The sequence below is a fragment of the Carcharodon carcharias genome, chromosome 2 (assembly GCF_017639515.1).
Source record: "Carcharodon carcharias isolate sCarCar2 chromosome 2, sCarCar2.pri, whole genome shotgun sequence".
Lineage (NCBI taxonomy): Eukaryota > Metazoa > Chordata > Chondrichthyes > Lamniformes > Lamnidae > Carcharodon > Carcharodon carcharias.
Genome location: NC_054468.1, coordinates 48,485,852 through 48,630,030, shown reverse-complemented (window position 1 = coordinate 48,630,030; position 144,179 = coordinate 48,485,852). Strand labels below are relative to the sequence as shown.

General features: G+C 40.9%; 1 protein-coding gene across 6 annotated transcripts; it reads left to right on the top strand.

Annotated features, from left to right (window-relative positions):
• The first annotated feature begins 32,112 nt into the window (after nt 1-32,112).
• Nucleotides 32,113-140,733, top strand: LOC121290348 (ephrin type-B receptor 3-like). 6 transcript variants are annotated; one of them, XM_041210711.1, is made up of 16 exons: nt 32,113-32,262; nt 62,367-62,431; nt 68,527-69,199; nt 109,270-109,425; nt 113,811-114,146; nt 121,841-121,965; nt 122,374-122,536; nt 122,956-123,064; nt 123,191-123,255; nt 123,873-123,995; nt 124,102-124,349; nt 124,877-125,092; nt 126,265-126,414; nt 130,959-131,152; nt 137,512-137,667; nt 138,658-140,733. In XM_041210711.1, the coding sequence occupies exons 1-16, from the start codon at nt 32,208-32,210 to the stop codon at nt 138,764-138,766; spliced, it is 2,943 nt and encodes a 980-aa protein (XP_041066645.1). In that variant the 5' UTR covers nt 32,113-32,207; the 3' UTR covers nt 138,767-140,733. The 6 variants fall into 6 exon arrangements, with proteins under 6 accessions (XP_041066645.1, XP_041066636.1, XP_041066670.1 ...); XM_041210702.1 differs by having other exon boundaries at nt 123,873-124,007; XM_041210736.1 differs by lacking the exon at nt 138,658-140,733 and adding an exon at nt 135,617-135,717 and having other exon boundaries at nt 123,873-124,007; nt 137,512-137,563.
• The last annotated feature ends 3,446 nt before the right edge of the window (nt 140,734-144,179 follow it).

Below are 144,179 nucleotides of genomic sequence, written 5' to 3'. Positions count from 1 at the left end.
TTTGTTATTAAATAAAAACCGATTGAATGCATATGTTGCCAATAAACTACTGAGATCCAGACACAGACCACCAGAAATCAAACAGCCTTTCTGGCCCACCAGGTACGAATAATTAAAAAAATGCCCCTTACTTTTTTAAATTGTGGCTTCAGTTACAATTTCCAGTCAGTAGTCTCGAAATTGCTGTTTTTGTACTAATTGGGAGTTTACCATGAATTATCATTAGTTTTAGGTGGATCTTTCACCTGGTTCTAAGATTTGCTGTTTCAGTCTGTGCAATTAAACATGAGCATTCTCCCCCACACATTTGGCCAGCTAACGAAAAGGGATGAGCAATAAGCCCTCTAAAGCAGCTGAAAACTTCAACTAAGAGCCAGCTAACTACCTGAACTAACACAGAGAAGATAAAAATGACTGATCATTCACCAAATTGTTGCAGATTTTCACGGTCACTGAGTGGGGAAATTTTGTTTAGCTTTCTATGAGTTGCTAACCCAAAGGGCCCAGGGAAAAAAGGCTCACAATTTAGGGAATTGATGGTCACCCTTCCCACCTGCCAAAATTACTGAGTGCACAAGATATGGAAGGAAATAGCTTAAAACCAACCAACAACATTCAACCACCACAAGCCCAGAAATGGGTTTCATGGAAGCTCTTGCAGTGCACAGGCCGACACATTTGCAGCAATCCATCAGTGAAACCTTACAGTCAGCCAACTTAATTATTTCTTCTGTAGTGGATGCACTTAGAACCAGTGGCAGAATAGGTGCCACACATCTGCAAAGACCCCAGACAAGCACCAAAACACAGCAGCATGACAGAGCAAAGTTTCAATACTCACACGTCATATAATAGATGAAATGTTTCTTGCATTAATATATTGTAATATCAGAGAAAAGTTAAAAGCTGATTTGTCCCTCCCAGCCAAATAAACAGTCACGGAAAACCCGAGGAGATTCTGACAGAACTTTGTGCTAGGAACAGCGTTGGGATGGGTGGGGGTGGTGGTGGTGGAGAACAGAAACAGGAAATACATTTGAAGATCTTCAAGGCTCCTTGCTGTGATTCAGCCCTCAGGTCCTTCTTGATGCTGCTGAACAGCTGTAGGCCAGAATTAGAAGTGCCCGAAATGTGATGATTTTGCTGTGGAAGAAGTAAGAGTGTCTACCTTGAACTAAGCTGCATTTTCAAGATCTCCATAGGGCCCTCAAGGAGCCCCCAGCCTATTTTCTCCTGGAGAAAATAGCCTCTCAATCAGTCCTTTATACCTGCCTTATGTTTGGTTATCCTTGGATGGACACTGTGAAAGTAAAGTGGGATGGCTAGGAATGGCCCCTTAATATTAACACCAAACTGACATTCCGCTTGAAATCATATGGCAGGATACAGGATATAGAGACCTAACACAACAGGCCTAAGCCCCATTTTTCCTTTTCATTGCACCTGAGAAGTGAGCAAAGTGGACAATTTACCATGTGGTTTCTGCTGAATACAAAAACTGATAGGTCTGAGGAAGGTGTGGAAGCTAAAGAGGTGCTCTGAAATCCATAAAGGGGAAAAGGCTCCTGAGTTTATCAAAGTATCCACCACAGGAAAAAACACACACAGAAGAGACAGCAGAGCACAGCCTTTTCCTTTGTTTCACTAGAATCCTACAGTGTGTTGAACAAAAGACTGAACTCCCTCAGGGACATTCCTGCTCTTACCTCTGGCCTGAATAACCATACATTTACACCCAGAATTTTAGGTACAGCAGTACCTGAACTCACTGTTTCTGGTGTTTTCCAACTGATTTATTTTATTTATGTAGCAGAGCCAAAATAGAGTGGTGGACACTATGTTATGTGGGTGCAGCTACATGAATAAGGCCATAAATAAAATTCTACCATGCCAAAAGCATATTGCAGTACCTCTATTGTGAAGCTTGATTGTCATACACCATCAGTTCAGTTGATGTGAAGCAAAGAATTTTAGGATTCTGTCTCCTTCTTACTACACAATGACACTATGTGATGTTCAAAGATTTAGTAAAAGGCTTTCTTAAAGGTGATGCTGAAGCATCGCGCAATATTGTTGTAGCTCCAAAGTCATTTCAACCAGAATGTCAAGTTATGGAAGCTATGTCCACCAAGGATTCCTTATAAAGCCGAACAGGCTTTGAAATAAATACATACAACGTGCCTAATGTTATTGCAGCCTGATTGCCACATTATTTTCATTCAGTGATTTTTTTCATTTTCATTTATGATATTATTTATTATCTTTGTCTAAAATTATTGTTTTCAAATGGATATTAAATGAGTTTATATAGCTGTAGTCTATCGCTTTACAGTAATGCTACTGTGACCAGGTAGTTCATGCACAGCACTTGAATTTGAAGATTACAATTTAATATGCCTGGAATTTCCTGGAAGACTTCAACAACAGCAACAACTTATAGTTATATAGCTTTTAACATAATGAAACATTCTAAGGCACTTCACAGGAGCATTATAAAACAAAGTATGACACCAAGCCACATAAGAAGGTTTAATGTGAGAGGGGACTTGGGTTACTTTGAGGATTTTTGCTTGTTTTATCTCAAAATATTGCCCTGCACAAATGTCCTCAATCCTGAACTATATCCACTGAAACTCATGTCCCTTTGGCTTATTAATATAGCTCAATTTCCCCCACAAAAGACCAAAGAAGGGGAGATTCCTGCTCTTACTTCTGACCTGAATAACTGTACATTTACACTCAGAATTTTAGGTACAGCAGTACCTGAAGTCGCTGTTTCTGGTGTTTTCTGACTGATTTGTTTTATTTCCAGCTGTGAAACAGGTTACTGAAAGCTGCAGTGTATTTTCTGCATCTTGGAATGTTTTATTTTAAGACATCAAAATCTATTACACGGGAAAGAAAAAAGTTTCCACAATGTGACTATTGCTGAAAAAAGAGGTAGGCTGTTGAAGCATTTTGCCTTGCACTCATCAGGACAGAATCAAAGGAATACCAAATTTCAAAGGGAACACCAAATTTATACTGCATGAGAAAAGGGTACTGATTTGTTGAGGCATTGCTATGAAGAATGCACCAGGGAACAGTTATCCCCAAGCTTTTGTTTAAACTCAAACCAGGCAGGTTGACTGTGATTGGTTGAGGCATTGCCACGGGATGATGCCAGGGAACAGTTGTCCCCCAAGCTTTTGTTTAGTTGAAGGTGGTGCAACGCCTAGACATGTTCTTTTTGTTTGCGAAGGGCAGGGCCCTGTGTATGAATGCACATAGCTACTGGCAAGCATAGCTGAACTATATTATGAACCTGACTGATAACCTTAAGTTGGCCATTAGTGTAATTATCACTGGGATTGTCCATAAGTGTTATCCAATCATGGAATCGCATCTCATGGTGGACACTATGTTCTGAGAATTGCAAGCGCAGGTTGGTTGAGGATGGTGAGAACTTTGCCTATTGTGAACAGCTGAAGGGACATGCTGTTTGATACAATCCATCAGTCATTAGGATGTACGACCTACATACCTAGCGTGAAATTCATACACCACATTATTCATTTGTGAGGTAGGCAGGGCATCTTTTTCACTTGATGACAGTATCCTGTTAGTGGAGATTACCATTTGTGTTGCTACTGGATGGTAACAGCGTGAAAGGGCTAGCTTCAGCTGCCGCTCAAAGGCCATATGAGGCTCAATGACTGGTGGATTGTCTCAAGCAGCACGTGCCTTCAGCTGTTGGCAACAGGCAAGAGTACTGACCATACTCAACCAGTTTGTGCTTGCAAAACTCAGAACATAGTGTCCAATGTTATGCGTGATTCCGCGATTCCGTAACAACCAATTTAAGATTATCATACGGGCCTGCAGTTATAACTGACTTATGCTTGTCAGAAGCTACATATACTCATATGCAGGGTCCTGTCTGCTGCAAACAAAAAGAACATGTCCAGGCAATGTGCCTTTTTCAACTAAACAAGAGCCTGAGGGTTACTATTCCCTGGAGCATTCCCCATACAATGCCTCGACCAATCGTTGTCAACTTGCCTGGTTTGAAGTTAAACAAAAGCTTGGGCGATAACTGTTCTCCGGTGCATTCTCTATAATAATGTATCAACCAGAGTCAACTTATCAACTGATCAGCATTTTTTTCTCATGTCGAATAAACTGTTATAACTTTTGAAATTTGGTATTCTTGTGATTCTGTCCTGATGCGTGGAAGATGAAAAGCTTTGACAACATCAGCAACTCATGTTCTGTACTACCAAAGAGCTTCCACAATTGCATTTTCCATTTTGTTGAACTGGATTTTTTGGCGTAATTCACCCGATATCAGTACAGCTGGTGTCAAATGTTGCTGAAATTTAAATGCAAATTTATAGTTTACTCAATATTTTGTGCAACCTTAAAATATGTCAAGCAGGCCCCACCCACAAAACAGGCCATGAACCAAACTAATCATCATTGGGCATTTCCGCTAACTGTATTTGTTTGCAGGCCTTTGAGGTGGTTTTAAAAATTAAACAGGTATTGGGGTGCAAGGACACTAATGGAACTTTTTAAAAGATGCTGACTGTAAATTTTCTTTTAATTTACTCCAAAATTGACTATTATACCTTCAATATAACTAGGTAATGGTTTTGTATATGTATTTTATTAAAGCCATTTTTAGTTATTTAAAATCAGGTTACTTGTGGTGGATTTACACTGTGACTAAAATGCTTTTTTTGTGATAGACTCATTTTCACCTGTATAAATCAAACCACTCTGAGTTACATTATTAAATATATCTAGGAATATTTCTGAAGCAAAGTTCTAAAAATAAAATATGGTTTAAAACACTACCCAATTGCATTGCAAAAACAGAATTACCTGGAAAAACTCAGCAGCTCTGGCAGCATCAGCGGAGAAGAAAAGAGTTGATGTTTCGAGTCCTCATGACCCTTCGACAGAACTGATACAGAACCAATTGCATTGGTTCATCGCAGATTTTGCACTCCAGGATATGCAGATGAGTTTGAGTGGAAACTAGAGAAAAATAAATATTTTTCAAAACAAGTGCAGTTTGGAATGCCATTTGAACATGGATTGCCAATTGCACCTAAAGCGGAAGCTCCACCCCCTGCTCTTAAACTGCACAATTGATAGTTTGATGGCTTTAAACTTTAACTTTTATAATATCAAAAGGCAAAAAGGGACTTAAAGAAGTAAGATGTTCTATATTTTACTTTTTTCAGGCCCAATTATTTATATTGACTTCCACTTCTTTCACACCAGATTGTACATTTTAGTGAATGTTAATGATATATTCAGGAGATGTTAGCAGCAGCAAGATTGAGGTCAAAACCACTTAGCTACCGACTCCATCCCTTTCCCTGGCTGTAGCTTGAGGATAATCCAGTCTGTTCACAACCTTGGTGTCACAATTGATCCTGATTTGAACTTTCGACCTCATATTCACACCATCGCCAAGACTGCCTATTTCCGTTTCCATAACATCACCTGACTTCTTCCCATCTCAGTTCAACTGCTGCTGGAACCCTCATTTATGCATTTATTACCTCTAGACCCAACTATTCCAATGTATTCCTGGCTGGTCTCCCACATTCTATCCTCCATAGGTTTGAGGTCATCCAAAACTCTGATGCCCACATCTTAACTCAAAGCAAGCCCTGTCCCCTGTCACCCAATGCTCACTGGCCTACATCAGATCTCAGTTAAATAATGCCATGACTTTAAAATTCTCATCCTTGTTCTCCTTGGCCTCACCCCTCCCCATTACTGTAAACTCCTCCAGCCCACAATCCTACGAGATGTCTGTGCTCCTTTAATTCTCTTCTCTTGTACATTCCCAATTATACTTGCTCCACCAGTTGTTGTCAATTGCCTTGGTCCCTAGCTCTGGAATTCCCTCCCTACATCTCTCTGTATCTCTACCTTGCTTTCCTCCTTTAAGACACTCCTTATTGCATACATCTTTGACCAAGCTTTTGATCATCTGATCTAATATCTCCTTAATAGTTTGGTGTTTTATAGTTTTATTTTGTCTTATAGTGCTCCTGTGAAGCCCCTTGGGATGTTGTTGCTGTTGCTGTAAAAACTGACATATATGCCACCATAGTTTCAGTATAAATGTGACCAAGAAAATTCTGGGGAATATCCCACGTGTAGAAATATAATTTCACTATTTTTCTTTAATGTGAACAAAACTGTTGTTCTCGGCATATCAGTGATGGGTTACAGACTTGAATCTCCTAACAGTGCCTTTTTGTCTTTGGAGTATGAAGTTTTTTCTCACGTTGTGATACTCGTGAAATTTTCTAGTAACACTATATTATATGTGGGGGAGGGTTTGAAGCACCATAGTGAGTATTACTATATAGACTGATTTCCTCTATAAAAGTGGCCTTTTGCTTTAGGCAACTACACTGCTCCCTTTGTCCATATTTTTTTCAAACAAAAGCTAAACACAAGATGCAGTATTCCATGGATGAAAAGCAAAAGACTTCTGTACTGCAGCATCCCAAGTACTCCTGAGTTTATTTTAAGAACCATTGCATTGTAATGTTAAATAAGTGACTAAACTGTTACTTGCACAATAAATAAGAGTGTTGGCAGGAATTTGTGGTCATTAATCTTTTAATCAAGTGCTGATGAACTGCAACCAACAATAGGATAGATCTGTACTAAGTCAAACAGGGAGACATGAAATATATTGGGTTGTCCATATGTTTTAAGATTACAATTTGCTTCAGTTTTGTTGCCCCTTTTCCATGACTTTTAGTTATTAAAAATATTCCAAATTCTTTGTTCTGATCATATAGTGCTTCCTATAGAACAAACATCTTTAACTAAAGGCTATCTACTGTTGAAAATGTATGAAAACAATAGATAGATATTCAGATTAATGTTAGTTAAAATGGTTTATATCAACAATTAGGAAGAAGCCACTTGATCTGAGCAAATGAAAGTTGGTTATATTAAAATCTAGAAATGAAGATAAACAATAAAACACAATGAAGATCACCACCTTTGTCAAAACATAAAGGTTAGTAATTAGACATACTTTTTTGCACTGAATAACAAGGGCCTGAACAGAAGGCCATTAAAAGCCCAGGGGCAGAATCGTCTCAAATTTGCACAATGTGCGGTAGCAGGCGGGAAAATAATCACTTTACCCGCTGGTCGCAATGGATGGTTTTCATGGCATATTGTCCCATTCCCGCCTCATTAATTGTGCAGCCACAGGAAACACTCCATCTCGCTGGTGGGCAGCCTCCGATTTGCCCGCCACGTCACTAGCTCACCGCTTCTTCATGCAGGGTGCCATATTTAAACTGCAGCCATGCACACACTTCTCAATGCTTGCAACCTAGGACTGCTCCAGTGACGACATGACCCCAAAAGCCAAGAAGAATGCAGCATCTCTGGGATGTTTTCTGGACACTGTGAAGGCCCGCTGTGATGTCCTGTACCATCAGGAGGCCCATCATTCTCACCAATTCCCGCTTGGGAGATGGTGGCAGAGGTGGTGATCAGTGCCAATGCTGCACACAAGAGGTCGGCCATCCAGTGCAGAAAATGGATGTATGATCTCATCCCTGCCGTGAGGGTAAGGCAACCATCTCATCACTCTAAACTCACACACTCACAAGGCCATCATACATTCACTGACATCCCAATAACTGCCAGCTCAAGGGACAACACCACTCACTCTCTCACACACACCCTCACATCTCCATCTGGCCTCATCTCCTCTGGAGATTACCTCCTCACCCTCACCATATTGAGGCCACTTGCACAGACTTGTGCCTCCACACACACCCTGGGGATACCCCACTTCCCCAGTGCAGCCCTCGCCCTGCAGCCTCTTCCCTTGCCTGAGGCCACTTCTCCCCCTTCTCCCAGCAAGCCCTAGCCCTGCAGCCGTTGAAAAGCTACCCCTGCCTTATGGCTAGTCTCTATCTAGAGACCTGCCCACGAGCCCCCCTAAAAGAAATGTGGTGCTGACTGCGAAGCCTGGTGCTGATGACCGCAAGTGCTGCCCAAAGCAAGGTAGGCAAACAAGCCTTGAAGTCCCAAGTGAAGTACAACTCCCTAGGTGCACGTCACTTATGTACAGTTGTGAAACATGTCAGCATGCAATCATGCTGACGTGCCCAGATGATCCAGCATGGAGGGATGATTCTGGCAAGCGGGGCTTATAATGAGAGGCTGAAGTATTGAAATTAGGCTGCCAACGTGTGACAGGGGGAAACGCGGCCCACCATTGACGGGTAGAGCAGATGATCGCAAACTGTTACTTGCCACTTGTCAGCCCAAGCCTGGATATTGTCCAGGTCTTGCTACATTTGGACATGGGCTGCTTCAGTATCTGAGGAGTCGCGAATGGTGCTGAACGTTGTGCAATGATCAGCAAACATCCCCACTTCTGACCCTATGATGGAAGGAAGGTCATTGATGAAGCAGCTGAAGATGTTTGGGCCTAGGACACTATCCTGAGGGACTCCTGCAGTGAGTGCTGAAACTAAGATGATTGACCTCCAACAGCCACGGCCACCTACCTTTGTGCTAGGTATGACTCTAACTAGTGGAGAGTTTCCCCCCTGGTTCCCACTGACTCCAGTTTTGCTAGAGTGCCTTAACACCGCACTCGGTCAAATGCTGCCTTGATGTCAAAGGCAGTCAGTCTCACCTCATCTGTGGTCTGGAGTGATAGGTAGAGCTGACAAGGCAAGGTTGTAGATTTCATCCCTAAAGCACATTAGTGAACCAGATGGGTTTTTATAACAATCGACAATGATTTCATGGTCACCATTACAATAGCTTCTAACACCAGATTTTTATTAATTGAATTTAAATTCCACCAGCAGTTGTGGTGGGATTTGAACCCTTGTCCTCAGAGCATTAGCCTGGGCCTCTGGATTATTAATGATGCATTACCTCCATGCCATCATCTCTCCATAGTGCTCCAATGTATATGGTCCAAAGGGTAGCATTTTTCAGTTTAAATTGACTTTGATAATCAAATATGAAACAAAAACATTTATTTATTATTGAGTAAAATAATCCTGTCATTATGGACATATTAGGCTATTTAATTTTTTGATAGTGTGAAGATTTATTTTTAAAGATATACAGGGCTGCATGGAAGCCTTTCGCCAAAAAAGTTGAACAGGAACTGGGCGAACGTAAGTCTCACCCCAATCAGTGGGTGGAATTGTCCCAGATTTGCACTAAGCGTGGTCGTGGGCATGAAATACATCATTTTACCCGCCGGCCTTAATGGCAGGTTTTCGCACCATGTCATCCCATTCCCGGAGTGTCCTGCCTCATTAATAATGTATTCTCAGGAAACACTCCAGATCGCTGGTTGGCAGGCTTGGATTTGCCTCCTATGCCATGACCTCAGCGCTATCTCACTCTTGGCACCATATTTAAAACACAGCAGAGCGCAGCCTACTTCAGGCCTTCAGACCAGGATTGCTCCAGGCGACAGATGGCCCTGAAAGCAAAGAAGACAGCAGCCCCCAAATTTATTGACACCTCTCTGGGGCACCTACTGGATGCCATTTTGGTGTCCTCCACCCCTGCTCTGGCTGCCGAAGGTCTGCCAGAGGCACCAATCCGGCCTGGGAACCAATGGGAGCAGTGGCCAGCACTACCGGAGTACAGAGGAGGTCAGCCACACAGTGCAGGAAGAGGATGAATGCTCTCATCTGTTCTGCCAGGGTAAATCAATCACCTCATCACTCTCAACTCACACACTCCCAAACCCATCACAGATCCACAGGAGATCTCACACCTCAAGGGACAACACCACTAAGTTTCACACACACCCTCACATCTTCCTTAAACTCATATCCTCTGAAATTCACGTCCTCATCCCATCCAAGGCACCGCTCGCCACGTGTCCTACTCACACTCTCTCCATCTGTTTTCATGCAGGAGTGCTGGCTCACAAAATCATGGAGAGGTCCAAAACTGGAGGTGGAGAGGCCCACACTAGACCCCTCACTCACTTTGAGGTGTGTGCCATCGCGCTGACTGGTGAGGATGTGGACGATGCCTACGACGAAGGTAAGGTCGAACATGAGGATGCTGCACCACACCATCCCTCTCTTAATGCAACTGTGAGTGCTCTCTTTCCTGCTTTTGGCTTTGCTGCCATGCACTGATTATCTCTACTTTGGTTCACAAGGAGCTCTGCTAAGTGTCCTTAGCCAGCCAGTCCCTCGGCTCCATCCATGTTTTAACCTGAAGCGAAGAGGACACATCCTCCATTGAAGAACTGGAAATAAGCAGCTTGGAAGAGCCACCCGCATCTGCCACCAGCACAGAGACACACACCTCGGTGGAACGTAGACCTTGAGCAGGCACAGGTTCACAATCTGGTGGTCACCGCATGGAGCATGTCCACAGAAGGAGGAGGCAGATTCAGCCAAGCTTCCTGGTACTCGGAGGACTGCTGTGGAAGAGGCACCTGTGAGGTCCGAGTCAGATGATGAGCCTCTGGATTCGGCCTTCCAACCCATCATGGAGAGCCGGCAGAAGACAGGGGGACATCACGCAGAGCTGTTGGAAACCCTCAAAAGAGATGGCCCGCAAGTCAGAGGATTATATCCGCCTGCTCTCTGATGAAGAGGTGCTCACATATGCACGCATTGAGATCTCTAAAGGAGGATGGCGGATGCCGTGGAGTCAAGGACTGCCTCCTGGGGAGCGAACTGAGGGTGGGTGTGGTAGGAGGGAATGATGAGTATGAGAGAGGGCAGAGGGAGCCAGTAGGGTGGGAGGGTGATGATGCATTGGTAACAGTAGAAGGGACAGGGAGGAGGGTGGTTGGTGGAGACTGGTTGGTTGGAGGCAGACACAAACCCTGGGGTGGGAAGGAAGAGATCGGGTGAGAATATGGAGATGGATGCAGACCTGAACTGCAGTGTGGTAGTTTCTGCATGGGTGAGTTTCTGCATTGGCAACATGAGAGGGAAACAGGGCATCTCGATGTCGCTCCAGGTGCTCCTTCCCCTCACGGAGTCAGGCAGGGGCCTTCAGGCACTCGAAGGGAGGAGGAATGGCAGCTGGATATCCTTGGGTCATCCACTCAGGAATCTCAGAGGCTGTGCATTTCCCCTCGGGTCCCCTTTGCCTGTGTCTGCCTCAATCTCATCCTCTATCACAGCAGAGGGGGCAGCTGGCCCACAGGAGGACAGCCAAAATCAGCCGGAGTCCTCAAGGGCTCGGCTCTCCAGAAGACACAAGCTGAAGTCATCAAAGGCAACAAGGGCAACCATTGCACAGGCTGCTTCCACCCCTGCTGCAGATGTCAGGGTAGCACCTAGAAGAAGTGACAGGCCTATAAAAGTTAAGAAATTCCGAACATTTGGTTGCATGGGTGAGCACATTTTGTCACTCCATAATCTGAATATTTATTCACTGTCACTGAATAATGTGTAATGTTGTCTATCAGCTTCACTAATAGGCTTCATGAGTACTCCCCCTGCATCCCCCCACAACTAACAGTTCAACTGCACACAACTGGACTACGAGTAATTCTGCTGGAGTTTGCTTTCATCTGAGCTGACCTGCATCTCCACCCATCCACTCATCACACTCCCATGCAGCACGTGTGCCCGTCTAACACAAGGCTTTGCTCACTTTCGGTTTCTGCGAAATGGTAGTTGTCAAGTTTACCGTTAGCTCCCCGGTACTTTCCCCTCCCCCAGTCACCCATGCCCTTTCCCCCATTACTGTTGAGCCCCCTGGCATCACCTCCCACTGTCACCTACCAACCCGAACCCTTGCCTTTACAGAATATCCAAGCGAATGTGCACGTTCCTTATTTCCTGAAAATCCTACCATCATCCACATTGACTTCCCCAACCTCCTCCTTCCCACCCTAGCAGACAACATTGGATGAATCCACTGTGACCCTCACACCCAATTGTGCCCCCCTCCCCCCAACCACCATGATGCCCGACATTAACGGGACCAGACGATTCTGCTCAGTGTGTGTAGTGCAATAGCTGTGGCAAAATCTCAGTGCTTGAACAGGATAAAGTGCTTGTACACTACACCCATTAAATATCACAGTCATTATGTTTCCTTGAGCTTAAGAAGCAAATCATGGTTTTGAAATTATTCAATTATGATACAGACACATTTAAGCAATTACCTGTTTAATACTGTTAGCTTGAAAGGTTGATGTTTTAAATTACTCAAATATAGCAAAGAGCTCAATCTGAAACCCATTTACATTGCGTTACTGTATTTGATGTCAGACCCACATACACTCCCTCCTTTTTGCCTACACAGCTTTGCCTTTTCAAAAATTGATCAGAAATTGCATGGTTTCAATGTTTTTTGCAATAAACTATGATGTTACAGAATGTGTATATTGATTGATGACTATTAACATTCTGCAGGAAACAAACTTCAAAGAAAATGTAGTTCTCAAGGAGTTAATGGGGCACATGCATGCTGTAAATTTCTGAATGAGTAGTTTCCTGTGTTTTTCCTTGCCAGAAAATGGTTGGAGAATGAGACTCGTAATGAGGGGCTGTTAGCACAAAACAGCTACAAATCCTTTTAAAAAGATCCTCACAGAGAGGGTCCATCATCACACCTCAGAGTTAGACATGCAAATTATCACACCTGCCACCACCAAATGTCACATACTCATGTGTTTACAAAGGAATTCTCACCATTGGAGTGATAGGAAATGGAACTTACAGAGATATTACTAAATTTATGTATAATGTACTGAGGGAAATCTGTTTGAAACACTGCCTGAAATGTATCATTCAAATGAAAGCCATTTGGACAGAGGCAATCAAGATATATAATGGACTGAATTAAATCTTTTTGAGAAAAGATGTTTGTTTTAAAGTTAGTCTGTTTTCTCCAGCTTTATACTGTTAGAAATCAAAGTGCAAAAATTAATCCTGACAGTTGATAGGAAACAATTTAATATTTTGTAGGATGATTTTAAATAGAGATGTTATTTATCATTTTACATGGAAATACATAAAATATTGTGTAGAGTGGGTTTGAGTTTACACAAATGTAATAACTTATTAAAGCATTTCAATACAAATGCAACACATCTTGTACCTTCCTGTTAAAAGGGTGAAACTATAATTATTTTTAAACATTATAGGGAAGTTATTTCAGAGGTTATGGCTACTATTTTTAAGCAAACTAATGGCTGTTTCCCACTAATAATATGTGAAATCCAAAGTTAAGTTCCATTGTTTCTGACTTGAACATTGAGAATAATACAAAGCAGCTTTTCTGCTGATGATAACTGTAACCTGGATTAGGATGGTCAGTTTTTGCCTTGTCCAAAAACAGGATGGGGCTGGGCACTCTGCTCACTACTGTAATTAAAATCTTGAATTGGAGAGAAAGATTTCTAACATAAGACAGCAAAGTACAAACCATGCTGAGGGAAACATCCCCTAACCCCGTACCCTTATTATTTACTTCCTTTGTGGTTTCTATTCTGTCCTTTAGTTTACTTAAAAATTGGTATCGGTAAAAAAGCATTGATGAATACAATGGCATACACTCGAGACAGCAGATGGTTGTGCGGGGACAGCAGTGTTCGTAGGTGGACAGCTATTACAGGTTAAATAAAATGTTCATCAAAAGAACCATTGGAGGAATGTGCCACTTCAACGACAGAACAGACAAAAAATTAGATTCTAGTTGAAAGAAAATGGAAAGAATTTGAACATAAGGTGCTGCCTGCACATTAATGTAAAACTTCAGTCTGCATTCTATCCCTGTGTGGTGTATGTGTGGGAGTAGATAATAAAGTACAATGGATTCAATTTGCAACCCTTAGATCGTCCTGCTATTGTTTGGTGAAAACCGTACCTTTCAACTTCATTCTTTTTTAGACATCTACTGAATTAACACATGTGGTTTATTTACACTGTTTGGACCAAACATCAATCCCGTAATCAATGCATAGTAAAATAAACCACAGAATGATCTGAACTGCCAACAGTAACTTTTCTATCAATATTTTAACCAAAAAAAGTGGACCTAAGTGAAATGGACTGTTTTACATGGGAGATTTGGAATACGTGAAGCATTATTTCTCAATGGGAAAAATTTTCCTCCCGTTGTGGGAGGGGGGGGTAAGAGCAGGAGTGGGCGCGAGCTGGTGGGTTCCCGATCAGTGCCCCAAGTCAGGGGAATGCCACCATTTTACATTGGCATTAATAGCCATTATTAAGGCACTCCCAGTGTGACATCTGCCAGGAAACGCCGTGCGCTCCCTGTGCAGGCAGGGGGGGATTCCCTCAGCTGGGAGTGCGCTCTTTCGTGCATGCGCTCAAAAGAGCGCACAGGTCTCCCTGAGGCTAAGTGCTGCCTCAGGGCGATCGGCTCTGTTTTGAAACTTTTAATAAAGGAGTTTAAAAATTTTCCCTGCTATGTCCCCTCATGTGACACTGTCATGTGACTTGGGACATGTCCATAACTTCTATTGCAACCTTTCATTAAAATTTAAAAACCCTCATAAAGCCTCATCCCGCCAGTGAGGTTTCATACTTTTTCACAAGCCCACCTGGGCTCCCGGCCTGCCCACCAAACTTAAGGTTGGACGGGCAGGTCCATTAATGAACTGAATTGGTTTCTTAATGGCCTTAATAGGCCATTGACAGGTTGGCAGGCACACAGCTGATTCTGCTGAGCCCCCGCCAACCTGAAAATGTAAATGATACGGGGAGTTCCACCCGACGTCATTTTACGTGTTGGCGAGCGAGTCCCGCCCCCCCGCACGCTGATGGAAAAATTCTGCCTAATGTCTCCAGCAACGTTAAAGCCATGTTGTCCTCTCTCCATTTATACCTTGCAGAATTTAACTTTTTCTTGTTTGCACATCCAAATAGTAATTTTGAAAAATGGAGGAGCTTTGACTAAAACCAAGCTAAAGACTACTTTTAAAAACTGTATCAGTTACTTGATGAATATATGCCCTAAGACACTTCAGGTGTTATTAAACACACTCAGTTAATTGAAATGAGCAACTAGTATTCAAGCTGATTATTGTCAACGTCACTTTCATAGCTACAGGCCGAGTTCTCTGGGCAGATAATCATATGTATAGAAGAAATAGGAGCAGGAACAGACCATATGGCCTCTCAAGCCTGCTCCACTGTTCAATAAGACCATGGCTGATCTGCCTCGATTCCACTTTCCCGACTGCTCCCCATATCCCTTGATTCCCTAAGAGAGCTAAAATGTATTGATCACAGCCTTGAATGAACTCAATGTTGGAGCATCTGCTGGGGTTGAAAACTCCAAAGATTCAAAACCCTCCAAGCAAATAAATTTCCACTCATCTCAGTCCTCATAGTGAACAGCCCCTTATCCTGATACTGCGTCCCCCATGCCCTAGATTCCCCAGCCAGGGGAAACAGCCTCTTAGTGTCTGTCCTGTTAGGCCCTTCCAGAATCTAGTGTTTTTAAGTGAGATCATCTCTCATTCTTCTAAACACCAGAGAATATCAGTCCAGTTTGGCCATAGATTTTTATGCACAATTCTCCATCACTTCTTTGCGAAATACAGAGCTCCTGAATGGAATTCTTACTTTATCTGTTTGACCTTTAAGTTTATTGAGAGTGGTGGCATTAACTTAATGGGTGCATCCTTCTCAAATAAGAACATAAGAAATAGGAACAGGAGTAGGCCATTTGACCTGCCAAGGCTCCTCCTCTATTCAACATGATCATGGCTGATCTTTGGCTTCAACTCTACTTTCTCTCCCTCTTCCCATACGTCATGGCTCCCTGAGACACCACAAATCTGCCTAATTCTGCCTTGAATATATTCAATAAACAAGCATCCACATCCCTCTGGGGAAGGGAAATAAGAACAATAACTCCAGACCCACAGCAATGTGGTTGATCTTAAAAATGCCTCTAAATTAGGGCAATGAGGGATGGGCAATAAATGGTGGCCTAGCCAGTGTTGTCCACATCCCATGAACAAATGAAAAATAATAATTATTATTGTCTTACTTCCCTTTCTTCCACCGTGCCGTGCTCCCCCTCCTCCATTATAATTGCAAACAAGGAAATGTCCATTGGTAATGTCATATCAGGCACTGGTAGGTGTGAAATTTTTCCATTGATCACACCTGCTCCAAAGCTGTCAGACCCAAGTCCAGTTTTCAGCAGGTGAAAACAGCAATAAATACTTTAAAAGTTCTGTAACTCTGGCAATCTCTCTTGAAAGTTTCTTCAGGATACAGGTTCCAAAGTAAAGCCCTTCTGCAAATCTCAGCTGATGCTGGCAACAGGTGTATCTCATTTATACCATTCCAACTTACTTCTGATCGGTTGCCTGTGTAACTTCCAGGATTTTAGTGTGTTAATGTCAGATTCCTTCATTTATCTTTATTTAAAGTAGCTGTCTGTAGAATTGGCAAGTGTACCATGGTGGAAGTGCCAGGTGCAATCAGGATTATCTCCCTGCAATAATAGGGTGGAAAGCAACAGAATAGGGCCCAGCACAATAATCCATTGCTGAAAATGTTTTTGCGCTAAAATAGCCCCAGAAATGCAATAAAACTACAAAGAATTTTGGAGTTACTATCTTCAGTTAACAACTTGCTGATGTTAACATTTGGAGGTATTTGGGTGAAGAAAGTGGTGTTATTGGGATTTGCATTAAAAATTTCTTACAGTTTCTTCCACCAGTATCTCAAGGTATGGAGTGGATTTATTTAATGAGAGGACATTAAATTTTGTAGATTGACTGTGTTAGAATGCTGATGCAACATAGTTGCCTTAAGTACTTAGTTGAAGTTCAAACTTTTCTCCAATATAGAAAATTACAGAATACAAAAGCATCTGCAACCCTTTGAACCCTCACCCCCTCCCCACCCACCCCACCCCTCTTACCAGAGAATCACAGGTAAGGTTCGCACTGCAATCACCCAGAAGCGCAAACTTACTTCCCCTGGACAATTACCCTGCCCTAGAAACCATCCGAAAATGCAATTAAAATAACAAACTTCAGATGGTTCGAACAGGGTTACATCAATAGTTACCCAGAAAATGTTAGAAGAATTAAAACCTCTTCTAACTCCTGGGTAACTGTTGCGCAGACTGAGATTGACTCACTTCGCCCCCAACGGGACTTCCCCAACACTTCCAAACTCCCAGGGGCCACCTCCCACCACCCATCTCACCACTCCCCCTCCCCCCCCCCCCACCCCCGACCTGCTGACTATGCCCACCATGGGGCTCCCCCCCAACCCCTGATGGGAATTCCCCAACCCACGGGTTTGCCCCCCACCCCCACAGAGGCTCGTTTTCCCCCCTCACCCGCCAATCCAGCTCTCACCCTCACCCCCCCCAAGGCCTGACCTGACCCAACACATGCCCCTTCCGCCTGGGCCCTAACCTGACCTCCCATCACCCTGACGCCCGACGCCCTCTGAGACCCACACCCCCTGTGAGGCCCAACCCCCACTTCCCCTGAGGCTGGGCCCCTCCCAAGGCTTGACGTTTCCCACCAACGCCCCCCACTACACCCCACCACCCCCAACCCCACCGCCACCAAGGCCCAACCTGACCTGACCCAATCCCCAAAATTCACCCCTCGACTTCATTTCCTACCCACTTACCTTATATACCTTCTCCCTGGCCTGTCAAGGGCTTTTAAGCTTGCCTGGTTTACAGCAGCTAGCGTCGTAAATAAGGGGGCATGGCCTTCTTGCACCCGACTGAGCTGCACTCGACGCTGTTTTCACTTGCTGAAAACTGGACTTGGCTCTGACAGCTTTGGAGCAGGTGTGATCAATGGAAAAAATTCACACCTACCAGTGCCTGATATGACAATACCAATGGACATTACCTTGTTTGCAATTATAATGGAGGAGGGGGAGCACGGCACTGCCCACATCTCACCCCGCCTGATTCGGAAGGTCGGGCAAGATAGGATCAAAACAAGTTTAATGGAATTATTTTCTCTCTCCCATAAATTGAGATTTACAAGTGGGTCAATGAACGAGGCTGTGTAGAGGCACTAGTATACTGACCTGGACACGGAATTCAGCATAAAACTGTAATGGAAACCAGGGCTGGAACTTTCCAACCCCTTCACGATGGGGCCAGTGAGCAATTGAAATCTCCGTTCACAACAGCAGGACCGGAAGATCCCGTCGGTGTGAGGCGTTGGAAAATTCCGGCCCAAGAATAATGTGCTGCCTATAACTCTCATCCAATAATAAGTATTTTGAGAAGAACTCGTTGGTCTCACCTTGCATGAGATTATGTCATTTTGGGATATTTTGTGTTCTATAGAAGTTGTCTTAGACTTACAGTCTTGAGATAAATTCCACTGTCTTTTGTTCTTTAGTATTGGACAGCCCACAAGAGTACGTCCATTTCTTACTGTACCAGTAATTAAAAGTGTTGGTTTTGAATTGTCTTACTATTAAATAAACACTTATTTCTTTCTTTCTTTCAACCATTCTTTTATATTCCAGAAATATTAAAATAACCCATCTGGTGGGCTTCGGTTTTGTGCCTTCAAAAATTCTGAAGTCACCAGGCACTGGTCAAGATCTCTTGGACTGTGAAATCACATTAAAACAACCTGTTTTTCTCATTTAATAAGGAGAAGTATCCTAAATGTATTTTTGAAATATTGTATATCAGAATAGTGTAAATATTTCCCAAAGCTCCCTGTTCAGTGAATAGGAGCCAAATGCTACGAGTAAGTTCTGTACCTAGTAAAATTGTTGAGCTCCCACATGCTCCAAACAACATTCAGTGACAGGGTTCTTATTGAAGACTTGCATCCAAAAATGTCTTTTTTTTTCAGATGTTAATTTCCCACCTTTTCTGTGATTATATTTTAGTATAACTGAATGCTTGAGATGACTAAAGGGGTTCTGTGAGACAGGCTAGGCCTCTCACTACCATATTCCAACAATTGAAACTGCAACCATATTCTGAATACATAAATAGGACTATTTCCTTTCTCAAAGGGTCACTTATGCAACATTTTGAAGGCATCATTCAATCACAATGACATTTTAAAGGATGCTGGGGGGTGAGGTAATTAAGGAAAGTGTTTGAAATACTTGGTCTTTCTTTGGCCATTCCATGTACTGTACAGTACTTACATCAATTACATTCTCTCTGACATAAGGTCAGAAGTGTGGATGTCCGGTAATGATTGGAGTGTTCAGTTCCATTTGCAATTTCTCAGATAGCATAGCAGTCCATTCCCATTTAGAGAAAGATCTGGACAACATCCAGGCTTGAGCTAATAATTGGCATGTAACATTTGCATGGCACAAGGCAATGACCATCTCCAACGAAACAGAGTCTAACTGCCACCAGTTGATAATCAATGGCATTACCATCATCAAATTCCCCATCATTAACATCCTAGGAGATCACCATTAACCAAAAACTGAACTGGACCAGCCACACAAATATTGTGGCTGCAAGAATAGATCAGAAGCTGGGAAGGAAGTGTATTACGACCTACCCATAGGTGAGGTTCCCCAAAGCTGTTGATCCAGACAAGATCCCTCAATTTGTCACCGTCTGGCTGGGACACCCCCAAATTGTTATTCCCTGGGTGAGGAGGGATGAACTGGCTCCCTGTCTTTATTCATCATCCCTTTCCATCATCTATAAACTGCGAGTCAGGAGTGTGATGTAATACTCTCCGCTTGCCTGGTTAAGTACAACTCCACTGACACCCAAGAAGCTCCACCACATCCAGGACAAAGCTGCCACTTGATTTGCACACCATCTGCTACCTTAGACATTCACTCCCTCTGCCACTGACACATGATGGCTGCAGTGTGTACCAACTGTAAGAGGCACTGCAGCAACTTGCCAAGCCTTCATTGACAATATGTTTCGAACCTGCAAACTCTGCCATCTTGAAGGACAGGCAGCAACAATACCATGTGCAAGTTCACTTCCAAATCATACACCCTGACTTGGAAATACATCGTCCTTTCTTTATGCTGGCTTCAGATCCCAGAATCCCCTACCCAACAGTACTATTGGAGTGTCAACACCACATGGACCATAGTGGTTCACCACCACCACCTTTCTCAAGGACAATTAGGGAGAGGCAATAACTGCTGGCCTTACCATCAATGCCCACATCCTGGGATGGATTACAAAAAAACATACAGCATGTTATTATTTCAGGTTAAAGTATTTACTTCAGCTGCCAAACTCAGCATTGTCAGCCCCAATCTCTGAAGTCCTGTGCATCGATGTTTGGATACTTGACAAAGCTCGACTCTCGAGATGGTGAATTTTTAAAAAATAGTTATTTGAAAATGACAGCATAACCACAGCCCAAATATTTAGCTGAGGCAGAAGGAGGGAGAAAATTTGGAGTAATTGTGAATATGCAATAATTCTCTAATTTGATTAAATTCATTGTGAGATGGCAGTGCAGTGGTATTGGTGAAATAACCCAGATTTTTTGGGTTCATCTGGTTAGTTTTGGGCTAGAATCAGCAAAAATATGATCATTAAACAGTGTTGTAAAAAAGGGAAGGCAATATACCATCCATACATAGTCTGGCCTGCATTGATTCCAATCCCACAATATCTGGATGGCTCTAAATTTTCACTGAAGCCCCTTAGCAATTACAATAAAATAAAATCATAAGATAAATATCGCATGGGCTTATGGTAACTGACTCAGGCATCAAATCAGGACAAATTTCAGGCAATTCCAACCCAATTATTCCTGCAAAGTCCTGACATTTAAACAAAACCAGACATTGACTCTCAGAGTCTTTTTCGATGTGTAAATCCTCTCGCCTTGTTAAAGACAGATAGCTCATTGGTATCCCTGAGGATTTGATTCAAGGTCTTACATGGAATTTGGGTATGAGAACATGTGCACTGCAACTCAGCCCAGCCTTCCTGACAAACACAAGCTCCTGGCATCACCTTGGCCAGAAGGAAGCTGCACTTTTATTAATGTGTTATTAATTTGTTATACAGCGTTTGGTACATACCACAACTAGTTTGCACAGAGACAAGCAGCTGCTACTGAAGCTTTACATCTCCAGTTGGTGCAAACACCATTCAGTAGGATATGGTTTGTGTGTCTACTTCTGTTGTGATCAAGATATGATGATGCCATGTAATTTGGAATCACTGCAGATGGAAATTTCAAACTAACCTCACGCTAACATCCATTCAAACACACAAGAATGAAATTCAATGTCAACTGGTGCTGGCGATAGGCTCACGACAGCATCGCTCCTGGCCACCTGTTGCATTCATCCTCTATTAGTACTACCTACTATATTACATCTGTAAATCTCTCCAGTTCTCACCATCATCTTTGACACCTGTCCCCAATTAATTGTTGAAGTAACACGTATATCAAGTATGAATGCCAGCTCTGTCGTGAGTACAAAATGCACACACATATTCTTAGAAGGAATTGAGAATAAAAACAGCCACGGAGATGATCACAATGGCATAAACTGCATTTTTTTCACTCAGTCAAAATGTGTGCCTTCTGAATTTAAGACCGGAAAATGGTTTCTGATCTCAGCAAAACAATACATTGTATTGGGGGGGTGGGGGGGGGGGGGGGTGTGTGTGTGTGTGTGTGTGTGTGTGTGGGGGGGGGGGGCGGGGGGGGGGGGGTGGTTGGGGGGGGGGTGGTGGGGGTGGGGGGGGAGGTCAAAAGATATTAATGATTTATGTTGCATCCTCTCTTTTAAATAGCTCCTCATTGTTAGCTGCCTCATTGTTAGCTGGATTACTTTGGAGAGTTCAGCAAAGTGTAATGATATTTTCTGTTAATTTTTTTAATGTTTTATCATAATAGCTTAACACTCTTCCTAAGGAGAATAATGTGAATTAGTGGCAGGCCAATTAATGGTCTAACATGTCAAAGTGTGACCATTCCTTCCATTGTCATAATAAGATGATTTAGGTTTGATGCAACTGAATGACTTGCTAGACCATTTCAGAGGGCAGTTAAGAGTCAACCACATTGGTGTGGTCTAGAATCCCATATAGGCCAGACCAGGTAGGGACAGCAGATTCCCTTCCCTAAAGGACACTAGTGAACAACTTTGGTTTTTGCAACAATACAACAGTTTTATGATCTGAGACTATCCCTATGCCACTATAGTGGGTCCAAGGCAGACCTGACTTTTGGCATCAAGTTGACGAGCTTCAGAAATAAACAGGCACCTCACCGGCAAAGCAAAATGGAAAATTAGGTCACTGCAAAGCCAATGGTTAAAGTGGGAAAGGGGTGATAGAGTAGGGTGGTGGGGAGTGTTAGGTCAGGAAGTCATCTAACAACTAGCTTGTATGAAATTCCTTTGTTCCTGTGTTAGTTACTCCTTAACATAATGGAGACAGCAATTTGATACAAGCTTAGTAAATGTTCAAATGATAACATCACCTATAATTCTTCTAACTTCAACTCATGTTGAAGTCATGGTTACGTCTTCCTCCAGTTGTTGATTTCAGTAAAAATGTAGATGAGATTAAAAATGAGGTATTTTGTTTTATGTTTTCACTTTTTTCACTAAAATTAATACACAGATCAAAGAAATACCATTAATGACAGACAGGAAGCCTTATCTAAAATATTGAAATGTTGTTTTGTGTCTATAATACCACTTTGTTCCCTCCACCAGGTAATCACCGACATTCAGTCTACTGCTTTAAAATTGCCCTTAGTAGGAGTGAGTAATGAAACACATACAGTCACTTGGCTCAAAATTGGACAATGAATGTTTACAGTTATTGAGTGCTGTATAATTTAAGACCAATGCTTTCTTGGAACAATACTGCTGACTGCACCAGTCTCAAAGCAAAAGTTGTGTGTGTGCATGCTTATACATTCAAAACACTTTATTCAAGCGTCCAAGTACTGATTTTAGAAAAGTTACAACATCCATTTTATCATAAAAATGATGTTTAAAGTATTCCAAGTTGATTATTTGTAAACTTTTGAATATGCAGTTTACTTCAGTTTCAGTTACTTTGCAACTGGTGCAAAGTCTTTGTGGCGTGAGACGAACATTTTGACTGCTTCTGTTGAACTGAATCCAGGCTAAGATAGCCAAAGTCGCATTGCAGATTTTCTGTTAATTCAGTGTGAGTTTCACATTGACTCAATGTAAATTGTTGGGAAAAAGAGTGACCAAAACCCATTATTTTGGCTGGTTTTATTTATTGCAAAATTTCTAAATATATACAGAGCTCCCCCCAATGTAAAAGGTTGATAGCCACTCACTGTCTATCTATGTCCTATTTTTATCTCAGACATAATGCAGGTGGTTTCAGTGAGACTTACCTTATTTTTTTTATTTATTCACAGGATCTGGGCATTATTAGCAAGACCAGCCCATCTCTAATTGCCCGTGAGTAGGTGGTGGTGAGCTGCCATCTTGACAACTGAGCAACTTGCTAGGCCATTTCAAAGGGCACGTTAATCACATTCCTTGGCTCTGGAGTCATATGTAGATCAAACAGATCTATGTGGCAGGTTTCCTTCCCAAAGCATTTAGTGAAACAGCTGGGTTTCTAAAGGCAATCCGGTAGTTTTTGTGGCTACCATTACTAATACTAGCTTTTTATTCCATGCATATTTAGTTTGGTGTGAACTGAACTCACATTGCAATCCCGACTTCTGGATTACTGGTCTAGTAACAAAAGCACTCTGCTTACCATTCCAATACTTGATGTTCAAAAAGCAACTTAAAGTAAGAGAAAAATAATGAAGAGTGCTATGGTCTTGACAATATTAAAGAAGTGTCGAGAGATTTGTTACCAAGAGGGTAAAAGAGATTGGAAATTCACTTTTACCTTTGGAGTTGTGGTTAATTCCCACAACATCAAAACAGGTCAGTCACGGGTTTAAATGATAAAGAATGACCAAACTGACTGTTTGGAATCTATTGGCATTGGCGAACTAGGCATAGCTTTATTTTAGTTTTCCTTTTGAGAAATGTCAATGACAACATATAACATAACCTGAAATTTATGCAGGTCTATGGAGGTCTTGTGGCTCAGTAGGTTGTGGCCCTGACTCTGAGCCTGAAACTCTGGTTTTAATCCTACTCTGGAACTTGTTGGCCATGGAACAACTGTTCATTATATGGTTCAACAGGTTGGTAATCAGCCTGCAAATCTTTCCAACACTTCCCTGATGTGCCCAAAGGGGAAAAAAATTATGTGTGAAGAAAAGCAACAATCTTAAATCTGTTTCTCTCTCTGCAAATGCTGAGTGTTTACTGAATTTTCTATTTTAATTTCAGATTTCCAGCATCCACAGTATTTTGCCTTTATTTTATCATGTTGGGTAAATTCAATTAAAGCTATTTAGGAGCAGGAATCTGACAGGTACTGGGTATACTTAACTTCCGTTCTGTGATTGAAAGAGCCCTCCAGCGTTAATTAGGTGTTCCCAACAAAAGGAAGAGAACTGGATTATCAACATAGCAATTTTTTTATTAATTCACGGTATGTGGGTGTCACTGTCTAGGCCAGCGTTTATTGCCCATCCCTAATTATCCTTGAGAAACTGTGTGGCTTACTAGGCCATTTCAGACAGCATTTAAGAGTCAACCACCTTGCAATGGGACTGCAGTCACATGTAGGCCAGACCAGGTAAGGACGGCGGATTTCCTTTCCCTAAGGGACATTAGTGAACCAGATGGGTTTTTACATCAATTGGCAATGGTTTCGTGGTCATCATTAGAGTTTTAATTTCAGACTTTTATTGGATTCAAATTCCACCATCTGCTGCGGCGGGATTTGAACCCAGATCTCGAGAGCATTACTAGTCCAGTGAGAATGCCCCCATTTCCCCCTATGTGCACAAAAAAGTTATAATTATTTATTCCTAGCCTGATAAGAGAATGTTCATGATGATGGTCACTCATTCTACAATAAGATGAAAGATGATTGGAAGAAAGTAAAGAAATCTTAACTTGTTCTTTACAAAAGGCAGGCATAAAATCTATTTAATTTTTTAAATGAATATGATTTAAGCCAAGTATTATTGGGAATGGTGGGATTCCAAATTTAGATCATTCTGAGAAAACTTTGAATACTTATCTTTTTCTTATTCATCAGTTAGCTCCCTTTTGAGATTCTGTGTCCCATTTAATATCCTCTTTTCTACAATTTGCTACAAGCAGTCCATATGTATGATAAATGCTTTTAATCATAGGCCTACCATTAAAGATTTTTTTAGGGAATTTATCATTTGATACTCAGTGTCTAACCTTGCATCTGGTTTACCTCTCACCCTCCGTTCTCACTGACCACTATTGCTTTCAGTTAACAAAATCTCAATTTTAAAATTCCCATCCTTGTCTTCAACTCTTCTCATCCCTCCCCACCTCAGTATTCTGCTCCAGCCCTACCATCCCTCCAAGGTACCTGCACTCTTCCAATTCTGATGTCTTGAGCACCCCCAATTTTTAACAGCTCCACCATTGGTGGCCATGCTTTCAGATGCCAAGACGCTAAGCTCTGGAACAGTCTTGTCTTTAAGTGATAAGAAAGTGGCTTCCCGCTCCAGAGACTTAAAGCACAAAAATCTAGGATGACATTCCAGTGCAATATGGAGGGAGAGCTGCAGTTAGCAGGTGCTGTCTTTGGGTTGACATTAAACCGAGATTCAGCCTGCTCAAAGATAAGGGGATTTACCCCTGGATTCCTGACCAATATTTATCCCTGTCAGTATCACAAAAATATTATCTGGTTATCATCACATTACTGTTTGTGGGAGCTTGCAAATTGGCTGCCAAATTTCTTATGTTGCAACAATGAGAACACTTCAAAAAAGAAACATTTCCTTGACTGTAGAGCGGTTTGGGAGGTCCTGGGGCCTGGAAAAGCTCTATACAGTTGTAAATCTTTATTTCTTGTGGAAGGATGCATAGTTAAACCCTAAGGTAGTGTTTATACTGTAGCTATCCACCGACCAGGATGTGCAGCACATAGGCAAAGCTGTGCTCCTGATAAATGTTAAATGTTTTCAAGACATGAATTAAAATCTTCGGCTTTCTGAAAACATTGGAAACACCCCTCGGTCTTTTTTTTTGTTCTGGGGTTGTACTTTTAATACCCAATTTGAGACCACATTGAAGCCATATACTATACAGTGTCATGGCCAAAGGGTGCTTGATTGTTATTTCCAGGCGGCTGCAGAGTCAGCTGATTCGCCTTGCAGTTTTTGCAAAACTTGGGCCAGAATAGGGCTGTGAATCAGGGACCGTTCAAAAGTGACAGAACTGCACCCATGTCCAATTTAATTCACATAGCACAATTTCGCTGCTTTCGCTCACTTGAAGAAACATAAGGAGCGTTTTATCTGGCATGTTTTTGCTGCATAATAAACAAGGACTTTCTGAGATTTTACCTCGCTGCTGCAGTATAGTTATTCATCAACCCGTAGGTGGCGCAAGAGGCTTGGCTTTGAACCAGTTTCCTTCCAGTCCCCTTCTCATGAACTGGCTTCAGGATACAGACAAGAAATAAATAACACGTTTGGCAACACATTAACAATATGCACCGGATGTAACCTTCCCTTGTGTTCCAGAAGCCTTTATACTGTAGTCCCTGCCCTATAGCCTGTCTATGAGTTACTGGCGATGACTCACCTATCACCTATTACCACCTAGGATTAGCATATAGATTGCTGGACACACACAAGTGAAAGGATTATGCGTTTATCGCACATACCTAACTAGCCGTGAATAAACGATCGGAGAAAGGGTCTAGTACACATATTGTCTCTAGGTAACATCAATGGAAATGCACCTGAAGATTTGCTTTGCTAAAAAAAAGGTTCGCAGTGATCGCCATACCACATTTTTCACAACTATTTGTTTTCTCTTCAATAATTATATATTGTCGACACGTATAACATAGAATTAAAATCTTAGTATTTTTAGAAGCAATTTCACCTTGGCTCACCAATCTGTTCCCAGAGGATTCAGGTGCTCAGGACAGTGATCAGAAGTGACGAGACACTGTAAAATGTCAACGTGTTAGATCTCTTTGCTTGGCTTAATATTTCTACCCAGTCTAGGTGAAAAACTGACTTTCAATTGTAGCATTAAATATTGCCTGCACATAGGAAAAGAGTGCAAACGCAAAACTGACTTTTTATTCACTTCATTCTGACTCCGAATAAATTTGACCTTTCAACTTTAATTACCTTCTATCGTTATTCTTTGCAATGTTTGGTATCTTTAATTTAAAATTGCTTGCAAAGAATAAAGAATAAAAACAACTTGCAAAGAGCAGGTGTCTGAAGCACATTTCAGTAAATTAACAGAGATCAGAATCACTTTGATGTCAACGCTTTAGCTGAAAACCACATATTTTAAATTTCCCCGGAGCCATTTAATCGATCGTTGGTCACTCTAATCTTACTGCACATCATTCGAACAGCGAATGCATGGCTACCGGAATTATTCTGATCGAAAGTTGAGCCACGATCGTGGGCACCCCAAGATAAACCCCATTGTCCCCAGACCTCCAGACCTGGATTGTTGTAGGACAAAGGAGTGGTTGAAGCGAAAATCAGATTGACAGTAAAGAGATTTCCCAGAGCCGGCCTCGCTGAAACTCGCTCCACTTAAAGTGGATTGTACATTTAACCCCTTCATTCCATCCAACCCCCCCCCCCCCCCGCCCATTATAAAGATTAGGCAATTTTAAAGGTTTAAAGGTTGCTGCTGAAAGCTTGTTCCCCTCAGCTTCCGTGAAAAACCTTTTCCCCCTACCAGGAGAAACTGACCCGATCAAATTCACGTCTCCGCTCAATTCATTAACTTTCAGTTCATCTCTATCTGACCTTCAGCTTGGCAAGGTGACTGATATTTATGACCTGCTCGCTTGTTGGATATTGTTTAAAGAACTCAAGTCTCTTTTTTTAAACCGAAACTTTTTTTTACTGATTGTCAGAATATAAATGTATCTAACAAGCCTGGCAGGCGTTATTAGTGTTGCAAGTTTACACACAAACATTACACGGCGGAGTGTTGGAGTTGCCCTGTCTTTGGGAGCTTCGTCATAATGTGCTGCCCTTCATTTTCCTGCTATGTGCATTGACCAGTGTGCACGAGTCTCTGTAAATTGCTGGACGATTGCTGGGGCTGTGGGTTCGGTTTCGGGTTATGGCGACAGACATGTAGTCGCAGGGGAAGCAGGAGAGTGGAGAACAAGTAAAGAACAGGAGGAAGAAACGGCACTGCTTTATCATTTATGCGTGAACATGTGTACATAAGCTACGATATGACATGTACGTATATTTACAATGTGCAGCATTAACATTTGCACATATGTACTTAAAGGCCACTATTTTCACACGTATTCCCAGTAAAAGATGCTGTTTCATGCAACCGAGATGAATTACTGCTACCCTCGCGGTCTATAGTAATAAGTTTTATCAGCGCATGTTCAATATTATTTGTACTTTATATAGACGGCGATACTGCAATAACTACACTAGCGAGGGAAAACTATTAGACTTAAACCTCGGTTTAACCTTTAGAATTGAAATAGTATGTAAGTACTCAGTCTTAGCGTTAAACCCTGGGTTTCACTATATATTTGAATAGAAAAGTGTCAAATAATCAGCTGATGCGTTTATGTCTTAAAATGGTTTGAAAACCTGATAGAGAGTATACAGACCAACTGTTTACGTCAGAGCTCTTTGCCTGGTGGAAGAATACAGCTTTCAGGTGACTCATGGAGTCCTTTCCAGCTTGTTGCTCACCTGTCTGACTCATTCCCAGAATCAGGGTAGAAACCGCAGTGTCTGATTGATGAGAGCATCGGAAGTAGCGATTTTTGCCGCCCAGTAATTCATCTCGGTAGCATGAAACAGCATATTTTACTGGAAATACATGTGAAAACAGTGGCCTTTAAGTACATATATACAAATGTTAATGCATTGCAAATATACGTCATATCGTAGCTTATAGTTTTCATGAGAGTACCACTCGTTTTTATATTTTTCTTTTTGTGATTTTCAGCTGGCTTTGCTTCGGTGCCCCCAGCCGCTCCTTGTAAGGGGATCTGTATTTTAGGTGTGGGAAAACACACTCGTGAGCTGTGGAGCTTTTTCTCCTGCTGGACGAAGTCTTTTATTTAATAGCAAACACTGTTTCCATTTTCTCTTTTAATTAGTCGAAGGAACTATCCAACTCCACGAGAGTCTAAGAGGACATTTCAACAGTTCAAATTAAAGTGTAAAAATGCAGGCCTTATATGTATATAATCTCCAGGGATGCCACGACATAGTTAAGCTTCCACTTAGTCCAGCGGCCATTCTCGGCGGTGTGCCTGTTCTAATGAAACTGTAGATGTGAGTAAATGGATGAAAATAAGGTAAGGAGTAATGTGATAAAAGCCAAGAACTGCGGATGCTGGAAATCCAAAACAAAAACAAAAACAGAAATACCTGGAAAAACTCAGCAGGTCTGGCAGCATCGGTGGAGAAGAGCACAGGTGACGTTTCGAGTCCTCATGACCCTTCAACAGAACTAAGTAAAAATAGGAAAGGGGTGAAATATAAACCAGCTTATATTTTACCCCTTTTCTATTTTTACTTAGAAGGGTCATGAGGACTCGAAACGTCAACTGTGTTCTTCTCCACCGATGCTGCCAGACCTGCTGAGTTTTTTCAGGTATTTCTGTTTTTGTGTAGGGAGTAATGCACTGAGTTTCCCCCATTCTCAAATATGAGAAAAGTAGCAAGAGCAAAAAGAGAAATGCCTGTTAAAGACATTTTGCTAAAGGCCAATGAGGAGAAAGCCATGCAGCAGGTACAGTGGCCTGTTTGAAGATTAAACACTGAGTTTTTAACTCCAATTTAGAATTGCGTCAGCTTTGAACTATAAGAATCCATACTAACATAAGAGCGATTCAATTGAGTTGAGTTTTATTTCTGAAACACTTGTTCAGCAAACATATCCATGCAATGATGCCTTAGAAAAACCAAAGGCAGCTCAGGTAGCGAGAGGTCTTCGTCATTCAGAGTTATTACATTTAAATTCAACGTTAGATACATGATTTATAACATCAACCTGGTTACATGACATGGCATCCGTGAAACATTAAAGTGGGACAAAACGATATTGTTATAATGTAGCGTGGAACATGCATAGGCGGGTTAGATTGGGATGGGAAAAATATGCTTCTAAGTAAACTTGCTGCTGTGTAATATGGATGGACGCTTGTGAAATCACTGCACTTAAATACATTGAAAACAAATTAAAAGTTGCAGTAAATTGTTTATTCAGCCGATTGCACTTAAGTATATGCCCATTAAGCATGTACTTTTGAAACCCAAATTTACCTCTATTATTTCTATAACTCCCATTTGTTAATTGTACAATAAAATGTTTTTTTCCCCAATGAAGTGTTTTGCTGACAAGCTCCCACATTTGTTTTAAATTATGCTATTCTTCCCCCTGCCAAACCTCAGCCTAGACTCAATATCATTCTTCAGGATTCAAATCTTAAACTGTCCCCATTGTTAACATGAAGCAACACGGGTCAGACCTTTTACTTGGGCAAATTTGCTGTTTTATATTCACAAATAAATGTTCTTGCAATTCCTGTGAATATCCACCGAGTTCAGTAATCCGGGTGAATGTGCTTACTTTTCAGCCGCAGTATTTGTCCATGCGCAGAAGGTTTGCATCTTACATGGAAATTGGGAAAAAAAATATCGAAAGTGTCCAAATTGTCACCAAGTGCATGTAAAGCTTGCATGCCTCGGTGCACACTACGGTGCACAGTCCACACACACACACACACAAGCAACACCGCTTGAATTAGCCTAAGACGGAGAGAAGTCGTTAAAGAGGCCAAGACAAGTATAGTGGAATCCTTACTACTTAGGCGGGAACTTCAGGGTGGATCGACATGTATTCCACTTTTGTAGAGCCATTACATACATGCAAATCAGCCCACCGCTGGACGGAGAATGTTTCATTCATTACCCCAACCAATTCAGTTTAACTCTTTCGAACGGATCATCATTATGGGTGTAATGTGATTTGCAAGCTTAACATTATTCCTCCTAATGATTAGGATTTTACCAAGTAGCTCTCACTCAACTATTGTTTCCATTTGATGATCGTTAAGTTCAACAAAAAACTTTTTTCTCTGAAGAGGTAGCATGAGCTGTGAACACTCAAAATGGTGCCTCAGATGTTTTTATTTTTTAATACTTGCAAAGCCAGTTGTAAACAATGTGCTGGCTCTCTCAATGAAAGGCGCAAAATATTGTGGCAAGTATGAGGCGTTGAACCGTTAAAAAAGGTTAATTTTCAGTACCTGCACTATTTTCTGTTGTGCTGTTTTCATCTAATAAAGACTATAATTAAATCGAGCGTCAAGGACCGACAAGTCTGTTTTACACCTGAACAGATGTGCGTTCCTTGTTAAAACAGCACTTTTTGTATCTTACAGTAATCACAACCTTCAGACTTGAGGTCTGATTATTGTCAAAGTTATATACAGTGTATATGTATATTTCAGAAAAATACTGGTTCCTTTTTAAAATCGCGGACTATGTAATTTTTATATGCATAGAAGATACTTAAAAGGTTCAGCACTTTATCGAAGCGCTGTAACAATCTGGTAAAGCAGCGGCTGGGTTTGAAGATTCCAAACTTGGTGAGATGCCAATATGACAAGTAGACTGAGAGATCGATAGACAAATCACCTGTATCCCTGTGTAATGACCTATTTGTCAATACACTTTATACACTGTGCTGCAGTCAAGAGATCAGTAATATCTGTGTGACCTGCAGTAATTTGAGTGATAAATCAATCTATCCGTGCCAAACCCTGTAGGGTGTTTTATTGTTAAGGAGCCTCGTGTCCATTTATCCGGTCCCGGTTCCGTTTGTTGTGCTACTTGGCTGCCCAGGGTGGTGGAGGCCGTAAGGAGGCGCTCAGTGCACACAATCCAGAGCTATGAGCAGCCTCTGGGGTGCAGCAATGAATCGCTGAGCCTGTGGGCGGACTGCCTCTCTGATTGACAGCGCGAGTGGCTTTCCCAGCAAGCCGCACTCATTCACCACTGATTCCTGACCAAGTGCCAGAGCGATCGAGAGAGCAGTGTGAGCTCAGCACTGGAATAAGACGAGGCAAGGAGAGGGGAAGTGGCCAACGTTAACATTATGGATATCTCGGTGCTATTGTACTTCTGCTTCCCGCTCACCATGGCTGTTGAAGGTAGGACAGCCTTTCAGAGGTCCCATTACTCTTAACATTTGGTGAAACCCAGCAATTTCCATTGGATTCACACAGGGGGTCGGAGAAGGCAACAAGATCGCGGCAACTACATGCAAGTCTCTGAGTCCACCTGATAGGAAAGCAGAGCGATGGAGATCTGTTTCCTTACGTTTTACCAGTCTATTCATTCCAAGACAGCCTGTTACGGACCTATAGTGTATATGCAAACAGTTACTGCATAAACTTATGTTTTCGAGTTCATTACTTTACATTTGCTGCTTTCTGGCATCGTTTCGTGTCTAATACAAGAAACGATGCACATAGTTAACGTTTAGATAGTTGCACCGTGTATGTATGTTGCACTGGGAAGAAACGACCAGGTTGAAATTTCAAGTATATAGAACTGTTTCTTGTTGGCAACAGCACTGCCGATCGGGGTGCAGCCAAAATTTACTGGAACTGCGATTCGGAGGTTTGATCCTGCGCTGATTGGGATGGCGGGGGCGGTGGTCTGAGAAAATCTTATGAACGAAGTTGGCGATCGGCTCTGACGATCAGCCAAACCTGCCTTGTACCTGGCAGTGAAAAGCCCAACCTCCCGGAGTTATCTCTTCAATGTCGAGGCCACTAAGCAGTAACAGGGACCAGTATAACATCCACGATCCGCTGTGCTGTACCCTACACTGTATCATTGTTCAGCCGCTCCAACTTTAACCAAGATAGTGATAAGCAGTGGAGCCTGGATCTTTAGAAGGACCTTGTAATTCGGAAGTGCAGGGATTTTTCTTTGCAATTACCCAGTTTAGAAGTAACAAGGAACTTCTTGCGGCGGAAGGTATGGGGTGGGGGGGATTAGATGACGTTTTATATGGGGATTATCTGCAAGCATTCTCGTCCCTTCAGATTTACACAGGACTGTTTAGAAACCCAAGTCATGTTGAATCGAAGTGTTCAGGGTTTGAGAGTATTTTAACCAATTGTGCAATTGGCCATCACGAATGTCAATCAAAGTTTGGTAGCCGTAGAATAAATATTCATTAATAACAAGTCTGGTTTTGATTGGCCATGGTTTGGAGAAACGAGGTTGACTGGAATTTGTATGGACTGGAAATAGATATCTGGCATACGGATGTTGGAGCTGCTGTTGCCTCTTACCACCGAGGTGGAATGAGCATTCTCGGGACATGATAAGCAGTTATAGTCATTGCAACTTGCGTTCAGTGTTGGGCGAGTTTACATTTTCTCTGTGTATGCCAAAAAAAGTGGTCAGAATGCCTGTTAACTATTTGTTGTCCCACAAATCAGTTTGGGCAGTTGGCGTCCATGATGCTTTCCGTAGCCCTTCAGATGGAATATATAAGTCATTCAGTCAGCCGATGGACATGGAACTTCAGAAAGACGTTTGCTCAATCATGCCATTTTGCAATTGCAGAGGAAAGATAGCTCTCCTGGTTCTAGATTTCTACACAATGTTAATGATTGTGAGCTACAGCAAAGATTGTAATTATCTTCCACACACCGCCACATTAAACAGTTATATTCAATAGCTGCCTGTGATAGCTAGAAATCGTAGTATATGGTATCACACCTTCACCCATCAACGAGCAGTATGCCAATTCCTGTAAATTCTCTCTGCTGTAACCTTTTCTGTTCTATATTTCATATTCTGTTGAACTGTCAGTGTAGTCACTGCGGACTGGGCCATTAGTTAACAGGGCACAATTAAAATTCTCTCCACGAACGCAGTCACACTAGTTAGAGCAATGTTTCCTGTGCTAAATTCGCCGCTGCCGCCCTTCCGAACATGTTCCGAATACAAGAGACCAAGGAACTGCGTTACCGTGAGTGATTGAGCGGCGACTAGGCACGGGGCTGTTTGTTCCCAAGCGACGGTAACAAGACAAGCTTGTCTCACTTTGAGAAAATTGCTTTACTTCGAATTATTGCTCAGACTAAATCTTCCTATTATGAATCCTGCACCAAATTTCACGTCATTTCTGTTGCTCATGGCACTGTAAACCAGTGGGGTTATTTAATCTCCCCTAAAACTTCATAAAACAGTTGGCTTTCCTGGGCGGGATCTTGTAATTAGACATCACCAGCGCTAGATTGCCAGGGGATTCACAGAAAGTTCGCACAGTTTGAGTGTGCAAATAATTTACATGTTCATATAAGGCTGAGTCAAGCATAAAATAAATCTGCATTGTCAACTTTTGCATTGAAATTAGCTTGTGTATATTATGTCCCAGTGCATATTTGGGGAAATGGTATTTGAAACAAAGGTTGTCCGGCGAATTCTCCAGATTTAATCTCTGCCCATTAATAAAGTATTAAGAATTCAAATGCGTGATATACTCTGACCTGATCATAATCATGAATTAAATAATTTGGTACACATGTTAAAAGATGTATTACACAAACTCAAAAGCGCAAGAACAATATTTAATCACAGAAGAACTTTTTATCATTTATATGCCATCCAGTAGTAGTAGAAAATATACCGTCCAGGACTTGTCAGGATTTCATTTTGTGAAACTGAAAACACCAGATTTCTTATTTTCACGACAGTTTGCTCGAGTGACGTCCTATTATGGGAAGAATCCGAAAATGGGACTATTTTTTAAATTGCAAATAAGCGTTTTGCTTGAATTTATGTTAATTATGCTTTTATTTGATTCTGGATTGATAAATTCCCTTGCAACTTACCATCATGAAATTGATAAACGTACAGAATGTAAAGCATAATTTTCTTCCACCCATTTACATTCTCTGCGCAGATATAACTCTGCACTTTGGCAATATTAATAGCGCTGAAAATCCATGTACCGATACCTAAGATCTGCGAATCATCACAATGAGACAGGATGACCAGTACATATCAGTAGACATGAAGTGCTAAATGAAGGTTTTTTAAATGGGAACCGGACTGGCGAATTGGATGGCATGGGCCACTCGCCTGAAAGAGACGGGGCTCCTCCACGTGTTGGCCGTGCACTGGGGACTGCTCTCTTGTGTCTCCCCGCTGTCCCGGCAGCATGATCAGCTGCTGATGTGCTCTGCACCATTTCCTCATCCAAGGCAGACATGGAAGGAGGCTGGACGGTGTGAATTTCACTATGCTCCTGGGATCCTTTTGTCTGGAGTGAATTTCGCACATTACTGTTGGCTTTTCCTCCCCTTCCCTTCCCTCTGCATTTCCATAAAGGAAACCGGCCTGAGGAATGCGGGCTGGTGAAAAAGCTGCTCATGTGGCAGTCCGGTTTAGATTCTGGTTTCAGAGTTGCGTGCCTGCTTGTTGTGGCGTTTTCAGCACAAGGGCTGGCGGATTCAGTTCCTTTCAGTGGATTTCTTTTAAAGGAAACAAATCCCCCAGATACCATGACAGCACATTAAGTAAACAACTGCAAGAAGAATTGGTGTTCCACGGGTTTTCTTTCTGAGGAGTGGTTCTTGCTTTATTAGAACCAACGGGTTGGGATTCGGTTTACAACATTTGGCAGTATTATGCAAGGCAAAGCTTCCGGTTATTTATAAACAGCTCATCTCTAATCCAGACTTTGATAATATTTTTATTGTGGGGCGACACAAAGTAAATGGTACCTCGCTTGCAACCGGATACATTTCATGCGACTAAAATAAAATCCTCGGAACAACTCGATCTGTTGAAAGTGAGCTGTCTATATAATATCTGCACTGGAGATTGCCACACGAGTGAATTGGAACAGATATTTCAGGGTTGGTGGTTAGACGGGTGGTATGTATGGACAGATAGTGAAAACCCGGGTGTTGTAAACGAAGACTTACCGCAGATCAAAACAATAGGAACTAGTGCACTTTTAGGTTGCTTGTTCAAACTAAAGACACCCGTAAAATTGATATTGCACCTATACTTGGCTTCAATAACTTTCAGAATCTGGCCAGGACAGGAGACAGCATTATTTAACAATAACAGAAATAAGTTAAGGGTGAATGATCACATATATCTGCGGTGGTTCGATTATAATTTGCCTTGGTTGCTTTGTTTCCTTTCCTATTAAGGTTAACTTTGAGTATTTGTTAACGTAAGGCGAATGTGTTGGGAACCAGTTCTGAAACATCAACGGGGAAGTCAGTGAAAATACACCGTCCCTTTGCACTAGAATGATGAATTGCAGAGTTAATGCACTGAGAGCTTGCAGTTTTTAATCCTGAGGCATGAACTGTCATCAAGAGGGCAGAGAGAGGTCGTGAACTTGCTGATGGAAAAGCAGAAATAGCTTTGGCGCAATACCGACAGAGCCTTATTGGGAAAACGACAGGCAAATTGGATTACATTTGAAATGTATGATGAGTCCTGGCAGTGCAGGAGACTGCTGGAAAAAAGTCACATTAGCTTTCTCCACAAGTTGTTTTAAAATCTTGAGGAAGTCTTCTTCATGTTTTATTAATTGTGTTTTCTCATTTTTGTGCCATGTTTCCTTAACCAATTCCTACCATTTTGGTCCCTCCCTTCTAAATGTGGAATAATTCATGTAAGTTTACTGTATCATTATATGGGGTTTGTAGGCCTCAGACTGGTGATTAAGGTAGTAGATGCAGAAGTATTCTAGAAAGTTATTTTACCAGATATAAATACTAACAATCAAAAGAACTGTAGAGATGGGTTGGATATCGGACTTAGCATCAGATTTAGGTGAGGGAGAACTGTAGATTAGGCAGTTGCAGCCTCACCAACAGTACATTAACTAAAACTTTACGTAGTTCTGAATAGTAACAAGACAGTTTTTTAAAAAAATAGTATGTAAACTTTGATCTCAAATGTAACGAGATGCAAATGCTGCCTTTAAAATACAACATAACATGTTGGGTGTTCCCTTGGTTCCAAAATGCTAAAGTTGGTGCCCTTTCCTCTAGCTGGTTCAAAGACTGCCAAATTCTAAACTGAATTGGAATAAGACTGCAGTGAATATTTACATTACACAAATCAAAGTTCAGAAAGCACAACTTACAATCTGCTAACATCGTGCTAATGGAGGAAATTCTAATTTGAACCCTCATATGCCATCTTTGACTAGCTATAAGAAAAATATGTTGCAAGGATGTGCCTGGTGCTGACCTTTGCATATTTATTTCTGAAGAGTATGGTTTTGATGATAAGCATATACACTGTTGCTCACTTTATACTGCAAGTCAATGGATCTAAATGATAAAACTGTTCTAAGTAAAAGGAAGCAATTTTCAGTATGATTGGCTTTTTTCAAATAGCTTTTGCTCAAATCGATGTTTAAAACAAAAAAAATGACTTGATTTTTGTCTTTGTTTGGAGAACATAATGAGTCATAAATGCATCGATGTCAGAATGGAACATGTAGCTTAATACCTTGCTGTTAGGTGAGAAAAGGTCTGAGAAAACCACAATTTCCCAAGACTGGCTGTGAGATCAATTTTTTGGAGTAGGCAAAAGGATCATGTTTAAACATCAACTATACACATGCACAACCAATGCCTTGATAGCACTTCACACAACCCACTCTGTAGGCAAGCCTGTGAAAAAAGTCAATGACTCCCTCTGTCAAGGGCCCTCCCAGACAACAATGAGCATGAGTGTGCTTCACTGAGGATAGGGAGGCACTCCACAACACTAATGGAGCTTTTGATTCCTCCCTTTGCAGGGCAGCTATTAGTGATCGATGGTGTGTGCAGCTGGCCAGATGTTTTACAGTCAATGTTTGCTGCTTTTTGATGAACATCTTTAGTCAGTGAGAATTTGGAGTTAATGTGAAGATTGACTACAACAACATTGTGATAGTTTGATTATAAATAGTAGGGATGCAGGAAGAGAATTAATGAAAGAAAAGACAAGGGACAAATACAATGGGATCTGAAAAGAGGGAGTTTTGATCTGGAGTACAGCATCTGATGGTGAAACTATGGGCACTAAAATAACCAGAACAGTTTTCAGTAAACACCCAAAAAATGCAATAAACTTAAATAATGTAATTCAAAGAAGAAAAGCAAGCTAGGAGGGAAAAAAAGAGGTGCTTGGTGAATGTAATTAATATCATTGTAAACCGATAGATTTATTCAAAAAGCCAGCTTATTCTTAATTGTGCAAATACTTTTATGTTGATTGTCAAAGTGAGAATTAAAGGGAAATTTGAAAAATTATAACATATCAAATGTACTTTACAGTCAGGCATAAATGGGTTAAATTTGTCATATCCAGCAGCCCAACATGAGCTTTGTTTTATTACAATTTGATTTTGTGTACTACATCCACACTCGATATGAGACTAAAGGTTTCTGTTTCATTAGAACTCTTTCATTGCATCATGTATCCTTTTTCCTTTGTCTCTACCTGCCTGTACTCCAGGAAATCATATAGCGCTGCCGTGCTGGCCATTTGTTGAGACTTGTGCAGTGATAACGCAGGCAGCCAAATCCTGTAAAATCTTGCTATCGTTCACTGTCTTCCAACCTTGAAAATAAATGCATAAGATTAACAAATAATTGCTGTGAGTCGAAAGCCCCCAATAATGTCCAATTAGTACAAATTATTACACTTGAAAACAAATCCCATAATACCGTCACAGAGGTTTAGCTTTGAAACAGAGTCATTTTTGTTACACTTTATTTATTGCCCCTTTATGTGCTGAGAGCAAGCTTTTGATATGAAATATTCCTTCCTTGTAATGAATTGCATTGACCTAAGGTATGTGTGTGTACATGTGTGTGCGTGTCTATATACATATATGTGTGTATATATATGTGTGTACATTGATATGTGAGTACATATAGGTGTGTGTGTGTTGTATGCATATGTGCCTTTATATCATCTATGCACGCGTGTGAACTTTTATTGACTTTGGAGACAAATATGGCTCAAGTCGCAAAACTGCAGATGAGGAAAAAAAGAATTTGATCTAGATATATTTGGTTTTCTGTACTGTCAGATGAAATGCGAATTTACTGGGCAGTAGAACAGTCAGGCAGTTACAATTTGTGTGTGCTGGTGGGGGGCAGGGGTTGAGGGGGGTGGTGGTATGCTTTGCTGGGACATTAGGTGTCACTCTGGGGCTGCTTCATTCTAAGAAACCCCTTTGGGGCCTCAATGTACATGCATTGTAATCTTTCTTGTATGTGTAAGTGTGCTTGATGTATTTGAATAAAATCTATACTGTGTGCGGTTGTATCTGGGAGAGGGAGGATGCTCAGTGGCAAACCACTGATTGCAGAATTTGGCCTAGGATAGAAGGGAGCAAATAATTCATAAGTATTACTTGTACAAATTAGTTCTGTAAGCCTGTAGGTTCCATAAGCTATGAATGGAATTAGTTATGCACGAATTAGTGTTACCATTTTGTTTACACCACAACTATGGTATCAAATATGAAACTAAAAGAAAATATTATTGCTTTTAAACATTTGATTTTAGTCTGGGCTGTATGAATGCGGCAGCATCACAATACTTACCAACCTTAATCTCCAGAAGGATTATATTCGCCAGTTTGAAAGTGACATTAGCAGAAATTAAAATGCAAAATTTATGGGCAACTACATTCTCAGTGGCCACAGTTATTAAATAATTGAAAGCTACAGTTTTCAGAATATCAACTGAGGTAGAAAAGTAGGTTCTTTTTTTAAAGTATTAGAAAAGTTTCCACTGTTGCATACTGCCTACTTGAATATGAACTTAGAGCAGCAGAGAAAATGGCAGCAGACCCAAAATGACCTGTCACAGAAGCTGCACCTGTTCAAAAGTCTATTTTAAATTCAACATGATTCGTAAGTTTAGCATTCTGGCCTTGTTGAGTACTCACAAAAAATGTCAGTCTAAATAGTCAAGGGATATCCCAGAAACATGGTTACAATGACATTATCCCTGTTTCTGTCTGGAAAATTTGCAGAGTTATAACAAGTTTATTGAATAATATGCTTCAAAATGCTTGTGTTCATATAGGGCTTTATCCCATGGCATAATCTGTGGTTGGTTTTAACTCTTGTCCAAAATGTTAGTGTTTCCAAAGCTCAGAAGCATAACATTTTGAGCTTCTCATCTTTCTTCATTCCCAGCCCCAGATAAGTAACTAGTGTTGGTAGCTGATGCTGCATGCTGAAAAATACTGCTTCTGAAAAATAAATATTCAAAGCTTAACGCAGTATTTTTAATGACTCATAACCATCAGAAAGCCGCTGCATAAACACTGCATGAGGGATCTCATTTAGAATTTTCTTGATGAAAGCAGAGGGTCACGATTCATGTATCTTATGTTGCTGAAGTACATGGGGCAAAGAGAAGAAAAGCTTCACATCGAGCAGATTCTGAGGGATCTATCCCTCCTTTTAGCACCCCATTGAGTCTATTTCTATAAATATATAAATGTACAATGTTCCCATCCCAGTGTAGATTCTACAGCCAACCATATTTCTATTTTTGTCTCATCAAATCTTTACGAATTTATCACTGATAGAAAAATGGTAAATGAGAAAAAGAGCCTAATCACTGAAATCCCAAATGCTTACATGTAGTTTTATAATAATTAGGTTGTTGAGTTAAGACTAGGTATTTTGTTAGAATTAGAAAATAATGCCAAAATTATGTTCAGAAGGAAAAATACAATTTACTTATATGATCTTTGTACGGAATTGAGAATGTCCCATTGCAAAAGAGCCTTGATGGTGCATTATAACTAGGATGTCAGAAGAAGTCTTCTTGAAAAGTTTATACGTGCTTGTTACTCATTTATTGTGAAGTGACCACTAGTTAGATTCTGAGATGAATGCTCACTTTATATAGATTACAATTTATCCAACGCTCATTGGGCTAATGGATTATCAGTTAATTTCAGGAGTTTTCCTTATTAAGTAAAAGAAAATTGGAGCTAGAGTGTGGTAAATTCAGTTTAGTATTAATAATAACAGGTATATCATTGGTTACAAAATTTAAAAAGAACATTTCAATTAAGATAAAAGTTTTAGATGCACACTTAATACCTTGGCAGCTAAAATGGTTATATATGATCAATTTATTTTGCTGCTTGATGGCCCATTTATTGTGGAGGAATCTCGTACTTTGGTTGCATTGGAAAGAATTTTGGCAAGTGCAGGAATACTGAGGTGTGAAAACTCTGTTGCAATTCTATGTTGTCCATTGGGAACACTGGCACAACAGATGCACTACTTACTTCAATGCTTGGATTTTGCGGTGCCATTTTCACAGTGCTAACTATACATTTTTTGTGCATTCAGTAATACAATTTCACCAACACTGATGTTGGTGTGCTGGCTAAATTGCCTTACATGACAGTTTACTAAATAGCAAATCCCCTTTAAGGAACAGATACCATCTGGGCTTTACTGAGAAGTTAAATATCAGTGTGCTGAGAGGTAAACCAATTGTAACAGTTATTGTAGACGCCTGTTAAACCACAGGACTATAATTTTTTTATGGATGAGACGGAAGATAAGAACAGTCAATAAAGATAATAGAAGAAAATGACAAAACTCTTGTAAAATGCCTAGGTAACAGCAAACACAGTTGGCCCCTGGCCTCTGGGCTAAAAAATGGAAAATACTCTTAAGCAATTGTTACATAGGTAAAACAAAAATACATTCAGCCCTCATAGCAAATGGAATTCTTACTACTTTTAATAACAGATTCAATATTGTTTTTACAAACCACGGTGACTATTTATTAGTGGCTATGTAACTTGGGTACATAAAAGGAAACCATGCAAAGTAGAAGGTAAGATGTGTGCATTAATTAAACAGGGCAAAGTATGAGACATGGTTTCACAGGCTGTTTTCTTTTGCCTCGGGCTGCCTCTGTGATCAGGAACTGGTTAGTGATTGTGCATTTCAGAAAACCAATGCCAAACTTAGACAATAGTTTCTTTGTTACTGCACCTACACTATCACCCATACCTAACCAAATTAAGGCGACTCATCCCCTTACAACATTCTTTAACTTTCTGAGTAAGTTTTAGGGTGTATATTCAATCACTGTAGTCATTTTAAAGATCTTGTAGAATAAGTATATGTTAGTTTCACTGGTTTACTGTAAGTCCACTTCAGTCTGTTTATTTTAAATGCAAACATTTTGATTTGTTGATGAGAATTAAAAACACTTAGCTGAATGTTACACTATAACCATTTTGCATCAGCAGGAGCCAGAAAGAGGCTTCGAATACTTAGTTTGTTTTATCTACATCCCAATTTTCTTGATATTTACAGTATAATCAGGTAAACAGTTTCAGAGAAGGGATTCTTTTACTCACATTCAATTTTAGATGTTTGTTGAGCACAGTTGTGTCATTTAGCAAGAATTTGCATTGTATCATTGGCAACAGCATTGTAATGTCCATGTGGAAAAAAATCCAGACTAATTACACCATGGTAATAAATCTACAGTAGATATACTTCATTCTAAAATGAATAAATTGGGAAAGAATAAAGCTTTGGTTTGTAAGTTGTTTATTGCCTGTATAATTATTCACACTTTATGCAATGACCATAGGAGAACAGTTTGGCCCTATGTGCACTGACCGGCGTGCTTAAGATTTATGAATGAATGGCTTACAGGGTGTATGACTGTAACAGGATGTATCCTAGGAAATAAGATCTCATTAGGAAAATGCAAATATATTATTCAGGGTATTAGTCAACCATGGGTAGAAGAGATACCTAATTGTGTATTTTATGGGAAAAATAACTGATTATGCTCAATTCAGTTACAGTAAATTAAAACATTACCCAAAGTTGCCCATCCCTTCTAATTTCAATGGTTGTCTATTGAGAAAGAAACCTATGAAGGCAGGTGACTAGAAGGAGTGGTGACAGGTATACTTTCTCCATTTTTAGCAGCTGACATCAGCATTAATTACTCTTAGATCAGACATCGCAAAGAATATTTGTATAGCAACATTTCCTGAGTGCTCTTTGCAACAATATATGTTAACACCAATCTCAAACAGGCATTTCCTTTTAGAGCTGTGTAAATTTTTCGATTTCAGCATCAGTCATCCCTAGAGCTTTTCTGAGTGAGGCAGTAACTGAATGGTAAACTTGGTTAAGATAATCCAGATTTCTTTCCTTAATTGCCATCAGAGTGGGACTCATATCATCAGCTAGAGCTGGATTCAGAACTGGGTCCCAGGATAAGTCTGGTGTTGTAATGCAATGGACCACCCATATACTGCATTATTTAAAATTTATGATACTGAAAGCACTAATATTTTAAACCAAGTGAAACTAGTTTGAGTAAATTTGTGCCAGATAATTAAACTCCCTGTGCGCACAAACAGAGCCAATTTGTTTTGAATTCAGGTATGCTCCCACATATACTGCAGCTTGACAAAGCCCATGTTACAACATAGTGGTTTTATATATTTGCATATATTATATATATATATCCTATACAGGTTATGATAAATAGCTGTTTATGTTAGAGAAAATCATATCTTAGTGAAGGGAGTTTTTTTTAATAAATTTTAGGGAAGATTCAGTTTTTAGTCAAACTCAAGGGATCTAGAAGTCTGCTACTTTTAACATGCTAAGACCTACTGCATGGCTTGACTATACTGTGATTTTCTTTCTTCTCAGATGAATTACTGCCTGCTGAGATGTTGCTCAAGTTCTCCTGAACTCTGCGGCATTTTCTTTCATTTGAGTCAAGGCTCACTGCAGATTGGCAGGCGAGAGACAAGCAGGGCAGCCTGTAGCTCATTAGCTGGTGAAATTACCATTTTCACAGTTTTTTTTCCCCTTGGTGTAATTGTTCCTTAAGAATAGTTTTGTATAACTGACTGCACTCTGCATGCAGCAACTGAAGCAAGGGGCTGCTGTGTGTAAAAAAAAAAATAATTCTGTCTTGTGCAATTAACTATCAACTTTCTTTAGGAGGTGGACGATGCCACCATTGTTAACCCCTGTCAGATGCTTTTGTTCCAGGCCAGTGCATGCCTGAGTCCATTCTCAGAAGTCAATGCACAATTTTTTTCTCCCCTGGCCCATAGTTCTGTGTTGCCTTCATAGAAGTTCATGCCTTATTGTATTCTGTTACGATACAAGCAAAATGTTAGAGTAGCAGAGGCCACACACAGAATGCTGTGTACATTCTCTCCATGCCCACCCTTAACACTTTTAAACTGAACGGTTCTGCGTTGCTTTTAGAATATTTTAACATACCAGGAAAATCTGATTCAAGGGTAAATCTGAGGGCACTGTCATCAGTTCAACTACATTTGAAATTGGTACCGGCTTTAATTATTTTATCTAACCAATAGTTATGGAAATCACTTTAAGTGTTTGAACTAACCAACTTAATGATTTCAAATAGAAGAAAATCAACATTCAAAAGTACTGACTATGCAGCCTCCTGGATATAAGGATCACAATGTATTTGCAGAGCCTGTTATCATGGGTGAAAGCAAATCAGTAAATTTGTACTACTATAGATACTACATATTATGAGGTTTTCTAAATATACTAGTTAACTGTAACTCTGATCTGAAACCCGTTGTTTGATATAAGGATTAGCCTGGCCCATGCTACATTTTTTTCAAGGTAATTTATAAAGTGTACCTTGTTCCAAACAAGTAGCATCTTCCTTCACTAGTACTTAAGAGGTGGTCACACACTGCTGGCCCACAATGAATGTGGCAAAGATCATGACCACTTATTTAACTGGTTTAAAGTTTCAGTGGCAGAGATCAGGTTTAGTAAGTGCATCATGCCAATGTGCTGGCATGTTTTGCTAATTGCCAGAGATTGGGGATTGAAAGGTAGAAATAATAGAACAAATATATGGACCTGGAGTAAAATTAACCTCCACTTAGCACACTAAAATTAATTGAAAACAAATATTTATTTTATTCTCTTAAATTTTCTTGCCAATTTTCTCCACATGGTAGAAGACCTAGTGAATATCAACACATTATTCCACTATGGGCAGCACCCAAGTTGAACATGACCCGCCCCTCAAATATTATTAATATACACATATCCCAGCAGTATTACCCGTTAGTAATTAATGGACAGAACTTCTGCCTATTTTTATTCTCCTTATTCCAGAGATACTAAGACCATTCTGACTACCTTAACTGCCTTATCATCTGAGATCACCTAATTTGGATCAGACTGGAAATCAAACTTGGTACCACCCTGACTAAATATCACAGCAAGCAGTGAACCATTGAGACATAAAGGATGTTGAAAACAAATGCTTTTTATTTCTTTGGCTTTAAGAGCTTAAATATAATGATTAAAATCACTAACTTGCCATTATTTGTTAAAACAAAGACTTCATTTATGCAGTGTTTTTCACAACCACCGACATCTCATAGTGCTTTATAGCCAATGTAGTACTTTTTGAAGTGCAGTCACTGTTGCAATGTAGGAAACACGGCAGCCTATACACACTCAGCAACCTCCCAAGAGCAGCAATACAGTGATGACCAGATAGGTTATATTTTGTAACGTTGATTGAGGGATGAATATTGGTCAGGATACTGGGGATAACTTCCTTGGTCTTCTTCAGAATAGTGCTGTGGGATCTCTTTCACCCACCCAAGCAGACAGATGGGACCTTGATTTAACATCTCATCCAAAACCCTGCACCTCAGACAGTGCAGTGCTCCCTCAGTAACGCTAGAGTACCAATCTTGATTTTTGTCCTCTGATTCTGCCGGAATATCTTATTTTGGAATTTTGATCTACTTCCAGTAATTAAAAATCCATCTCCTGTATGTTTATATACATATATGTATGTGTGTGTATATATATGTATATATATATATAATATATATATTTGTTGTGTCTCAAAAACTATACACACAATAATACTTAAATTATCTAATATATTCAAGTTAAAAATGCCCTACAAGATATTTTGACATAATTATAAATGGAAAAGAACATTACTAAAACCATTATTTTGGAATCAATTTTCCAAACAGCTAGCTAATCCAAATGCATTCAATGTACTGTTACAGTAACCTGTATTTTAAATTAAAAATCAATTTTCTGGAATTGCTGAAAAAAAATCTGGATTATAGGAAATTAAAAGTGTAAACATCTCACAGAAACCTTTATATTCAAAATAATAAGACCAAAATTCAACCGCATCACTCTCTACCTGGAGAAAGATTCAAAATGGGCCAGTTCTGGTACATTGCATCTTGAAGCAACAGTGGTTCATTGACTCTGTCTTTCTCTCCACAGATGCTGTCAGACCTGCTGAGTTTTTCCAGCATTTTTTGTTTTTGCTTCAGATTTCCAGCATCCGCAGTATTTCACATTTATCTTAGTGGTTTATTGATATAACTCAATATGGGACTGCCCATTTGTGACATCTCTCAGGCACTGCTGCATAACTCGGGCTAGAATGTGGCAGGATGGCTGTAAGTTATGTCGGCACCCGGCAAATGCTCTGAATTTTCTATCTGGGTTCATGGGGGATGAGCCTCTTCCTGGCCTATGATGGAGAAGAAGGTGGGTATGACCAGTGGCAGTATGGCATGACAGCCTACTGGATGGCAGTGGTGAGTCCCATCTTGGGATTCAAGCCAGTTGATGGCCTGCCCCCTACCCTGCCAGTCCCTCTGCACCCCCGCCACCCACCCCATGCAAATACAAACACACACAGACACACACACACACACACACACACACACACATATACAAAAAGGGAAAGGGAAATTCTTAATTGCATGAATATGTCCTATTACGCTGTCGATGCCTTAAACTTCTTTCTGTGGAAAAAGCAGAACCACTTAGAACCAGCAAGTGATACTAGAAATTGTAGATACTCATTCAGTAAACACCCCATATGAGGCCTTGGTGCCTTGGGCACCTGTCATTCTCTTGCAAATCAAGAGACGATCCTCTGTTCCTGATCCCTTTGGTTGCCAGCTACTCATGCTGTTGGGACACACCCTGACCTTCCTCCATTGCTTCCAGTTCAGGACCTGCACCCCTGAAAGCCTGGATGACCGGCTGGAGAAGGATGCTGCAATTGGGGGGTTGGGGAGGAAAGACAGCTGTGGGGGAGGTGGTGCAAGTGGGGGCGTGGGAAGCTGGTGGGGGAAATGCTGCAGTCTGGGGCGGTTGAGAGCTGGAGGCCAGGTGCTATAACCTGGAGGAGGTGGGATTCTGCAATTGGGGGAGGGGAGCTGGCTGGCAGCTGCTGCAGTCTGGGGTGGTGGGGGGAGTAGGGGAGACCTCAGGACGGGGTGGTGGGGGGCGGGGGTGTGGGCAGGGTGGAGTTGCTGCAATTGGAGGGGTCACCTGGGATGAGAGTTGCTGCAATCATAGGGAGAGCCTGGGGGAGGTGCTGCAATTGGCGGGGAGGGGGAAGTTAATATGATCTGGGAGGGAGCGTGTGGTTAGGAACGGGAAATTGGTGCATCTGGTTGGCCAGAGGAAATTGCAAAACACCTGGTGGATGCAAGGGTAAGTCCAACCTTAATGAATAATAATGGAATATAAAAATAAACAAAACTCAATGATTGAGATCATGAAATAATCTTCTTATTGTTTTTGTGATTTGGAATCTTGCCAATGTATTAGTTCACATAAATATCGAGTTTATTGTCAAGAGCCAATTAAGATCAGATGTACATTCCAACACTTGCAAATCTCCATCGAAATTATCACTTATGTCATACTTGCAATTTTGCTTCTTCACACAAAAAATTAAAAAAGAGACAATGGACATGCCCCTCAGATGGATTTCCATTAAGGGAACATGTCCAAGAGGAGACAGCATAAAATAAAGATTAGCGAGTGCAGGAGCCCGGAGGGTGGAGACTGGGGAGGAGGGAGACTAGGAGAGAAACATGATTGGAGGTGTGGGGGTGGGGTGGGAGAAAGAGAGACAGTTGGTGGGGACAAAGGGATGAGAGAGGGATTTCACTGGTGTACTGGTTTTAGTAAAATTGGCAACAGCTGAGCTGGTTTCAGTTAAATTCAGTTGAAAAGTACTGGCGCCAACTCAGCAACTGGAAGTCCCTACTGAATTCCTGATGAGTCCAGTAGAATTACCAGTTATCAGTTGCCTCCAGTAGAATGCAGCTGCGACCAGTTCAAAACCAGTTCAGACCAGTTCAATCCTGAACTGGTCTGAACTTATTTTTCCTTCTGGGAGGGTCAGTGGCAGAGGTTCAGAAGGGCATATCCTAGCACTTACTCCAGGATGTATACCCTTGACCCATGAATGTTTGGGCTCAGTATTCTTATCTGCTTGGAAAACAGGAGCTGTTTCATCCTTTACCTCTATCATCAAAACAGTTCTACCTATCACCATGCATTACAAAGACTATTTTAAAACTATTATGACAACTAGGAGTAGTAAGCCTGAAATTAGTAATTGGCATTACTAGCAGACAAATGCATAGCTTGCCTCTGTTAATTTAATGCAGGCATTCACTTGCAGGCATTAATCTACTGAGTTTTAAATAGGTCAGTGCATCTGTTAAAATGGCAGGGTGAGGACTGTCTTATGGACTTGTGAAGTGCGGCGTGTTAATATTGGCATTTCTAGGACTAAAGAGTTTAAGACATAATGGGATAAATGTGTGCCCCAGTTCTCAAAGTCTACCCTCAGCAGATGACAGGCTGCCAGGCATATTGCAGATGAAAATTTACCCCTGTGGATTCGAATTAGCTTGTTGTCACAGCTGGTTGGATACAGAAAGACGGAGAGATTGGATACAAGTTCAATTTCCAATAATGTAGATTTCCAGTGTCTCTGGAACATCTGGATAAGATGGGGCCCAAGTACCACCCCCAGCCCCACCTCCCCAGAGATTTAAAAAGTGAGGCACTCTGTAAGTAAAAACCAAATACTGGAAATCTGAAACCAAAAAATTGATGCTGGTAACATATAATAGGATAGTCAGCATCTGTGAAGAAAATAGATGGTCTACACTTCTGGTTTGTACCTATCAGAGTTTTGATGAAGGGTATGACCCGAAATGTCAACTGCTCTTTCCACAGATGCTGACTGACCTTGCTGTGAGTTTCCAGGTATTCCTCTGCCAGATGGAAATCAATACCTTTGCCTAGTTAATCTATATGAGTATCCCGTACCGGTAGAGAAGTACAATTTGTTTTATACATCATGCCTGTCATATATCTTCAGTTTTGTCCATTCAATTTCTGTTATTTTTTGTACTTTAGTGAGACAATCCCAGCTTTCAATGTCGTAGTCATTACAGTCTAATTGCACAGCTCAGTTATTTCATTATGATCCTCAGAATGTCACTTCTTAAACAATGTCAAGGATAATTCTTTTGTTGCAAGTGTTGTAAGGTTTCACTAGTAAAGGTTACTCAATTACTGTATGACAAACGAATTTACACAACTTTAGTTGCAAAGTAAATCTATGAAGATTTGGTACATTTTTAAAGTGATCGCACTAGTTCAGTCTGTTACCATATGGAAGATGTTGCCGGGGTTTATGAAAGGTCTGGACTATGTCTTTAATCTAATTCTATCTGTCCTTATAAGGTGATACTGAATAATATAATTAGTACAATTTATCTACATCATAAACAGCTGAGCATGTTCTATGGGCCTTCAAATTATAACACCATTAAGTACGAGGTATAAAATTTCATCCAAATCTATCCATGGCATATGAGTAAAAAATGCTTTAATTCTATCAGCAACAATTCTGTAGAGAATATTTGTCAAGTCCTTCATAAATTAGAGCGCATAGTTGTTAGCTATCTTTTACACAAGTCTCATTATATTTTTGTTTGAATTTTCAACCTTCTGATGCCTTTGCAGACACATGGTAAGTATAATCAAGAGTCAGGGATCATTTCATCACCTCTGATGAAGATAAATGACTTCCAGTACAGGAACTGAACCTTGTCACAAACCATTTGCACAAAATGGCACACTTGGGTTTTACATAAATCTGTAGGGAATAAGATGAAAACCACAAGACAGCTCCTCGCAGGACGTGCGTGGCTTGATTTAAAAAAAAATTCTTTCACAGTGTTTGGTACATTAGCCAAAGCTCAATTGTGTCACTGCAGCAATATTGGAATGTCTGCATCATGTTTGACCTGTAGCATTCACTAAAGTGGTTATGACTATAGTCTTACCATTTTAAAAGAAATTCTCCCTGTCTACCTCTTGAATGGGCTACTGTGCACTTTATAACAAAATATGCTCTGCATATGCCTTCATATGTTTTGTGTGAGGTATGCAGAGCAGCAAGATAAAGTCAAAGATAAATTTGAAAATTATGCAGGACAGATTCAGGGCAAAGATATTGCAGAGAAGCTTGGAGCACATAAGAAATCTGTTTAAACATTCCTGAATTGAAGTAAATTGAAAGATTACTGAAAAAGAACATAAAAGCAAAAAATGGCGACGAAAATATTTAATCTACATCTCAGAAGAAAGAAAGTAACAAATGAGGAGACAGTCAGAGGTATAGCCATAACATTTCACAAAAGCATTGTATAGATCTGATGAGTTGAATTGTAAAACAACATTTAAAAGCAGAATGTAACTTTGTGGATTACAATTACAGCTTTCTGGCATGAATGAGAATCTACAACCACCTCTCCAATTCTGTTTTCTCCCCCTCTTAACCATTGCCCACAATACCCATTGTTGTAAAGTGCCTTTAAGAGATATCAGCATGATCATTAGAGAGGACGTGTCATGTGATCCAATCTTAGTTTCACTTTTGCGTTTGAGCAGAGCATGTACACACACAGCTCTGCTGCTCATGTCTTCAAGCTTTCTTCCCATGTATAAATGTTCCTATGTGCCTCATCTAAATCAATGAACCCACAACATTTTTACACAATCCCTTATGAGCAGTTGGTGTCTATATCATCATAACAACATGACATGGTGCTCAGCGGTGGCCAAACAACCTGGCAGCAAGATTAAATACAGGTACGACATGGTGAACAACCATAGATCATGCTACATGGCATGAGACAAGTGTTGCCATTCTGGTCAGACTACAGCGGATTTGCAGTGCCAGAGCACGTTGAAATTGCAGCGTGGTGACAATGCAGAAAAGCTTTGAAGATGTAGGCTGGGATTTTCTGGCCTCGTTGAGGCAAGACACACCAAGTGAGATTCGACGGCCCAGCCAACAGTCCATTGACATTTGGCAGGACCAGATGATCCTGGTGGTGGGCAGGGCTGGAAATCTCACCTACAGTGCTGGGATAGTGCTCAAATAAAGAGCTGGTAGGCAGATGATGGTGAGATTGCAGCACAAAGCCTGTTAGTTCAGTGAGTGGGACAGCGCCTCAAGAGTGCCAGCACCAGGTTATCTCTATCAGGAAAGGTGAGTGACCAGGGTGTGGGCTGGATCGATAGCAAACGAGGGAGAGGCAAAGAAAAAAAACCCAAAAACAACCGTTATAAAAATCTTGCCAGAGAAGGTTGCAATTATAACAGGTGGAGCTTCAGAAAAGCACATGAAAGCAGCAACAGCAATACTCATCCCAGGTAATATAGGAGAAGGAAGAACAAAGGAATATTGTCAAAATATCCGCAAAATTCCCTAGTTTGAGTTGGGATGCAGCTGACCTACAGTCTGAATTCAAAACGTTTAAACAGTGTACAGAGCCTTGGTTTCTTGATTCAGGCATGTCTGAACCAGAAAAGCAAGCCATAAAAATTTGCCTAGCAATTTGGAATGAAGGTCTTCACAGGTTGAACATGTCAGGATTAATTTCAGTAGAGCTGCAAGATCCCTAAATGACAAACTTTCAGCGTACAATGGTTCACGAATTCCACGTGCAGAATCCACAGTTCTGGAGTGCAAGTAAAGTCAATTCTCCTGGGTGTCATAGGTGTTCTACATCATGGAGACTAAAGGCCCAATGATTGTAGGTCGACCAGCATTCTGTGGCCTCACACTAGTCACAATCAATGGAATCAGTCAGACCTCATATGGTAGGTCAATCTCAGAAAGTACTCCTATTGTCTCAGTTCATGACCAAACATTTAAATATCTAGAATGTTTCAATAAAATTGGCAGTTTCAAGGGAGCTGCAACATTACGCTTGCAGGAAAATGCAAGTCCGTCAACTGATCTGGTGCATTTTGCGCAATGCAAATGCCAGCAGCTACAAGAAAAAGTGGTGAAAGATTCCACACTGCAGAAACTATGGAAAACCATCATTGAAGGATGGCCTGATTCAATTCAGTATGTCCACAAACATGTGAGACCAATTTGGCCTTACTGGGATGAGCTAGGCATCTCTCAGGGAGTCATTTCTAAATGCAGGCAGTCACCGTACCAGAAACTTTGCAACCTGATGTTCTTCCAAAACTTCATCACTCACACATGGGCATAGATCGGACGAGATGGTTATGAACAATGACGTTGAAGTCATTGTCAAGAAGTGTGAGGCATGTCAAGAGCATACACCAAGTCAGCAAAAAGCACCATTGATTCCACATGAAATTTCTGCCAATCCTTGGTCCAAAATCGCATCTGACCTCTTACATGTCTGTGGTACTGACTTCATTGTCATCGATGACTACTTTACCAAGTACTGCATTATTTGACAATTGCACAATACATCAAGCAAAACTATCACACACACTCTTAAGTGCAATTTTAAGTTTATTTGATGTGCCTAGAGGAATCATTACAGACAAAGGTCCGCAATTTATTGGTAAGCTATTTCAGGATATGTGTGAGAAGTGGAATATCGATCACATTACTTCTTCTCCTCATTATCCTAGATCTAACAGCCTAGCTGAATGAATGATTTGAAAGGTGAAATTCCTAATTCTCGAATGTATCCAGACCAAGCAAGATCTACACTTTCGGAGAGAGAAACAGAGTTAACGTTTCGAGTCCGTATGACCTTTATGAAAGGTCATACAGACTCGAAACATTAACTTTGTTCCTCTCTCCACAGATTCTGCTAGACCTGCTGAGTTTTTCCACCGTTTTCAGTTTTTGTTTCAGATTTGCAGCATCTGCAGTATTTTGCTTTTACCTTAAGATCTACCCCTTCCAATGTTACATCTGAGAGTGATACCTTTTAGTGGAACTATGCCATCACTGGCAGAGCTGTTGTTTGGCAGAACAGTGAGGACCAATTTACCTACTCTTACCCATTTACTCTGAAAAAAATAGAGAGCAACTTTTAAGACTGCAAGAGGTAACCAACGTGCACTATAAAAATACCAAGAATTGGCAAGTTTACAGTTAGGACAACAAGTTTGCATCCAAGATCCCACAGAAGGTACATGGCAACCAGCTAAGGTGACAAGGACTTGTTCAGAAGCAAGGTCCTGCGAAGTCATTGCACACAAAGGCGCAATTGTGAGTCGTTACCGAGGACAAATCAGATCCATTCCAGCTTCTCAACCGCCATACAGTCCTATTGCATCTAGGACAAGATCCCAAATGCAACCAGGAACAACAAGCAAAAATGACAATCACTGTGAGCAGTTAAAGAAATTTCCAGACAAGGTTACCATTCCAAGATCCAGGTAGACCAGCCGAATACCTCTATGCTTTAGAGACTGACAGCTTCAGCAGTTCTCTACACTTATGTAATAGTAACTGAACATAAACATGTAAATAGTTATACTTATTTGGAAGGGGGAACGTTTCTTTAAAAAGAAAGGGGGATGTTGTAATATGTGTTTAAGTGATATCAGCATGACATCATTAGAAGGAAAGTATGTCTAGTCTTAGTTTAATTTTTGCTTTTGAGCAGAGCTCACACACACACAGCTCTGCTGCTGATGTCTTCAAGCTTTCTATCTATATATAAATGTTCTCATGGGCCTAGCCTATATGAATGAATCCACAATGTGTTTACATGATCCCTATGAGCAATTTGTGTTTTTTTTTATTCATTCACGGGATGGGGGCTTCTCTGGCTGGGCCAGCATTTATTGCCCATCCTTCGTTGCCCTTGAGAAGGAGGTGGTGAGTTGCCTTCTTGAATCCCTGCAGTCCATGTGGTACACCCACAGTGCTGTTAGGGAGGGAGTTCCAGGATTTTGACCCAGCAACAGTGAAGGAACAGCGATATATTTCCAAGTCAGAATGGTGAGTGACTTAGAGGGGAACTTCCAGGTGGTGGTGTTCCCATCTATCTGTTGCCCTTCTTCTAGGTGGTAGTGGTCGTGGGTTTAGAAGGTGCTGTCTAAGGAGCCTTGGTGAATTGCTGCAGTGCATCTTGTAGATGGTACACACTGCTGCTACTGTGCGTTGGTGGTGGAGGGAGTGAATGTTTGTGGATGTGGTGCCAATCAAGCAGACTGCTTTGTCCCGTGTTGTAGGAGCTGCACTCATCCTGGCAAGTGGGGAGTATTCTATCACATTCCTGACTTGTGCCTTGTAGATAGATGGTGGACAGGCTTTGGGGAGTCAGAAGGCAAGTTACTCATCGCACGATTCCTAGCCTCTGACCTGCTCTTGTAGTCACAGTATTTATATGGCTAGTCCAGTTCAGTTTCTGGTCAATGGTAACCCCAAGAATGGTCAAAGTGGGGGATTCAGTGATGCTAATCCATTGAATGTCAAGGTGCGATGGTTGGATTCTCTCTTGTTGGAGATGGTCATTGCCTGACACTTGTGTGGCACGAATGTTACTTGCCACTTGACAGCCCAAGCTTGGATATTGTCCAAATCTTGCTGCCTTTGGCCATGGACTGCTTTAGTGTCTGAGGAATCGCAAATGGTGCTGAACATTGTGCAATCATCAGCGAACATCCCCACTTCTGACCTTATGATGGAAGGAAGGTCATTGATGAAACAGCTGAAGATGGTTGGGCGGAGGAATCTACCCTGAGAAACTCCTGCAGTGATGTCCTGGAGCTGAGATGATTGACCTCCAACAACCACAGCCATCTTCCTTTGTGCAACGTATGACTCTAACCAATGGAGAATTTTCCCCCAGATTCCCATTGACTCCAGTTTTGCTCAGGTTCCTTGATGCTACACTCAGTCAAATTGGCCCTTGATGTCAAGGGCAGCCTTGGGAGTTCAGCTCTTTTGTCCATGTTTGAACCAAGGCTGTAATGAGGTCAGGAGCTGAGTGGCCCTGGCGGAACCCAAACTGGGCATCAGTGAGCAAGTTATTGCTAAGGAAGTGAAGCTTGATAGCACTGTTGATGACCCCTTCCATTACTTTACTGATGATCGAGTGTAGGCTGATGGGGCGGGAATTGGCCAGGTTGGATTTGTCCTGCTTTTTGTGTACAGGACATACCTGGACAGTTTTCCACATAGCTGGGTAGATGCCAGTGTTATAGCTGTATTGGAACAGCTTGCCTAGCGACACACCAAGTTCTGGAGCACAAGTCTTCAGTACTGTTGTCGGTATGTTGTCAGGGCCTATAGCCTTTGCAGTATCCAGTGCCTTCAGCCTTTTCTTGATATCACATTGAGTGAATTGAATTGGCTGAAGACTGGCATCTGTGATGTTGGGAACCTCTGGAGGAGGCCGAGGTGGATCATCCACTCAGCATTTCGGGCTGAAGATTGTAGCAAATACTTCAGCCTTATCTTTTGCACTGCTGTGCTGGGCTCCTCTATCATTGAGGGTGGGGATGTTTGTGGAGCCACCTCTTCCAGTGAGTTGTTTAATTGCCCACCACCATTCATGACTGAGTGTGGCAGGGCTGCAGAGCTTAAATATGATCCATTGGTTGTAGGATCGCTTAGCTCTGTCTATTACTTGCTGCTTATGCTGTTTGGCTGCCAATAGCCCTGTGTTATAGCTTCACCAGGTTGGCACCTCATTTTTAGGTATGCCTGGTGCTGCTGCTGACATGCCCTCCTGCACTCTTCATTGAACCAGGGCTGATCCCCTGGCTTGATGGTAATGGTAGAGTGTGGGATATGCCGGGCCATGAGGATACAGATTACGTTCAAGCACAATTCTGCTGCTGCTGATGGCCCACAGAGCCTCTTGGATGCCAAGACTTGAGTTGCTATATCTATTTGAAATCTATCCCATTTAGCACGGTGGTAATGCCACATAACACGATAGATGGCATCCTCAATGTGAACACGGGACTTTGTCTCCACAATGACTGTGCAGTGGTCGCCCCTACTGATATGGTCCTGGACAGATGCATCTGCGGCAGGCAGGTTGGTGAGGGTGAGGCCAAGTATGTTCTTCCCTCTTGTTGGTTCCCTCATTACCTGCCGCAGACCCAGTCTAGCAGCTATTTAATTTAGGACTCGGCCAGCTTGGTCAATAGTGGTGCTACCGATCCACTCTTGGTGATGGACATTGAAGTCCCCCACAGAGAACATTCTGTGCCCTTGCCACCCACAGTGCATCCTCCAAATGTTGTTCAGCATGGAGGAGCACTGATTCATCTGCTGAGGGAGGGCGGTAGGTGGTAATTAGCAGGAGGTTTCCTTGCCCATGTCTATTTCATTATAACAACAGGACAGCAAAAAAATCCGATTTCCATCTCAGAAGTAAGAAAGAAAGTAACAAATGAGGAGGCAGTCAGGGGCATAGCCATAACACTTCACAAAAACATTATATAGATCTGATGAGTTGAATTGTAAAACAACATTTGAAAGCAGAATGTAACTTTGTGGATTACAATTACAGCTTTCTGGCATAAATGAGAATCTACAACCATTTTTCCAATTCTGTTTTCTCCCCCTCTTAACCATTGCCTACAATACCTATCCTCTTCAGCAACGAGCACAGTCTGCAAGATCATCATTCTGACTTATTTTTGTGTGTGACACACTAAAATCCAAAAGTGTAGATGCTTTTAGTTTGTTCTGACTTTTGTTAAAGGTTCAAAATTCATTTGAAAGCTACACAGTTTCTAGTTGTGACTCAGCTCATTACTTAAGATTAACCAAAGATGTCATTAACTGAAATCAACATGTCAATATTTTTAATCTATATGGGAAATATTGAAGGCCATTTGACTGAACATATTTTTTTGCCAGTTATTATGATCCCCTTTGTCTATTAAGTCTCCTTCCCACCTAGACAAAGAAGATCTAAGAGAAACACAACACCTGCGACCTGTATTCAGTTTTTAAAATAATTGTTACTTGTCCTGATCTCCCAATATAAGGTGAAATGACTTTGTGATTGACATGCTGGGCTATAGCAGCATAGAAATAAAAAAGATTACTTTAAATTCCATTCAGCGAACTTTCCAGTTCAATATTTCAAGAAGTAATGGTTTTGAATTGGGATTTGTGCAACAGCTACTTCTCTTGAAGTTGAGGGTTATTGATTCAAAGTTAAAAAAAATTGTCAGGCATGCAGCTTTAAATTCTATAGATCAATTTGATATAAGTAACTAAAAGTAGATGACGACCAAATAATTCTGCAAATATGATTATTTGTACTGATACGGAGACCTAGTAATCTGTAAAAAAATATGGAATAGATCTGCTTCATAATACATTTTAAATCAGCAATCGCACTGTAGCAATAACATAGATCATTGTCATGTGAAAACCAAAAAAGGGTAGAAGTATTGATCATACATTTTATGATATTTCTGTGCTTGAATGATTTAACACAATGAGCATTCCCATTTTATTTCAATAATACTGTGAGTTAAAGCATGCTCTGTCGTGTAGCTTATTTCTCCAATACTGCCTTTTAGTATTTATCATTAGGAATTTGAATTTTTTTTGTTCCAAGTATTTGAAAGGAAATAGTACACACAGGCAAACTTTCAATCTCACACAGACAATTGTTGCATATTTTAAGAGCACTGGTGTTAATTAGCTTGATTTATTCTTGTTCATTTTTGTCAAGATTTAAACCAAGAGCGACCAATATCAAGAGCCAATTTCAGGGCATCAAAAGACCCTGCAGGGGATTCTTTTGTTTGTAACATTATGTCTCATGCTAAACAACATAGTATATCACCCACAAAGGCAGCTTAATGTTTATGGTTTTGAAAAATGCAGATGCTGTGCATATTAAAGCTGATTTTAATGGCAATATTATTTTTCTACTTTAAATTCACTGGAACAAGCCAGAATCATTTACCTTCTGTCATCCATGTTTTTTTTTATTATCTGTATTGTTTGAGCAAATGCTGAACAAACAAGCAACAGCAGCCTGATCTACTCAAATTTGCTTACACTGGCATGTCACTTGATCCCACTGACCGAGAGCTCCTGTCGATTTACATCTAATTATGGCACTAATTGATTTGCTTAGGCAACAAACAAATTTGGCAACAGCTTTTCCTGAGTTACCATCCATAATTAATTTGACAGAGAGTTTGTTAATATTTGAACTTTTGTCATCCCTATTCTTTGGTGTTCAGCTATTACCTATTGGCATAATTACATGTGGTCTTAAAGCCAGGAGTTGACCAGTAAGGAGGTGCTTTTTGTTTTAAGACAAAATAACATTGGAAAAATGTTTAATTCCAGAATGGACTCAAGGGTGTCTACTATGTAAGACAGGAAATTATTCACTTTTCATGCAAATTGAGTGTGGTTCCTGACTCAGTTTACATTGGTGTAATTAATATCTTGCAGTGATTTTATTCTTGTTGGGCAGAATTTTTCTCTTGTCAGGCAGGCACACGCCCAGCCCGAACAAGAGTAAAATAGCGCGTGATGATTTCGGGCAAGCATCCTGGTGTCATCGCACACTTGTGATATTTCGCTCAGCTGGCGCGTATGAGAGGCGGCAGCGAGTCCGCCGACAATTAAGAGGCCTATTAAGGCCCTTATTTAAGTAAATCGGATTTTTTGCACCTTGTTCAGCTAGCGTGCAAAAAGGCCAAGCAGCCTTTGGATTTTTTATGAAACCTCATCCACGGGTGGGATGAGGTTTCCAACAGGAACCAAAATTAAAATAATAATGTTTAAATGTCATTTTTAACATGTCCCTGCTCATGTGACAAAGTCACGTGAGGGGACATGTTCACCTTATTCTTAAAATCTTTATTTGTACTGTTATAAATCTTGGCCCCTGAGGCAGCTCTGTGCCTTCAGGGAGCTTTCAATGTGCGCACCCACGCACATGCGCAAGCTTCCACGCATGTCCTCCTCCTGCCCCCACCCCAGCTCAGCATTGCAGCATGCAGTTCAAGCTGCCTGGTCATTAATTGCCCAGCCAGCCTGAAATCGTGGTCGGGGCACGATCGTGGTCGGCGGTTGGTTTCGCAGTCACTCCTGGGCCAGCCTGCTGCACCTGTCCGCCGAGGGCAAAATTCAACCCATAGGGCTGAATCTGCCGGTTGGCGAGCGGAGGTGGGGCCTGCTCACTGACGCATAAAATGATGCGCGGTGACGTTGGGCGGGTGTCGTGACGTCACCACTCGTCATTTAGATTTCCAGTCCAGTGGTCGCATAGCCGAGTCAGCTACATGCCTGTTGAACTGTCAAAGGCCTATTAAGGCCTGTTGAAAAGTAATTTAAGCAATTAAATGAGCTGCCCGTCCAACCTTAAGGTTGGTAAGCAGGAGAAGAGCCCAGGCGTATCTTTCATGAAACCTCATCCATGGGAATGATGAGGTTTCATGAAGTGTTTTAAAATTCAATAAAAATTTTAAAAAATAATTCTGTCACATGAGGGGACATGTTTTAAAAGTTTTGAATTACTTTATTTCAGTTTTTAAATATCAACTGATCTCCCTGAGGCACCTCTGTGCCTTAGGGAGTTTTCTGCGCTAGCGCCGGCCCCGACTCAGGGAATCCCCCCCCCCCCCACAACCCACACATGGAACGCTCAGCGCTTCCGGGTGATCGTCACGTTGGGCGGGCCTTAATTGGCTCACCCACGTAAAATGGTAGCGCGGCTCTGATCGGGGCACCGATCAGGTTCGTGCCTGCCCCTACACAATTCCCCCAACGGGAGGAATATTTCTCCCATAATGTTTCAATATATTTGTTTTCTGCAAATTATTTGATTAGCTCAATTTTTTCATTGAAGTATAAAGGCATCTGGACACACATATATGTTTGCCCACGTATGCACAAGCAAACAGATATGTTGAGAAAAATAGCAAAATATCTTTAAGTTTTATTTTAGACTGTATTTTACCACAAATTTCATTATTAAATGTGAAGCAGATTTTTAAATTGTTTTGAAATCAGTGTGGTAACACAATCATCCATAGGGCATTATATAATGACAGAATCACACAGTGTTGCAGGACAGAAAAAAGGCCATTTGAACAATCAAGTCAGCCCTTGTGTTTTTACCCAATTGGTCACCTAATCGAATCCAGTAATCTCCTCTCTCCATTCTTTTTGACATTCCTCTTGCAGTTTGGCTCAATTAGTAGTACTGTTGCTTGTGAGTCAGTAGGTCATAGGCTCAAGGTGCAATACAGATATGAGCATATAATCTAGACATTGTTGGAGGAGCTGTCTTTTGAATGAGAGAACAAACCATCTACCTGCAGAAAGGCCCCTTCCCTGCTGTAAATTTCTAGGATTCTGTGATTCCTAGGTGAATGCAAAATATGCCATGATACAATTTGAACAAGAGCAGGGAATTTTCCTGATCGGCTACCAATACTCGCCACTCAGCGAACATCATGAAAAACATTTTACTGGTCAGTTGTTTTTGGGTTGTATGTGTAACTTGGCTGCCACATTTGCCAACATATCTCCGTGTCCTTCAACAATTAAAATCTATTATTTGTGAAATATTTTCAGGTCCCCTGATAATATGAGTGTTGCTATATTCATTTAAAACAACAATTTAATTAAAAAAATAAGAACACCACTTCAACAAAGGTTTATATCAAAGAACCCCTTAGTCTAACCACCATCTGTGTGAAGAAATGTTTTCCAACTTCTTTTCATTGTAAAATTGAGTTTTTTTTTTGGTCTTAAAAAGACATTCTCTTATTAACACCTCATCAATCAATAGAAACTTAACTTTTCAATATTTTGAAGACCATCAATCTTTTTGAGTTCAACTTAAAAATTCTAACTTATCATGTTTTCCTTCATAGCTAATCCCTAATGCCTGGTAACATCTCAGTGAAGGCACATTTCATTTTCCCATTTGTGTGCTTTTGTATCCTTCCTCTGATTGGGTGCTGAAAAATGTCCAACTGCAAATGTAAATGAGTTTTTTCACAAGTTTGATATTATTCTCTTTTACTTGTCATTACTTTCTTTCTTATGCACCTGTTGATATAAAAGCAATAAATTTAAATGTTTTTATGGTCTTATTTACTTGCGTTGCCTCCCAAAATAACCTATGGGCAGGATTTTTAGATCAGTGGGCCCAGGAGCGGCCTGGGAACAGACCGCCGCCCACGATCGGCCCTTGACCGTGATTTCACGCTAGCTGGCCAATGAACAGCCAGCCAGCATGAAACGCGTGCTGAAATGCTCAGTGCTGCCGGGGTGGGGGCGGGAAGAGGGCAGGCATAAGCCCGGGTGCGGGCGAGCACTGAATTAAAACTCCCTGATTCTGTGTTATCTTTACAGCCCAATAAACTTCCCTTTACTTCTAACCTTATCTTTTGCTCACTAGTCATCTCTCCGTCTATGTGTCCTCTGTATAGAACAAAAATAACAGTTTATGCTCGAAGTATATCTTGGGAAATTGTTTATCTGCACAGATTTAAGTTAGCAGTAGCCCTTCATAATGGTCAAACTGCTAAACAGCTGTTTTTCATCATATATGGCTACAGAAATCATTCCCATTTCAATGATTTGTAACAGCCTTTTTCTGCTGTAGGGCATCTTTAATGTGAATTACCCTGATTCATTTTAAAACCCTTCCGTGCTTTTGACCCTGTCCTCCCTCCCAAGCAATTTGTGCCCTGGGTTTCCTTAACCTTTGTCTTTTAAAGTGCTGATTTATGTGCTGAGACCCCCAGGTTGTATTCTGCATAAATCAAAAAATTCTGTGGATAAAACACAAAACATTTGTTTCAAAAGAAATAAATGTACCCTTTGCACAGTTACTTCTCCATGCATGAATGGGATATTTGGGTTATATAAGCAGACCAAAGGCATGTCATTTGTGCAGCAGCTATATTTCTGAGGAATGGGTAAAATGAGGCAGCGATTCTTTGAGCTCTGTGAATATGCGAGTTATTGCAGCTACTGCTTTGTATTTTATCACAATGTTTTCATTATCAGATCTTACATTGATTTTTGCCTCAATTTTGTCCAACAGAGACTCTTATGGATTCAAGATGGGCAACTGCTGAATTGGGATGGACTGCACATCCAGATTCAGGGGTAAGGACAATTTACACAATAGATTATTGACTAACAAAATTAAAATAATAAAACAACTTCTAAGAACATTTACTGCTTTGAGGTGATTTCTTAGGCAGTAATGAGGGAATCAAAACAAAAAATGTTGGAAATACTCAGCAGATCAGGCAACATTTGTGTCAGAGAAACAGAGTTAACATTTCAGGTCAGTGATCTGTTGTTACAGTGCTGAGGGAACTGGGCATTGATGGAGCTGTTGCCCTTTAGATGAGATGTTCAACAGAGGCTCTGTCCATTAAAATTGTTAAAGATATTTTAACACTGTATAAAGAAGAGTAAGGATCGTAACCTGCACAACTAATATCATTAAAAATAGACTATCTGCACGTTTATCTCATTGCTGTTTGTGGGAAGCTGCAGGTGGAGAATGGCTGCTGTGTCTCTCTACATTACGGACAGAACTTTCCCCCCATTGGGGGGGACATTTAAGAGTGGGCGTGTGGAGGTGCGCCTCCAATTGGGTCACCATTTTACGTGGGTGGGCCAATTAAGGCCCCCCCCCCCCCGCGTGACATCCACACGGAAGTGCTATGCGCTCCTTGTGCGGGCGAGGGGGAGATCCCCTGAGCCGAGAGTGCGCTCTTTTGCGCATGCGCACTCATCTCCCTGAGGCTAAGTGCTGGCTCAGGGAGATCGGCTCTACAGTAAAACTGTGAAAAATAAGAGAGATGGAATTCCCTGACATGTCGCCTCATATGACACCGTCAGTGAGTTGGGTCATGTCCATCACTTTTACATGCACTTTAGTTACATTTTTTAAAACCTACATGAAACCTCATCCTGCCCATGGATGATGTTTCATGCTTTTTCTGAAGCCCACCAGGGCTCCTGGCCTGCCCGCCAACCTTACGGTTTTATGGGCAGGTCCATTAATTAGTTTAATGACTCTGTCAATGGCCTCAATTGGCCATTGACAGGTCAGCGATCGTACAGCTGATTCTGCTGAGCCCCCGCCTACCTGAAAATTTAAATGGGGCACGGTGACATCGGGAGTTCTGCCTGATGTCATCCCGCGTCATTTTACGTGGCGGTGAGCGAGCCCCACCCCCCCCCCCCCCCCCCCCCACTCGCCGACTGGAAAATCCTGGCCTACAATACTCACTGCACTACAGAAGTAATTAGTTTTGTGAAACATTTTGGGATATTTCAACATGATACAGTGCAAAATAAAGAAGGAAGGTTAGTTACCTTGAAAACTTTGCTCACCAATTGAAATATCACATTTGAGTCAGTGGCGCAGGAAGAGCTGTGAGCAGGGATTGTCATGGATCTTGGCCCTTTGGAAAAGGCGGAGTATATGGCTGCAATCAAACCTGTTCAACTTTCCGCCATTTAAACTAAGTTGAGGAGGAAAATTGAGTAAATTACAGGCCTACGTTTCAACCTAGTCGAATTTCTGATATTCAGTCCGTCCATGCAATTCAGTTCTCCTGGCACAGATCCAGGAAATGTCCCCTCTTTTTATAATTGGCGATGTATCTACGTTGACAAATTTGTTCTTTTTTTAGTCTTTCAATTATGCACCAAATTTTGCAAGTGCTATTGTTTGCACAGCTTTGGAGTAAAAATTCACTCCAAGATTTCCCAAATTTAAATAACAGCGGGCAATTACAACTGGCATGGAATCATATCAAGTTATAAAACAACTTGGAATTAACTAATCAATACCAAGTAATAAATCAAATATGCCTGCAAATGGTAAAAAGTAAGGTTACAGGAAATAATTGAAAAGATTGTTTGCAAGTGCGGAAGTTAATTGGAAGGAACATAAAACACAGTCAAATCCTGATACATACATAACTAATTTGCCATGATAGAAATTCTGCCTAAATCAGTGTTATATGTGAATTAAGGTTCCACCAAACGACAGATAAAATCAACCAGATGATGATTACCACACAATATTTAATAATTGTTTCAAGTATTCAAAACAAATCAAAAACGTAACTAAAGTATGGTAAGGACAAATGTTGTTTGATTGCTAGAGCAGGCTACAATATACAGTATGGAGAATAAATTGGTTCACTGAGAATGCATTCGTTGGGGTGGAATTTAATGTCATACCCCATGCCTATTTTGACGGGGGGAGGGGGGCCACAGGGATTTAATCTGGTGGACAGGGGAGCCCCTGCCTTCTCGCCTTGACCCCCAATAAGTCGATGATGGGAAGGTCCGTGGACGGCCTTCCCACCTGCCTCTAATTGAGGACCTTAATTGGGAAATTAATGCCTTGTCCTGCTGCTGCTGGTATTCAGACAGCAGCGGGCAGGGGCCTCGCCATGCAGGGAAAACGACAAGCAAACCTTTGTTTGCCGCCTCCCAAAGTTGGAGGGGTCCCCTCGCTCAAACACACTCAGTGCCTGATCGAGAGACCAAGAGCTGCCGAGAGCTTGCTGCCAACCTCACCCCACCCTCCAAGCATTCTGTTACCACCCCCCCCCACCCCCCATCCCATCTTGCCTGGGGTCCAGCAATGGTACTATGCCTCACATGGGTGTACTATTGGAAGCAGCCAGGGATGCTGCTGTTCAATAGAGCTGCCGGCATCTGATTGGCCAGCAGCTCTTGGTGGATGGGACTTCTGCCCCTGTGGTCCTTGATCGCTAAAGGACCAACACTGTCCAGTTAATTAGAACAAGATGCAGTGGGCCTTCCCTAAAGGAGGTGAAATGAGGTTTTTGCTGGCCTTCCAGCTAATGGGTAATTCCGCCTCCATTAAATACCACCCTTAGTGTTTAACATTCTGCTGGATTTAGTGTAACAAGCATCAAATTTACATAAGGACAATTTTATGCTTCAATGATTAATTTCTATTTATGCATTATGGTTGAATCAAAATTCCTGTATTAGTTAAAGTCAGGAAGATATATTGGAATTTAATTCTGGGTCAGGCGTTCTGTAAATAAATAATCCGGTTCATTGCAGTGAAATTCCTGAATCAGAACATAAGTATGTTTGAATGGTATATGATTAGGTACATCGGAATTTAATTTTTAGATCAGATGAACATTTATGTTTTCCAAATTAGGAGTATTAAAATGAAGGGGCACACTGCACCGCACTTAGCAACTCCCTCGTATTTAGCTTCAGTGACCCATTGAATGATATTGTGTGAAACAATTGCAAGAAAAATTCACCATCATAACTCTTGCTTCATATAATTTCAAACAGAATCAACAAAATGATTGGGATTCACAACGTATATCAGATATTTTATGCCCCATTTATGCGATGTGTTAGAAGAATCTCGGACAATTCTGGCTTGTGCTTGATCAAACTGGAAAGGATACTGCATGGCAGCACTGACTGCATTGTCTGCTTTCCTGTGCAGTGTACTTCTAATCTTCATGGTCTGGTCCACAATTGGTCAATTGGTCTTGGACATTAGGGCTAGGTAGTTGACAATGAATCAGCAGCTCATCTTACACCCATCCAGAATTCACATTTCATTGAAGTCATTGACACATCAAAACTCAAGAATGACTGATGGAAAGGGTAAGAAAACCAGTAGAAAACACATACCAATAATGTCTAAACCATGAAATTAAAAAGAAAAACGTGACGTTTGACTTACTGAAGGTAAACTATCTTCAAGGGACAAAAGACAGGTATATAATTGATTCATGTCAACAGTGTAAAATCTCAGAATGTGTATGGGCATAGATATTGAATTGTCTTTGAAGTTTCATTTTTTTGGTGGTAAAGGGTGAAATATTTACCAAGCACTTTAATAAAGAAAGGAATATTAGGAATAAACCCATGGCATGACAGAAAAATCAATTCTGCATGTTTAAGGCCTCAGCTTCAGTTTGTTTAATGAAATAGGGCACAGAGCATTTTATCTCTGTCAGTGGCAATATGAGAAGGAATATTTGAACAGGTGTGCAACTCCTGAATAGAAAAAAAAGATTGGGCATTGAGTGAAAATATCATTAATCTTTATATGCCCTTTCGTCATTCAAAATGCCAAAGATTATGGACAAATTTCATTTTGGCATTGAAAGCTGAGTACAAGTGTGTTAAGTATGTAATTTCCTCCCGTGTCCATCATATGACCCTTTGATATCTAACGTGGATGGGGAATATTTCCATGGAATAAAACAAAATATTCTTGTCATAAGCAAAGTCTGAATTTCACTTTATTTTTGATTTCAATAAATATTTTTCAACTGTTTTTAAAAAACATGCTTTGAAATAAAGGCCCCAGATGGACTGTGTTTGGATAAGATAAATGTGCCAAGGCGTCTTCCTCAATTGTAGTTATCTTTGCCTAATCTATGTTCATAAATTAAAAAGGTGACTCTTTGATTTAAATATGTGTACAAACATTCCTATGAAACAGATTGTGGTCGCCAACCTTTTGGAAGCTTACGGTATTAAGTAATTACTGTAACCACAAAAGTTACTTCTTAAGATGCGTTTACAATAGTTTTGAAAGATAAACTTCAGAATGTATGAAGTGGAACAAGAAGAAGCAGTTTAGCATGTTGATTATACCTCACCCAGTTATACATGTTTGAATAGCATTGCATGCCATGCCTTCTTCCTCTTCCAATTCCCTCATCAAAAGCTCAAGATTAGAATCAGTTTTACAATGTACTTGCACTCCAATGTCATTTACTTATGAGAAAAACGCAATTAACTGCACTGTGTGACCACAACAACGATTATTTAATTTAAATTACCTCACAAATCAGAAAAAAACCTAATTAGATTCTTTGAAGTTGTTTTGCTGATTAAAAAAGCTAACTTAGTTTGCAGTTTGTGCCTAAACTGTGGTTATGCATGTTGTAAGCTAAAGTGATGTTCAACACGTCTACCAATAATATTAGCCACACCTTTAAAAAATACCTGCACCTTCAACAAGTTTCAGTCCAGGCTCCTGAGAGAGGCCTGGCTACTTTAAAAGAAAAAGCAGCCTTGGGCATTGCATTGACATGCCTAGACTTGATGGGACCTATGACCTTTAACAGTTATTAACTACTTAGTAAATCTAGCAGCCTAGACATCTATAAGCACATTTTAGAAAACAAATCTTCACAGTTGATTTTAATTTGCTTAAACCAGTAGCCTGAAATGTCAATTTGTGTTCTCAGAAGTCGATCAGTAAAGATTACACAGATTTGCACTGCGAATTTTCTTGTACATGTGAGATTTCTATTCACAGAAAGTTGTTTATTCAAAATGTTACAAAAACTGATTAGAAGGTAAGTTAAATATTGTGTTGGATGCTAGTTAAAAAGCAGAATACTGCAGATGCTGGACATCTGAAATAAAAACAGAAAATACTGCAAATACTTAGTATGTTAGTCAGCATCTGGGGAGGGAGAAACAGTTAATATTTGAGGTCTGTGACCTTTCATCAGAACTGGGAAAAGTTAGAAATGAAATAGGCAAGGGGTGTGTGGGCAGGACAAAAGGAATGTCTGTGATAGGGTGAAAGGAGAGATTGAATGCAGAAAAATTAGCCTTACTGGACCGAAGGGGATTGTGATGGGGCAAGAAAAGAATTAAACAAAATATGTGCCTACAACAGGCATGCTATTGACTGCAAGCAAAAATTAGAGAAAAACCAAAAAATGCAAAGAAAAAGAAACAAATCAGAGATTATGGTCTGAAATGGTTGAATTCAGTGTTGAATCCAGAAGACTGTCAAGTGCCTTATTGAAAGGTGAGGTGCGGTTCCTCAATCTTTGAGCTTCACTGGAGCAGTCCAGTAGGCCAGTAATTGTCTTGCATGTTTAATAATATTTTGTTAGAGCAGAATGGCACTAAAATATGTATCACAAATTGTGATTGTATACATATGAATGCTGTGAGAACTACAGCAATGTTGCAGGGATTGCAGCAGCAACAAAGGGATTATTTTTAAATAATTGAGAACTCTACAGACTGTAATTCCACCAGTCATTGTAACACGACTAGACAATTTGAAGGTTTACTCTTAATTCAACAGTTTTATAGTTAATATATAGATAATACCATAAACATATTATTTGTAAAATGATATATTTTTTGTACAGTTACAATAAATATTCTTTGTTTTCTTTGTTCAGTGGGAAGAAGTGAGTGGATATGATGATGCAATAAATCCTATTCGCACATACCAGGTCTGTAATGTGATGGAAGCAAACCAGAATAATTGGCTTCGAACTACTTACATAGCACGTAAAGATGTTCAGAGAGTATATGTGGAGATGAAATTCACTGTGCGGGACTGCAACAGCATACCAAATATCCCAGGTTCTTGTAAGGAAACTTTTAATTTATTTTACTATGAGTCAGACTCAGACTCAGCAACAGCATCTACTCCATTCTGGATGGAAAACCCTTATGTGAAAGTGGACACCATTGCGCCAGATGAGAGTTTTTCCAAACTGGAGACTGGGAGAGTCAACACAAAGATCAGAAGCTTTGGTCCATTGTCCAAGAGTGGATTCTATCTAGCATTTCAGGATCTGGGATCATGCATGTCCCTCATTTCTCTGCGTGTGTTCTACAAGAAATGCCCATCTGTGATTGCAAATTTTGCAGTTTTTCCAGAAACAGTTACTGGAGCAGAACCTACATCACTTGTCATTGCTCCTGGTACTTGCCTCAGTAATGCTATTGAACTGTCTGTCCCCCTGAAGCTATATTGTAATGGGGACGGGGAGTGGATGGTACCTGTTGGAGCTTGTACTTGTGCTGCTGGATATGAACCTGCTGAACAGGAGACTGCCTGCCAAGGTAGGAAAATGATCAAGTGGTTCAGGCATTTTTGCCTTTTCTAACTCAAATGTTTTAGGGGTTTCCTACCTCATGAGAACTTTAGGCACTTAAGTCTATTTTTTTGAATATGATATAGGAAGTGTGTTCCTTTTGATTCTCAAAACAATTATTTGAAAATCATGTAACTTAATAATTGGATGGAAACTAGATAAGTCTCTGGAGGTAGAAACATTGGGCGGAATCTTGTGCCCTCCCCTATGATGCGTTTGGTGGCAGGGTCATTTTATTGGGTGGGAGGGTGATGGGTGGGGACCCTGCCACTTTTGTCTCCATTTTAATTAAGTTCGGGACATGAAGGCTTGTGGACAACCCCACCCAGTTGCCAATTGAAGCCCTTAAGTTAGCAATTGATGTGAACTTAAGGGCTTCATCCTGCCGCCACTTGTATTAATCCTGCGGCCAGCAGGAGGCTTGCCATGCTGGGAGCAGGACAAGCAAACCCTGACATGTTTGTATGAGGGCTTCCAGAGGAGGTTCCTTGTTCAAAGGCACTCAATACCTGATCGAGGGACCAGGCATCAGGAAGGGGACATCCACTGCGAGCCACCCTCTACCCTTTCTGTCAAACTCCCTCCCCTGCGACACCCTTCCTGCCATCACTCACCTGTGCCTGGGTCCCTCCTCGATATGAGGCCTCAGGAAGGCATAGTACTGGCAGCAGCCACCACTTCCCTGTGGTGCTGCTGAGAACAGAAGAGCGGCCAGCCTCTGATTGGCTGGCAGCTCTAGGCAGGAGGGACTTCTGATTCTGGGGTTCTTGATCCCAAGGAAAGGCTCGCTGTTGGTCTGTCAAATGCCTGAGCGGCACGAGATGTGGTGGGTCTTCCTGAAAAGAGGCAATATGGGTTCTCACCAGCTCGTCAGCTGGTAACCAAGACCCCTGTCATTCCCAAACGAAGTAACTAGAAACTGGGGTCTAGCTGTAAAGTTGTGCTAGAATTTTTTTTTATGCCATATTGGTTCTTACAGAATGTGATAAATGAAGCTGAGCCCTCTGTGAATGGACTTTGTCAACATTATGCAACATGTGCAACAAAATGTTTACATTAATTTCGTTTTTTTCAGCTAGTTGTGCCTTTGTTTTTCATTAATTATCACTTATTTTCCTTAATTTCCTCTCCTGAGCAATTGGTGAATTATGGACTAAGTCATTGGTAAGGCTTTGTTTAAGTCCACAAGTATTAAAAAATGCTGGATCATAAAACTTGGTGGTACCTGAACAACTGGCACCATAGGAATGTAATGCTTAGGAATGCAGCTACTTCTGAATGAATGATGCAGTGGACATGATTAAATCAGTATTTTGAAGTACTGGTTAGGTTATTTTTGAGTGTGATAGTGTGAAGTTTTGTAGAAACTTTTCACAGAGCACAAAATATGTTAGGATAGTCTGTGACAGGGCATGATATTCCTGGTCTAATAAAATGAATGGGCAGGGATGCCTTTCCTATTCTGGCTACAGCTTTTTCACCAATTGTTTCAATGGAATCTATTGATAAAATAGAAAGGAAAATCTGTCAGAAAATCAGTTTAGACTTCAGTGGGAGGTTTATAAACTGGTTGTGCAGTCCATTGGAACCTAAATTATGCTGGAATGCTCTTGTTTTGAAAGGACTTTGTAAGTGATGAATGTGCATGTGCATGTACTTGATGGATGCAGATTCTACAGCCTAAGAAGTTTCTGCCAAACTTTGCATTCAGAACACCTGCCACCACAAAAAAAAGGATAATTACTAGGAAGTTTTTTGTCGGGAAATTAGGTTTTCTAACTAGGTCTGATCCATCTGAGAAGTATAGTATAGATTAAAAAAGGCCAGTGAGCCCATCAGATCCATTTCTTCCACAGACCCTGTAAAATTCATTCTGACTTGGGAGAATTTTTCTCCCCATCGGGGGATTGTGCGGGAGTGGGCATGGGCATGCAGACAGCTGATCGCCACCCGCGATCGGTTGGGTGCTGCCCTTTTACATGGCAGACCAATTAAGGCCCTCCCAGCGTGACGCGTGCCTGGAATTGCTGAGCGCTCCCTGTGCTGGGAAGGGGAAGGTGCGGTGGGGAGGGGGGTGTGTTGCCTGAGTCGGGGCATGCATTCTTTCACGCAAACGTGTGAAAAAGCACCAAAATCTCCCTGAGGCACAGGGCTGCCTCAGAGAGATTAGTTTAAGTTTAAAAAATTTCAATAAAGGGGAAAAAAAATTTAGGACATGTCCCCTCATGTGAAACTGTCAAATGAGCTGGGACATGTCTATGAATTTTATTTGAAAATTTTTCAAACCCTTAAAAATCTTCATGAAACCTCATCCCGCCTGTGGGTGAGGTTCCATGAAAAATGTGAAGGCCGCCTGGACTCTTCGTCTGCCCGCCAACCTTAAGGTTGGACGGGCAGCTCAGTTTATTGTTTTAATTGATAGTTAACTGGCCTTAATAGGCCTTTGATGGTTCGGTGGGCATGCAACCAACTCAGATTCCCGCCCGCTGAACTGAATCTGAATGACACGTGGTGACGTCGGGATGCACGCCTGACGCCACCGCGCATCATTGTGCGCCTCGACGAGCGGGCCCCGCCCCCGCTCGCCGAGCCGAAGGTTCTGCCCTTGAACTTCACCCAGTCCATTCAATCTCCTGAGGAAGACGACTGAACAAAAGTAAATCTGTAAAAGTAAAAGAAGAGAAATCTGTATTAAGCTTTCCCTGGCTCTCAAAAGCGAATTAAGTAAAACTCTAAAAAGTTAGATCGGTTACTTCTCGAGCCACCTGCACTGCATCTTTGGCTTTTTGGAGTAAGATGCCCTAAATCGTGCACACTAATTCCAAATGTGCATTTAATAGTCCATTACTCTGGCTTAAATAATGTGTTTTAATTGATAATGGAGATCCTTAAGTTGTATCCCATTATCTGTTCAGCCATTTTTCAGATTCACATTGCTTTGACGCTTCCAGTGAATTGTGGAAAGTCAAGTTCATTCATTGTGTACCTTCAATCCTTGCAATGTGTGTTACTTTACATTTATTTTTACATAAAAATACATCTATTACTTCCGATCCCACTGAGCATATTATTTTGAATACATTCAAATTTCCTTTACATTATTGTCTATATGATTTGGTGTTGTCAGCAAGTTTTATAAAGCTATTCTATAATAAAAGTATATAATGGAGCACAGTTGAATTAAAACACAAACAAACATTCCAGGTGAAATTTGAAGATTAACCTTCAGAATTTTCTATGAGCTGCTACCATTCCTCCACCATTAGTGTTGCTGGAAGTGCACTGGAAACCCTGTCTATGAGCGTAAGCAGGGTTTCCTGTAAGCAGGTAAGAACAGGAGCCAGCAAGAAAGAGCAAACATCAGATGAGAGGCATGCTCTACCATCAGGGTCATACACCTACACCCAGCCGCCTAAAGTCAAGGAAGAGCTTCATGAACAGTGTTGTTCCATTATAATCAACCCCACCTGAAGCCCGCATTGCCTTGTGGAAAGACCAGCTTGCCAGTCTCGAACAACCCCCAGCGATGGAAATTCTACCGGATGAAAGCCTTCCCCCAGGAGCTAATTGGGCAACCTGGAAGTGCCTTAACAGACTTAGGATTGGTGTAGGTCGTTCAAAGATGTCACTAAGCAAATGGGGATATACAACCAGCCCGACAACTTGTGAATGTGGAACTGAGCCACAGACTATGCAACATCTCCTGCAATGCCTATCGACAGAGGAATCCTGCACTGTTGCAGATCTTGCCAAATTCAACAACAAGGTGCAAAAATGAGTCCAGTTCTGGCTGGGCCATGTATAGACTGTCCGTGGACACGATAAGAAGAAGAAGCAGGGCTTCCATTGTGCTTCTGATGAAGTTATTGGTGTAGGGTTTGGATCCAACAAAAATTCTTCGCCTAGATGTATTATGTTCTAAGCATTAATGCTAATTTATTTACCTCTTAAGAATGCAGACTTTCAATGTCATGTAGCAAAAAACAAAATATGAGATATCTTCCTGCAGATGTGGAGCATGCACAGAATCATCTCAGATTTCCTCATAAAAGCCTGGATTTTCATCCTGAAGGCATTAACGGGAGTTGGGAAAATTCCTGGCTCGGCCTGCTTGCCTTGGGAGAAAATGCCCACAAGGAAGGGATTTTCATTGTTTGGGAGAGGTGGGGGGTTGCGGTGGGGGAACTGTAAGAACTTTGGACACTGTAAGATTTTGGACACTTCACCAAGCTTCATTATGAATTCTTGGCTGAAAGCCCAGACATCAATTAGAGTACTAAAACACCTGAGCCCCAAGGAAAACATTGCTGTAATTGACAACTCTGGCTCCCTGATCTCTGCTGTCAATTTCACAATGTTTATTTTGACAAGGCTAAGAGGCTTCAAGTGCCGGCAGTTTCGGCTATCCAAACTTTAAAGGGTCTCGGTGATTGACACTTATATTATCCTATAGTAAAAGGACTTTTTATGAAGTTATGAATAATTGCTATTTTTAAAAGTTATTTTAACACATACTGTTGACCCTATGCAGAGGTCTTGTGGCACAGTGGTAGCAGCCCTGCCTCTGGGCCAAAAGCTCTAGGTTCAAGTTCCACTTCCGGACTTGATGGCCACAGATCTGTTCATAACATGGCCAAACAGTTGAATTAACAGGTAAATCCTTCTAATATTCCTGATGGCAGGTGGTAAGAGCAGGAGCAGATTGCAATTGGCTAACTGAGTAAAGACTTGGAATTTGGTGAGAGGGGAGTTTTAAGTGTTAATTTTGTTCTTAAATTTTGCTCTTCAAATCTAATTGAGTCTGTAATTAGCAGTAACTGGAAAGTGCTGTGACAGCAGGTTACGTTCTTTCATGCAGTTTAGAGAGGTTAAACTCACTTTCAGCTGTAGGAGCTGAGTAGTTAATTAGCTAACTGGTTGAATCTGGTTACTGTAGCCCCTGTTCTGTAAACTATAAATTCAGGGTTCTTTAGTGCAGCTTTGGCAAACAGAGTGCAGCTGACTAACTGAGTGAAGACTTGGAGTTTGGTGAGAGGGGAGTTCAGTGAAGGGGGAGAAGGAGTTGTTTGTTTCCTCTTTCTGTCTTTCTTGCCCAATAGAAATTGGTTGTTGCTCTACTACAGGGGAAGGAACTAACTGTTTGGTGAATATTTGATAAGTGGGTAAGTTCTATTCTATCCCTAAGGGTTAAAATAGTACACAATTTGGTGGTAAAGACACAAAGATGAGTGGCAGGTCAGAAGGTTGTAAAGAATATAAAGAACAGCAAAGAATGACAAAAAAGATTAATAAAGAAGGAAAGATCAGTATGGAAGAAAGCTAGTGAGAAATATAAGGATGGATGGTAAGAGTTTCTAGAGAGAGTTAAATAAGAATAGAGTTAAAGTGAGTGTTGCTCCTATAGAGAGTGCGTCTGGGGAAAGTCGAGAGATGCTGGATGAATTAAACAAGTATTTTGCTTCAGACTTCACAATAGAAGATACAAGTAACATCCCGGAAATAGCTGTAAATCAGGAAATGGAAAGGAAGGAGAAACTCAGGAAAATTACAATCACCAGGGAAGTGGTATTGAGCAAATTGTTGGGGCTGTGGGCTGACAAATCCCCAGGTTCAGATGGACTTCACCCTAAGGTCTTGAAAGAAGTGGCTAGTGAAATAGTCGATGCATTGGTTTAATTTTCCAAAATTCCGTAGACAAGGAAGGTTCCATTAGATTGGAAAATAGCAAATATAACTCCTTTATTCAAAAAGGGAGAGAGACAGAAAGCAGGAAACTATAGGCCAGTTAGCCTAACATCTGTCATAGGGAAAAGGTTAGAAACTATTATTAAAGATGTCATAGCAGGGCACTTAGAAAAATTCAAGGCAATCAGGCAAAGTCAACACGGTTTTGTAGAAGGGGAATCCTGTTTAACCAATTTATTGGAGTTCTTTGAAGGAGTCACATATGCTATGGATAAAGGGGAAGCAGTGGATGTCCTGTACTTAGATTTCCAGAAGGCATTTGATAAGATGTCACATCAAAGGTTATTGCAAAAAATAAAACCTCATGGTTTTGGGGGTAACATTTTGGCTTGGATAAAAGATTGGCTAGCTAACAGGAAGCAGAGATATGGTATAAATGAGTCTTTTTCTGGGTGGCAGGATGTGACGAGTGGTTTGCCACAGGGATCAGTGCTGGGGGCCTCAACTTTTTACAGTTTATATAAATGACATGGATGAAGGGACCAAAGGAATGGTTGCTAAGTTTGCTGATGCCACACGTATAGGTGGGAAAGTAAACTGTGAAGAGGACCTAAGAAGACTACAAAATGACATAGATAGTTTAAGTGAGTGGGCAAAGATCTGGCAAATGGAGTATAATGTGGGCAAATGTGAAATCATTCATTTTGGCCAGAAGGATAAAAAAGCTTATTACCTCAATGGTGAGGGAATAAAGAACAAAGAAAAGTACAGCACGGGAACAGGCCCTTCAGCCCTCCAAGCCTGCGCCGATCATATAGCCTGTCAAACTAAAACATTTTGCACTTCTGGGGTCCGTATCCCTCTATTCCCATCCTATTCATGTATTTGTCAAGCTGCCTCTTAAACACCCCTATTTTCTTCTCTCAGGGTTGTGAGTCTTTGGAACTCTCTTCCTCAAAGGTGGCAGAAGCAGAGTCTTTGAATATTTTTTAGGAAGTTAGATAGATTCTTGATTAACAAGGAGGTGAAAGATTATCGGGGTAGGCAGGAATGTGGGGCTGAGGTTACATTCAGATCAGCCACGATCTTATTGAATGGTGGAGCAGAATCAAGAGGCCGAGTGGCCTACTCCTGCTCCTAATTCGTATAGTTATATGAAAGTTTCCTGGTCCACTATAGTGCAGAAGGCAATGGCAAACCACTGCAGTACTTTGCCATGGACCAATCCAATGGACCTCTCTGTTCACCAATGTTCTCTTAGAGCATGGTACCTGGAGGAGAAGGGGGATTGTCACCATCGGATTCATTGGTTCTATCCAGTGTACAGTGGATCAGTTGGCATGGAAGTGCCACAGCTTGGCATAGGGGACATGAGGGGCCATAAGGGTTTGGTTAGGGCATACCTTGGTATATGGGGCATGAGGAGGACCTTTTGAAGTTACCGTTTAAAAGGTCCCCTCATGCAGATTATGGTTCATGACACCTCTGAGGTGTCATGAACCACGACTCATTGAAAACTTAGTCCAACTTCATGAAAATTGAGCAGGGCTACAACATGTCTATTGCTGCAATGGAGTTGGCCAGTTTGGGAATGCAGAGGTTGGGCTTTTGACCCGAACTAGCCCACACCCTTAAAAGGCACTCCAAAAAATCAGAAACCCCAGGGATCCTGGCCACCATTTTTAAAGGGCTTCTGAGTCAATCTGACTCAGTGAAAACACAACCCAAAATGTCTGGATTTGCCATGTATCTCAGTAGCGCTTTCAGGGTTTTTAATTAGGATTACCAAGAAAATCTATTTTTTTCTAAAACAAACCTTTACAAGGTTATTTCTGGCATATCTCTTTACTGCAAAGTAATAAGTAAAGATTTCCTCGAATTGTACTCACTTCCATGATTTTATTATATACATCAAATATAAATTGAGGCAGACTGTTTTGCCTGCCCTGATATGATTTACACAACCCACGTCTAATTTCACAGATTATCTTTGCAAGAATGACCATGCTTGAATTTTTCAGTATATGCAGGCAGTTACAAGCAATGATCGGTGAATGATACTTTTTAATCTCCTATTCATGTTGCCATTTGTATACCTAGATTGTGAGGTAGCAATTTGACTTTGAAACGCACTGGGGTAGAGCTTTGTATTCATCACCTAGGTGGGGGCCCACCAGATCACTACCTAGGCAGTGAAAACAAAAATCCACCCCATTGTGTTTATATCGTGCACCTGATTTCATTCCATTGATTTCAATGGAATAAAAACCAGGCAGGTTCTATAAAGTGTAATTGAATTATCCCCAGGTTGCCATACCAGCTAAGTGGTAAGGATAAAACTCTGCCCCACTATGCAGCAGAAATGCACAACTAGCTGTGTGTAGGCACAAGGCAGAGATGGACCCTTTGTTATCGGGGGGGTGGAGTGCTTTTGTATGAAAGTGACTCGAGGCCAATCTTGGATATAGGTAGAAGTCCTCTGGTATTAAATATGGTGCATGGAAACTAATAGAAAGAGAGACAATTATACTTGTTAAAAACTAACATGGTGATGTAAAGTAAATATAAGGGCAACTTTTGCAAGGTAGCCAAAGGTTTTGGACTTATTCTATGGAGCTTTTGTGTTGCTTTGACAAAACCTGTGAGAACTTTAGGGTGGGACAGTTCTAGACAATGAGAAATAACTGGAAGTCCTCTTTATTTGGCTTCATCTGCCATACTACTTTTGTTTTCTGTTTAGAATTATCTAGTGCATGGGAATCTACACATTTTGCAGCATCATTGGATTTTTTTGTTGTTTTATTCCTTTTGCCAGACAAAGGGCACTTGTGAATTTAGTGTCTTCATTTGAATGCATAATATTCAGCTATTTTGCTAAATCATTGTCTCTTCATGCAGGTAATACATCTAAATATAAATCACATGCTTTCTTGGCACAGTTTTTTCATGGCTGTGTGATATAAATTACATTTAATAAAAAGTGCTGAACATATTACCTTCAGCTAAAATGACCTTTAAAGACGTCCTATTGTGAAAACACAAAAGCTTTTTTTTTGTTTGATCATCTGAACATCATAGGGTCCTAAGAATGCCAAAGCCTCAATGATGTAAGCCTGAATTTGTATTCATCAGCAAAGTGATCATACTTGTTGCTAACCATGAAGAAAGCTGCTCACAAAGATCTAGCAATCTCTGTTTTCTCCTTTCCCTGCATCAGTTTGAATCAGGTGCCAAGTCAAGGGGACTTCAAAGCATCCAAGTCACTAAGCAGGGTAAGCGGCCAATCACATTGAAGCATTCTGAGAGACAGCAAATCAAGAAGTAAACTGCACTGATATCCTTCACTTCTAATTAAATTTTAGAGAGAGTGAAGTAAATGATCAGGACATACACATGGGATTGAAGTAGAAGTTGAAATATCATAAATAAACATTAAAAAAATTAAAAATGGAATTTTTTTTTTGTCGGTGGAGAAGTTTGACATTCCACAAATATAAAATTAGTTTTTTTTCAGGGCCAGAGGGGCTTTTCAGCAATAATTATGAACTTAGTGTACTGTTAGAAACAAGGCTATGCTTCATTCCATAAACTATAACTTTTACAAAACTTTTTATAGTAGTATATAAGCCTAAAATGGTAAGTTCTCCGAAGTTCACTTGCATTCTGGAGGAATTTCTGCAGCCTGTCCTAATGAGAAATGTAGAATCATTGATAGCAATTTCTGGATTTCCTCATTTAAGTGCGCACATGCGGACTGTAGACTCCTGTCAATTTTAGAGGAGTAATGAAGGTTTAAGGCTGACAGTTCGCCATCATCATTACCACTACAAAAAACCTGGTTGTTGAAAGTCATATGAAATGTCGACTCTCTGAATGGCATTATTTTGATGCTGCTTTTGTTTTTCTAACGAATGTATTCAAGATTAATAAATAATGGAAATTACTGGTTGTTGATGGTAATTCAGTGGTTGAAAGCTCATTTTACAATTTGTAAACAGTATGATTTAATTAAAGCTAACAGATCGAGTTCTTTCATCTGAGCATAAACTGTACTTTTCATTGATGTTTATTAATATTCATTCTCTTCAATGGTGTGTACAACAAAGGGCCAGGTGATGTATGTAGTTGGAGACAGTTACTTTATATGCAGCTCAACGCCTGTGTTTCAATGATTTCTTCCATATAATATAAATGATATTTATATATTCTTCCATGGTAGGTTGCCCCAATTACTGTCCTCCCATTTTATTTAAAATATTAACTCTCTTTTTATGTAAATTTGACCTTTTTATCTTGAAGGAATTGCCTATGATAAATACTGCTGGAGTGTAATATCACCATATATTTTGTTAGGTGGCTAATATAGACCCTTATGGTGTCAACATCTGGTCTTAGTCATACATTATCCTCTCCCACTGGTGAAACACACTTAATTGCATCAGAAGAAATGTCCCATATGCCCCATTGTTGCTGAAGATTGATTTTACTGTCCTGTGGGTGTGTTGGACCTCCCAATGCTCTGATTACACATAACTAGCATTCTCTTTAAAAAGCAGATTTATACCCCTTTGGTGTCTTGATAGATAACTTTCTGTCTGAATCCTGATTGATAAAATATTGACTGCAGCTGTTGCTTGACAGAATGTAACATTGATCACCCACAGAGGCTGATGAAATTGTTTACCAACTGCAAAAGAAATTAATTCCTGTTGCCTGCACTCTGCAAACACTTAAGATGTCTGCATTGTAAACAGAATGCTGCAGTCATATAATTATTGAATCCGGACATTATGTTCAAATGTAACTCAGTTGCACATGAAGCCAGCTGCTTTGTCTGAGCAGTAACATTGGATTATGTTATATGTATTACACATGTGCAGTCAACATTAGTTTCAGTACTGGGGTCAAGCAGGGCTTGAAGATGGGGTTGATAACTACACTCAGGCATAGGAGGAGGGTAGAAGGTGAGAGAGCATGGGGAGAAGTGGATAGGGGAAAGAGATGCAGAGTGAGATGAGGCAGGCGGATGGAAGGGAGGTGGGGAATCGGAGACAGGAAAGAGAAGGCAATAGTGGGAAGAAGAGTGGGCAGTGAAGTTGGGTGGCACTTCACCATGGCTCATTTTCTTCAAGTTGAAAGTGGGTGCAATGGGTCATCCTTCATAGAAGTGCATGGGCAGAGGAGGAGAGGGAAGGGGAAAGATAGTTGAGACAGGTCAGGGAGCAGAGCTCACAAAAAAGAGGGGTGACCCTAGGCCAAGGGTTGATTTTCTAATCAGTGAGGAGGGGAGTTAGTTTTCATCATATTGGGGTGGGGGAGTTGTCCTAGCTCAGGGCCAATTTACAGTTTCATGTAGGGTGAGGATTGGGTAGCACAACACTGATTTTCTTTTCAGTAGTACAGGGGAGGAATAGGAGCAGAGGAAAGGTTTTTAAATTAATCTGGTGGGAGAAATAGGATGAAGTTTTTTTTCCCCAGTGCAGGGAGGAGAGAAAGTCGTTGGCTAAGAGAGGTTTTCCTCTTTTGTGCCTCATCTCACTCTGCATCTCCTTCCCCTAACCACTTCTCCCCATGCTCTCTCACCTTCTACCCTCCTCTTCTGCTTGTGTAGTTATCCACCCCATCTTCAAGCCCTGCTTGATACCAATACTGAAACTAATGTCGACTGCACATGTGTAATATATATAAAACATAATCCAATGTTACTGCTCAGACAAAGTTGCAGTGAGGTGGGAGGTGGGGAGAGGCCAGCATTAGTTCTTGGCAAGGTAGGGGCCACAGTTTGTTCTCAGAGGGGATAGGAGAAAGGGGTGCGGGTGAATGGTATTTTTTCTCAGCAGGATGGGAGAAAGAAGTTGGTTGTCAAGGGAAGACTGGGGTTGGGAGGGTGGATGGTGATCAGAAGAGTGTATAGAGTTGATTGGCAGTTGGACATGCATATTAAATTGCTTCTCAGTAAGGAAAATCCCTCACTGTAGCGGCTCTAGTGGACATCATATTTTTATAGCCTATGGTCCCAGGTAATAGAGCTTCATGCTGGAAGCGAAGATTTGTAACTTGTTCATTGTCTGTTTAATCTGTTTCACTATAGACTTTAAAGGCAACATGCAGCGTAGGCCTGTTCCAAACTGAATTTGCACTTTGCCTTTCCATTAGCATTACTATATACAACTTTGTTTTAGTTGTGTAAATCCTGCTGGTTTCCCTGAGGAAGTTGGGAACACTTGCAGCGTGCATGGAAATCCTATGCAGATACAGTGGAACTCACATCACAGTGCTTTCTCACTCATCTTGAATCTGTGCCAGTTGCCTATTAAGATGCGGTGACAGGAAATGGGCCTTCGGCTTTGCACCCAGCACCCTTCCGGTTGGAGGGTCTGAGAAGCAACATTTAACCTGTGAAAAAAGCAGGTAGATGGCCTTGTTTTCCAGGCGCTGCACTGTACTTTTTGGGCCTGAATTCAGCTGGCTGCTATTTTTGGACGGGCTGTCATTACAGCTGCTGCAGACTTCAGGCCTTTGCTCCCCTGCTCTCCAGGCATATGACCCTTTTGGGGCAAACCTATGCTAGGGAAATGCACAGTCCAGTAACGTCCTGAGCCTGGAATTGCAGGCCAAAGGCAGAGGGGAAATGGTTTCTGTATTCTTTTGCTTGAAATCTGTATCTTTGCTGAAGAAGTACACTGACATTTTTTTTTACTCATTCATGGGATATGGGCATTGCTGGCTGGAGGGTTTATTGCCCATCCCTCATTGCCCTTGTTCAGAGGGCATTTTAAGAGTTAACCACATTGCTTCCAAATGATTCTAGGCCCATTCTAAACCAGCTCACTAACATGTAGAAGCTCAACATTATATATGTGGGCCAAGATTTTCTGATCAAGTTGAAGATTGGGAAAACCTGATAACCAGATTGGATGAAAGTCTGTTGTGCTAGATTGCTCCGTTCATTTTGTGTACTGCATACATTTGCTGAGGTTGGGAAAGCTGCTGGAAATGGAGCCACATTAAAATATTTACATAATAGGGAGCATCCGGTGTGTAAGTTTCCAGCGATTATGCAGGATGGATGCTCATTCATGTTCCTATTCATCTAGAATAGCTGCTGAGCTGAATGTGGAAGTCAGGTTAAGGAAGCCTCATAGGAAAATCTTCCTCAAATTTTGAGGTAATTTCTAAACCCTTTCAGTTGGCTTCTTCTGTTCAATTTTTGCCACTCAGCATTCATCTTAGTGTCTGGCACTTGATGTGAGGCAGCCTTCTAACCATTCTGCAGCTAATATTGTGTAATTTTGGGTGCCCTCTTGGGATCTCCTTGTATTCCTGAATTCTGGAAGAAGATAAGAAGCAACATTGGGTCAGGGAGCACCTCAAATGTTCACCTATTGGTGCCCTCATGCTCACAAAGGCTTGGTTCATGCAGAGCCTACGGTTCCCAAGGAATGATATTATACCAAGTCCAGTGGTGGAGAAATAATATGTGAAAGCCTGACTAGTTATATGAGAAAGATAGCTGCGTAGGGGCATTCCATCACAGGATGTCAAATATTAAAGTGACATTGCATGAAAGACATGCTGGAGTAAACAACAGCCAACAGAGCCTCGTCAGCTCCTCCCACCAAGGTGCCACCACCTATATCTACAAGCCTAACTATGCCAACTTGATAAGGATCATGTGGAACTGTATATACATGGCTTGGTTTAGCAGAGAGTCACCTGCTGTAAAAACTCCTACAGCTACCATGCACCACAGAGTTGTAGCATCACTGAAGTACTGGGGCCTCAAAACTGCCTCATCTCCTTAGAGGCACATTGAATTATACAGCTATGGGCAAGGAGTGGCACAGAAGTTCACCTACAACAGGCCATCCTTACAACTACCTCAGACTGCGCCACCTCCACTTCAGCAGCCATCAAAGACTGAAGGGCTGGGTTGCTGTCACCTCTTTGTAGATTTGTGCCTGTACCTCAGTTTTCTTTTACTCCATTTTTACCTGTCACATTTTAGCTTTCTTCCCCTTCAGCCAAACAAAAGTCTGCTCGTGGTTTGAGATTTATGTTGAAGTCTTCCTAAGGCTGCAAAGATTTTTGTTTCACTATGCTGACAGTAAGTTATCGATGCCCTTTAATTGTTTGGATCCTTTTCAGTTTCACTTACAGGCAATTTTCTGCATGAAATTTGTGCTGCAAGGGGAAAAGTACGCTTGAGATGCTATAATGGCGAAGGAGAATTTAATTGTTATTTACATCCTGACCGTGTGTCCTGGTGTGTTGTAGATATACATGAAACATAATGAATGAACCATAAGGTTCATGAAGGTTTCCCAAGGAAAAACAATGAAAGCTTAATACGCATTGTGCCCTGTAACCATGGGCCATTTACCTACCTGTGACATGGTAATGTTACAAAGGCTAGGATTTTCCAGCCCCATCTGCCACTGGGATCATCTGGATCTGCTGAAAGTCAATGGACTTTTGGCTGGGCCACCAAAACTCGCAGCGGGTCTCACCAGGATGGGGCTGGAAAATCCCAGCCAAAGTCTTACCTTGTCAGTGTGCTCTCTTCTCCCACACTTATTCCCAGGTCCTGCAGATATTACCGTCAGCATTGCCACATTCTGCCAGGTGTGCTGTGAGAGTTGTCCAGTTGGTCTGAATCTAAGCCCCAAATTTCAAAAGTTTGGTGGGCTGTAATTCTCTTATGGTCCCTCCATGCACCAGCCCTCCATGCACCAGCCCTCCATGCACCAGCCCTCCATGCATGCACCTCCAGCTCCAACACATCTACAATGCCAGGCATCTAGCAAGGCCATAAATGCTTTGTTTTCATTGTTTTTGCCATTACGTATCACTTCTTTTTCTCCAGGCAGTCTTCAGTATCACGGCTCACAGGTCGCTTTCCTTTATTTAGATTTGTTCCTTTCAATTTGAAGTTGCCACCTTTAAGGGATTTGGGTTATGAATGCCTTCTCTACTCAACACAAGAATGACATTCTCTGTGCAAGTCTTCAGTAGTTTAGAAGGGTGTGTTTAAATTGTCTGGACGTCATTGAACTGGACTTTAAATATCTCGGCACCTCAGTCAGACTATCTTAGTCAGCTCAGTGCTCATGTCAACAGCCTTCTCACAGCAAAATTCACAATGAGGTCACATACATCATCAACCCAAGATAATTTATAACACTGAAAATATCTACATGTAAGTTCTGCTATTTTAGGCATGGGAATTGGGTTTTCCAAAGTTTTTGGTGGCCTGTTGGTTTTGTATCCTTGATGACATCTAATACTAACAAGAGAACACTCAGCTGAATGTCCTCGAACTTTGGCCAAAGCAATTACTCTGTGACTATAGTGTCCTGTGGTGAGGACATAGCACAGATGGCTATTTCTCACACAAGCTACTTCAGGCAGAAGAATCCTTTCCACATCAACAGTAACTTGTGACTAATTGCAGTCATCTGTTATGAGAGAATTCTCGCAGGTGTCAGCGTTGTAAGGGGTAACAGAAGAATTTATTCCTGACGAATAGAAGCCAAACTAAAGCTAACAAATGATACAGCATTAACACCAGCAAGGCAACTGAATAGGAAAGAGTAAGAAATTCTGATGTTAATTGCAGGAAGTTTTGAAAGGAAACTTGAATGGTACTTCATTAATTCAATTTTAATTGGAGAAAATAAATGATGTCAGTGCAAGTTCAAACTAATGGGTGTGCAGTGTTTCAATATTTCACTAAGGATTACGATTAAACTGTTTACACTTAAACACTTGTCGTGTAAGAGAACATCTCAGAACGTAATAAAAGAGGTTGTTGTGGTGAGTGTGAAGGGTTGTTTTAGAGCATTCGAAAAGCAGAGGAAGGTGTAACAAGGAGAAGTGGCTTTGGGAGAAAGCAGGGAACATGTGGTAATGCAGAGTTTGAAAAAAAATGAAGACACAAACAAATGACCAAAGACAATTTCCTAATTCGGGTGGTAAGAGGTTATGAAGGGAATTAAAAACTAGAACCAGGATCTTGGAATTAATCTGCTGAGAACCAGTTAATCATGAAGGCAAAAGGAGTGCAGGAACTTGTGAGGAAATAGAATTAGTTCTATATAAGTTTGAGGGTGGAGATGATGAGGCCAGGAAAGAGAACTTTGGAGAAATAAGTCCTCGTAATGTTGGATGAGAATTTGAGTAGTAGTGGGGTGATAAGTATGCATAAGTGGATAAAGGTCTAGTGATGGAAGAGGTGGTCTCAGAAACTGGGTGCTTAAAGCTCAGTTATAGTTCAACAGAATGTTTAACTTACACTCTATTGAACCCACCCTGAGAGAGAACCCAAAGGAGGTAATGGATTTTAAACTAGAGGCTCATAGGCACTGACTTAACAAGGTTTTATTGATGTCGAACTACAGGACATGTCATTTGTCAATGCATTAGATAATAAATCAGCAGCCCTGGAGCCAATGGTGGTGCCAGCAAGGTAATGTATTTGTACACAAACCTTCAAAGAGTTGTTTGAGTAAAATAGTTTGATCAAATGCAACATATCTTATGGTGGATTTTACCAATACATGCTCCAGCAGCTGATCTTAGCTATTGGGAACATGTATTAGAAATTCAGGTAGAGAGGTCAACAGCCTCATAATATCCTGCCCATTCCAAGGTGAATCTCTGTGCCAACAGCGGGTATTCTATATCTTCCCTTTGATTCAGATTGAAACAATCACGTTTCTGGCAAAATGAATATACATTGGTTGGGAATTTTGGACAGGACTGGAAATTCCCACCAAAAGTCAATGGACGTTTTGCTGGGTCGCCATTGATTCTCTAGCTACTGACTTTATTCCCTGTATTACTTAGAGGAAGGGGAATTTTGTTCTAAATAAGATGAGGAATAATCAGGCTGTGGAATTCTGCCTTTTACCTGTTTGTGTGCGGTCCAAAACAAGCATGTTTCCATCTCTATCTATGGGGATGCAACCTTGGCAGTTTTCGTTGCTGATTATAGCTGGGTTTTGTGTTTATTTATTTAGCAGCACCTGCCAAGATGGAAATCGGTTATGAGAGGTCACTCATCTAACATAGAGCTCAGCAGTGATGACCACAGTTTAGGCAGGAGCTATATTCGCATACTTTGGACAAATATTTCTCTAAGCCACCATAGTTGTGGATGCATTAGACACATAGCCAGCCACAAAATTCTCCGAGAAATCAATGTAACGGATGGACACAATAAAATTAAAATTGATTAAAAATTCAAATCTGTCTCTCTTCCAAAAGCCCAGAGACAAAGATGTTAACCCTGGCGTTTGCTGCTATTCCAATAACAAAATGATGTCAGTGCTTTCAGCAAACAGCCATTTTATAAGGTAACAGTAGTGTAAGTCCAAATCTTAGGAAGTGGGCTGGGTTTTTACAATAATTAAGCACAGATTTAGTGTGAACTTGTAAAGAAAAACCATATTTGTTTTTCATTTTGGAGGTGAAACAGCTCACAATGAGCCAAGTTGCCCCTAATCAGATATTTTTTGTGTTGAAAATTCATTTTTTCAACATGTTCCATTTGTTTGTGGCTCCAGTAGTAGCACCAGTTGAATTTGAATCCCTATTTAGAGCTTCTCAGGGGACAACAGCCAGATTACCACCCAGATGTCTGATTATAAATAAGAAGTTTGTATGACTAACAACTTTATTCAAAATCTTGTATTGTTATAGTGCTTAAATTCATCTGACCTGATTAATATGTTAATTTATCTTTTTAACCAAGGATATAATATTTCAGTGATTCTGTTTGACAAACATTAAATTCTTGCAAGGTCATATTAAGATGAAAGTATTTTAAATGCTGCTGTAGAAATGGGTGACATTAATCTCTGTTTCATTACAAATACTAGTACAATATTAATCATAGATTATCCTTTTCTTGCCCAGGGAATGATTATTAGCTTTTAGGCTTTGTTCTTGCCAATGGAAAAAATTATTAAAGCTACATGTAATAGGAAATAAAGTTGTGTCTGACGGAGTGTTCTTCCAGTCTTACTCAATGCCTTCTCATAGCTGTGACCAAAAATGGCTGGCTGTGGCAGAATTTTTTGGCTCTAGTGCTTAGAGATAGAAGAGTGCATAGAATGGTCTTGTCAGTAAAATGGGCCATTTAATCTGAGTGCCACTGTAACAATTTGACAATTGAAATCTGAGAATTGAGAAAAATACTGAAGTGGTGAAGTATGAGGGGGGGAGAAGCTCTATTCTACATATTAGAAGTGACACTGTGTCAAAGGAAGTGATGTCAATTGACAAGTTATTTTGCAGGTGAATCTGGGAGACAATGTCACATACAAGTGGAAAATGCAACATCTGTATATGATATACCCTAGACAAAAAGAGTTCAGTCTAAGGATTCTCCCCATTTGTATTCCTCATTTTCACTCCTCCAATTAATGATAAATCTGAATTACCAGCTGCCCAATGGAAGGATTACTTTTAATACTAAACTTTTGCAACTTTCAAATTATTAGCTTGACTTTTGTTTCTTAAAAAAATGTCTAAATAATAAAACAGGAAATACTGTTTTTTAGAGATGGGATACTAATATGGGGAAAAATCTGATTTAACAATTATCTTTATTAGACTGACCTACAGTTATTTTTATGGCGAATAACCAAATTCAAGTTGTGGTCAACTGACAGTAAACTTCATTTGGAAGTCATGGGGAAGAATTTTCCCCCCATTAGGGGGGAAGTGCAGGAGCAGGGGCCATTTTACATGTGTAACGTCCGCCAGGAAGCGCAATGCGCTCCCTGAGCAGGCGGTGGAGAATCCCTCAGCCGAGAGTGCGCTACTTCACGCATGCGCATGAAAGAGCGCACTCATCTCCCTGAGGCTAAGTGCGCCAAATTTAAAAACGGTGAAGGGGCAAAAATAAAATTTCCCTGACATGTCCCCTCATGTGACACTGTCACATGGGTTGGGACATGTCCATCGCTTTAAATCAAACATTTATTAAATTTTTAAAAACCCTCATGAAACCTCATTCCGCTGGTGGATAAGGTTTTGTACTTTTTCTGAAGCCCGCCAGGGCTCCTGGCCTGCCCGCCAACCTTAAGGTTGGAAGGACAGGTCCATTAATTATTTCAATTACTTTTTAAATGACCTCAATAGGCCGTTGACAGGTCGGTGGGCGCACAGCTGATTTGGCTGCGCCCCCGCCGACTTGAAAATTGAAATGATGCAGGGTGTCGTCAAATGATGCCCAACATCATCCCACGTCCCACCACCCCCCGTGTTGGCGAGTGGGCGCCGCCTCCCCCCCATCCCAGCGACCTAAACATCTTTTCCATACTACTGCAACCTCTTAACCATATAGATTTTAATCTAGAGATAAAAACAAAAAAACTGCGGATGCTGGAAATCCAAAACAAAAACAGAATTACCTGGAAAAACTCAGCAGGTCTGGCAGCATCAGTGGAGAAGAAAAGAGTTGACGTTTCGAGTCCTCATGACCCTTCAACAGAACTAGGTGAATCCAAGGAAGGGGTGAAATATAAAACCTTAAACCAGCTTATATTTCACCCCTTCCTTGGATTCACCTAGTTCTGTTGAAGGGTCATGAGGACTCGAAACGTCAACTCTTCTCCGCTGATGCTGCCAGACCTGCTGAGTTTTTCCAGGTAATTCTGTTTTTGTTTTAGATTTTAATCTACTTGAGTTCTTGAGTTTTTTGTCTTTAGAGATAAATCTCTTCATGGTAAAAGGTTCATTAACCCTACTAATTGTATTAACGGTTCCTGTATTGGAAACCTATCTTTGTGTTGTGAATCCATTTTGTGACTTCATCAAGACTAGGTATGCCAAAGTAAATTAATACATAAATAGACGTGTTGTAGAGAATCTTGCAACTGTGAAGGGAAGAAGACCTCTTAAGCATAAGCAGAGGGTCTTTACAGTGGAACTTGAAAATTCATCTTGAGGCTGGATGAATCATTAAGGAGATTGTTATGACCAGATGAGAAGAGTTGAGCTGGCTCCCTTCTATTCTGCCTCCTCGATTGGTCACAGCAAAGGTTTATGTTTCTATTTCACAAGAATATGAATCCAAATGTATTTAACTATTTAAGCTGTGAACAATAAGAAGCCAATCAAACAAGGTTTTCTTGAGTTAAAGAAAGAGCAAATTTATCAACTACTAAACCCAAGGAGAAAAAAAAAATAAAAACACAACATCACACAGAGGTATCAGAAATAAGGGAAGTTAGAATTCAAAAAAAGAGTTAAAAGAATATAAGGTTGTGTCCTTGGATTGTCCTTGAGGTGTTGACTTGTAAACCTTGGGGCCAATTTGGATTAGCTAGTTTTGTGGATACAGTCAGATCTCGAAGGTGTTGCAATTATTACGAGATCTTGGTTTGCTGGTAGATTTCTAGTAAGGTTAGCTCCTTAACTGGGCAATACACTTGTTCCAAAAGAGAGAGAGCAGCGTTCAGCCTGCTTTCGCTGCTGAAAGCTTTCTTGCAATCTCTCTGCAGTAACTGCATCCTGGCCTGTTATACTTCACCCAGTGTGCATTTCCAAGGGGTTTTGGATGGGTCGGTCTAAGACAGCTATCCTTTCAATATCCAGCACTCTGCATTTTAATGTCCCTTAGACATAAACGAGTTTCAATGGGCCTCTGAATTATAGGATATCTCTCTTTTTGCACTCCCCTAAGGGTAACTTGTTTGTTTTTCACCTTCACCTTGGAAGATGGATTTGCATTTTTAAATAGAATGTTCTGCCTCATTTCAAATTGCAAAATTTCCAGTCAGTTGGAAGTTTGAAAATCTTACTTTCAAAATTAAAGTGGCATAGCCTTGTGACAAGATGAAGTGGAATTCGCCTGGTGTTGATCCAATGATTCCTATTGAGTGACTTAAAGATTGTCATGGCACCCATCCTATTTGATGCCAATTGTTTATTATTATTATTAGTATCCAATTATGCACTGGATGCCTTTTAAGGCATGATCACAAAGTGTGCAGAGGCTTTGTGAAATAATTGTGATACTTGCTTTTGTAAATGAAATGTTGTTGCCAGGCACTTTTGGAAATCTAAGGCTCTTCCAAAATAAACTGAGTATAAATTGTTAATGTTTTCTTTGTTCTGTACTCCATTACAAAAATTTGGTATTGCTGAGCCCATCTACCTAATTAACTATGCTTATGACAAAACAGTAAATTCAAAACTTCCTTAGTTGTGACAAAAGGTTTTGTGATCCAACAAAGTATTCCGTAAAATTTATAATGTGCAGGAATCCCGTAGAATTCATAAAATCAGAGATTTCATAGTTTAATTATAAATCTTTCTTATGCTCAGAAAGTTTTGGTGTAGAAACGAATCTTGTTACACATGTTTTATAACTGTAAAATGAGTGCAGTGAGAGGTGGTTTCAAGGGTCTTGGGGGAAAAAAACCCACCTGAAATTTGATCTGACAATTTTTTGAGTGTCCCTAGGTAGCTTCCAAAAACAGTTGCTGACCCCTTACATATGTCAGCGAAACAAACAATATAAAATCCACCTTTTAAAATGGCCGAACTGCCTGTGAAAGCACGAGAGGTGCCGCCAGCGCATCCAGATATGACACCTAAGACCCAAGTTCAGTGTTTCTGGTTCAGGTGCATTGCTGGTTATATGTTCGAAAATGGGTTACAAATAGTTTTTAACCTATCTGCATTCAATCTTCCTAATAACTCGGACTTCTGAACATTCAGCTATTTCACTCCCTATTAGCCATACCTTTCTAGTTAAAGCTACAGCCACAATCTACCCTGTAAAGAGGTTCTCCTCCACAATGGTTGCCTGGCAGCTGTGGCCATTTTTAACTCCAAATATGTTAGAAATGTTGAAAGGGTACCCAGAATGGAGATGACCTCTCTCTCCCTTACCTGCAAAGGCAGGCTGCAGTTCCTTCTGTGCTGAGGGCCTTCTGGCCTGCCTGCCGTTCTCAATTGCATGGACTCTGATCGTTAATTGGCCAATTCATCAAAAATCAACGTCAGGTTATTGCTTCCAACGCGGTGTGGAGTCAGAGCCTGCATTTGATCCTGATGTTGGGGTTCTGACCCAAAATCCCACCCCAAATTCCAAAAGAAAGAATGTTTTTTACATCTTTAGGACACCTGAAAGCACTCACCAGGCAATTAGCTACTTATGAAATGAAGTCACTGGAACAATTGGTTGACAAACATGGAAAAATCAACCTCTCCCTTTCTCTGAAGCATGATGATGAATAAAAGTTAAACAGACTCATCCTCAAAACAAAAAATAAAAGGGTCTGTCTTCAGAATAATATACATTTTTGTAAACATAGTTATATTCCAATTTAAGTCATACATCAACTTCCTTATTTCAAGAATTAAAGCAATCGAAGAATGGGATTATATATTGTGCAAAAATTTAAGAGGATCTCCAGCATAAGCTGATGAATAAAAGATGCGTTGTATAATTTAAATCGCCTCCTCTATTTCAAGACATTATTGATGGGAATAACAGAATCTCACCACGTACTAATTATTACACAGTTTTGAATGTAAAAGTTGAAAGGAAGGTCTTGGAGCTCAAGAGTAGCACCTCTGTCTCTGAACGAGGAGGTCTGCATTCATGCCCCATTCCAGGACTTTTTGGGCACAGAAGGAGCTTTCCTGGTATGGCTTCAACAGGTTGATACCAGCCTGCTAACCTTTCACTTTTCCCACCATTCCCCGAAGGGATAGAAGTGAGTGTGTAGGTACAAAACAACCAAGTTTAAAAACTAAGGAGTAATTTTTCATTTTCCAAACACTGGGCACAGTTCTACAAACTCTGTTAGTATATACTGGAATTTCACCTGCATATTCCCCGAAGATTTCTATCCAGTAATGGTCTGGAAATTGTGAGGGGTGCTCCTGCTTACCAAATTTCTCATATCCACTCCTGACATATGAAAATGATGTCTGAAACACAAATAATGAAAACTTGCCTCAATTTGCCTGAACTCTCTGTCCAGGTTTAGACCCTCTATTCACAATTTCCTTCTTTTCTCCCTCTGTCCGTACTTCTATTTCTTTACAGCTTTAGTTAAAAGATTTAAATATTTGCGCCCCAAAGTCCATACAGCGTAATGTGGCAGTTAGGCATGGATTGTATTCTCTAGAGGCCTCCAATACTGCATCCACCAGAGTTGCCGTGTCAATGGGAAGACACCTAATTTGCATGAGGAGCCATTTCTGGCACCTTGCTATCCCACGCAGCTGGAAAATGGTTTAGGAGTTGGGGAACAACTAGGCCTCCTCTGAACTAACCATGACCTGTTTGGCTCTTTTGCAAGGTTGTTGATTAACAATTATTTTTCTTTAATTGCCCATTCTTGAGGGATCCACTCATTCTCACCTGGGCACTGATATCTCACCTCTTATTGGAAATAGCATGCTCGAGTGTTATGCAAGGCCCCAAATGAACCTGAAAAATGGAAACTTCCAACATAGAAGGTTCCTGCATCTAGGTCCAGCAGCCCGCAAACCAAACACCTCCCCCCACCCCGCAACTCCCTCCATCATATCCCACATGCCCCTAAAAGCAATTGCCTCGTAAGGGGCTGTGGATGTTCGACACCTTTCAAAGCAGACCTCAAAATCCAAAACCCAACAGACCAGGTAGGACTGAGTCCCTAACATTTTCTAATGGATTCTGCTGACCCCCCTGCTGGAGTTATGGATGCGCCTGGTGATAACCCAGAGAATTTTCAGGCCATATAAATTGTGTTAAATGCTCTACTTTGCAGTTACTATTAATATGTTCTAGAAATGCTTGTATAGTTTTGACCGTAGTTACTTTTAACCATTAAATGTGAGTTGCTCTCAATGGATTCTTACTTTAGCCTTAAGTAGCTGGACTGCTATTTATAAATTACTGACTCCCTTAACATAGGAAAAATACTGTAGTTAGAGACATTGTAATGGCTGGAATTTATGCATTATAGGAGTACAGTGCCATTCATCTGTCTGTAGCTGAGGTTAAAGCCTGCGTCTCACTTACTGAATAATACAAGAAGTTAAACTAAAGGCTTTGGCCAAAGAGTTCATACCAAATAGCCAAGGCAGAACTGGTGAAGCAATAGGATAAAGTGTCCCTTCATTCTGCCAAAAAATAAACCCATACCTGTTATAAAAGAGCAGAAATATACTGTGCTTCTTTTCAAGTAAAACTTAATTCAAACTGGGATTCAATCCAAGAAAGAACCAAGGGCTAAAAAAAAAAATAGAAAGTTACTGCGATCCCTTCCCATTACTTTCTTTTTGTTTTATTCTCAGTACACTTTATTAATCCCATAGGCCTTGGAATTGTAAAGTTCAACTCCACCTATGCCAGGCCTTAAGTTAAACTGGCCTTTATTAGGTTTAGAGTTCCTGCTTCTCAGAAATGAGTTACGGATATAACTGACAGTAATTTTAGCCTAGCCTGCCGATTTGAAAACTGATGGGATTTGATTGACTGCCCATTTCCAATCCTGCCAAATTTTCCATCCCGTCCGTTTCCTCTACCATAGAAGTCAGTGGAAAGCAAAATCGGGTACATATAAAACTGTTGGCCAATCCATTTCTATCAGCTTTCAGCTGGAAGTGTTAGGTTTAAATTATCCCCAGCATATTTATCCTTACTTTAGAATTATGTTTCCAACTAAGGAAAATGAAGAATGTATTGGTTTTTGTCTTACGCAGCTGGAACCCGCAGCACAAATTACATGAATACTAGAAATGCTCAATTGATCTGGCAGTATCTGTGGGGATAGAAACAGTTGATGGTCTAAATTTTCCCACGGAAATTGGGACGCCAATGTCTAGGCCATAATTTTGTCCCGAACCTGCACATGGCCTCAGCACGTCCGCAGGAGCAACTCTATGTGAGGTAGCCTGCCATTTAAGGACAGAGTGTAGGATCACAATGTGGGAGACCCAGTGAGAGAGCCCACAGCACTGAATTGGCTGTCAGGCCCACTGAGAGAGGTAGGCACTGCTGAGGGACGTAGATGAGTGCAAGGGTGCCTCAAAATGGAGGTGCTCTCACGTGTGTGCTGAACATGTTTGAAAAAAGAAGGCCCAGAGATTTTAGGGCTATCAGTGTGGAAGGGAAGCCCCTTTCTAGAAATGATTGTGGCTGCAGCTGCAGTCATAACAACTTTGCGGCTCTGTTCTTGGATGTTTGATAGGAGACTGATGACCTTCTGAACTGTACCCGGAGTCAGTTGCCGGGTTTCGGACTGAGTGTTGGGGCCTGTCCAATGATATAAGAGTGGAATAATGGCTCTTGACTGGGGCGTTAATGGGAGTTATTAGCTGCTTCCATCCATTGAGCAGACTGCCCTGAGTGAGTTGCAGGACTATGTTCAGGAGCCATCCTAACAGTGTTTCCCACTACTTTCCTGGTACCCACCTCCAAAACTGTCACCACAGGGCCAGGAAAATTCAGTTCAACCTTTAGGATCTATGACCTTTGGTCACAACTGAAATGTTATCTTTGCTTCTCTCACCACAGATGCTGCTTAATCCACTGAGTATTTCCTGTCTTTACTTCAGATTTCCAGCACCTGCAGTATTTTGGCTTTTGTATCAATACACAGTAGAATATAGTAATGATAGTGAACATAGAGCAGCAGGACAAAGTTTTACTGGTTAACCGAGATATTGGCCTTCCATTCCTTTTTTGTGTTTGAGACACAACCACAAAATGTTAAAAGATTCTGGTATTAAGATCACCAAGACCTCCTTGTCCTGAGCTCAATGGATTCTTTGATTGTTTTTGCATGATCTTCCTGTAAGTATTGGGCCAAGATGTTAGTAAGTCAAATAAAGAGGAGTTCAGAAATCTGATGGTCTCTGGGACCCTGGAACCACCTCATAGAAGCCCTCAGGCCCAGAGACCTCAGTTTGAAAACCAATGAACCAAAAGATGACATAAATTTTATAAAAGATCAGGCTACCAAAAGGGAAATTTTGGTAATTTTCTTGGAATACTACATATTTTTATTATTTTCCATTTTGTGAATAGGAACATTTGAAAACACATCAAAATGTAAGTATATACAATATATGAGGATGCATGAAGAAATCAATTGAATTTTGTGAAAAAATGAATTTTCATTTCTCAATTGCCTAATCAATTGTTAAAAGAATAACAATTTAAAATTCTTGTGGTAAGCTTGGCAATTAAAGAGTAGGGGACTTTTTCAATCAGTGTGTGTATAAACTGAGGAACGGAGCACTTTGGCAGCAAGAAATCACATACATAATGGAACTTCACCAGCTTGAAAATGAACCCGTGTAAACTTGTGGTTTAATCCAAAGGTTTGACTACACATTACTGGTTTTAGAGTTTTATTTAAGGTTTGCTGATGAATTAATTTCCTGCTGATTTAAAAGAACTGATACTGTGTGCAACCCCTCTGGTTTTTGTTAATGCAACATAAAGATGGAGGCTACAAATTCACTATAACAAGATGCGCTGCCTGAGGCATTTTCTCCTCAACATGGTATACATATATTCATTAAACCATTTTATTACCTTTATTGTATGAAAATAACCAAGGGAATGGTTGAGATATTTTAATTACACTACAGTATTCAAATGTTATGCTTTTGGGCATATTTTGAAGACATCTGCTATTCATTAAAGCATCTACATGCCGTTATTAAACTGCAAAGTAGGATAGGTCGGGTCTGTGAACATCTATTTTTTTTATGACATTAACTGTCCCATTTCAAAGACAGTAATGAAAAATTACTCAGGCAGTAAGTCAACAGCATCTTGATATTTCTGAACTTGAAAATACTGAGTTAATTATTTTAAATGCAAAAAGACTTCTGTGCTTTTTCAAGTACTTATTTTTAGAAGAACGCATGGAAAGGGCTTTGAACAATCTTCAATGAACCACATTATACAATGCCACTGGCAGGCCTGAAGGTGATCATATAAAAGAATGCAAATAACACTTCACACAAACATTGATTGTAATGGGCTAGCTGAAATGCATGAAGTAATAGCTTACGGTTATTCTGCAGCCTTAAGGAAACCTATAGCAAAAAAACATAAAAGATTGTATTCCATTGTTACAATAAGTTGTTTGGAGGAATTTAAAGTCACAAAAATGGTTTTGGAGGTGAAATGACATTTTTTCAAAACATTTTTTCACAATTTTCTCTTCTCTGAAGGTAACAATTTTTGAGGGGTGTTATCCCATGGGCTGTGCTTTAACCCTAACCCTAACTCTAACTCTAATGAACCAGCCCAGACAATGAAAACCTGCAAGTTGTTCAACCATGGAGGGTATAACAGCTAACCTTAATCTGATTCTTAGCCAGCATCTACAAGTTTGCACTTTGCCTCAGGAGTCACTGGATAGCAATCAAGAGTGGGAACTCTTGCTAAACAAGTCAGTGGCCAAGTGCAATCCCTGCTGAGATCAGTTATCTCATCACACACCTGAAATAATATGTAAGACATCCTGGTGTATATGGCTTTGGTGCTGCACTAGGCAGTACTTCCAGCTATCAGGCCATCGCTGGAGCATCTGAAACAGACCCTGTAGTAGCGTAGGTCGTAGAATCATAGAGCGGTGCAGCACAGAAGGAAGCCATTCAGCCTCTCATGCCCATGCCAGCTCTTTGGTAGAGCTGTCCAATTAGTACTATACTCCTGCTTTTTACCCATAGCTCTGCAATTTTTTCATTTCAAATTTTATTCAGCTCTTATTTTAATGTTATTATTGAATCTGCTTTGACCACCCTTTCAAGCAGTGCAGTCCTAGGTCCTAAACTTAGGCAGAATATCTCAACATGAAGAGCTCCATGTTTTATTCTTGCAATTTAAACATTATTTGAGCGTCCTGAGATAAAGCATGCAAATTCCCTTTCATCATTTTCATTTCTCATCCACATTGGTCCAAAAATGCTTTTGTGGAGGTCACATAATACCACCAGAGTGCCCGCAGCTTCACTTGTCTATCATTCATTGTCGCTCTGATTGCATTGCTTGCTCAGGATTCTAGTACCATTGACAATGAATGTGCATGTTAGCTCCGTATCTGGGAGTGTTTATCGCACATGTTGGCAACTTATCTGTGGCTATTTGTTGATACATCTTAAGTATTTTATTGTTTTTGTCTCAATTCTCTGAACAAAACTTTGTTTTGTCATTGGTTTGCCCTCATTTGTCATTGCCACAAGTCTTCTTATAACATCCACAAGCAGAATAATTTAACTCAGGATACTTCAATTTATCTTCTGTCTTCAAAGATGGATTTTCTGAGTTGAGTGCACCCAAGGTAGGGAACTGTATGTGACAGAACATTCACCCAATACATTGTGAATTACTGTTCCTGCCTGAACAACTAAGTTTGTGTCCTCATTCAATATTCATTGTCAACTCCCATTCATTAAGAGGCTACCTCATAATGATCATTTGAAGGAAATGGCTTTTGAGAGATGAAAAACTTATAGTTCACAAAGGAAATCTCTTTACAAATCATGAAATTCTGCAGGAGCATAAGCTTCAAAGTTACAGAGAGTAAAGTGAAGGTACTGCTGCATAAGATGCATGCAAAGTGGGCTGACCTTTTTTGGCATTCAGGGCACCATTTCCAGATGACAACAGTGTAGCATTTCTAGGAAAAGGCAACAGGCAGTGTCAATGCTGTTTTCAATATTCACAGGCTCCTGGCAGTAGGCTGCTGAGATGAATCTATCCAACCATACCAAATAATAATTTGATGTCTGTGCAAAAGTGGCACCATGGGCTGAATTTTATGCCAAATTTGGGGGGTCCGCACAGCAGCCTTAGCAGCGCCAGGCAGACCCCGATGATCAGTTGGGGAGAAGGGGTTTGCAATGGGCAGGCAGCACATTGCTGCGATAGCAGCATTACCATGAGAAGAGCCCCTCCGTGGATCATGAAGCACCAAAAAGAAAGGCCATCACCCCGGAGCTCTCTGGGAGACTGCCAGGCTTCACTGGGTTGTTTCCCCACATGGCGGTGGGCTCCTCCCCACTTGTACAGAGAGAATGCCCCCAGCGGTGGAAAGTGGCCCTTAATGGACCACTTAAGTGGCTGAATTGGGCTCCCAGCAGCCAATCTTCCAACTTTTGTACCGTTGGCAAAGTGGTATGGCAGTGAGAAGACATTGGGCACCTCCCCTCCCCAACCCTCTCGATGCGTTCCCATGCTGTTTTGCCAACCTTCCTGCCTCCCAACTGGTAAAAGGGCTGGTAAAATTCCAGCCCATGACACGATGTACAGATAACAAAGTGTTATCTTTCAAATCTGCTACACAATTACTGCTGCTGCACGCAAAGCAAGCACAGAACTTTACAATTTTTATTCCTTACCATTCATACCCATTTTGCAGTTGGAGCCATTGATAGTACGGATCCTAACCCTAGTTAAGTATCTCAGCACAAGTAGGTACCTCAATCCCAAGCAGATTTTAGTGAGATCCAGCAGCCAGTCACCTTCCATACTGCAGTCATTTAGGAGTCATCAGTGAGCACTAAAAATATATCCTTTCACGCAGGGGAATCAATGGATCAAAAACCCCCTTAGTGAAAGCTAATCTTTTTAACACTCAGTGATGACTCCTAAATCCCTATGCAATGGAAGGTGACTGGCTGCTGGATGTCGCTGGAATCTGCTTGGGATTGAGGTACCTAGTTGTGTGGAAGTACTTAGTAATAGTAATATCATGAACACGTAGCACAGAGTAGGCAAATGAAAGGCTCTGTTTAGGTCCTTATCCAGAGAGTTTCTTTTCCTTGTTGCTAATGTCCACTTTGGATGGATGAGCTTAACAAGCCAGGCCATCTGTTTGAAGATCAGAAAATGCTGTATGTGTGAATATTGGCAGCCTCTTTCGTCCATTCCTTGAATAGATAGATGGGAATCTCTCCTGCATCAGACTTTCTATCCTTTAATTAGCATTCTTAAAGAGTACATGGGATGGATTGAGGCATTGGTGAAGCTTTGATTTCAGTTGCACTGTTACTGCTTGATCAGTTGTCCACGTGCATTCAAATTGTTCACTTGATGTCTCTTGAGTGTGGTCCAGTCCCTGTCATTGACTCATTTAAGTAGATAATGAATGCTATTTTTTTGCTAATGATTCATAGTGAATCTAATATTCATGTCTGCTTTCTCTTTAGCAGTGGATGTTATTTCAGTTTTTCTGTCACTGCTAGAGAGCCCAAATCCTGAGCAAATAAGCAAGAAACCATCAAGAAAGCAATCAAGCCAAGCATATCATAGAGAAATAGGATTAAGTATTAGATGTTATTTTAGACTACAAATTTGGAGTATTTGGATACTACACAAAATCTGAACTCTGAAGTAAAAAGAAAAATTATGAGTAAAAGAAGGAAGACTTGTATTTATAACACACCTTTCACAATCTCAGGATGCCCAAAATGCTTTTTTTAAAATTCATTCACGGGATGTGGGTTTTGCTGGTTGTGCCAGCATTTATTGTCCACCCCTTGTTGCCCTTGAGAAGGTTGTGATGAGCTGCCTTCTTGAACCCCTGCAGTCCATATGGTGTAGGTACACCTACAGTGCTGTTAGGAAGGGTGCTCCAGGATTTTGACCCAGTGACAGTGAAGGAATGGCAATATATTTCCAAGTCAGGATGGTGAGTGTCTTGGAGAGGATCTTCCAGCTGGCGGTGTTCCCATCAATCTGCTGCCCTGTCCTTCTAGATGCTAGTGGTCATGGGTTTGGAACGTGCTGTCTAAGGAGCCTTGGTGAATTCCTGCAGTGTATCTTGTAGATGGTACATACTGCTGCTACTGTGCATCGGTGATGGAGGGAGTGAATGTTTGTTTGCGGATGGGGTGCCAATCGAGCGGGCTGCTTTGTCCTGGACAGTGTCCAGCTTTTTGAGTGTTGTGAGAGCTGCACTCATCCAGGCAAGTGGGGAGTATTCCATAATATAGATAAAAACAAAAAAACTGCGGATGCTGGAAATCCAAAACAAAAACAGAATTATCTGGAAAAACTCAGCAGGTCTGGCAGCATCGGCGGAGAAGAAAAGAGTTGACGTTTCGAGTCCTCATGACCCTTCGACAGAACTTGAGTTCGAGTCCAAGAAAGAGTTGAAATATAAGCTGGTTTAAGGTGTGTTTGTGGGGGGTGGAGAGATAGAGAGACAGAGGTGGAGGGGGGGGTGGTGTGGTTGTAGGGACAAACAAGCAGTGATAGAAGCAGATCATCAAAAGATGTCAACGACAATAGTACAATAGAACACATAGGTGTTAAAGTTGGTGATATTATCTAAACGAATGTGCTAATTAAGAATGGATGGTAGGGCACTCAAGGTATAGCTCTAGTGGGGTTTTTTTTTATAATGGAAATACCTATTTCCATTATTAAAAAAAAACCCACTAGAGCTATACCTTGAGTGCCCTACCATCCATTCTTAATTAGTACATTCGTTTAGATAATATCACCACTTTAACTTTAACACCTATGTGTTCTATTGTACTATTGTCGTTGACATCTTTTGATGATCTGCTTCTATCACTGCTTGTTTGTCCCTACAACCACACCACCCCCCCCTCCACCTCTGTCTCTCTATCTCTCCACCCCCCACAAACACACCTTAAACCAGCTTATATTTCAACTCTTTCTTGGACTCGAACTCAAGTTCTGTCGAAGGGTCATGAGGACTCGAAACGTCAACTCTTTTCTTCTCCGCCGATGCTGCCAGACCTGCTGAGTTTTTCCAGGTAATTCTGTTTTTGTTTTGTTGTTGGGGAGTATTCCATCACACTCCTGACTTGTGCCTTGTAGGTGGTGAACAGGCTTTGGGGAGTCAGCAGGTGAGTTATTCGTTGCAGGATTCCTAGCCTCTGACCTGCTCTTGTAGCCACAGTATTTATATGGCTAGTCCAGTTCAGTTTCTGGTCAATGGTAACCTCCAGGATGTTGATAGTGGGGGATTCAGTGATGGTAACACCATTAAACATCATGGGGCAATGGTTGGATTCTCTCCTGTTGGAGATGTTCATCGCCTGGCACTTGTGTGGCGCGAATGTTATTTGCCACTTGTCAGCCCAAGTCTGGATATTGTCCAGGTCTTGCTGCATTTGGACATAGACTGCTTCAGTATCTGAGGAGTCGCGAATGGTGCGGAATATTGTGCAATCATTAGCGAACATCCCCACTCCTGACCTTATGATGGAAGGGAGCTCATCGATGAAGCAGCTGGAGATGGTTGAGCCAAGAGCACCACCCTGAGGACTTCCTGCAGTGATGTCTCGAGCTGAGATGACTGGCCTCCAACAACCACAATCATCTTCCTTTGTACTTGGTATGAATCCAACCAGTGGAATTCCCATTGACTCCCGTTTTGCAAGGGTTCCTTGATGCCACACTCGGTCAAATTGGCCTTGATGTCAAGGGCAGTCACTCTCACCTCACCTTGGGAGTTCAGCTCTTTTGTCTATGTTTGAACCAAGGCTGTAATGAGGTCAGGAGCTGAGTGGCCCTGGCGAAACCCAAACTTGGCATCGGTGAGCAGGTTATTGCTAAGCAAGTGCACTTGAAAGCACTGTCAATGACCCCTTCCATTACTTTACAACCAATGAAGTACATTCAACTGTAGTCACTGTTGCAACGTAGGAAAGGGAACAGCCAATTTGTATCCAACAAGCTCCCACAAACAGCAATGTGATATTGACTAGATCACCTGTTTTAATAATTTTGATTGAGGGATAAATTTTGGCTTGGGCACCAGCGAAAACTTTCCTGCTCCTCAAAATAGTGCTGTGGGATCTTTTACATCCACCTGAGAGAGCAGACAGTTTAACATTTAACATTTCTGGTGAAAGGCAGTATCTTCTCAGTGCTGTCACTCTGGATTTTGATGCTCAAGGCTCTAAGACTTGAACCAAAACCTGTGGCTCAGGGACTAGAGTGCTACAATTGAGTGATGGCTCAAGTCTGAGCCTGAGAAGGGTCAGCACTAAGAGCAGGTCATTCAGGTTACCAGGTTGCCATGGTGATTGAAGCATACTGCTTCCTCTCAACAACCAGGGTATCAGATCCAAATACCATTAAACATTTGGAGATGAATGTCTTGGATCAGAGGACTGCTGTCTTTATCTGTTTAGCAAGTGTAGAACAACCAGCAGCATACAAACCCATTGTCCAGCCTCTGCTCTGACCCCCTCATTCACCCACTTCCTGCCCTTAAAATGCTGCTTCTGCTTGAAGGATGACCAACAAGCTTTTTGCCAGCTATTATGTCCAAAATTATAGTGGCTTTCTGAATGAGTCATAGACTATATGTTGGGAGCACCACAGATGCTCAATCAGGGGTTGATGTAGTGTTCCTGTTACTTCATAGCTGGGATTTCATAATTAGCCTCAATGTGACAGGCACTGGGAAAGTACATCAATCATGCCATGAATATGTTGCCTTCTTATATGTTTCAGTGCCGTGCGTGCTCCTTTTGTCAGCTACTTGTACATCATCCATTTCATACCTCAATTGCTCCCTCTAGTAAGCATTCCATTCCATTTCTCATGGCTCCCTGTGTAAATAAACTTCTCTTGTTCTCTCTCCTCAATAGGTAAGCCCCACCACTGACTGAAAACTGAGGGAAATATTCTGTCACGAATCAAAAGCTTTCATGATTTTAAACAATTCTATTGATTCTTTTCTCATCTTTCTGTACCCAGTGAAAGTGGTCCCAGTGTTTCAAGTCTCTCCTCAAAACCATAGTTCCTCTCCCTGTGGGGAGGTTTCTTCTGCACTGTGTACAATGAAATCATAAATAATTCCACTTACTGCACCGAAGCAATTCTACCACACCGCCCCCCCCCCCCTCCACCATCTCCATATCAGCTTAGATGGGTAAATGCCCATCATCCTTGAAACATACAATTCCTAAAACTTCACATGATCCAATCACTGTTTGTAAATGCCTCAATGTGTCCTTTCTGAAACTTGTCCTTTGTCTTGTTTTAAACCAGTTTGTAGAACTAACATTTCCTGGCACAGGGGATTCCTGTTCCTTTAAAACATTCCCTGAGGATCTCAGCTCATGTTATCAGCAACCTGTTTTATTCAATTCAAGATTTTATGGAATATACTTACAATTAATCTTTACCCTGGTTTCAGTGGAGAAAGTGAACAAGTTGTTTCAGAGCAACCCCTTATCTGAATGTGAGTTTCTTTCTTAAGCCATGAAAATACTTCCTGAAAAATGTTGTTTTTTCCCTCAGCTGTTGTTAGCTCACTAGGTAGCACAATACAGGTATCATTTTGTGTCACATCACTGAAGGTGCTTGTTAAATCACTTGGACACTACATTCTTTCACTGTCTGGAGCGTTCTGGAAGCAGTTTGCTGCAAGAGCTCAGCGTTGACATTGGTCAGATTAGAAAGGAATGAGTTTCCTGTCAGATACTGCTTGCCAAGAGGCTCTTTGTAGATATATTCTATTTTCACTGCTGTGATAACAGTTGGAGTAAGTCTCATATCACAGAACAGCACTCATTGAAATGTCATTGTCTAACTAAAACATTGAAGATCACCACATATTATCACCAAATTCGGGAAGCCCAACCAGGGACTGGTTGCCTTGCTCAAGCTAACCTATAATGCACTGAGATTGCTGTACTTAATTTTTCAGGGTTAGAACATTTGAACAATTCCCAACAAGAGCCAGTAGATAACAAAATGGAGGATGCACAAAATTTTAAATTTAAAGGGTACTACCCACTTAAATAAATGCACATAGGAAAAGCTGTCGCTTCAGTCTTCAGGAGGCTTCAAAATTATTTTAAAACATTGGTCAGCCTTGACAGGGCTGGGAAAGGAATAGAGGAAAGAAGGCCCAGCTGCATATTGCGGAGCAGGGTCAGGCGGCTCACTGCCTCTGAAGGAAAGTTGGCAGGAGGCTGACTCACTCCGCAGCCATAATACGCTGCGTGTGGGCTAAATTGTTGGACTGTGGGGCTTGCATCTCTCACTGTGGAGAAAGTAGGAAGAAAGGCGGGGTTACTATTTTGGGGGTGCTGCTCCCTGATGTGTAAAGGCCACCTCCCTGAAGACAGTACCCTCCCTTCCTTCCCACCCTTTTAAAAACCTTTTTACTAAAATGGCCTGCCCACTCCCGCCCGACTGCCCCTACCAACCTTTTTATGGCATGAGCAGTGTATTATTGGATCAATTGGATTGTTAAGAAGCTCAATTGACCCTTGGTTATTTGTTTAAATATGGCAGAGGGGCTTTCAATTTCGGTGCCCACCCACCTACCATTAGGGAGTGAGTGGGGAGGTGGTGGGCTGGGCACCCACTTGGTTACACACAGCCCCCATCCCCCTCCCCCCACCAAAAACACACCCGACAGGGGCATGTAAAATCCGGCCTGAAGTAAGAAAATATGAATTGGAGGGGGAGGAATTTATCCCTATTGTCAGATTTCTGGCTGAAAAATAATTGCAGGCAGCAGATTCCCAGTGCAGTACTCCCATGCCCTACACTTCCTGAATTGCACCAATTGCCAAATTGGCACCTCAAAGCTTTTGAGTGCTCAGGCCACTGACGTAACCTAGGTTATAGGCCACGTGAACTTGCTAATCAGGGACCTAATGCCTGTTTCAGAACACCGTTGCTACATTAGTCAAAAAATTGTATATGCTCTGTTAAATGTTTCTGGATCTACTGTAGCTTAATTAATGGAATTTAAAAAGTCCTCGTTAGGCTGCAAAATAATGGGCAAAATTTAGTTTTCCTCCTGTAATGTGGAGCAGGGAGGAACATGACTTCTTGCATTTAGCAGCAGAGTAGGTTTGTGTGGGAGTTAGATTGTCAGACTGTACTTTAGGGTGCTCGGTTGCTTTCTTGATGAGGCCTGAGACCAAATTCTAGTAAGCCTCAGGTCAGTTTAGTTTCTTGTCTGGAGTCTTTAAGTGGGTGGTGCAATACCCAACCCTCCTTTTGATGACTAACAAAGTGAACAGACTGTTGCATGAGTGTGAGTGTAGTTGCACTGCTTGGCCCTCAAGGCTACCCTTCCCAAAAGACAACATTGTAACTCGCTTGTTAGGAGCTATTAGGCAAGGCCCAGTTTGTATGGAACATGGGTACTATCTCTTACAGCCAGTATTCTTGAGTCAGAGAAGCATCTGTGCCCTAGTAAGCTGCTACCTCCTTTCCACATGGAAAGTGGTAAAAATAAAAGCCAAATACTGTGGATGCTGGAGATCTGAAATAAAAATAGAAATTGTTGGAAAAACTCAGAAGGTCTGGCAGAATCTGTGGAGAGAGAAACAGAGTTAACGTTTTGAGTCCGATATAACTCTTCTTTGTTCCGATGAAATGCTAACTCTGTTTCTCTCTTTAAGGTGGTAAAAATGTTGCGCCTTGAAAGCAAGACTTCTGCCACTTGTTTGATGGAACTATAAACAGTTGACTAAATAATTCAACATACTGGTGCTGATTGTAACTTGCAAGAAACCAATGGGAAAAAACGTAATACAAAAATTATTACAAGATGAACTGTGCCCTTTGCAGAAATCGTCTGCAGGTCAACCTTCAAGAGATAGCACAGCTAGATAGTAGCCCGCCTCTATGAAGAGAAGGCAGTGAGACAGGTCTCCTTTGACAAGACCAGAAATGAATGTCATGGCCAACAAACACAGTTGTTGAGTTTGTCTTCCTTATTTAGGCCACACAGTGCTATCGCAACCTGAACTAAATTACTATCCTCAACACATTGGGCAGGATCTTTCACTTGGCATGCGGATGTGTGCCCCACACGCCCGAGCATGAAATAAAGCACATTGACATCGGCCCAGCATGCCGACGTCAATGTGCACTCACATGATAGGTCGGCAGGTTTGCGCTGGAGCCAGCAGCGGCCCGCCAACAATTGAAAGGCCTATTAAGGCCATTAAATTAACAACTGTCCTGAATTTTCACTGCCCATTCAACCTAACGCGTTGACAGGCAGGCAAAACGGCCAAGCGGCCTTCGCATTTTTTAGGAAACCTCATCCACGGGCGGGATAAGATTTCCTAAAACAAATAAAAATTTTACACTTGAATTAAAAACATGTCCCTGCTCACATGATAGAGTCGCATGAGGGGACATGTTTTATGACATTTTTATTTTGGTCATTAGTTTTTTTTAAACAGCGCTCCATCTCCCTGAGGCACGGAGCTGCCTCAGGGAGATTATTCAGCGCTCTCTCTCACGCACGTGCGTGAAGGTCGCACTCGCCCAGCTCGCCTTCTGAGTAAAATCGCAGTGTGGTGCCGATCGCGGGCGGTGGTCGGGTTCCCGACCGCCCCCGCCCACCTCTGCCAAGCACCCTTACCAAGGGCAAAATTCTGCCCATTGTTTGCTGTTAGGTGAATTGCAGCAGCAAGCAAAAAAACCATAAAGTACTACAGAAAAAAATCAAAAAATGGCAAACTTTGCAGCAACTAAGACCGAACAAAGGGAGAAAGTATCAGTTTTTTTAAAGTTTCCATTCAATTTTTGTTGCAATAATCAAACTTCAATAGGCCAGACCAAAGGATTAATCATGTGATTGTTTTATAAGGTGCGCTAAGGGCATAGTAGGCCAGTAACTTTTTTAACTTGCCATGGAATGTAAAGCGGGGTCTATATAAGTAATGATCACAGCCTGTAATGTAACATGTTTTTGGCAGTAGTTCCCAGATTTCTTCACCACAAATTGTAGCCGCGATGTTCTCGGCACATGGGCACAATTTTACGATTTCCTCTCAGCATCAAATTGGTTCTGCGTTGAGAGTGGACCCATGGAAAGTTGTCTCTTCTCCAAAGGTTTTCAGTTTAAGTGGAAAATAACTCTGATTTTGAAGTACATTTTGATTGTCAAATTTTGCATCAAGTCATTTCCAATTACTCTGGATCCTCACTTATGAGAATTTTTGTTGGAGTCAAAGTGAGGTGAGGAACGGAATTGGATTTAGAACTGTGGGAGAGACATTGGTAGTTGGGCAGAGCCAGAGCAGAATGGAAGTCAGAGCTTGAGGTCCAACTGGAGTCGGGTCAGGAATTGGACTTTAACAGCTTGCCTGCACAATTTCACTTCAGCGTTGCAAAGTTTATTAAGCTGCTCCTGATGCAAAAATATTGGTTGAACTCTTGGGTCTATTAATGCGACTTGTGCTCTAAGACTAAAATTTTTATTTTTAAAATTTAATACATGAGGGTAATTTCCTCAGAGCACACTGACAATGAGGAACCTTGCCTGTTGCTAGCATGTTTTGGAAAATCACGGCACTGCTCCTTTGATTTTCCAAATTGTGCAGCAGCTGGCTTTTGCTACCATCACAACCTTGAAAAATTGCTCCACAATGTTTATTTCATCCTGATTGGTAATAACTGCACTGTGTGCAGTAGACCTTTGAAAAACTTCCAGTTTCTGTTATTCATAGGGTTGGGAGTTGTGTTGCCTCTGTTATTTTGGGTGACTCTAAATTAGCACAATAATAGCATAAAGAATATAATTGTTTAAGTTGAATTTTCTCTTCTCATAGAAAGCGTAAGTGTCAAAATAGTAAAAACAGTGAACACGTGTTCACCAATTTCATGGTTAGCATTCAATGCTGAGGCAATAGCACAGTAAAGAAAGCATTTCAATGAACTGGAATTTGCTGTCAAAATAACTGAGAGTTGCTAATGGCGTTTGCTGATATTTATATATGAATGATACAGCAACTTCAGGTCAAGGCCAGATGCGTGTTTAAATCTAACTATCTAAAAGTGGCTGTTCAGATTGCGCATTTTGCTTTCAGCTTCAAGAAAGTGGTATTTTCTGACGGTCTTACCATTGACATGCAGTGAATATTGTGAAGTTACTGCATTTGTGCGATAGATACAAACTAAACTTGCCACAGATATTTAGTGCTAGTAATTTGCAACGTAAGTACCCTTTTACTGACATGTGTTATTTACTGCCAATCAAGCTTCGTGACACCAAAAATTAACTATAATAAGTACAAGATCTCATACCTTCAGGTTTTGAATTTTTTGAATAATTTAAAATGTCATATTTTAAAATGATGACCAGGATTTTCCGGTCCCACCTGCAGCAGTGGCACCCATTGTGAGTGGGACGGAAAATTTGGAGAGGCAGTCCATTGACTTTGGGCGGGAGTTTCTGTGGCGGGACTGGAGAATCCTGGCTGATGTTTCTTAATTTTCCTTTCTTTTCTCTCTTGCTCCAATGTTTTCCTCCTTTATTTCTCTTTCTTATCTGATCTGACATTGAATTAATTTCCTTTAATCCTCCCCCCTTCTGGGTTTATTTCCCAATTCTTAAGCCTCATTAGTTAAGGATATGTCCTATTGGTTGCCTTGTTCACTCAGGTCCCCCGTGCCCTGTTTCCTCCGCTGTAATGCTACCAGCCTGTGCTTTCAGCAACTTTGTGAGCAAAATTGTTTTGTGCTGAACAGCACAAGAGCAAGTCTAATGAATAGCAAGCACCATTAGATGTCCTGCTACAGCTGAATCTGGCCAGTTAAAATACGACTGGCCTTTATCAATTAATACTAGCAATCTATACAAGCTGACATTGCTAGCTGATATTTCAATGTCATCCTATTACCTATTCAGAGTTGAAGAGTCTCTTCAGATTCTTTTAAACATTTTTGGTATTGAATTCAAGGAACCAAAGTGTTCTGTTCCTGCATGTGTTTTACTGCTTTGCAAATATGGTGCAATAAGCTAGTTGCTAAATGTAGGACCTGGAGTGACTCAGTGGATAGCTCACCTGTCTCTGAGTCAGAAGTCCCCAGGTTCAAGTCCCATGTTAGGGCTTATTGATTATGAAAGAACCCAGCCACTGGTGCAGACAAGCCAGTATGTAGTGGTGCTGGTCCCCAGCCTAGATAAATGGGGAGAGGTGGTAGTAAGAAAGGCATCCAAATGCAAAACAATATGGTTGCTATGAAGGTAATCTACCACCATTGTGGCACCCCCATGTAACATGGGGAAAAAAGAAGCATGTAACAGTAGAACTACATTAGCTTTATTACCTTTGAATGTTAATACACTGTCTACTTCAAACAATCTGTGGCTTTTTTGTGTGTTTGACTGCAATCTTAGTTCTTCATTTCTGCAGCTTGAATCTCAGACATTTTTATGATTATCGATGGTGGGATCACTTCCTTCCCAAGGAAAATTTACTGATGTTCTTTCCAAATGTGGTTTTATCCCTGCAAGGGAAGCTCTTTGTTCTAATGACTTGCTAGCAATGCATAAACATCCAAATGTATTTAATGTTAAAATATTATGTTCCTAATTATTGTTTGTACTTGGTTTTCAGCTTGTGGCCTAGGAAAATTCAAATCCAAACAGGGGCAGGAACCTTGCTCCCTTTGCCCATCTAACAGCAGGATCAACTCCGAAGCAGCCATTATCTGTCCCTGCAAAAGTGGATTCTATCGAGCAGACAGTGACCAGCCTGAGATGGGATGCACAAGTTAGTCATTGGCCCCTATCTTTTTATGTCAACAAGAAATGTAACACTTTTCTAGTACAGAATGCCATTTATATTAAGCTTGCTTGGTTTTGTAATAAAGACCCATTCTCACAGAATTGGTTACATTTCCAGGACACTGTTCTGATACCCATATGTGTGTTAATCTCCTACACGGTCAGAGAGCACTTTTGTCTCAATTGTTCTCCTATTAAAACTCCAAATATGATATTTAAAATACCAACACCAGCAACATAGCCAATTAACCAATTTCCAAATCTTTGCTAAGTCTTATAATGCTCTGAAATAACATGCTTTATGTTATATTCTCACCTTTTAACCTATACTTAAGTGGAGCTTATTTATTTTTCAATGCAGCAGTTATGTCTGAATTCTCCTTACAGGTTTTAAAATAATAAATACTATTATAATAATGAAATCAAGCCAGTGCTAGATCATGATAAAGCCACACATACATCCTAACTCCCTTCATTGTCCACCCAAAGTTGAAGGTCAAAATGCTCAAGGCCACACTGATCAGAAACATTACTCTGCCATTATTTCACTCACTGTTCCACAAATGCTTTATCCAATTCAGGGTCACGGAGAGTCAGAGCCTACTCTAACAATGGGCACTAGGCAGGACACCAGTCCACCACAGGGCACACATACTAAGAGGCAATTTAACCACAGCCAATCCACCTAACCAGCATGTCTTTGGACAGTGGGAGGAAACCAGAGCACCCAGCAAAAATCCACGTGGACATAGGAATAACATGCAAACTCCACACAGGCAGACAGACACCCAAGGTCAGAATCAAACTCTGGTCCCTGGAGCTGTGAGGAAGCAGCACTAACCACTGAACCACCATGCCGCTCACATTATCCAACTTAATTGTAAATTTAACAACAGATTCTCATGCTATTTAACATGATACATGTAAACTGAAACACAGCCAAATGAACATGACCAGTGTAGCAGTGCATAATATCATACCCATCTGAAACAATTACATTATATCCAACCAAGCTCCAAATATTTTAAACACTAATTAAGTGCAGTCTTCTCAGCACTGGTACAATAATTGCAGAACCTAAGCTGCCTAAACCAGGATATAATCTTACTCACATAGATTATTTTACAGATCTAAATAACAGTTTGTGTTGAGAAGGACTTTAAAGCAGACAGTGACTTACAAGAACAAAGACAGCAGTTTTTAAACCACTTCCAAGGCTTTTATAATCTTCTTTCTGTTTTCCCTGTGATCCCAAACCCATTAGTTTCTACTTTTTATGGCACTAGGGGGAACATGTCTGAGACAGATATATTTTTATAGTGCCATTGGGTTATTTGCAGTTTAATTACCTAGAATAGTAAAGGCACCTCTGACACATTAATGACCATGCTGCTAGTCTGTAAATCTTAAGCAACCGTGTCTATGTGTAGTTACTGCACATTAATTTTAAACCTGAGCACTTTTCAAAGTGGTTACATGCGTATTTTGTCCATGTTGGCAGCCTTAGTGCAGATATAAAATGATTCAGCTGATCACCGAGAATGTTTTACTATTTGAGCAGCCACTGGGTGCTTAGTCTCAAAAATTCTTGACCTTTGTTGAAACATGCTTACATGTATATTTTAAAAAGAATCTATTTGTAAGTAAATATCAGAGTGCCAGTAAAGCATGCTATAGGGGCCTTTGAAATACAAGTACTGAAGGATGATTTTATTAGCTTGACTGAATATTCTTGTGAAAATACATATTTCTACTTTCAAAAAAAGCCTTACGTATAAAAATCAAAACTCTCACATTTTCCATAAAATCTCATGAGAAGAAAAAAAATGGTTAAATAATCAAATTAAGACTTGATACCATTCATAACAATGATTGCTAGGATCCTACTGAGGTAATTGCTGTCACTCATTGAATTAGACTTCATATTTCTCTTATACAGTATTTTCAATGCTGTGCTTAACCTGAAACACAATAATGGCATTAATTTGGATTAAGTTATATCTGGAGAGGAGTGCATATCCTATACAGATTTTGATGTGATCATTTGTATCTCAACAAGAATATTAGGGGAGAAATGAATTCTTTCAATGAACCAATGCACTGCATAATGTGACGAGGGCTGTACCAGGAAGATCTCTGCCTGTGCCATGGTACCATAATTGTCAAAAATGTTCATGACTCAATTCTATCAAATTATTTACCACCACTTCAGCCTCAGATCATGAAATATTATTAAGAGAAAGTGCCAAAACACTGCCAATGGAACCATACCTAGCTGTAACCTGCAGTCTTCAAAGATGAGGGGTAAGATTTCATCTTTAGCAGTCCCAATGCAGGCATGGCAACATGGAATAGTATGGCAAGAAATCAAGCATACAGCCCAGGTGTAAGGGGAGAAAATCAGAGGTGGGGAAGTTGAAAGCCCTATGATATGCACTTTAACTTCTAAAAGGCTGTTGCTAAATTTCCCAAGAAAGGCCATTAGTTAAACTGTGGGGATTATAAGGAATTCTTCATAATGAAAAAGAAATTGATGGAAGACTAGGAAACTGAGTATTCATTCCGGGAGCTGTGTTCAAGTGGGAGACACATTATGGGGGAATGAGAATAGTCAACTTAGAAACAATAGGAGTTGGACAACATGGGGGTCAATAGCAGATAAAGCAAATGCAGCCAAGAATGGAAAAAAATAGATGACACATATGATCAATAAATATTACTGAACTAGATAAAGGTGAAGCTGAGAGAGAAATAGGAGTCTTAGTTGATTTGACACTATATGTGGCTAACTGGTAGAAAGCAGCGATCAAGAAAGCCAACAGAATGTTTACCAGGCACTCTAAACAGTAGGATATAAATCAGATGAGTTAATTCATCAGAAAACTAAACCACGCCTTAAATACTGCATCAATTTCTGGTCACCAAGAGACAAATGAAACATTCATTCAGATACTAAACCAGTGCACATAAGAACCATGAAGCTGATTCCTTGTGCCACGAATCTGAGACATGATAAAAAATTGGAGTTACTTGGGCTTTTCAACCCAGAAAGGAAGCATTGGTGCGGTGACGTTATAGAGGCATAGTTAAGTGAATGCAGAGTAGCTAAATTAAGAGTTAAAAACAGAATAATAGGACAGCAGTTCAAGCTAGAAAAGCTGATATTAAGAAATTCATCAGAAAGGGCAATAAAATCTGTGGCAGAAACTAAATTTATTTAAGAAACAAGTTGGATATTAAACTGAGGAGACATCAGGATATTTCTGAATGGACACCTTAATATGGGCAGAATGACCTTCCTCATCCCTAATTATCTTGTGAATTTGGGAAGAGATTTTATTAAAAAGAAAGCAGTCCAGTACAGAAAAACCTTAATTCTTTAAAGAACCTGCAATGTCTCTGAAGATCTTAGCGCCAGTGAAGCAAATGACTGCGTTTTCTGGGTTTGTCATATTTATTCTATGTTCATTGTTCCAACATGCTTTAGACCAAATAAGTGAGGAATGAGCTAAGAACAAAATAGGAAACTAGTAGCTTTGGATTGCAGTTTCATATCAGGTCAGTGTATAGAATCCCTGCTTGGTAGTGACCTTAGGGCTGAATAAATGGTAAAGAAATGTTATATTTATCCTTTCAAACCAGATGTTATCTTTCCTAAAAAGATTCCCTGCAAATAGTTTCACCAAATACATTTGGTGAAAAAAACACTTTACAACATCTACTTTGCATTTAAACATTTGTCACTATCTCAGATGCCTTCCAGTTCTTTTATCAGCACAATGCAGGCAAGAGTCTGTTTGTTAAAACTAATTCTGAAGTTGCATTCTGCCTTCTATAAAATTAAGGTCTCAGATGCTTCCATGGCCAGCTTATCAGTAAAAGCAGAACCCCATTGTATTTTATAACTTTTACTTTTTAAACACTAATTTGCCTTTCCAGTGACCTTCAAAGACTTTATTTAAAGCTGATGTTATAACCTTTCAACCTGCTTTGTAAAATATTCCAGTTGACTCAAAATGCTAATATTGTTGCATTTTAATAAGTAGTTGCAAATCTACTCTCACTTTACAATGAAGAAGGAAAGTAAATATTGCAGTCTATTTCCTGATAGTCTTTTTGTATATTTGAATTGTTTTATAGATTAATTCATTGAAAAGATTACTATCTGTGAAATAGAATGTAAACAGATTTTTGTGCATTTTAATTCAGCGTTTGCAGGCCAATATTTTGTACAATATGTTATATATACTATGTGTAATATAACACAAAACATTGTATTATAAATAGTATGTATTCAACATTTATACATGTTGAATGTAACTATGTTTAACATACATTCTAACTTTCATTTTCAATTTCAATTTTACTAAGGTGTGCCTTCTGCTGCACGTAATGTTATTTCAAATGTGAATAAGACCTCCCTGAGCTTGGAATGGAGTGAGCCACGGGATACTGGTGGCCGTGATGACCTGCTCTATAATATCATCTGCAAGAAATGCAGTGTGGAAGGCAAAATCTGCTCCAGATGCGATGACAATGTAGAGTTTGTCCCACGCCAGCTGGGCCTGACAGAAAGGCAGGTGTTTATCAGTAATCTTTTGGCTCACACCCGATATACATTCGAAATCCAAGCAGTAAATGGTGTCTCCAGCAAGAATCCATATCCTCCTCAGTTTGCAGCAGTTAACATTACTACAAATCAGGCTGGTAAGTGGAGCAGTATTTCAACATTTAAAATTGTAATATCCATATAAAATCTAAACATTTCCATTTTTCAGTTCCCTAATAAACAATTCAGTTAATGGGCCCAGTGTGGTATAGAGAAATCATTGATTTTTGTGTTGATTGTATCTGTGAAGACTACAACAGTGCACCCTGTAGAGGAGCAGGATACCTCTGACAGCAAGGTGGGGATGCCAGAATTTGCTGTCTGTTTGACAGGGTAATGACGCTGAACACTCACAATTTCTCCATCAGTACAACCAAAACATCTGGATCTTTCATTTTCACTTAATGTAAACACAATTGGCACTAACTTCAAAACCGCAAGCTGAATTTTTAGGCTTCAGTGCAAAGTGGGGTGAGCATGGAGGTGGGCAGGTGTGGAATTTTGCAGCATCTGCCAGAGTGCTGGTTTTCTGGCAACATCCTTCTCCAAGCTCATTTTTTTTCTGTCGGAATAATAGTCAATATTTAAAATAAAATATCCAGCATGGCTCAAGCCCGGGTGTAACACTTGGAGATCCCTGATAAAACCTTTATTGTCTCCTTTAGTTTTTTGGGGTTAGTATAAGGATGCATACAATTAAATATGTCTGAGTTTATACAAATGTACAAATATACAAAATAAGAGCAGAAGTAGGCCACTCAGCTCTTTGAGCCTGCTGCACCATTCAATGAGATCATGGCAGATCTGCTTGTGTTTCAAGTTCTACATTCCCATCTACCACCAATAACCTTTGATTCCCTTGCCTAACAAAATCCATCTACCTCTGCCTTAAAAATATTCAGTGACCCCGCCTCCACCACTTTCTGAGGCAGAGAATTCCAAAGTCGCACAACCCTCTGAGAGAAAAAAAATTCTCCTCATCTCTACCCTATAATTTTAAAACAGTGCCCCCTGGTTCTGGACTAACCCACAAGAGGAAATATCCTTTCCATGTACACCTTGTGAAGACCATTCAGGATCTTATATTCTGCAATCAAGTCAACCCTCACTCTTCTAAACGCCAGTGGAAACAAGCCCAGCTTGTCCAACCTTTCCTCATAAGATAGCCCGCACATTCCAGGTGTTAATCTAGTAAACCTCCTTTGAACCGCCTCCAATGAACGCACTTACAACCTTCCTTAAATAAGGAGGCCAAAACTGCACACAGTATTCGAGGTGCCGTCTCACCAATGCCCTGTATAATGGAAGCATAACATCCTTACTTTCATGTTCAATTCCTTGCATCATAAAGGATAGCATTCCATTAGCCTTCTTGATTACTTGCTGTACCTGCATGCTAACTTTTTGTGACACATGGACAAGAACACCTAGGTCCCTCTGCATCTCTGAATTCTGTAGTCATTCTCCATTTAAGTAATACCATGCTTTTTTGTTCCCCCTGCTAAAGTGAACAACTTCACATTTTCCCACATTATATTCCATCTGCCAGATTTTTGCCCGCTCACTCAATTTATCTATATCTGTCTACAAATGCGTCTTCTTCACAGCATGCTTTCCTATCTATCTTTGTGTCATCTGCAAATTTAGCTACCATGCCTTTGCTCTCCTCATCTAAGTCATTAATACAAATTGTAAAAAGTTGAGGCCCCGGCACAGACCCCTGCAGGACCTCATTAGTCACATACTGCCAACCAGAAAAAGACCCATTTATGCATGCTTTCTGTTTTCCGCCAGCCAGCCAATCTTCTATCCATGCTAATATGTTACTTCTTGCACAATGAGCTTTTATTGCCTCAATAACCTTTGATGTGGCACCTTATTAAATGCTTTCTGGAAATCCAAGTACAGTACGTCGAGAGGCTCCCCTTTATCCACAGCACTTGTTACTCCTTCAAAGTACACAAACAAATTGTTTAAACATGATTTCCCTTTCACAAAACCACTCTGACTCTTCACGACGATCTAGTATTTTTCTAAGTGCCCATCACCTCTTTAACGATTGACTCTTAACACCTTCCCCACGACAGACATCAGGCTAACTAGTCTATAGTTCCCTGTTTTTTGCCTCCCTCCCTTCGTGGGGTTATATTTGCTACTTTCCAGCCTGATGGAACCTTTCTAGAATCTAGGGAATTTTGGAAAATTAACACCCACAACCTCATTAGCCACCTCTTCTTAGACCCAGAGACTTGTCAGCCTGCAGCTCCATCAGTTTGCTCAGTACCACTGCCCTAGTGATTGTAATTTCATCAAGCCCCTTTCTCCCCTCCACCTCCTGATTTATAGCTATTACTGGAATGTTTTTATATCCTCTATAATGAAGACAGAAGCAAAATATTTGTTCATTTGATCTGCTATTTCTTTATTATCTACTATTAACTCCCCATCCTCACTCTCTAGAGGACCAACACTCACTTTACCTACTCTTTTCCCCTGATTAACCTTCTAGTTGTCTGCCATTCTTTATATTCTGACTAATCATCTGACCTGCCACTCATCTTTGCACAGTTATATGCTTTTTTTCTTAAATTTGATGTTTTCCTTAACTTCTTTGGCTAACCTCAGATGGTGGGTCCTCCCTTTAGAATTTTTCTTTATAGTGGAAATATACTTATTCTGAGTATTCTGAATAATCCCCTTAAATGTCTGCTACTGCTTCTCTATTGATCCAGCAGCCTAGTATCCCTGTTAACTTCAGCTAGCTCAGCTTTCATGCCCACATAGTCATCCTTATTCAAGTTTAAAATACTAGTCTTAGACCCACTCTTCTCCCTTTCATCCTGGATGTAAAATTCAGTCATATTGTGGTCGCTGCTAACTAGGGTGCCTCTACCCTGAGGTTATTATTTAATACTGTCATAGTACACAATCCCAAGTCAAATATAACCTGCTCCCTGGTTGGTTCCAGAATGTGCTGCTCTAAGACACTATCTAAAAAGAATTCTATGAGTTCCTCATCCAGGCTACTATTGTCAATCTGATTTTTCCCATTTAAATGTAGATTAGAGACACCCATGCTTATTGCCATCCCTTTATCACAAGCATCCAATATTTCTTCTTTTATACTTTGTCCTACATTTTGATTACTGTTAGGGGGCCTGTAGACCACCCCTACTCAAGACTTCTTTCCCCTACTATACCTCATCTCCATCCATCTCCACTATCCCAACTAGCTCTGCCCTGTTCCAACTTGGCCTATCACACCAGCTCAAAAGCACCTTTGTACACTACCTGAAACCGACACAGGAAGATTAAAATTCAGTTATTGCAGCAACCATGTCTGGACTTTCTGCTTGTGCAGATGACAATTATTGGTTGCAGCAGGACAATTAGCCCTATCAGTGTCATCATTGGCCCTGCCCACGTAGTAAAAAACAACAAATATATTTAATTTACGCTGTTAAAAGGAAACTACAACCGAAGTATTATAGCTCTTGGCTGCAAAGAAAACATGCATATTGAAAAAATGCAGACCAGGACTTATCAGCGCAGGCGCTTGCATCCTGATGCCATTGCGCTGCTTCGTGATGTGTTGTTCGGCAGGCGCACACCAGAGTCGGTTGCGCACCCACTGATAATTGATAGGCCTATTAAGGCCATTGACGAAGTAACTAATTTAAGTTTACGCAGCCCATTCAACCTTAAGGTTGGCGGGCAGGCGAAAAGGCTAGGTGGCTTTTACATTTTTAACTTAAATAAAAAGTTTATATGAAAAATAAAAACATGTTCCATCTCGTGTGGCACAGTCACATGAGCGGACGTGTTTCATTAAATTTTTAATGGGCTGAATGCGGGGGCAGGTGGGAGCGGGCATGAACCCGATTGGCGCCCCCGATCAGGTGCGCACCACCATTTTACATGGGCGGGCCAGTTATTTTAATTTAATTTAATTTTTGCTAGTTAAGGCCCGCCTAGCATGACACACACCCGGAAGCGCTGTGCACTGCCTCAGGGCGATTAGTTTAAGTCCTGGAAAATTTAATTAAGGTGAAAAAGAGTTTTAAGGACATGCTCCCTCATGTGAAACTCACATGAGCTGAGACATGTCCATTAATTTTTTCAAAAACTTTTATTTAATTAATAAACCCTCCATGAAACCTCATCCCGCCCTGAGATGAGATTTCATGAAAAATACAAAGGCTGCCTGGGCTCTTCGTCTGCCCGCCAACCTTAAGATTGGATGGGCAGCATTCTTAACAACTTTAATTACTTTGTTAATGGCCTTAATAGGCCTTTGACAGTTCAGCGGCTGCGCGCCTGCTGAACTGACAATCTAAATGACACGCAGTGATGTCAGGACGCCTGCCCGATGCCACCGCTTGTCATTTCACGCACCGGTGAGCATGCCGTGCCCCCACTCACCAATGGGAAAATTCTTCCCAAGTATGTAAAAAAAAAAAATGTTTAAAACCACTTCAGTCTTCCTGAGGCAGCTCCGTGCCTCAGGGAGATTGTAGCGCTCTTCCGAGCGCATGCGGAAAAGAGCGCTGGCCCTGACTCTCCCTCCTCCCCCTGCCTGCGCAGGTAGTGCCTAGCGCGACCGTTCGCGCATTACACTGGACGGGCATAAATTGGCTCGCCCACGTACGATGGCGGTGCAGTGCCGATGGCGGGTGGTGGTCGGTTTCTCAACCGTCCCCACCCACTCCAACCGAGCCAGCCCGACGCGGGAAAAATTCAGGCCAGAGCTTTGACACGCATTTGTTGCACAAAAAAAATGCATTTGCACCAAGTTTGCGATACTTGTGTTAGATTTTTAAATGTGTTTAGCAGACACACGCATTCACATTTTATATCTGCTTAAAGATTATGCTCTGTGTGCAATGACAACAGTCCTGTAGGTTTCCTAAACCCTTGATTCCAATTATTGAAAGCTTTCGACTCTTGAGAAGAGAGGATTTATTTGAGGGTGACCATCCTTGGGGTTAGGACTTGTCTGACTTTCACATTAAGCTCCCCTTTTGTACTGTAGCTTATCTTCCAGTGATTAGAGCCTGAATATTCAGTCATCTGGCACTTTCTATGTTATAAGTCTGACACAATGAAATGGTGTTAGGGGACCTGCTAAGTCACAGCCTGAAGCAGCTGGTGGGATGCCATCAGGCTTTGTCAGACAGGAATTCACACTGGCAGTCCAGGTGCTGAATGGCGTAGCTGTAATTAGGCCTTGCGAGACAGATGACTATGTTCTGGGTTAGGCCGTTAAGGGAATCTTAGCTCTAGGCAGTATGTATGTAATTTGTCCATTGATTGGTGTTTAATGGACGGTATTAGTTTCTATTGTTGCATGACTGGATTAGAGGAATTGCGCAACAGGAGCTGCAAATGGAGGAAATCTGAAGTCTTTCACTCTATAGGTAAAACTTTCAAAATAGTTTGGGTTTAAACACTGCAGCAGGATGATGGAAATTGTTCTGTACACTTGCAATTCTATTTGACTCCTTGTATTGACAGAGAAAGATACAATATCCCTCTTAACGTAGATTGCTGTACAAAACTAATAAATTAGAAAGCAAGCGAACATATGTGAAGTTAACCACAAAAACACAACTTGTATTTATATAGCATCTTTAACACAGTAAAACATCACAAGGCACTTCACAAGGACATTATAAAACAAAATTTATCACTAAAACACATGAGATATTAGGCCGATGGTCAAAAGCTTGGTCAAAAAGGCAGTTTTTAAGGAACGTCTTACAGGAGGAAAGAGAGTTTAAGGGAGGGAATTACAGAGTTCAGAGCCAAGGCCAGCTGAACACACTATGACCAATGATGGAGCGATTGAAATTGTTGTTGCTCAAGAGGTCAGAAGTGAAGGACCGCAGATATCTTGGGTTATGGGCTGATAATGAAGGCCAAGACAATGAAGGATTTGAAAACAAAGATGAGCATGTTAAAGTGGAACATTGCTTAACCAGGAGCCAATATAGGTCAGTGAGCATGGGGATGATGGGTGAACAGAACTTGGTGCAACTTAGGACATGGGCAGCAGAGATTTGGACAAACTCAAGTTTACGGAGGATAGAAAGTGGGAAACTGACCAGGCATGCATTGAAATAATCAAGTCTGGAAGTAACAAAGATATTGAATGAAGGCTTCAGCAGCAGATAAGCTGAGGCAGGGGTCGAGTCAGGCACTTTTATAGAGGTGGAAACAAGTGGCCTTAGTGATGAAAAATAATTATCTTAAGAGTAATTACCTTAAGATAATAATCTTGGATGAAAAATAATTAAAATGCATTTTAAAATATTTTCTAATTAATCCATTGCAAATTAAAAGAAAGTTAATTTGCTTAATTTTTATGAAACTGACGAGTTTAGAATGAAATTAATAAAATAATTTAAACATACTATGGGTTATACACAAGAAGAATTTGTTGTCTGCAGTTGTAACTAAAATACTGTTGTTATAAATAGAATGTGCCATGAGTGCAATGAGATGTGATGAATAACTGTGCTCACAAGATGGGACATATCCTACTACAGACTTCATCGTATTCATCACTCATGGAAGTATGCAGCTGCTCAGGACATGCTTTCAAATGTCTGTCCTTGTGGTTGAACAAATGAGACAATTTTATAGAATTGTGGCTTTAAGCTAAGGGAAATTCATATACATTTTAGGTGTCAAGCTTGGCTCAAAGGTAGATGTTTAGAGATTTAAGAGAGGTTTTTAAAATTATGAACAATTTTGGCAGAGCGCATTGCAAATAATTAATTCTTAGCTGAGGATTCAGTGAGACACCAATTTAAAATGATCACTATGGGAATGAGGACAGTGGCAGGAGATTTCTTTCTCAAAGCGTTGTTGGATCTGTGAACAATTTGCATAGGGAGTTGTTGAGGCAGTGGCCACTTCATCTTCATAATGAAAAATTAGCAACATATTTGAAACAGAGGAAGATACAGTACTATGGGGAGTATAGCAGGAACTATGAGCAGGAACATGGGCCAGCGTTTTCTGTTCGGGCATGTGCCCCAACGTCACCGCGCATCATTCCAATCTTTGGTTCAGTGGGCGCGCACCGGAGTCGGCTGCACGCCCACTGAACTGTCAAAGGCCTGTTAAGGCCATTTACAAACCAATTAACCCATTTGAGAGGGCTGCCCGTCCAACCTTAAGCTTGGCGAGCAGGTGAAGAGCCCAGGCGGCCTTCGCATTTTTCATGAAACCTCATCCATGGGCGGGGTGAGGTTTCATGAAGGGTTTATTAAATGAATAAATATTTTTCAAACATTTGATAAACATGTCCCAGTTCTTGTGACACTGTGAGGGACATGTGTAAATGATTTTGAACTTTTTTTTTATTTTGAAGTTCCAGTTAGAACTTAATCTCCCTGAGGAGCTCCGTGCCTCAGGGAGATTTCTGCGTGAAAGAGCGCAGGCCCCGAGTCTCCCTCCTCCCACCACCCGCACAGGTAGCGCTGAGCACTTCCGGGCGTGCGTCACGCTGGGCGGGCCTTAATTGGCCCACCCATGTAAAATGGCAGCATGAAGCCGATTACGGGCGGCGACCAGTTCCGCGGCCGCTCCCGATCGGCCCACCCGACGTGGAAAAGTTTCTCCCCATGGAATTTGTTTTGGATTGCTGTAAAGATCTGTCAAAGATGCAGCAGGTCAAAAGATCTCCTGTAATGTAAACTCCTTTTGTTCTGTTGGTAGTGCTTGGTGGCAGGAACTAAAAAAAAAAATGTGTTGGCAATGTTTAATGCTTGTGCATTCTTTGCAGCTCCTTCTCCTGTGCTTATGGTACATTTATTGAGTGCGTCTTCAAACAGCATGACTCTATCATGGCTTGCACCTGAAAAACCCAATGGCATAATTCTGGACTATGAACTGAAATATCGTGAAAAGGTACAGTAAGGCTGTGCATCAAGCTGAAAAGATAAGGCATGCTGGTACTTTAGTAACATGAATCCCAGACCACTGATGCAATCTTTTACCGATAATTATTTTCAGTTGTTTACCAGTGCCTGGTGCTGTTGATTACTGGGAAAAGAAGTTGTAAAACCTCTCAAACTGTTCATGAGGGAATATATTTTAGTAATTACATTGCAGAGAATACGAACAGTATTTTTAAAAAGTCATTTGTAGCATAGTCTTCTCACTAATGCATCAAACAATTCATCATTTTTTTTTCACAAAAAATGAACTTTTTCATAAGCCTGACTTTCTGAATCACATGGCTGCTGAGCTGTGGATTGGACATAACTATTAACCCCGTACTTTTTCCTCCATATTTTTACAATTATTTTAATCCAGGACCAAGATGAATCAACAGCATCGACTATTACAAGTCAGAAAAACACTATTCGTATTGAAGGGTTAAAACCAACAGCTTTTTATGGAGTTCAGGTGCGCGCCAGGACAGTGGCTGGATATGGAAAGTACAGTGAACCTGTAGATTTCCAGACACTGACGGAAAGTATGTCTATTTTATTTAGAGTTTGGCTGGCATCATTCAATAAAAGTATTTGGAGACATAAAGTTAAATTTGTTGCTGATAATTTATTAACACTATGTCAAATGCATTATCAGTATTGTAAAAAAATGAGTAATCTGAATTTCTTTTAATTTTTAGACATTTGTTATAATTTATTAGTGGCATTTGTCAAATGATTTAAGGAAAATAATGAATAAATCCTTAAGAGGTCAGATACTATATAGAACCGTGGGAAGCAGATGATGATTTAAGACCAGGATTAAATCTTTGTTAAAGTGGAGCGTACATACAAAAATATTCAGATTGTTATGGGCTTTGCATTTCTTTGATTTTATTTCTATTTGTGAAACTACCATTCACTGGTTGGGCTCTTAATTAAAACCTGTCTTTTTTCCATTTAGATGAGAGTGGGAAAAGCATTCAAGAACAATTGCCCCTGATTGTAGGTTCTGCCACTGCAGGCCTGGTTTTTATTGTAGCAGTGCTTGTCATTGCATTTGTGTGCATCAGGTAATTAAATATTTTCACTTATTTAAAAAAGCCTTTTGTAAGAATTCTCATTGTGCATATTTAATGCTTTTGGTATCACAATAGAGGTTTTACATAAAATGATTTTTTTCCTTATTTTGAATGAAGGAAACGTGGAAGTGGCACTGAGTCAGAATACACTGAGAAACTCCAACAATATAGCACCGGCCACAGTAAGTTCTTTCATGAAACTTTTCCATAAGGAGCACATTGGAGCAGAAATTTGTCTCAATACGTTTTCAGGCCTAGAATCACTGCTGTGTAGGCAGCAAATGGCTCAAGCAGGAGGCCCATGAGTAACCCAAAATTGAGCTTCAGGGCTCATTTCAATATGTTGGTGAAATGAAGCACCTGTTATGCCTCCATAGGCATTTCAAACATTTCAGTTTTTTTGAACTTCAGGCTGTTCAATGGTAACAGCTTCCTGTAAGTGCTGATAAGTGCAGAATGGAATAGAGTTGAGTGGGGTAGGGTGGGGACGAAGAACTCACAGTACTATGGAACCATGGAGAGCATTCCTACTCCTCCTGGTAGCTGCATTGGAATCTGAAGAATCCTAATTGGAGCAGGACCAACTTCTGGTCTGCTCATCCCAAAACACTTTCTCCATGGCACTGAAAACATAGATAAGGGCCTTCCACTGTTTTCAGGATGGCTGAAAATCAACTTCGATTCTTCTCATTTTGTGCTTGTAAAATGGGTACAATGAGGTCCAATTTCTATTTTCCAAAAAGTGTAATGCATATTTCTCCATTAATGCTATTTATCACTTTTCCTTATGCAATAATAGTCACACCAGGAATGAAGGTATACATTGATCCTTTCACTTATGAAGATCCAAATGAAGCTGTCAGAGAATTTGCCAAGGAAATTGATGTATCCTGCGTAAAAATTGAAGAAGTGATTGGAGCAGGTAGACTAAAAGGCATTGACAATCTCTTATACTAAAACATATCTAAATTTACTATGTTTTGTGTAATGCTAAATTTGAAATTTAATTTGTAATTTTGTTTGTGCAGGTGAATTTGGGGAAGTATGTAGAGGACGCCTTAAACTTCCAGGGCGAAGGGAGATTTTTGTAGCCATAAAAACGCTTAAGGCTGGTTATACAGAAAGACAGCGAAGGGATTTCCTAAGTGAAGCCAGTATTATGGGACAATTTGATCATCCAAATATTATCCATTTGGAGGGAGTGGTCACTAAAAGCCGTCCCGTCATGATTGTTACTGAGTTTATGGAGAATGGTGCCTTGGACTCCTTCCTCAGGGTAAGTGAAAAATTAAAGGCCCCTTACATAGAATGGTGTTCTCTATCAAGTGGCCCTTTGCCTAGTTGAAATCTACGGAAAGAAAATTCAGGCGGGACAGCCAATCCGCTACCACCACTTTATACCCCATCAAAGCTGAACTTTACCCCTATTATTATGCATGATTTTTTTTTAGTACATGGCTTCCCTCTAAACTTAGATTAAATGTGACACAGCAACATTCAATTAGATAGAATTTCATGGGTTCCCTAAGTTGAAGTGAAATGCTTTGATGACAGGGGTTAATATGCTCACTGAGGGTCTGTAAATAAATACAAGCACACTTGGCAGATTTCTTTGTGTGGTACAGTGCAGGTGTGTACTTTATAGTCACCTGATTGAAGGGATGTCATTTTTTCATCAGGGTTGCCTCAGGAATTTCGAAGAAACCCAAGCTTCTCTTCCGCTGCCTTTACAGAAACAGAATACAATACATTTTCTTCATAGAATTTCTGACCCTGTTGCTTGTTATTTTGCCTGCTTTTCAGATGAATGATGGACAATTCACAGTGATCCAGCTGGTTGGCATGTTAAGAGGAATTGCAGCTGGGATGAAATATTTGTCAGAAATGAACTATGTGCACAGAGATCTGGCAGCCAGGAACATTCTGGTCAACAGTAACCTTGTGTGCAAAGTGTCTGATTTTGGGTTGTCGAGGTTTTTAGAGGATGATCCGACTGATCCAACCTACACAAGTTCACTGGTAAGAGCAAGAATGGGTTATGTTTTGTGCAATTCTTTCTGAAATGAGGTAGTTAAAATACAAGAAAGTAAATTTTATACTGGCTGCAAATGAATCATAAAAACATCTGAAGATAAAAATTATAAAACTTTTCATTGTGTGTTGTAACATTCACTTCAAGCGCTGTTTTTATATAATGTTTTTAATTACCAACACACAGTTTGAAAGCATTCCATTTCATTGTTAAAGCTGTTTCTTCTCATTGTTTCTCAATGTTATATTTTTATGAAATCTGCAAGTATCTTATTTTTAAATTTGCTATTGTTTTGGTGAACCAGAGGACTGGGTGATACAGTGTCAGGGGAAGATCAAAAGTTCAGGGGAGGACGCTATCAGGAGAGGGCCAAGGCCACTGGTTAGGCTACATGTAACCTTGTTTCTCCCGAATGCAGCAGGCCTGTTACTGGGAGAGGGAGAACTGATGTGGGTAGGTGGACAAGAAAGGGCTGTCATTCAGGTGCTGTAGCATTGTAGGGTCCAAAGGAAGCACTGTTGCTTCTCCACGTACTACAAAAATTCTCTTCAAAAATTTCCCCTGCTGTTTTTGGAACAGCTTTCACCATTCCCTTCAATGACCCTTGGTTAGGCCATTCAACACCTCCTACAATTAGACCTAGTGCAAACAGCACATGCTTCATAGAAATCGATGAAAATGGCAGTCAGGGTCCTAGCAACCCAATTTACATATTTAAAATGATAGATTGGAAAATTCACTTCACTTCAGCCTTTAGCTGTGACAAAAGGTGATCTTAAATAAATAAACCTTTGATGATGATGATAAACAACCTCATGCTATTAAAAGCCATGCCTGAAAATTTAATCACGTTGGCTGTGGACTCAAAGGGACCTCCAAGGCACCCACTTGATTTTCCTCTGCCGGTCTCCATTTTTCAGGTGAGAAACAGGGAAACAGCAGTTGATAATAGTCCCCATCCTTTCTGTAATTTATAAAATTGAAGTCTTCTGCCCTCATCAGTGAATGGAGTAATAAGATGTAAAATGGCAGAGAGGCTATAGCTTTCTGCTAAAATGGTTTGCTCTTGAAAAGAAGGAGACATTTGTTTTAAGTTGCATGTAACTTGTAATGTGTTAAAAATAAAGGGAAACTGAACAGAACTTTCTCTTTTTACCAGGGCGGAAAAATTCCAATCAGATGGACAGCCCCTGAAGCAATTGCCTATCGCAAATTCACCTCAGCCAGTGATGTATGGAGTTATGGAATTGTCATGTGGGAAGTGATGTCATATGGAGAGAGACCTTACTGGGACATGTCAAACCAAGATGTAAGTGTTTGAGCTGATAAACAGGCAAACATATTATATGAGAGATTCAGTTGAAGTGTTAGATTCTCTAACTTTACTCACTTTTAATGAAATAAGGATACCTTCTATACTCCAGAATCTACTTATGATGGTTTCTACCCACAATAAAGGAAAACCTCAGGCTAAAAGCTACCTAATATCTCACACACATCCACAGTTCTTAAGATTGTTCCTTAGTTTGAAATCATGACATGCACATTGAATACTTTTGATCTCACAAAATGTTCAGAAAGGAACTGGCTGCATTTTTCTCTCAAAGGGAATGATGTGGGCAAGTCAGGCTTTATATAAAATTGCAGAATATCAAGCGGCTGAGGGAGAAATCCAATTCCGTTGCTTTTATCAACTAGTGTGAGGCTTTTGATCTTGTACCACATGCAGCCTTCATGGAGAAGCTGGACTGTTGGAATATCTGCCAAATCTTGGATTTTATCAAGCTGTGTACTTTCATTCAAAAATCTGTATATGATTAGTTTGGTAACTCACCAAGTCTGTCTCTTTCAAAACAAGCCAGTGTATCTTTGCTGAGGTTTGGTCCCCGAAAGTTACCACAATACTCCAGATGAGCTCTAACCGAGGGCAGAATTTCACTCCTGTCAGGTGGGCTCAGTGGGTGCGGGCGAGGACGATCAGGATCGGAAGGCGATTTCATGCTGGCGGGCCAATTAAGGCCTGCCTGGCTTGAAAGGCGAGCTTCAGCGCTCAGCGCTGCCTGTGCGGACCGTGGGGGGGTTGGGTGTGTGAGCGGGGCGAGCGCGGACTTCGCACATGTGCGCAAGAGCCACTTGCAAATCTCCCTGAGGCACAGAGCTGATTTAAAAAAAAAATAAAGATTTTATAAATGTTATAAAACATATCCCCTCATAAGCTGTCACATGAGCAGGAACGTTATTAATGAAAAAATAAAGATTTTATTTTATTTTTATTTGCTTTTGAAAACCTCATCCCGCTCGTGGATGAGGTTTCCAAAAAAGTGCAAAGACCACTTGGCCTTTTTGCCTGCCCGCCAACCGTAAGGTTGGACAGGCAGTGAAAATTTCATTTGATTAACTTTTTAATGGTCTTAATAGGCCTTTTGATTTTCGGCGGGGGCGCTGCCGACTCCTGTGCACGCCTGCTGACCAAACTATTGCAAAAGTGCGCGATGACGTTGGGACGCTAGCCCAACATCATCACGTGTCATTTTACGCTCGGTCGGGCCAGGCACCGAGCTGAAACTTTTATCCTAAGATGCTGTTTAATGGAGGTATTACTTATGCAATTCTGTATTTCAATCCCTTGATAAAGTATGACATTCCATTAGCTTTCTTCATTCCTTTTTATACCTGTGCACTAGCATTTAGTGATTTATGTATACCTAAATCTCCTTGCTTATTCATAGCTCCCAGTCTCGCATAATTGAGACAGTATTCTGAGTTGGCTTTCTTGGAGACAAAGTGGATCCCCACACACATCCTCACATTGAACTCGATCATTTAGTCTGGTTATCTCCATCACTTAGTCTGGCTTTCTTCTTGCATCTACACAATTTAGAAACATATGAATTAGGAGTAGGAGTAGGCCATTTGACCCCTCAAGCCTGCCCCACCATTCAGTAACATAATGGCAGAACTGATTGTAGCCTCAACTCAACGTTCCCACCTACCCCTGACAACTTTTCACTCCTTTGCTTATCAAGAATCTACCTTCTTCTGTTTTCAAAATATTCAAAGACTCTGCTTCCACCACCTTTTGAGGAAGAGAGTTGCAAAGACTCATTGGATGGAATTTTCCGTGCCCGCTGGCATCGGGTGTGCTTGGCGACGTGAGTGGACAATATGGCATTGGGTGTCAGGGACCTCATTGTAATACATCTGCATATCATTATAAGGCCAGCCTGTTGGAATCATTAAACACCCCCCCACCCCGCTGCATCGTCGGTCCACGTTGGCGTGATTGTACACCAGTGCAGAACGCGTTTTGACGTGCAGAAGCCGGGACTCACTGCCAGGGCCTTGCGGACATTTGAGGAGCCGAAGATGCTGGAGCCCGACAGCAACGGCACACTGGAGGGACATCCATGGCATGCTGGGTGGATTCTCATGGACATGGCTCTGACATGAAGCAGCTCACAGAAGGTAGAAAGTCACCATTGAGGGTCAGCTCACAAAGGACGATGGTCAAGGGAGTGGACAGGAAGGACCAGTTGTGTTTGGGAGAGGAAGCTGTACCGGCGGGGGGGGGGTGGGAGAAGAAGGTCTAGGATCGACTGGGAAAGGAAGAGGTGTCAGGATAGGATGACGTTGGAAGGGGAGGAGTGAAGGTGTCAGGATGGGGTGAGGTTGGGAGGGGAGAAGTGAAGATGTCAGGATGAGGTGAGGCTGGGAGGGGAGGAGTGAAGGTGTCAGGATGAGGTGAGGTTAGGAGGGGAGGAGTGAAGGTTTCAGGATGGAATGAGGTTGGGAGAGGGAAATGGAAGGTGCCGTTAGGGGAGGTTGGTAGTGGCTGAGATGGGGAGGGAAGAGGGAGTACAAGGGGAGGAGGGGGGTAATGGGAGAAAAGAGCAAATGGGGAGGTATGTGTAAGGGAGGTAGAAGGTGTAGGGGAAGGAGCTCGGAGCGGGGGGGAAGGAGTGCAGAGAGAGGAGAAAGTCCAGGGTGGGGAAGGAGTGCAGAGAAGGGAAGGAGTCAGAGAGGAGGAAAGAGTGCAGAGACGGGAGAGAGTTAGGCTAGAGAAAGCAGTAAGGGTGGAGGAAAGAGTTGGGAGGGGGAATGGACTAAGGTTGGCAGAAAAAGTAAGAATGCCTGAAGGATTCAGGAAAGTGGAAGAACTAAATGGGGGTGGAGTCTGGAGGGGGTACAGAGGACCAAGGGAGAAGGAGTCTGGGTGGGGTGGTGGGGAAAAAGGGTTCCAAGTTGGGGAAGGGGACCGGAAAGGGCGATGTCCAGATGAACGTGCAAGAGAGGACTGATGAGTCCATGACTGCCTCCTGGGGAGTAAACTGAGGGCATGGAATGAGGGAGTGCTGAGAATGACCGAAGGTAGAGTGACAGGTCAGCTCAGATGGACATTGAAAGTGAACCCCAGCTAGCAGCATTGAAAATGCTCAGGACATTGAGATGAGTGTGATACATGAAGGATCCACATGCGTGGGGGAGTGCATGCACAAGCTTCCAAAAGCCGTGCCACACACACAGGCATGCACATACTTCTCCCTTCAGAATCACTCATTGACCAGCTGCTCCCTCTGTGGTGACAGGATGAGGCTGAGGGGCTCACAAGCAAAGGGGACTCGGAAGGAGGGGACAGGCTCTGAGATTCCTGAGTGGATGAGCTAGGGGTGTCCAGCTGCCACTCTTCCTCCCTTAGGGTGCCCCCAGGGGCCCCGGCCTGACTCCTTGAGGGGAAGCAGCACCTGGAGGGAAGCTGAGGTGCCTCGTTTCAACTCGCAGGAGAAAACGAGGCAGGATGTTTGTCATCTGACTCAGACGTAACAGATGCCTCTTCCCCAGCAGTTCCTCGAATACCAGTATTGGGAATGAATCTTTACAAAGGTGGCTGAGTGCCAGTCAATTGGATCGGTTTGTCCTGAATAGTGTTGAGCTTCTCGAGTGTTGTTGGAGTTGTAATTATTCAGGCAAGTGGAGAATATTCCATCACATTCCTGAATTGTGCCTTGTAGATGGCGGACAGCCATTGGAGAGTCAGGAGCTGAGTTATTCACCACAGAACTCCCAGCCCCTGACCTGCTCTTGTAGCCATGGTATTTATATGGCTGGTGCAGTTAAGTTTCTAGTTAATGGTAACCTCCTGGATGTTGATAGTGGGGGATTCAACGATGGTAATGCTATTGAATATCAAAGGGAGGTGGTTAGATTCCATCTAATTGGAGATGATCATTAAAATGTTACTCCCCACTTATTAGCCCAAGCCTGAATGCTGACCAGTTCTTGCTGCTTGCAGGCATGGGCTTCTTTATCATCTGAGGAGTTTTGATCGGAACTGACGCTGTACAGTCATCAGCAAACAGTCCAACTTTCCACCTTAAGATGGAGGGAAGCACAAAGCAGCTGAAGATAGATGGGCCTAGGATGCTACCCTGAGGAACTTGAGCAGTGATGTTCCAATGCTCTCATTCTTGTTAATAATCTCTTGTGCAAAACCTTAACAAATGCTTTCTGAAAGTCCATGTAGACAGCATATATAAGCATTCCACTATCCACTATGCTAGAAACCCTCCTCAGAAAATTCAACTAGATTAGTCAGAAGTGACATAGTTTCAGAAATCCATGTTGATTCAACTTGATCAGTTCAATCTGTCCAAGTGCTCAGGCACTCTATGATGATGTTTTTCAGGAATTTTCCTACAATTGATGCTAAACTGGTTTCTGTCTGCCTTCCCACTCAAATAATAGAGTGATATTTGTGGTTTTTCATTCCAAAGACACTATTATAGAGTCTGGAGAGCTGTGGAAAATGAGCTTGGTATATTGCAGTCTTTTATAATGCTTTGGATTCCCTTGCAGGTTATCAATGCTGTGGAACAGGACTATCGTTTGCCCCCCCCAATGGACTGTCCAACTGCCCTACATCAATTGATGTTGGACTGCTGGGTGAAAGATCGTAACAACCGGCCAAAATTTGCCCAGATTGTAAACACACTGGACAAACTCATTCGGAATGCAGCTAGTTTGAAGGTCGTCTCCATTGCAAATCCAGGGTATGTTTCATTACAAGGTGGAAATTTTGTTTCCAAAGTCACATATAAATGTACCAGTAGCTTTTGATTTTGACTAATTTCCTACCTTTTTAATAATTAAACTTGATAATGTAACCTTAGTTTATTCAAGTTATAAGGATGCCATAAAAAAGACCTTCACCTGATGAAAGAACATTTAAATCACAAATAAAAATACTGACATTTTAAGTGATCAACTTTAGTATCTTGATCTTGGTGCCTGCTGCTCAAGCATGGAGTATGTATAGGTCATGACCCTGGTTATCTAATGGCCTTTGGTATAATGCCTGTCATGTAAGATGACCTGTGGGACCACAAAAAATAATATGGACTCTTCAGCAAAAGGAGAGACACTGAGGATTTTCAAAATGGCTTGGATCTTTTCTTTCTGTCTGTGCATCTAGATCCTTACTGATGAATGATAGACAGGAAACAATAATGAAGTGCTTTTCTTGGTTTTGAACTAAAGGTCGTAAGGTCAGGTGACCCTTAATTGATAAGACAGATAAGAAACCAAGCTAAAGAATGTAGGAAGAATAGAAATGAAGTTGTATTAGTTACATGAGTGGATGCACAAAATTTTAAAAATGCTTATCAGCATGATGGGAATAAACAATGAGCCCTGGAAAGTTTTCAGTAGCTTTAGACAAGTTAATTAAAATATATATATATATATATATATATATATATATATATATATAAGTCTAAGGGGATTATTGGATGAAGTCTGCTTCTAGTCACAGAGATGAAGCCTTCAACTCAAAAGAAAATCTCCAATTCTACCTGAATCACTTGTCAAAACGTAAATTAAACTTTCATGGCAGAATGATTAAGGATTTTTGAAGAGTATAAAATAATTAATTTCACTGTAATGAAGCACTGAGGATTTTTTTTAAAACCCCTTTGTGCATAAATTAGAATGAATGAGGGGGGTCATGAAAGATATGAGAGTTAACATTGATGGCAAGACCAACACAAGCCTACAGATAAAACTTCAGGACTGACTTGCTCAAATTTGGTACAAGAAGAAAATCTGGTTGACACAGCACTGTAAAATCTGGTCAGATGGACAATTGACATGTTCTGTTTTTTCAGTGTTTGCAGTCTACAACAAAAGAATGATTTTTTGCTACCACGTAGCCATGATCAGCTTTTTCTATGATCAGAAAATGATATAGCGAGGAGGCCATTCAGCTCATTGACTCTTTGCTGGTTCTTTGAAAGAGCTATCTAAATTACTTCCACTCCACTGCTATTTCCCCATAGCCCTGCAGATCTTTCTCCCTCCAGCATTTATCCAGTTTCCTTTTGAAAGTTAGAATTGACTCTACTTCCACTTCCCTTTCTAGCAGTGCATTTCAGATCATAACAACTCGCTTCATAAATATTTTTCTCCTTATGTTACCGCTGGATTTTTAGGAATCACCTTAGGTCTTTGCCCTCTGGTTATTGAGCCTTTTACCACTGGTAACCCTTTCTCTTTAATTACTTTATCAAAGCTATTCACCATTTTGAACACCACTATCAAATCTCCCCTTAACTTTCTCTGCTCTAAGTAGAACAACAGTTCTCCAGCTGGTGTCTAACCAATGTCTTATAAAGGATTAGTATAACCATTTTGCTCATGTATTCTATGCCTCAAACTATAAAGTCAAAGTTCCCATATACGTTTTCAACAGCCTTTTCAATTTGTCCTTCCACCACCAAAGATTTGTGTGCATAAGCATGCTGTTCTCTCTTTTCCTGCACTCCTTAAGTTTGTATTGCCTGTCTTCATTCTTCCTATCAAAATGAATCACTTCATATTTCTCTGCATTGAATTTCACCAGCTAACCTGTCTGCCCACCTACGTAACTAATGCAACTTTGTTTGTATTCTTTCATTCATTTGTAAGTGCAGTATTTTAAAGCAAATTTAATAAAGTTCAGACATAAACACTTGCATTAATTAAAAGCAAAATACTGCGAACGCTGGAGATCTGAAATAAAAACAGAAAGTGCTGAAAAAACTCAGCAGGTCTGGCAACATCTATGGAGAGAGAAACAGAGTTAACGTTTTGAGTCCAGTATGACTCATCTTCGGAGCTCTAGTTAAGTATTAACAAATTGTGCTCGGAGCTTACTAGATTACTCAGTGTGTAAATGAACCATGAGTTGTGCAGAAAAAGATTATTCTGGCATAGAAAATGGTTCAAGGAAACATGTGCAGATTTCCACTCAGAAGTGCACCACTCACCCTAATGGGTAAGGACTAAAAGCAGGCAGTCTTTACCCACACCTGTATATTTATGTGCTCTCCTCATTTTGGGAGGAGGAGCTTGGCGAATTTCTTATTTCATTGCCTGCTAATTTTCAGCAGCTATTTCTCTTGGGTTTTTAAGCCCGATTTTTAAAGCTCCTTTGTGTATGCAATTAAAGGGCTAACACCTATTGAAATGCCCTCACCAAGTTTGGTTTGCCTTGAGGCAGCCTGCGCCATTGTGGGTTGCATTTACGGAGACAGCTCAAGGAGCTGCCTGCATCAAAGGAGATAAGTAACTTAAATAAACGTGGAGCTGCAAAGAGCATGGGTGTGCCAATAGCTTCACAACAAAGGACTAGATCACCACTCCACTAGAGCACCATCCCCTATCTCTGTTGTTCCTTCCTCATTGTCAGCTATTGCATCGATGCCCTACTGTTCTCAGGCCCTGATCCCAGTTCTCATCTCCAATATCGGCCTTGATCCCCAATTCCCAACACTGGCTTGGAGCCCTGACCAAAGCACCCCCTAACCCTCAACTTAGGCTCCAATTCCCAACTCAGATTCCAATCCCTGACCCCCTACATACCATTTGTCTGAGGGCTGTTGTGACACTAGTAGCAGCCCAAGCTTCTTGCCTGGCAGGCAGTTCGCACTTCGCCAGGAACATTGAAAACTCCAGTATTTAGGCTGGAGGATGGGAGGGCGCAAACTAAATTCCTCATGCACACAAAGCTGGGCACAGTCTATTTCTAGATCTTCATGTCAAATCCTGAGCCTGCTGAGTTAACTGATGCTGGGTATAGAGGAACAGCTAGTAGCAGCTAGTGCAGTTAACGCTGATCACAGTGTTTGCTCTAAAGCTTAAGTGTTTCTTTGTATAGATGTTGGGTGAGAATGATGGTGGATTTGGCTATGATTCCCTCCCATCAATGAATTATCCGCTGGAATTCACTGTCTAAGTTCATACAATAGCATAGTCATCTTGCTGATTTACTAGGGGCTTGTGAATGCCAATGGAACTTTAATCAGCAATTATTAGGAAAGTAGGCAAAATTGGGTGGTTGGGTGGAAAAGATGATTCTTGGGTTCTGCCTAGTACTTGTTTGCTTATTCAAGAATGAAAGATTGAAGACATCTGTTCTTTTCTCTCCACCCTCTGTGTATAAGCAAAAAAGATGTATCAAATTAGATTCATATGATCCTAATTTTGATCCATGCACTGCTGGAGGTGAAAGTGAATGAAACACATGCGCTGAATGGCCATTTCAGCTTTAGCATATGTAAGGAATGATATGTAGAGTGCCTATCAGGCATTATTTTCCTAATTTTCAAACTTTAAGGGGAAAAAAATGAAAAAGCAACTTAAGAGGATTTGTGCTCTGAAAGAGACTGGGACATTTTTCTTTATTCCTTCAACTAAGGACAAATGAAACCTGCCTTTGAGAAAGTACTACATGCCCCTGCATGGAGGTGAAGAGAAACAGATCCTCTAATTATTTTATTTAAGTAACAGTACGTCTACCACAACCGTGACTCATTCCATACCTCTATCCTGGCTCTAATGCTCAGCTGTCAATGATATGGTCCGCAGTCCCAAATATCCAAAGGGGCTAATACATTTTGTGCTTTTAATCATGTATGTATCATAAATGTCATCATTAGTTAACAGATTAATTCCAATATTGGCCCATGTGACAGGATGGGTCATTAACTAGGGCTGTCTAATCATGCCTGCTTGATCTGTTTCCTCAAAAATTCTCATCCATTTCCTGTATGGTCTGTTTTACATTATCTTTGAATCTTTCTGTGGATTCCTTGGTAGGAACTTTTTGGCAATTGACACTCATAAAACACTTTATATGTCCAAAGCAAACTAACCTTTGTATAGTATTGAACTAAACAGTGCCTCAAATTCTTTCCTGATGTCCTCACTGCTAATTGTTCTCACTCTATTTAACTGTAGTTTTTTATTGAACTATCTTCTTCAGGTTTCAGTGCGTGTCATATATATACTTTATATACATATAGTCTGGCTAAACTATGTGCTATAGGTATAAATGCTACAGCTGTATTTTCATGTATTGTACCTAGAAACACTGAAGTTATATATTTTAATATGTTTAATACAAAGAAACCAACTAATGTCTTATTGTTTTGTTATGAAGGAAACCTAATACAGTGATTTTGGTTCCCTATGTAAAGGATCAGACACCTAGGGCTGGATTTCACAGACAGCAGTGAAGCAACAGCACTCACCACTGACCTTGAAGAAGGCTGCCCACAAAGGTTTAGCAATCTCTGAGGTGTGGATTTCACTTCTCCTGATGTCAGTTTCAATCTGACACCAAAGTCACGGGGTGGGATTTTCTGGTCCCGCCTGTCGCGGGAATCGTCACGGGCAGGACAGAAAATTTGACAGACCAGCAAAAGTTCCGTTGACTTCCGGCGGGAATTTCTGGTCCCACGGTGGGCGGGACTGGAAAATCCCGCCCACAGTGATTTCCAGGTATCCAACAGCAGTAATGTCATCAAGCAGGGCAAGTAGCCAATCACCACATGGACTGCAGCAGTTCAAGAAGGCGGCTCACCGCCACCTTCTCAAGGGTAATTCAGGATGGGCAATAAATGCTGACCTTGTCACCTACACCCATGAATGATTTTTTTAAAAATTGACATATTCAAACAATATAACAATTAAGACAGCAAACAAGGAAGTAACAACCAGTGACTCCCTTCACTTTTAATTTGAATTTTATGAGTAACAAATATAAGATTGAGTATACAAGTGAGATTAAAGTAAAAGCTAAAACATCATAAACAAACTTAACAATATATATTACTTAAAAATATACAGGATGTTTTTATAATAATGGAGAAATTTGACATTCAATAAATATGAAAGTACTCTTTCAGGGCCAATGAGGCTGTTGAGCAGTATTTATGAACCCGTATGCCTTTAAAATCAGTTACACCTCATTAAACAGGGTATAACTTTTTCAAGAGTCTTTACAGCAAAACAAATAGCTTAACATTGGAAGTTCATGTCAGTCAATGATTTCTAATTGACTGCATCTTGGGGGACCTTAACAGTGCACCACTTGAAGAAGGGTAGAATCACTGACAGCAGCTTTTGGATTTCAACATTTAACAGTGCGTATGCAGACTCCAGAAGTTGCTGTCAGTTTCAGAGGGGTAATGGCAGTGAATGCTGACAGTTTTGCCATCATCGTTACCACTGCAAAATCCAGCTATAGTAAAGAATAAAACAAAATTCTCTAAAACTGCACAACTAGAACTTCAACAGAGAAGTATTACAAAGGACTTCTAGCTGTTGGCAAGCTTTTTGTATTACATAACATTGTCACTGTAACACAGACACAGCTCCAGAATAAACTGTGCCAGAGTATACAGAGTAGTCGACACAGAAATTCTCCCCAGGGCAGGTTACAACATAAACATGATGCTGGAAAATTCCATTTACCATCTGGTCAGAACTTGAATACTTTCATCACTGAACAATAAGAAACATAAAAATAAAATGCTCTGTTTCTCCCTCCATTTCTTCTGTCTTAACTTCACCAATTTCACTTCTTTGAGGTTTGTTTCAATTTTTCCATCTCACTCATCATTGATGTTGAAGAATTATTTTGTTCCTTTCTGGTATTTTGTCCAGTTAAAATTCAACACATAGTTCAAGGTGAACAAGAGACATATAAACAAGTCTTTTTAGTCAAGGGGCAAGTAACTTGTAATTGTATTTTGAATATTACTTCAGAGTGAGGACCCTGCAAATAAAAAAAACTTGAAGTAACATTGACACATTAGCTTTATAGTTACATGGGCAATTCAGATGTTAACAGGAAACATCAGTAGCAGTTGATGTTAGCACTTTCACCACGTTGCATCTTGAAGCAGTATAGACATGCTCAGTCGATTATCAATGGTCAGAAATGAACCGCTATGAGAAGTAATGTAAACAGGGCAGCTGTGATCCTTATCAAGCTCAGTACCTGAAGTGACTTGTTTCAGACTCACTCTGGATACTGATGTAAGCAGGGCTTTAGGTGTGGACTGATTTTGTCTTATCTTCCCCACAGCCCTTCCCAGCCTCTTTTGGACCGTACTGTTCCTGACTACACCACATTCACCACAGTGGGAGACTGGCTAGATGCAATTAAAATGGGTCGGTACAAGGAGAATTTTATTAATGCTGGGTTCACCTCTTTCGACTTGGTTGCTCAGATGACAGCAGAGTAAGTATTTACCCTCATCACTTTCTCTAGCCTGTTCATGAAATTTGTTATGAACTAAGGCTGAGACAAAAACATGCACAACTGGAGCAGTCATTTTAATCAAGATTTGCTTTATACATAAAGTGTAGACTATGTCCCTAGAATACCAAGTGGAAGTTATTTTTAAAATATTTTTCTCATGAGATGTGAGCTTTGTTGGCAAGGCCAGCATTTGATGCCCACCCCTAATTGCCCTTGAGATGGTAGTGGTGAGCCACCTTCTTGAACCGCTGCAATCCATTTGGTGTAGGTACACCCACTGTGCTGTTAGGAAGGGAGTTCCAGGTTGTTGACCCGGCAACAGTGAAGGAAGTTTCAAGTCAGGATGATGTGTGACTTGAAGGGGAACTGGCTTCATGCTTGAGTTTTAGGATATCAAATACTTACAAGTATTTTTCCATCACTGGGACCAAATAATTACATGTATTTTTTTTTTCTTCATTAGGCCATAGAATTTATTTGTAGATCAGGAATATTACGCATAGTATTAATAAGTGAGAAGTTGGGATTGAGAGATATCAAAAAGGACAGTTTCCAATTCCAAAAAAAAATCTAACTCCCCAATGTTCATTGGACATATGTCAATAAACTAGCTGGGATTCATTTAAAGGCTATATTGTGTAATCCTAGTTATATTCTTTTTATTAAAAAAATAAATAATTCAAAAGTATTATACTTAATAGAAAAACCTTAGAAGGTGAAGATTAGAAGATGAAGAGAAGTAACAAAAAGAAATGTCATAAACCAAAGTCAGTAATTAGGATATTTGTGAAACATTGCCTTTAAATTCCTCATACATTTTGGAAAATGAACTTTTCATGGCTTTGGAGGCAAAAAGAACATTCTGAGGACATCAGCATTGAATTATTAAACATATTTTGTATTTTGTTATTGGAAGACAATCAAAATAACTTGCCAAAGAAAATGTAACAAATGTACATTCTGTTGCAGGGACTTGCTGAGGATAGGAGTAACGTTGGCTGGGCACCAGAAGAAGATTCTCGGCAGCATTCAGGACATGAGGTTACAGATGAACCAGACGCTTCCAGTGCAGGTCTGACAGCAAGAGACTCTGGAACTAATTAAGTTTGAAGTCAAGTAGAATAATTGCGTGCAGTGCCTGGCTTCCAGTTTTTCCTGTGTGGAGCACCTAGAACTATTATTTCAAGTCAACCCTCAGTTCAAGGATAATTGTAGCATGAATTGAAAAATGTCTGAAAGGGCTCCAGTAAGGAATGCAGTCTGAAAATAGTTATATCTTCTGGGCAATTGGTTTGTTTCATGGAATCTTACTCCTATTGCATCAAACCTGTGACAATATCAAAGATTATCAAGAGTTGCCACAGGAGGCAAGATCTGCCCAGAAGCCAGTATACATTAAGTCTTCATATTGAAGATGTATTATTTAAAATCGAAGTGTCAAGATGCCACATAAAATATTGGATCACAGGTTTGAAACTCATCTTGTGTGTTGCATTCCTTCAGAGCACCATCTATGAAAGAAAAACAAAAAAATTGAACAATTCTGTATATAGCGTGGCAACCTTGTAACTAGACTCTTGAGTTTGTCCCTAATTCTCAGCTTGCAATAAAACCAGATTGGAATAGCTAAACAGGAATGCCTTCAAGGTGTGCTTACACCTTTTCGTTCAAAATGACCTTTCTTCACAACTTGTGTGGCACTTGAGTATTGAATACTGGCATCAAGATAATTATATCTTGAGAGGGAAGTGAAAGTAAACATGACTAGCTATCATGCATATAAGATTTCACTCGAAGTTTCCAGGTGTTCTTATAATTTATGGTTACTGGATGTATTGGCTCTACCTGTGCACTGGCAAGTGAAGGAAATGCTGTGCCAAGAATAGTATGAAACAGCTCTTACAGTGTTCAATCAAGTAACACCTGGGTAAGGTTGGATGACAGGAGCCTCAACAATGAACTGATTCTGACTGATTCAAAACTGCTGTAATGCAGGACAGAGCCTTTCTTCTGGACTTTATTATTGGGATTTCTTTGGTTTCCATCTGAAATTTATGAAGTTGTCACCTATGGGAGAAGAGTTGGACAGAACTTTCGGAATGGTAGAAGCAGAGACTAAACCCCAAAATGATTTAGAACCTTTAACTGTGAGAGCTGGCAAGAAAAATGAGTGACTGTACATGACTGAAGAAACTTCATGGCCATCTGTTTAATCAAGTGCTGTTAAATTTTGTTGTCATTGCCAAAAGACAGGAAATTTTATTTTTTCTAAAGAACAGATAAAACCTTTGTAAACAATTGAGTGCAGAGAGTCTGTAATTGTGGAACAAAATATGGAAAAGGCAATAAGCATTTTTAATTTAGGTTGTATTCTTAGTACATCATTCTTAGTTCATCCGCAAACCTCCCCTTACTCAATATTCCAAGAAAGTATGGCAGAGGAGACTGTACATTTGTACATACTATTAGATATTTTCCTTTGTTAATGTGTGGGCTTTAAACAATAAATACAGACCATGTATATTTTGCCACTCTAAATGGCATATGCCTATATTGTACATAGACAAGGCAAAATGTGCAGAATGCAACAGTTAACTTTTGATGTTCTGCAATCCTAAATCACAAAAGTAGACCTTTAATCCCAAATTGTTCTGTAAGATAACACGATGTTGTAAAAAATAATTTCAAACTATTTGTTGTGATAGGTTATTCAGTAGTCGTTCACGGTGTCTGCATGACATCTGTGACCAAGATAATACATTTGGTTATGTTGCTGTGAATTTGGTGCAAGCTTTAATAACCTGGCCCACCATTTCCTCTCAAGTAATCTTTCCACTTAGTATTTCTGTAATAGCCTTACAGTGGCTAATCTTTTGTAGAAAGACCTAATGGCTGTCTTCCAGTCACTTTGGAAAACATACCTGTATAGTATTTTGCAAACTTTTTAAAATATTGAGATGTATTTAATGGTGAAAAATGATGCATTCTTGCATTTGTAGAAATATTTTTAAAAAAAACTTTTGCAATTAAATTATTTAAGAAGTTTATGGTATTTCTTTGTGCCTGTTTCTTTTGTTTTGTGCATCAAACTCAATGCCATTGCCAGCGTTTGACAATTGGTAATGCAATGTTTTATAGTAGTGATTCATTACAACAATCTGTAGGAGACATCCTTAGTTAAGAGTGGAGTTTGTTTTTAAAGAAGACTTTCTTGGCAATGCAGCCTATTTTATATATAAAAACGAGTCATAGTGACCTGAAGTAGAAATGTAATGAAGTAAAATGACAAAAAAAGAACTTTTCTAATGAAAAATAAAGTTTATTATTAAAGTTTAAATTTCAAATTCTTCTATTTGATACAAGTCAACTAGGAATTTAGTATTACTGTTTTAAGACTGATAGTTGATTGACAAATATATGTGACAATTTGAGGATGTCACTGAATTTGAGGACAGCTTTCACAATGCCATGATGAATACTAACAACAAATCTTCAATCTTATTTGTGAGTGGATTATACTCATTCAATTTGTTAAGTATATACTGCAGAATGCTGAAATCACTGATTTTTTGAAGTAAAGCATTACTCCTCCCAAATGGCTGCATACTTTCTTGAAACTTCCCCTAGTGTTTGGAATAGCAGAGTGTATTTTGTACATTTCTTTATTACCACCCCTTGTCTAGTGACTGGTCAACAGGAGGTGTTACTACTGTCGTCCTGGAAGCAAAGTTCATCCACCTGCAGAGAAATGGAATGCTCCAATATAATTAGGAACCCTTGCAGCTTCAGCCTGTAACTGGTAAAACTAATCACAATTGAAGTTGACGGATTCAAGTATCCTGTGATCTTTACATTGTGAAACTACTTTCTTACCAGCACCTTGCTGAGTCCTCTGTTTCTTGTTTTGGGGAAATTATTCTCATTTGTACAATGGCCTTCATGTCATCCTCGATTCATAATTTCCTTTTACTTGATGAAAGCAGTTTGGATTAAGCCTGCATATTTAGAGGCTATTATGTTGATGCCAAATATTCTGACAATTTGATGGAATAGCTGGATTTAATTTCAATCTATGTTGCTTTAAGATTTTTTTTCACCAAGAGGTTTCATTGCTGTGTTCAGCGTGAAGTGATTTTATTCCAATGACCTATTTTTCCATATGACAGTCTATGGTACTAATTTAATGCTGCAATTTTCAAACTCAGATCCAACAAAAGCAACTAACAGTGCATTTGAACTCATTTTCTGAAAGGGTGATTTTTACTACTAAGTGGCACACAGGTCTGCTTAATTCACACATAACCCTATAATTCCAGCTAACGGATAGAGACTGGTTTAAGATGGAATAGCTGCTTGTATTTAAGTTTTGGCAGAGTTACCCCAAATAGTCAAATATTTAGGGCAAGTTCTGCTCTTTGTCTTAATGTGAAAATGTGTTTCATTTGTTTCTTTTCAACTTTGCTGACAGGAAACTGAATTTAATACTCTGGAATGTTCGATGTTGCACTTAGAGTTCTGACCCTGCAAATGTAGAGTGAGGCGAAGACAGTTCATATTCTTATGCTCAAGGAAATTTTAGAGGCAGCTGGAGTCCATAAATTTTTATGGCTTTATACCATGGTACATATTTCATCTTCATTGCTCACGTCACTTTTATGGAAGCTGGTCTCTTTTTTCACTTCAGAATTGATCTTTATTAAACTCTTGTTACAGAGCTGAATTTTAAATGGACCATTAAATTGGTAGTTAGCATTGAACAATTCAACTGACAAGAAGGTACAAGGCATAGAGACCTTGGTATAACATTGTGGACTAGAGAACTTTCTTTTCAGGGTTGGGAGACAGGGCCTCGGTTTAACATTGCATCTGAAGGAAACAGCCCTCCAACAAACAACTTAGGGTGGAATCATCCCAGATTTGTACTAAGTGCGGTAGCGGGCAGGAAAAAGGACATTTTGCCCACTGGCCATAATGGCTTTTCACGTCACATTGTCCCCTTCCTGGCGTGTCCTGCCTCATTAATAATTCATTTTCGGGAAAGGTGCCGGGTCGTTAGCGGGGCAACCTCTGATTCATCTGCCCCACTGTCACCTCAGGCCTTCAGTAATCTGGGTGCCATATATAAAGGTTGCTGCTGCATAGAGCTAGCACTCCTCAAGGAACAGGAAGCTGCTGGGAACTGATGGCTGCCTCCCCCAGGTTTAGCGATGCCACCCTCAGTCGCCTGCTGGATGCAGTGGAGGCCCGCTGTGATGTCCTCTAGGCAAAGCAAGCAAGTTCACCAATCCAGCATGGGAGGCAGTGGCAGCAGTGGTCAGTGCCAATGCCCTACAAAAGAGGACAGCCAATCAGTGCAGAAAGAGGATGATTGATCTCATCCATTGCGCTAGGGTAAGCCACTCTTCTCATCTCTCTCAACTCACACTCACAAACCCATCACACATCCACAGAGATCTCACACCTCAAGGAACAACACCACTAACTTTCACGCAGACCCTCACATCTTCATCAGGCTCATATCCTCTGGAGCTCTCATCCTCATCCCCTCCATGGCTCCGCTCACTATACAAACATCCCACACAGTGCCAGGTGTCCTACTCACACTCTCTCCACCTGTTTTCATGAAGAAGCTGGCTCACATCAGCAGGAAGAGGTCCCAGACCAGGGGGTGGAGTGGCCCACATTAGACCCCTCACTCACTTTGTGGAGTGTGCCATCGCGCTGACTGGGGATGACATGGACTGTGCCTGCACAACGGTGAGGTCAGCAGTGAACATCCACATGAGGATCCTGCATCACATCATCCCTCTTTCAAGGCAACTGTGAGTGCTCTCTCTCCTTTTGACTTTGCTGCCATGCACTGATCATCTCTACTTTGGTTCACAGGGAGCTCTGTCAAGTGACCAACACCCTCAGCCAGCCAGTCCCTCAGCTTTATCCACATCCTCACCTCAAGCACAGAGGACACCTCCTTTATTGAAGGGCTGGAAATAAGCAGCCTGGAAGACCCAGCGCTTACCCACACTCTCCACCACTGTAGCGACACTTCCTCTGATTTAGAGCAAGTTCGGGTTCACAATCTGCTAGTCACCACATGGAATCATGTCCACAGCAGGAGGAGGCAGGTTCAGCTGAACTCCCCGATACTTGGAGGACTATTGGGGAAGAAACATCTGTGTGCTCCAAGTCAGATGATGAACCTCTAGATTTGGATTTGGCTTTCTAACTCATTGTGGAGAGTTAGCAGAAGGCGGGGAAACATCACGCAGAGTTATTGGGAGCAACTCAGCAGAGTGGCATGCAAGTTGGAGGACTGCATCCACCTGCTCTCTGATTAAGTGGTGCCCACACGTGCACGTATGGAGGCCTCCATGGGGAGGATGGCAGACACCATAGAAATCCTGGTCCAGCAGAATGCGAAGTTGCACGCAGACCTGCACTCCATCGCGGTAGCCATGGGCAAGTTCCTGCAGTGGCAACGCGAGAGGCAA

Bases quoted from the DNA above. Each gene is read 5' to 3' on its own strand.
- LOC121290348 (XM_041210702.1), top strand. From the start codon at position 32,208: ATGGATATCTCGGTGCTATTGTACTTCTGCTTCCCGCTCACCATGGCT. The intron at 123,065-123,190 runs GTAATTAAATAT...TTTTGAATGAAG, and splicing joins ATTGCATTTGTGTGCATCAG to GAAACGTGGAAGTGGCACTG. The intron at 124,008-124,101 runs GCATTGACAATC...TTGTTTGTGCAG, and splicing joins TGGAGCAGGTAGACTAAAAG to GTGAATTTGGGGAAGTATGT.